Here is a 107,152-nt window from a genome sequence, read left to right as displayed (position 1 = left end):
ACCCTTCATGAAAATATATCATCTCTCCCATAAGACTAAATTCATGGGTCCACACTTGATTATGTGCTAGTGTACTATCCCAGGACTCAACGTGTGAAGTGTGCAGAGGTGCATTACCGTACTTTTTTTTTATTTACAACGGGGAAGGGGAAGGCTGGAACACACGACCCTCTTGCCTATATCCGACTAGCAGCTTCACCTAAACACGGAGTTTACCATGGCAAGATTTATCCTCAGAATTTAGGCCAGATACAGAGATGTGTAGTGAGTGGCAACAGTCGAGGTTGTAAAATATAAACTCGAACAAGGTTATTTCATCTGCAAAGCGGAACTCCTCTTTTTTTTTTCCCTGAAACCAAGTAGCATCTTCTTGATTTGGTTTTGTTTTGGCTTAATGATATCTTGAACTTTAACAACACATAATACTGACATGTTCCATCGTTCTCCACCAATATAAAACTATTCCGTCCACTGGGGAATCCTGTGACCTATGTTCCAACTTCTGCTTTGGTCATAACGAAAAGGAAGATTGAATCAGATGTCATTCTGGGAGATATGGTTTATGTTACAGTTCCATTTTTTGTGCCTCTTCTTATTTGGAAACTTGAATTGACAGGATAATTGTGCTTAAAAATGTATCTTTTTTTTTCAAAAATTATACAGCACATCTTTCACAAAGTTGTGTATGTGACCACTTAATTAGATTGTAGGACTATGGTTTCAATCATATTAAATTTGGAGTGTGAGGAAACTTAATAAAAAAGGACCTATTACTACGCAGATACGAATTACACAGAGATCCCATTTAGATGTTTTATGTGATTTGAATTGATGAATTATCAGCGATATACCGATTGATTTTATTCTCCAAATTAATCGAATTCACAAATTACGCACAAATACTGTATATTAAAGGTTATCCAAAACAAAAACAAACAAACAGCATAAAATATGTATTCATTTCAAATTAACTTTATTCGAAATATTCGATATTTTGGGTTTTAATTTGAAAAAAAAAAACGAAAACCACGATGCATTAATAGATAATTTTAAAAGTTGTATCTAATTTCTAGTTCTCATGATTCAACGCCGCCCCCCCCCCCCCCCAAACGATACGAAAAGGTCGGGCCAACCCGCCTCTTTAAAACCCTTGAAAAACCTCTGTTCGTGGGAGAATCAAAAGAACGAGCAGCCATGAATCATATGAAGAGAACAGTCCGATTCGCTCACTCTCTCTCTTCAATTCAACTATCTAAATCTCAATCAATTCCCAAACTAGTCAACCCCTTTTCTCAATTTACACCTTTTCTTTTCGCAAAGATTCGGTCTTTAGAAAGCAGAACTCATGAGCAAATTCTCTTCTTTTCATCGAGTCCGGAATCAGTTTTATCCCTTTTCTCGTCCGAAGATTGGAGTAAGAATTTAGATAAAGAGATGCAAGATTCAAATTTGGCTCTCACCCATGAAAATGTTGTGTTTATCTTGAAGAAATTAAGCAAAAACCCGGAAAAAGCTTCAAGGTTCTTCAAATATGTTAACGAAGATGGGTTTGAGCCTAGCTCTTCTATTTACAGTTTGATGTTGAGAATATACACAAGAAAGGATTTCTTGAAGGAATTTTGGGTCACGATAAAGGAAATGAAAGAAAAGGGGTATTATCTTGATGAAGAAACGTACAAGACGATTTTTTCAACTTTTCGTGGTTCGAAGATGGAAAACGAGGCCGCAGCATTAAGACATTTTTATCAAAGGTTAATTAGAGAGAACGCCATGGGGGAAGTCGTGAATGAGGTGGTTGAGATCATTAAAAGTTTGGAATGGGACGAACGGGTTGAGAGGAAGTTGGAGGAGATGAAATTTGTGGTTTCGGATAATTTTGTGTTGAGGGTGTTGAAGGAGCTTAGAGGGAAAGGGTATCTCTTGAAAGCTCACAGATTTTTCAAGTGGGTGGAAAAAGGTTTGGGTTTCAAGCACAACAGTGTTACTTACAATGGAACCTTGAGGGTTCTGTGTTGGGTAGAGTCGATCACAGAGTTTTGGAGTGTCATGGAGGAGATGAAAAGTGCTGGTTTTGAGATGGATCTTGACTCGTATATAAAGATTACGAGGCAGCTTCAGAAGAATAAAATGTTGAAGGATGCAGTGAGACTCTACGAGCATATGATGGATAGCCCGTTTCAGCCATCTTGTAAGGAATGCGATATGCTTTTACGAACCATTGCCACACATTCTAGTCCAGATCTTGATTTGGTGTTTAAAGTAGTGAACAAATTCGAGGCAGCTGGATATTTGATGTCTAAGAGTGTTTATGATGGAATTCATAGGTCTCTCACGAGCTTGGGGAAGTTTGATGAAGCGGAAAAAATTGTTCAAACTATGAAGAGCGCTGGTTACGATCCAGATAATATCACATATAGTCAATTGGTCTTTGGACTTTGTAAAGCAAGGAGGTGTGATGAAGCATCTATCGTCCTAACTGAGATGGAAAAACGAGGCTGTAGTCCTGATATCAAGACTTGGACCATATTGATAAAAGGACATTGTGTGGCTAACGAGGTTGATGAGGCAATGCTTTGCTTTGCGAAGATGATGGAGAAGGGATTTGATGCTGATGCTGACCTCGTAGATGTGTTGGTTACTGGGTTCTTGAGTCAGGACAGAGCAATAGGTGCATATACATTGCTACTTGAATTGGTGAAAAAAGCTAGGTCACGGCCTTGGCAAGCTACTTATAAGAACCTGATCCAAAAGCTACTTGGAGGGAGGCAATTCGAGGAGGCTCTTGAGCTTCTACATATGATGAAGAAACAGAAGTACCCGCCTTTTTCCGAACCCTTTGTCAAATATATTTCAAAGTTTGGGTCGGTGGAAGATGCTCACGAATTCTTGAAGACCTTGAGTGTGAAAGAGTATCCATCTGTTTCTGCTTATCAACATGTTTTCAGGTCCTTCTTTGATGAAGACAGACATTCTGAGGCTAAAGATTTGCTATTTAAGTGCCCACATCATATTCGTAAACATCCAGAAGTAAGCAGTCTTTTTGGTTCTGCGACTTAATGTGTAGAAATGCTGGTATTTCTCTGGAAGCGAAATATAAATGGTAAGGTAAAAAAACAGTTAAACCCCAAAATTATTGATAAAACAATTATATTATTGTAGAAACTCCAGCAAATATGACCACGTTCAAGTGTTTCTGCTGAAATTTGGCAATTGAGCTAATTTGTCTGATACAAATAATGGATTAATACTCCATTTCTGTAACCCTTTCCAGGAAATTTATGGGCATATAACTGATGGGTCGAGCGACCCTTAATGGCAGCTTTCTGTGTTCTGTGTAGCTTTCATTTGTTCAGTTTCTGAAACATGGTCCTGACATATTTGAATGAGAACCTTGATGTTGAAAGTGGTGGTGTTGCGAAAATTAATCGTAATTCAGTCAGTCGGGCGTCTCAGAACATTCTCGTTTTGCTGTTTCTATCATCTTCCGCAAGAATTTGTCTGGTCCACAGGTAAAAGGATTTGCAAGGGCCGCGTGTGCCAAAAATGGAAGTTTTCTGAGTGTTCTTCCACTTAAACCCTGCAGATTGAAATATATAACTAGCAAATGTATCCCAAACGGTGGACTTGGGAGGAGCTGAAATCTGAGAAAGATATTTGCTTGAAATTTATTCCACGTATGGGACGCTCTTGCTGTATGGACAGAACTATGATGAAATGTTTGGTTTTCGCTTAAGTTTTGGGTGATTAAATTTTAATGACATTTCAGGGAAAAAAATAACCTTGGGACTTGTAGTTTAGCATTTCTTTTGTTTCCAAGATTGTTCAAAACTATGCTTCAAATCCACGCAGGGAAGATGAAGAAAATGAGAACCTTTTGCTCGAAATCATAAAATTCAAAATTTCCTGCAATTTTAATTTCTAGTCGCAGACAAGATAGAAACACTCCCAAGTTTTAGGTGGAAAATCCTGATACTGAGACTTTGATGGATGTACAAAATAAGTAAATGAAGTTACCTTGCATGCTTCTGCAACTTCAAGCAATTGTTTAGACAAATTTAATGGGGCTGCGGACTCCATTGCTCCCGTTGTCGAATTTAGCTGCTCTTTAAGACTAGTAAAACTGTGAAGAAGGAGATCACCATCCTGCATGAATACCATATCTTACTAAAAGATTTGCAGAACTGCAGTGACCAGTCAGTCTATTCCAACTAATACACCAAGTATCAACATAGTTTAGTCCATTCCAAAGACTTATCCCCAACCCCATAGCGTTGAGTCGAATGGTTTTCTTTCTGCCATCAACTACATCAGATTTCCCTTAAATTGCCGTGGCAAAAATATACATATTCCACATTTCCAAATCATCGAAACAGTAATCCACCCATTGAAGCATGGTAATTTGGCAATTCTGAATGAAAAAATCCCGTGATCGATATTATAGTACAATAAAACACACCTCAGCTGAACAAATTAAGAACACTGAGTACTCAGAAGTCAAAATCAGACATAAAAAAAACTTCAGATCAAGGGTGAATAACCTTTTGTTTTAATATATTCAAATATACTACGAGCTAAAAAAACATTTGTCCAATGTTGTTTCAATATTTTTTCATTGTTCTTCTCCTACGTCAAAGTTGAGAGAGGTGGAAATCAAGCAAAACGAAATGAGCAAAATCATGGGCCGAGCTGGGCTAGTGTCAGTTGAATTTACCGAATTGGGCCGCGCTTCCATACACGTTTAGGTATGTATACCTACAAACATTACAAATCATTTTCGTTGTTTTGTAGTATATGTTACATATAAACGAATCGAAAAATAGCTGGTAAATGATTTTTAAAATATACTATATATAATGGTATTATAAAAATCCCATTTCACCTCATTTTTCAAAAAATAAAAATGTATGTTTGTATGCTGCTAGCTAGGTTACCACAATTATATATATATAAGTTGGTCCATTAAGCACTTGCCGGAAGATAAGTTAGTCCATTAAGGACTTGCCGGAAGATATATGAATCTATTTCAACATTTACAGCAATGTCAATCAATCAAGATTTAAGAAGACTATAACTCATCCTTGAGAATATGTACCTGGACCTGGGAATCTGATAATATTCCAGTCCGCATAAGTTCAAGCAAGCAAGATCTTAAAATTTCAAAGCGTGCTTGGAGAGTTGGAGGTCCCACATATGCCTTTATATCAGCTCGATCCACGAAAGCAATATCTGCATCCACAAAATGATGGAAGTTCAAGCACTTGGCACATGGGTTTTCCGAACTTACATAATGTGTTTCCAGCAAACAAAATAAAGAAATTAACATATTTGCGTATAACTTCAACTTCAGCATTTGTCAGATGTTTAATCAAGAAAAACATAACATTTAAGGATGGTAGAAGCTTGAGTGATGAAGTTGAGTGGGTGCAAAAATTAAGGAAAACCACATGGATGAACTTCAATGTAGAAAATATGAGGAAAAGAAAAGAGAATTTAGCCAACAGTTGCAGCAATCTCAATCCCTTCTTTGAAAACTTAGATTCTCATATAAACGTGCGCCACCGAAAGCTTCAGTTCAGTTGGTCTTATGATGGAGTTTAACTTTTAACTGTTACCGTACTTGCATCAAACTTGGAAAGGCAAAACATAGTTGCATTGCCGTGGTGTCATTTTCTTAACAAAGGGCAGATTTATGATGAATAATTTAATACTTGTCTCATCACCCAAATATGGACCCGTGATTGTCTTCTGTAGGGGGATCTGATTATTCCATCTGTCTCGTAACTATACTAAAGTTTCTTTTATTTTCAATTTTTAATGAACAAACTTTGTCAGTTCCCATGCAAAACAAAGGCCAATAATCAACTCCAGACTTCAAATCCTCCACAACTGAACGAGAATGATGTGAATCAGTTACCGGTTGAAATTCATCAATTCAATGAGGTCGAACTGACATTATGTATGATACTGTGCATTAGAAGAAATTGAATGCATAAAGACTATGACGCTTGGTAAATGAAGCAGGCAATCTGATAATGTGTCATACAAACATCTGATACACACATACACGCAATATAACCTTACCTATAGCAGCAGTTATATTTGAGGTGGTTAGAATTATCACATTGGGTGAGGACTTCAACTTGTCCATCTGGGTCAGGAGAGCGTTGACAACCTGGGAGACAATATTAAGTATTTCAAGGTATAAATGGTTCACATGCACACTTGGTTACTTGAGGATATTCTTATGGCGTGAGAAATGTACCCGGATGGAATCAGAAGGTTCAGATCCAGACAAAGCAGCCTTCCTAGCGGCAGCTAAACTTTCAACTTCATCTAGGTATTTCATTCAAAAAGATTAAGGCACGCTTTAAGGTAATTAGGCCAGGACAATTATTAATATACCATCAAAATTTCTTACCAATCAAGACAAATACGAGATTGTTTTCTTCTTCAACCATTTCTTGAATCTTAGAGAAAAGTTTTGCAACCTGAAATCACAATGATGTAACAACAACAAACAATCAACAGTAAGGATTGGGAAAACTTAAACATGTGGTATCCCCCATCACAGTTGAAGTTGATAAACATGCAACTTCAACACAAATTTAAACATAATATGGTATGCTCTGTTATTGGCCTTAACTGTGTAAAAGAACACTGTACAACTCATCATACTTAAATTTTGATAATTGAAATTCGAAGTATTGAAAGGCACCAATTCAATGATGGCGGCTTATACTTAAGGAAGATTTCTTGCAAGTTGGTTTCATTGAGTAGTAAATAATTTTAAGCTGAAGAACTAGTGCACACGGAATGCTATTTTCTCAAAATTATTGCTATCTGGATCAGGATATTATAATAACATGATCAACATATGAAATTAAAGAAAAATATAGGATGCTTATTATGGTCTGAAGCTGCCCTTGTATCCCTGGAAACAACTCAGACTCATGCTTTTCATTGTCATGAGAAATTGTAGACTTCCATCTATCTTCTAGTTGATGTCCTCTGTTTGAGGTCATTTCTGTCCATATTCAGATCAACAATCTATAATCATGTACATTCAGGCCCTCAGGGACAGGAGTACATTAATTTTCGAATCTACTCTTAGATGGCCATTTTGGAAGCTAAATCCCCGAATTTCTAATTATATCAATTCCAACACAGCTAAAATCTAACCTTGGGTGAGGAAATCTAGTAAGAAAAAAAGTTAAATTGAATGTAAAGGACAGTGGACATACCAGCTTGCCACTTTCAGAAAACCATTTACTGAACAAGGAATGTGCATTAACCTCGATCAACTGACACTGTGGGTATCTAATTTTTAAACAATATCAAATGCTGAACCGAAATGATGAAATGTAACTGAATATGGACTAAATATGAAATGACTGCTAAACATACAAAACAGTTTTTAATCATACCTGGAGCTTAAGCGTATGGAGAGTTTTTGTGCCAATGCTTTACACAGAGATGTTTTCCCCGTACCAGGAGGTCCATGAAGAAGAACAATGCTGCATAACCATTGAAAAAGGATCAGCAATCGTCTGGAATATTCTTATAGAATTCTGTAGAATTTAGTCAGACAAATTTACTCTAACAAACACACCCCTTTTAAGTAAGACATTAAACACCTATTGATGCATAAATCATAATATCTACTTCTGCCATGCATTGAAGCGCTTTCCAACCCATTATAGCAGCAAAGCAACCCACTTTCAACCCATTTCCCATCATAACTCAAGAGAAAGGTGCAATGTCTGATTTCTGAATTACATCTAAAGAATTAAGAAATAATATGCAAGAAACATGGCCATTTTCTGATCCTAAATGATTTGTGTTTTGAACCAAATGCTATACTAAACAAAAGAACAGATTTTTTCGTGTGTATTCTGGACTTTGAACTCTGACCATAAAAATGTAATCTTTATGGTACTATTTCAAACCAGTAGTTAAATATTTCTAAAAACAATGACTCTCACCGGTTCCATGACACAAGAAAAGGATTCACGCCCTTTTCAGTAAAAAGCAATGCACTCGCTGCATATCGTAGTAACCTTTGCTTCAAGCCAGATTCATAAATTAAGCTGCAAAAAGAAAATAATGATAACAATAATAAAAATAATAATAATAAACATGACATCAAGGTTCTACATTTATCAACCTAAAACGGGGTACTCCCCAACAAACCTTTCCCACAGACCATCAAATTCATTTGCTGGAAGAATCCATTCATTAAAACTAGCATGTTGGCCATCATTATTTAATTCCTCGCAAGGCCCTTCCTCACTCAGCTGAAATTGCAAAAATTAGACAACTGCAGAAATAATTGTTGAAAAAAAAGTCGAATTTGACCCGTACCAATGGCAAAAGGTTAAGGTGGTTGAAAATTATTTCTGGAAACAGTCCTTTTTGTCCACGATTCTTGCTTTAAAATGATTTATTTACTCTATATAAGGTGTTTACAGTCCACTTCATGCAATCAAGGTCCGAGATAACTAGTCATCAAACTAACGATGTTCCTACAGATACTTATAAACAATCTAAATCATGCCTAATATAGAAAGGGTCGGTAAATTGTGTTTGCTGTTATAAATGGACTTGGTACCAGGATGAGGATTCATTTTTCAAGGCTTTAATAAAATACATACAATCAAGAGATAAAATCAGCAGTTGTGCTAACGATCAGCTACAATCATAAAACTGACCTGAAAAACATGGATGACCGGTCTGACTTGCCAGAACAGTAGAATATCGTTCTTTTCGACCCACATGTCTATAAACAACAAAACGAGAAAAGGAATCAGAGTTTATAGCTGCATCTTAATTTTCAAGTATTTTAATGCAAATAACCATGAAAGAATGTGGAAATCCTCCTTTCATTTCCAGATCTCTTTCTAAAAAAACCAAATTTGAACCAATAAAAATGATTTAATAAAATAATCCGCTATACCTGAATCACATATACATATCCTTTGAACATTATCTACAAGAAATGAATTATCCACTGGAAGCGGGATTGGACCATCAGCATAGCTCATGCTTCTCTTTTCGAGCATACTACATACAAGAACCCAAGATAAAATATTTTAAAAAAAATTCCAAAAAAATAAGAAAAATAAAGACAGAATGAGGTAAGAAAAGTCTCGACCTACATTATTCACACAGAAAAATTACAAATGTCTAAATGAGAAAGTTAAATACCACCGAAATTTTACCTTTCGACTGTTGACCTAACATCATCAAACCGAGCTGTACTGGAAGGTTTCAATAAAACTTCAACTGTGACAGCAATTCAAAAAATTTAGGTTAATCTGGAAAAATAAATTCCACAGTTGGATTCAATATTGATCAAACTTAGCATATTTTGCAAATTTACGCCGTTTTAGCTTGCACCTGAAACAAGGACTTTATCTTCGTTGAATATCGGCGGATCAGGAGGCCGAGCAGATGATGCAGCTGGTGGCTCAGTAACGGCGGCGTCTTGTTCGAGAACGCCGCATTGGGCGGGGTTCTGCATGGTGATATCCATGGGAACACTCGTTTCAGCTGCTGTCATAGCAAGAAATCAGAGATATTGAAGGTGAAGATCTGATTGCTGAAACACAAATTGATTGTGTGAATTGGGTGTTTAACTTGAAATTGAAACCGAGCGCGGGAGAGATCATTATTTGAGAATGCCTCCCTCATATTTTGTATACATTTTATATTTATATTTTAAAAAAAACTATATTTATATTTATACTTTTTGATACATTTATATTTAACTATAATATTTAAATGAATTAAAACATGGCTAATAACATTTATCAACTGAAATAAACTAAGCCATAAAAAATAAAAAATCATGACCATAGACGGTATATGAATCAAAAAAATTATCTTATTCACTTGACACACTTTCCAATATGCTTCTTGGTTGATTTTGACAACCCAACAACTCTTTGTCGTAGTTTTTTATAACATGCATATAACTATTTTGGTATGCTCAGCAAGTATCCGATCGTCTTTAACATCTATTATTAATTTATGTTATTTACAATCATTATTCGAGATCTGACATGCTCGTAGTTTGCTTCTTTATCACGACATTTTTTCAATTTTCTACATTATTTTTATCTGATAATCTTATTTTTCCGACTATTTTTTTGTTGTTAAATGATTTTTCAACTTTTGACAATCAACTATAACTCCTAAGAAAAAATACTTTTACTCGTGATAAGTTTTCACTTGTGACTAAAAGTATATATAACCATATATATTCTTCAACAACATAACCAATGAATGATGTTGCACCTTCTTCAAATATTGTGATATTTGTGATATCATTTTTATATATTTAGTATCAATATTATCAACATATAGCTATAAGGTTAATAAATTTTTAACAACTATTTCTCAATCAGCATGAGAAAAATACTTGAAATCTCTTCAAATGGCTATATCTTAGAATTGTGTGCTCATTTAATTTGACGCAATTCAAGAAAGTCATATTGATCGTCATTTTTTGGAAGCTTTGAAATAATGATTGTATGCATCATGTCATAAGGATGATATAGTTTCAATCACATTTGTTGCGTTTAGAACATAATATTATATTATTCATTGAAACAAAACAAATTTTCTTTTATCGAGTTTATATTTTGTTTTATAATATTGTATCTCTTGTTGAAAGACATACAAAATTAATTATTGTATTTTAAAATATTGAGAAGAGATACGGATAATATAATTAAGATATGGATATGAGATATCATTCAAATATATGTCAAAGTATTTGTCTTATTCAATAGCTCGTCTAATAATAAAACCATTTATATTTCATGAGCATTTTATGATAGTCAAAATTAATTTGATGAAATATTATAGAACTTTATTTGAATTTTAATATTTGGCTAAGTGAATTTATTAGACGATGAGTTTTCTATGCTACCATCATATATGTTATGAATTAGCTGGTTAGACACTTTGACTAAAAAAAAGAGACAAAAACAACCTCGTAGTCACCTCGAAATATATCGAGATAATATTGGAGAAAATAAAATGAAACTGGCTCAATGTCTCAATAAAATGCACAGAATTGATCTATTACATTGTGTCAATAAAGCTTTAGAATTGTTCTAATACTATTATAAATAGAATGAGAATTATGCACAATTTGTTTTTCATATATTTCTTTTTATGAATGAAGAATTTTTTTTTTTGAAAAACTATTTTATTGAGATATATCGATATTTTATATGACATCCATATGTCGCACAACCATGGAGTAGCAATATAATCATTATATAACATTTAACGTACACATACAATTCTTCAATTTCTTCTTCGTTGAAATTTAAATATGAATCATTCTTGATTTTAACATTTTGCTTTAAATATGATTTAATATATATGTATATGTTTCATGTTAGTTAGTTGGACCTAATTTGAAATATCTATTAAAAAAATGTGCATGAATTATATCATATAGAAATTAGGACATAGTATGTAGGACCGAGCGCTTGCCGCTTTACCAAAAGCTATAGCTAGTAGTAATGTTGCAGCTCAAATCTTTTAAACCGCACAGCAGCTCAAGCACCACGGTTCGGCCGCTCTACCAAGCAGAGACAATTATTGAACCCAACAATCTCCCTCTCAATAATTGCACTCCTTGAAATCAATTGGAATCAAACCCGTGACCTCGGCTCTAATACCAATTGTAGAACTGAGCGCTTGCCACTTTACCAAAAGCTATAGCTAGTAGTAATGGTGCAACTCAAATCTTTTAAACCGCATAGCAGCTCAAGCACCACGGTTCGATCGCTCTACCAGGCAGGGACAATTATTGCACCCAACATAGTAATACACAACATTATTTTTTTTATCTAACATGTCTTTTTTTTTCATCCATTATATTTGTCTTAACTTTTTTGTTCAAAATTTAACGCATTTCGTAGACTATATGTATGAAAAACCAAGAAATTATATAATTCACAGAAACCATTTATTCTCTTCGTAGAACAGAAGACCCAAAATACGTGGCTTTGATTGGTGTACTCTCATACTTATTTTTATATAAACAACAAGACACATCATATAATATCAGAAAAATCAATTACCACCAACAATACTAACCAAAACGAATAAAAAATTCATAACACAAACAACCTCGATAAGAAAAAAATGATAACTCAAAGTTTAAAAATAATTTATTTAGTACAATAACAAAGAAATTGATGTATATACGAGTAATGAAAAGCATAAATCACTTTCAAATTAAATATTAACTCATATTATTCACAATTTGTATAAATTTTCAAATATTTTTTTCAAATAAAGAGAAGACGACTTATTAATGTCATCGTTTTATAGATATTCATTCCACTTCTTTAGAATAATACAAATGAAAAATGGTGTCTTGAAATCATGATAAAACCATTTAGAAAAGCAGCCGTAAAAATATAATACAAAGTCACACAATTTTTCTTAAACCATAGAAAAATATTAGACTATTGACAAAATATATCTAGCAACAACAAAGCATGCGTTAACTTGTGATATAATTAAAATTTAGAATCATGCATAATCATTGAATTAGAACAAAATCGCATGCCAAAAATCTACTGGATATTATATATTTTAATAATTTATTTATATTTTTCGTTCACCATAGGACTCTTAGACCTACCAAATTTTGTAGTTCACCTATTATTTTCATAATAAATAATATTACAAAAATAATATAAGGAAGAACATTAAAATTAAAATGCCTTATATCAATCTAAGTAAAAAAATTGATTAGAGAATATAATACTGTCGTAAAAAATTTAAATATTGATTCATAGACAGAAGTTTGGAAATACATTTGTCCCAATAAATAAAAAATATTATTTCTTGATATTCTGAGACATAAGGTAAAAACGAAGAAATATTTCAATTTTTTTAATATTTTCTAAGTCACAGCAAACAGAAAACATGCATTATGTTTTTAAAAATTAACAAAATATCTCAACAATAAAAAATTGAAAAATAATAACCATCTTTGTTGGATATTTGATTTTGTTTTCTCTTTTCTTTGTGCAAACAAACAAATCACATAAACAATCCAAATACAATTACATGATCAATACAAATGACATATAACAATCAAACATGTTAACGCTAGGGTAAAAAAAACTCCTCTCATTGCAAGAACACAAAATGATCGAATGGAGCATATTATTTAGTAATATTTATTTAGCAGCATTTATAAAAAATGACTAAATAACTTAAAAACAATATTTGAAATAACTTATAGACAAACATTTTTCTCAATCACATATCTCTATTGATACATAAAAAGTCGGGAGAAAGGAATTTTGTATGAAATTAATATTTATTCATAATTTATTTTTATTCAATCCGACTCATCTCCCTTTGTCTTCCTATTATTATTTGATGGCAATGTATAAATCTAAGTAATTAAAATTAAATTAAAAATTAAATTAAAATAATAATCAGTTTGATTGAGTTAAATAAACTATTAATGATCTTATTAAACTAAGATAAAAAATAACTTAAATAACACCATTAATATGACAAATCGTAAAACAAAAAAATAATATAATAATAAACTCATAAATGAAAGTCATATAGATTAATAGATAATATATTATTTAGTAATATGTATTTAGCATCATATATTGAAAATTGATTAAATAACTTAAATATTTGCAATGAAACAACTTACATACAAACATTATCTCTCAATCACGTATTTTTGTTGATACATAAGTAATCTAAATATATCTACATTCTAAATGGGGAAAAATGTTTTATATGACTTTAATATTTATTAATAATTTAATTTTATTCAATCACATTCATCTCTATTCGTCTTCCCTTTATTACCTTAAGGTTCGTAATATTAACAATTTATTTAAATTTATAACATTATGATAATGATTTTCTGTGAATTTGATGTCAGCGTAAATATTAAAGTAAATAATTTTAAATTTAAAAATAAAAATATATTAATGATTATTATTAAATGAATAGATGAAAAACAAACAAAAAATAAACATGTAATTATGATAGTGATTTTCTGTGAATTTGATGTTAATGTAAATATTAAAATAATTAATATAAATTTAAAAATAAAAATGTATTAATGATATTTATTAAAAGAATATATGAAAAAGAAAACATGTATTAATGATTTAAAAATAAAAATGCATTAATGATTTAAATTTAAAAATAAAAATATATTAATGATCATTATTAAAAGATTATATGAAAAAGAAAATATATATTAATGATTATAATTAAATGAAGGTAATGATATTTATGTAAATTCACAATTATTATTAAAAAATATATGAAAAAAAACATGTATTAATGATTATTATTAAATAATAAAAATGTATTAATAATATAAATTTAAAAATAAAAATGTATTAATAATTATTATTAAATGAATATATGAAAAATAAAATATGTATTATGATTTAAAAATAAAAATATATTAATGATTATTATTAAAAAAATATATGAAAAGAAAACATATATTAATGATTTAAAAATAAAATGTATTAATAATTATTATTAAAAGAATGTATGAAAAAAAAACATGTATTATGATTAAAAATAAAAATGTATTAATGATTATTATTTAAAAAATATATGAAAAATAAAATATGTGTTAATGATTATAATTAAATGAAGATAAGGATATTTATGTAAAATCACAATTATTATTAAAAAATATATGGAAAAAAACATGTATTAATTATTATTATTAAATGAAAGTAAGGATATTTATGTAAATTCACAATTCACATTCATATAGATATAGATAAGTTGGAAGAAAATGAAATTTTAAATAAAATTCAATCCATCATTGCCGTATTTATTAAACTTTCGGAATTCGTTTGAAAGTTGGAAAGAGAAAAAAGAAAGAATATATCTGGTGCAACAGTCTCATGTATTTATATTCGTAAGACGTATCGACTCAATCTATACTTATAATAAAAATTAATAACATATAAGAGGATCTTTTAAAAAAAATTGTGAAGAAAGAAATATAAAATATAAGAGAAAATAGGAAAAAAAAAAGATAGAAATTATGCTTTTTTTTTTTTGGGGAGAGTTGAAATAAGATAAAAAAAAAAGGAAAAAAAAAGAGGTTTATTTCCTTTAGGAGTTGGATGTTTTATCCTCCCATTACTTACCACTTCTGGGTGGAATCCTCCGTGCACTTCCTTCCATTACTTTAAAAAACTCCCAAAAATAACTATTTTTTGACTTTTTCCTTCTAAATCTTTTCTCTACATTTTAATTAATGCTCTCAAACAAGTCTTAGCTCAACTAAGATCCAATTAGCGCTTTGTGGCATATTTGGTTGAAATTGCATCTTTTTTATTAAAAAATTATCATTATTGAGATACGGTGAAATAGAATTAGATTTTAGGGTATGTTTCTTTTGAGACGGTCTCACGAATTTTTATCTATGAGACGGATCAACCCTACCGACATTCACAATAAAAAATAATATTTTTAGTATAAAAAGTAATATTTTTTCATTGATTACCCAAATAAGATATTTGTCTCACAAAATATAACTCGTGAGACCGTCTCACACAAGTTTTTGTCTAGATTTTAACCAAATATGAGCAAACAAACAAGAAAATATTACCTTACTTGAATTGAAATGATTTGAAGTCGGATGCATTCCAATTTTAAAAATTATAATAATGGAAGTCCACCTAAAATATATTTATTTCCTAACAAAGTTTTGAACCGATTTATAATTTCATTTGGGCTCTACGTAAGTTCCATTATTAATTCAACTCAAGAAAAAGACAACTTAGACGCCATACATCCCATCTCCCCAAATTTCCTCATCTTTAATGGCAACAAGATAACTGCAGCCAAAAACTCATAAATGAGGCTCAGATTCATCCCAACATATTAGCATGGATCCATAAACATCCCCCTCACAAGATCCAAAAGACCATGAAGAAAAGCAAGATCCATGAACAAGAAAACTACGCCAATATCATCAAGGCCGTGGCACAGGCCTGGCATAGCCACTCCAGCAGCTCCATGATCGAATCCACTTCTGAGTTCGACGCTCACAGGCTGTGCTTCCGGTCGAAACCGACCCGGTTCAAGATCGAGGCGTTGCGGGAACAAGTGGTGGTGCCTGCAGGTGTGAAGAAATGGGATTTCGCTAAGTCGCTATGGGACTCTTATGAGATCGTGAATGTATCCAAGAAGTTGGAGAGATGCTTGTTGAATATGGATGATCCGTTTTCGGAGTCGAACAGGGTGAAGCGGGTTCTGGTCAAGAGGCGGAATGAGAGCAAGAGTAGCCTGAGGAATTTGTTCCAGATATCTTCAAGGAGATTCAATGAAGTTGGTTTTTCGTCAAAAGGGTAGTCTTGTTTTATCCTTGTATTGCCGGTTTCAGAAGCAAATTAAAGGCCCTTTTTTGAGTGATTCTTCTTCTGGTAAAAGTCAAGAAATTTCGTGCTATTGTGTTGGAAAAGAAGGGACTGATCATGTAATCTTCATGGTTCCGAAGTCTGGTTACTCCATGTTTTTCATATCTATCCCATTGTATTAATATGTTATCGCTTTTTTGGTCACCGATTCAAGCTTATGGGTTTGATGGGAGGATACTTCTTCCAGCCAAAATTTGACAAAACTTAAAACCATGCTCGCTGCATTATATGGATATGGAGTTTTAAAAAATAATTAACTGATTTTATTACTCACCTTATCAGTTGAATATATAGTCGAACTTCGGTATCTCGCAGTGTTGGATCGATGTCAATGGCTTGTGATGTAGTTCAAGTTATTCATGTGCATGAATATCAACACATATTTCAACAACCTATATTTATATCATCAATGACTTAAGTAGGCAGGCATGTTATTTATGCGTATGGTTGTAGGACAACGTTAATAAACATTATTTAGGTTACCACACTGCCTGCTTTATATCAATCCATATATAGATTCCAACCTTAATACCTCTTAAATGTTTTCCATTTATCAAAAGTTTGATGCTTCTTCTGAATGAATCCATTGGCCTCGATATCGATGTCGGTCTCCTCATCATGAACTTCATGTTTCCCATTCTTATCAATCTCCTCATGTTCAACAAAATGAAATTTCCTGTATAATTCCGGCACCCCATGATGCCCTTTATTATGATGATGATTCATGACGTGAATATTCTTCTGGTGATGATCCTCATTCTTGTCAGAGCCGTACATGGAGTCGCCCTTGAAGTTGAGACCATGGTAGGCAGCTGGGGCGTTGACGAAGGCATGGGGAACTTGAGAGACGGTGTGCGGCATTAGGAAATATTCATCGTCGGAGATGGAATCATCTTTGGCGTAATATTGAGTATAGACGGTGTAGTAGTCGTGGTGTTTTTGCATTTTCTTGGCTTGTATTAGTAAGTCCTGGTTGCCTGCCCTGGGAGAGTGGTGGAATAGAATTCCAAATTTACAGGTGTCTCATGTCCAAAAGATATTCCATAGTGACTAGCGACAGATCCAATAATTTAGTCGATACATGAAAAACTCGAGGGAGGGGTTGCGGGGAAACGTTATAAATTTATATTGCTTTTAGGTTTACATCTTAAATGATTAGTTAATGTCCATCCATCTCTCCCGGAGTCGAATTTTTCCCTAGGTTGGCATGAATCAGATTCTTGTCTTTCGTCCATTTTCATAATATTTGAATGATGTTTCTAGGGAATCTTAAATCATCATCGGCCGAAATCTTTGTTCGCGGAGAAATCATGGATTGAGTCGTAAATTCAAGACATATTAATTGACTTGGTTTCACAAACCGAGGAAGGATCTCTATATAGACAAAATAGCAGTCTTACTAGCGAAATGGGAGTTTGGGAGAAAAGATTGTTCTTTCCAAGGAATATAAAAAAACTAGTGAGATAATGAGACAACCTCAAAAAAAAAAAGGGAAATTCGCAAAAGTCACCTAAAATTTCAGCATAAGACACAATGACATATATGATCTCTATGCTTTGATTGCTCATTTTAACTGAACACCATAGATCATAAAAACCTGTAGACATTCCAAGACAAAAGATAAAGCTTTAGTCGAACGCATCGTGGCTACGTTCTGACTTGTAAATTTAGATTTGATTTATTTATTTATTTATAATTTGAAATCAATATGTGTTCGAATGGAAGAAAAACCTGTAAAATACAATGCTTCGGAAATATAAAAACATTTGATTTGAGCTATGAATATGAAATCAGCCGGACCTGAGCACAACAGAGTGGGAATAGGATAGTTTGTTCTTCTGTATGCAACATAAATAGGTTTCATTCCAGGAAACAGATAAACAGTTCAAAACCAAACATGAGATATGTTAACAACGGGACAAACAAGTTCAACCAGCACAAATCCAGGATAAACAAGATATATAAGAGATCGAGAACCGGAAACAAGCTCGAACAATTTATTCATGTCGGATGTTCCTAATGTTAAAAGTATGATATATTACTACTTCTTCTCCAGAAATAAAATCCATGGCAAAACGCTTGATGCTTCTATTTTTCTTCATAGGCAGTTTCTTTTTCATTTCTACATCATGAAAAACATGAATCAGCGATCTCTTTAAAAACATAAACAGTAAGAATTCGGACTCCATATTCTTCTGTCAGAGCAATATAAAAATTTGAATGGAACTTACCATTTCCTGGAGCTCCTCATGGAAAGAATTCCACCCAGAAGCTTCACACAGATCTTCGAGTGTTTTTTGCAAATCATACTCATGAAACCTCAAAATCTCCTTATTTAAATCAACCTGCTTGAAGCCCATCTCCTCGAGTTCTCTCAGAAGTTTCTTCTCTAATTCTTCCATACCTCGAAGCTCTTCTGTGTTTTCTCGTGTGTTTCCAGCAGCAGGTGGGGAACAAGAATTGAGCAAGTTTGGTGGTGTTGAAGTATAGAGCAAAGGCGGATGTGGAGGAAAGGTCGCCAGAGGTGGAGGTGGAGGTGGAGGTGGAGGTGGTGGTGGATAGAAAGCGTGTGGTGGTGGAGGATAGAGCAGAGATTGTGGAGGTGGAGGAAGAGGATAGAACGCAGGCGGTGCTGGTAGAGTATAGAGTAATGGTGAAGTTTTAGGGAAGATCACTGGAGGTGGTGGAGGAAGATAGTGCACATATGGTGGAGGGTACACTGGTGTTGCCATATCCAACTGATCAATAACAGGATAAAAAACCGATGATGGGGCAGTTGGGGCAGAGTTTGTTGCACCACTACCTACCATTGAACTGTCAGAGATAGGAAACTTCGTATCATGTTCAATATTTGGCAACGGTGTAATAGGTTCAAATACTTCCACCGGGTGACTATCTTCCACCAGGGGAGCCATAACAGCATTATTGATTTCGGAGCCGGTTAAGACATCGTTTACCAGAGGTAAATTAAGGTTCAAGCCCGGAACACCATGTTGTATCTTTCCAATGGTAGCATGAACCTACGGGTATGCACAAAATATCTGTAGATTTTCCTAGTAGATAAATAACATGAAGAAGAAACACAGAAGAGTACAGGATTTAAGTTGTTAGGCTATAAAAGCCTACATCCACGACAAAATGCCAAAAGGCGCAAACTTTCAAATTCTCTCTTACGTTATAACACTATTATCACCTCTTTATAAATGTCGAAATATCTTAGGGTGAATATTTCTTAACTACGTTACAATAAAATATAAAATATCATAATCTTAAAAAAAATCTGACTCCAAAAAAAAATAGCATCAATGTTTTTATTTTTGGCAGATCAATGTAGGTACTTGACGATGTGCGTGACATAACAACGAGATAAATGATGATGTCACGTAAAAGTGACCAACCTGGATGTGGACCCAAACACGTTGCCCAAACGTTTGCCCGGAGGGTGCAGCCATTCTCCAATAAGAGACATATCGACCCGGAACTTCGGGAGAAATGAAATCAACAGCAACATCAAGCTCCTGGTTGACTGCCAGACCAATTGCAGGGACCTGACATGAAACGAAACTCATTGTGGCAAAGAAAATCTCTTCAATAATTAATGATGAATTCAGTAAACTTTCAAGAACAAAGGCATCGAGAAAACAGTTGCTATAATTCATTTGATGACCCAAAGAAAGTCATGCTTTCACCACTTAAAAGGAAAAAAATAAGGATATGGTACCAGATGAAATAAGAGAGCCCCGAGAAAGTCGGCACAAAATAATGGCATATACAAACCCAAAGAGAGAAGCTTACCTGTATAGATGACAATAGAATTTATATAAAATCACAATGAAGAAAACTCGCCTTTAATTCCACAGAAAATGCGTTGCTCAACTTATCTCCTCCAATCCAAACAAGTTGTGTCTTCTCGGGCCAAACAACTGTACCACTGTTCCTCATACGCCAAATCTTGGTAAATGAAGTTAAAGGTGTTATAAGAGCACCATCAATCATGGTGACATCCACAATGAAGCAGCTATCTAGCTTGGATACACCTGGATTAACTTCCATACCCCTGTGAACCTGTGACTCCAATGAACAGTGCCCCTGGGCATGCTGATTTAGGACAGGAGTATAGGACACAAGGTACATCACAGGCAACACAAATTAGCACAAGAACAGAAGTGCTAAAATAAAGAAAACAAATAAATAAAGGATTGATGAAAAAGCATACAAAATCATGCAACCCCTTAGACGGCCACTGATGTGGATGTATTTCAGGGAGATCAATTATGTTGTAGGCATTATCTTTCCCCATCATTCCATTGACATCATTTTGACTTATGTTCCTCCCGAATGAGACTGCCTGAGAAGCATGTCGTGGTAAAGCAGCTGAGATGTTTTCCACAGGTACTCCAGAAAGCTGACACTCGAAAGCATGAGAAGGACTGAAAAATGAGCCCGGGAGGTTACTAAAACTACCAGGACTAGGAACAATGAGTGAGTGCTGAGAGTTTCCAAAATCACATGGGAATCTATGTTTGGTCCTTCCATCTAAAGGATCACCCTTCACACGATCATGAGCACCAGAAAATGCTGGGTTTGGTCCAAGGTGAGGCCCACTAGCCTTTTTGTCCTTCTCTTCTGTAGAAACATCATTTGCAACAAAAGGAGCATTAAAAGAAGTGCGTGAAGGTTCAACTTTCACCTCATAGCTTTTCATGGTCGAGACAGACTCAAGTCTTGGTGAGTCCTCATTATTCCTGGACAACTGCTTGTCAGATCGTCCTTGCGATTGGGCCTTCGATGGGGTGGGATCAACCTTGGATGAATCAGTCTCTTTGGTCTCTGTCACGGTTGCTTTACTTTCAGAAAAGTCATTTTGTGTGGTAGGGCGCACTCTCGCATGGGGTCCTGAAATACGGGAAAGATAGGACAATCCCACTTCGGAAAAGTATTCAACAACCTCCGCAATACCTGGAGTTATACCAGGAGCAGAAGAAGACAATTTAGACACCAAATCAGTGGAGAGCTTTGCAAGTGTCTCACGTAGAGGATCGGGTATAGTTTTTAGAATTTCAGAAACACCGGAGTTGATGTTTTGAAAGTGTTGTTGCACTTCAGGGGAACTCAAGGGAGTAGAAGATCCAGTTGAACAAATAAATGGAGAGCTGTTCTTTTCTTCATTCATTGTAACCGTAATTCTCAACGGATCCAGGCCCTGTTCCACCGCATCGAGGAGATCATCATCATCAACAAGAGTAACCGTCTCACCATCTTCATCAATGTAAGTAAGTGTGAGCCCAGTATCAGTAGCAAAGTTGAAAAGGATACGAATCTTATCTATCAGTTTGTCCATACTGAGATCCAGTTTATCATCCATAACACTTGCATTAAAACGCCTGAGAAAATCCCCATATTTTACCTGTCAAAATGTTGAGTTTGGTGATCAGGGCAGTGATCGTATAAGGTGAACACAGAGTGGATATATAAAACCAAAAAAGTATATTAAAAGAATATTTATCACAAACTAAAATGCAGACTGACAGCTTCCAATGTGTACACACAAGGGTAACTCAACAAAAAATTAGATAGGACTCAAAACTAGTCAGATCTGCTAGAGGATAAAGGCATTCAAATATCTTATCGTGGATCAATGCTCATACAAAAAGCAGAATTTCACATTATTTTTCAGAGCCACTAAAAACAGAATGAGGAAAAACATTTGCTTTGAATAACTGATTTGTAGTTATTAAGAACAAGAGAGTTTACACATTCAAATGAAATTAATTCCACCATCCTTTCTTGATTGGAGAGGCATGTCACATGTAAATGGAGAAAAAAATCGATAATGTAACATTGAAAAGGGAATTGGATGTTAACATAGTGAAAGTTAACATTTAGGTTGTGATGAATTGCTCAAAAATTAAAATAAATAGTTAATTTCCATAAATTTATAAGAAAAACACATACAAAAGAGAGAATGAAAATATGATTCATTCAATTAATTGTTGCTTTTATATCATTTTAGCGTATATTTTGTTCTTACTTTTTCAAATTTCATTCATATTTTAATTTTCAACCCCATAACTTCTTATTATTTTATTGCAGCTTAAAAAAAACTTGATTTCCTTAACCCGCAGTATTTTTTACATAAGGATATGGATTCTAATAACATCATCGTTAATTAAATTTTTTCATCAAATTCTTGGTCAACATATTTTCAGAAAGTATTCTTCAATCTAATAAAAAGAAACGTATTCAGCCTGAAAATATAATCTTGCGACCTTTCGTTCCAAGCATCGAGAGATAGAGTCAGCAATTAACTTTAGCGAATGATCATGCAACAACAAGTGAAGCGCACGTAAAACCCAAATCATTCACAAGAATGCACAAACACTGAACTCACGAACACAGCCCAGAAAGCCAGTAAATCATTGACAAAAAAGAGAGAGAAAAAAGAAAAAAAAAACCTTGATCACCAGAGTAGAAGCCTCCATATCCATAGCAGGGTAGCCAAACCCAGAATCGCCGCCGCCGAAGAAAGCCCTTCTGCTCCTTTTTCCTGTGTACGTATATCAAATATACATAACAGAATTCAAGTAAGAAGACCCAGTCTTTTCAAATAATTGGAAACCAATCATCAAACACGAAGAAATCAGGAGTTTTGGAATATACATATAATGTTAATAATATATCATTTTTTGTCATACAGACTCTCTTTCCTTGCTTCTAAAGAAAGCGAACGGACGAAGGAAAGGAAGCCCATTAGTCGCCGACCCTTACTTGGTCGTATTTAAAATTATTATTATCAGATAATAATTTTTTTTGCTTGTTTGTTTAATGAAATGTATTTAACAAACCTATATTACTATGTATATTAAAATAAATAAAAAAAAAGTTGTGTGAGACAGTCTCACGAATCATATTTATGATTCAGATATCTTATTTGAGTTATCCAAGAAAAAATATTACCTTTTATGATAAGAGTATTACTTTTTATTGTGAATATCAGTAGGGTTGACTCGTCTCACAGATAAAAATTCGTGAGACCGTCTCACAAGAGACTTGTTCATTAAAATATATTAATTTTTTATCTCTCAATTATATATGAACTTATCGAAGATATTTAATAATTGATAATTTGATAGATACTCGTTAAATTATATATTCAAATCATTTTCGTATTTAATCATTATATAGAGTTGAAACAACATAAATTCACCACTATTATCCAATGCCCGATAATTTTCTACTTGGATTGATTTTATCCAATATCATTTAAATTCAAATGTTTGGATAAAAATTAAAGAAAATATTTTAATAATTTTAAAAATGGGACATAATCATTAAAAAAAAAAACAAATCCATGATATACATTTGGTTCAAAATTAAAATAAATGATTTAAAAACCTTATCTATTTGTATTTTCTAATTTCAATTTCAAATCTACTGCTCAATTTAGTAAATTTCAAATCAAATTAAACACAACTTAATTGAATTCGTTATCACCGCTAATTTAAAATTGAGTAGGTCTTGTGAGACTGTATCACGAATCTTTATAACCATATCGATATTCACAATAAAAATAACTCTTAACAAAAAAAAATTATTTTTCATGGACGACCAAAATAAGAAATCTGTCTCACAAAATATGATCTGTGAGACCGTCTCACACAATTTTTTACCTATAAAATCAACTTATCAACTTCTCCCACTCTATATTATTCTCAACTATTTATTTCTTATCTTCCTCAAATTTTTTTCTCAAATCCTCCAACAATCAAATCCATAATTCTCATTCTTATCAGAACTTCTCCTCAAATCTTGCAACCACCAAATCCATAATTCTCATTCCTATCAAAACTTCTCCATGTAGACCAGCTTGATTCTTGAAACAATTTTTACAACACTGGATTATTTATTCTACGTATACAACAACACGCATTGTGTATACTTCGTATAACATTTCATCGCAAAAGCATCGAACATACAATGAATGCAACAGTATGATGCAAGAATCCAACTTTATGTATCTATTGATTACATTATTGTAAGTATATATGTGTGTGTGTAGTAACTCTTAGGTTATACTAATTTATGTTCAATAATTAATCCCGCTCATTCTTGCAACTTCTTGCATGTCTTCTTCAGAAAGGGCTTCTCGTACCTACTTGTAAGAACTCGCCTTTCGACCTTTGCTGGTCGACTTTAATACAAGAGCTTCAACTCATCAATGTATCTTCTATATGGCTAAAAACCGCGAATGAGAATGCGAAATATATTAACTTTGCCAGAGCTAGCACAAACATCAGCAATATGATAGAAGTTATCCGGAAAGCGCAAACTCGACTGAAGGTGGATGTTAATACCTAAAACCACGGTAGATCAGCTCAGAATACTACAAATTTATTACCTCAGATGCAAGATTTTGTGATTTCAGCTTTCGTCTGAATTTGTCAATCGCATTGTAATGTCATGCAAACTCTTAATTGGCAACTATTGAGTTGCCAATAAAACCTCTCTCTCCATCGTTTGCAATATTTCCTTGAACCTTTGGGTGAACTTCCCGGTAACATTCTTTGTTATTCTCTGCTGAAACTTGGTGCTTTTCAACCACACAACACCGGTATAAATTTCACACTGGCAAGAATTATGCGTGAAAGAAGAGTTCTTGATCTGGTATCTGACATGAACCTGCATGCATGACAGAAAAATTTCACTTATTGAACATCACTATTAGATGATCTATATTCTTTAAAAAAAAACAACAAAATCTGCCAACTCCCGGAAAATTTGATCGTACTCGAAAATGATCACCAAAAGGCACACCACGAAGGGTCATGATCTCGTTCACCGCCCATCCTCCCTCATTTTCAAGGGGCACTTTTTGTTGTGTAGATGCAACGTCCCCTCCAAAGGTTGAGATATGGCGACTGAACTTGTATGAAACCTGTCGTTCTTGAATTTCGGGAGCCACGGGTTCCCATGTTGTTGTCACATAGTTGAGGCAACCGCACTCCGTCATAACTCTATGTTCCAAGTCTCCTCCATCAAACATCATCGCAAGTGATTTGTTCTGCAAAATTAGACAAGCAGAGTTGATCAATATAAATAAAAAAATAAAACCGAAGCCGAAATTTTGACTGATTAATATTTTACATTCATAGGAAGTCCGGCAGAACAAATCAGAGACATCTTCAAATCATCGACGACAAAATATGATTGCTTGTCCTCAAATAAATGCTTTCCATTCTCATCCATCTGTTGTTCCAAAATTTCCTGTTTCTGTTCTCTTTCTGACGTTCTTGTTTTCCACAAAGCCATGATTGTCCTTTTTCATCACGGTTGATGAAACATTAGGTTGCATATACTATTTTAAGTGACAAAATTTAGAAAAATATTTCCTGCAAAATACCTGATCGCTACGTTGAAAGAAACGAAAGAATGGAAGTGGAAAGTCAGCCTTCCTTCCTCATCTAAAATCTTTGCACCGTGTTTTGCATCGAGACCTCGACCCTTGTGTAGAATAATTACAAGAGAGGGGCTTCCAACTGTTGAAAAGGACGGTGAAAGCTCCTGAATATCTTCTATGTCCTCCCAAAGGAAGAAAAATTTAGTTTTGTGACCCAAAAAGTTGGCATAAAACCCAATTATTCGAGCAGAACAAAATAGCCGCCCCTGCAAAAAATTAGCCGCAGCCTCAAACACAAGAATGGAAATTTTTTATTACTGATAATATGGAACCATTATCTATGGAAAAAAAAAAAGAGCATTCCAAAGTTTATCAAGATGAGGGATGTTTCAAAATTTACCACTAATCTATGAGTTCGATTCCTAATTGCAAGAAAATGTGCTACCTGTAATGGAAAATTTCTTTTTAAGGAACACGTGAAATCATTGATAAGAAATTCTTCAGATGGCAATCCAAATAATTTCTGAAAGGTTGAATTCTTGTGTGGCGACCGAAGTTTTAACTGCGACCACAAAATACTTTATACTTTAACATAAAAATCCAATTTCCCATCATGACAATGTAAGAAAGGAACGAGTGTACCTTCTTTCCAACCTCTTTCTCCATTTTTGCTAGATAATCTGCAATCGTTTCGACCCCGTTATTATTGTACAAAAATATTCTCAAGTGTAGCTTGGATTGTGAAGACTGAGCAAGCTTTCCATTTAAAGGAATCCACATGTCTGCCAGTTCAGCAGAAGTGTGTTTCAAAAAATTGATCTCCGCATGCCCAAGAGAAGAATCTTGCTCAAATGGACCATCAAAATCAAAAACTTCCACATGGAGCACGGAAGGTGGATCTTCTACCAGATCGAACTCAAGTATCTCTGTAGAAATACGTACAAATATATAGCAGCAAATAATGATAGCATGGAAAAATAAGACAAGCCGTGTGAAGAGATTTTACCGTTCCATTGAGGACAGAGAGTTTGAAGCTTGACGGAGCTTGTTCTTGTCTTACCATTGCAAGTGAACACGACGTAAGGATCAGATAACTCTGTAGAGTTCAAAGTAGTTAAATTTGCTCCCTCAATCAAAGTGATTGTGAGAATCCATCCATCACCTTGAGCTTTAACTCCAGAATCACTTCCTATGAACAATGTAATATCAGAACATATAGGATGAAAGTTTTTCCTTTATATAAATAAAACAGATATCGTATAACAGGTTACGCAGTCCCCACGTGTGTATATATAGCTGAAACAAAAGTACATGGAAGAAGTTCAAGCTTTATGACTAAGATACAAATCTAATCACAACAATAGAACATTTTATGTGAAAGATACAAGCCAAAAAGAAATGATGAGCCAAGGGGATTAGGGACAAAGATTTCAGAAAAACTGAGAGTAATTCCCTTGATACCAAGCATACACGAGTGACCGAGTCCCAAGATTCACAGGCCTCCATGCATAAATCCAATAATTAATTATTGTTCACTTCTCAACATAAAGAGGCATTCTGAACTAAATAACAGTATTTTTCAAATACAGAGTCCCCAAAAATTTAAAACATGTCTCAACATCTTCACATGCAGCCAAATAGAAAAAGGTTACCTCTTCGTAGTCTAGCATCCACAAAATGTATAATCATGCCATAAACTCTCTCCAATTGAGTAATTAGTATTCCACAGGTGATGATTTCTCCAAAACTATCTGGTAAGTCAAGCCCACCGAATTCTAACCCTCTCAGTTTGTCTGGTTCACAGAGAAGAACATGAATCACGATGTACAAAACAATGAAAAAAGTGGACATAACCGTGAAATTCAAAAAATATTTCACAGTTAACTCCATATTAGACTGAAGCTCTGTCTCTCGAGTTGCCAAAATGTGATCTTCCCTAGAAATATCTGCAGCTCTAACTAATTCAACTTTTCGAGACAGTACGCTTGCAAACTGTTCAAAACTCTCTTTTAATCCTTGCTTCACTCCTCCTTCAATCACGCTTCTCATCATCGTTTTTTGGCTAAAGTTAACAGCCCAAGACACTTCAAGACGGGAAGATTCCTCTCCCAAAGATAGAGATGTGCCAGGCATTATCTTGTAAAGCAATTCAACATTGAAAATGTTTCCATATGGGACATCAGGAGTAACTACATTAACTAAAACTGAGAATTCCCCCCCACCAGCCTTTACATATTTTTGTTGCTCAGATGCTTTCACAGCCTTAACTAATTTTGTTGCAGCTTTTGTGTATGATACAACTCGTGTCAAACAGAAATCATCTTCAGATTTACAGGTCCAAACTCCCTCGTGAATGTCTACTGTACCCTGTAATTCCGACAACTCATTTCGAAAATCAGAATCGGGAGCAAAGAGAATGGTATTAAGATCATCTGCAGATGTCATGTACGTCTGATCTAGAAGAACACCACCATGAAGAGTTTCCGGAATCTCTTGTTTTCCAAGCTTGGATTTCATAAGTTCGACTAATTCATGGAAGCTAGAGCTACAATGAGGTTCCTCCGAACAATCTTCCCCTTCTGATGTGGTGGAAGTTTCAGATGAATTGTCCGTTCTTGATGTTTCCTCTGTCTTTACGAATAATTTGTCCACACGATCAGTAATGGACTTCATCAGCGATTTCCCATCATGGGTCATTTTAGGCCAAAGGGTGGACGGATAAGAAAATCGAGATGAAGCAGATTTGATCTCCGGATCAGAAGAACTACCCTGGTCTCCTCCATGCATGGAAAGCGAGAGAAGAAGTTTACCTAAGTTCGCACAAGAAAAATTGGCTCATATCACCTGTTTACAATAACATCATCTTTACAAAGTTTCGGGTACTATCCAAAGCCAAATATAGACAAAACATTAGCACAGAGAGCTTGCAAATTTTTTTGAACTCTGATGCATCATTTTTTAATATGATTGTGTCGTTAACAAGAATGTAAGAGCATAAATAGCCTAATACAGGGTGCTGAAGCGTAATCCAATGTTTTTTTTCAAAATCTTTTCCAAAACTTTTCAACTAGAAAATAAACCAATGGTTTCTCTTTTCTTTATAATCAACACAACATGGCGAATTTTAAGGTATGCAGTGCACCACTGGAGAATTTTCAGAAGCATTTATAGAGAAAGATCATGGCGAGTTTATTGCAACATGAAATCTCTGTTTAATTCTTCGAACTGAGTCAAAACCAACCTACTCGTAAGTAAGAGCAGGGATACAAATGTAACTACAAGTTAACCAAAATGCAGCTTTTGAAAGTGAGATACTTCAAAATAAAAAAACTCATAGTCTTATATTTGCATCTGCGTGTAAGGAGTACCCAAGCAAGTAAACGTAAACTGTTTAAATGGACGAAATTTTTTTATTTATTGAGAAAAGGACAGCATGGAGACCTCCATGATCTACATGTATTCTAATCAATAATATTATACAACAAAATATTGATCAACTATTCGATAAACCAATATTCAGCACAAAATACCTTCGAATTAGAAATATGCGCAAACGGACCATATCCTAGACAAGCCATGACGCTTAATCCACGTGTTTTGCAGTGATGACAGAATAAATTAATATGACCACTGGTATTGATTAAAGTTAAACATGATCAAAACACATAAAATATCAGCTCCAAAAAATTTATGTACTCAACTCCATCAATCTAAAGTGATCACACCCCTGCATACACTTACACAAGCATATCAACCATAACCAAAAACCGCATGAGAATAACAGATTTACACGATAAATCCTGAAAACATAACTAAAAGATGAATTAGAAAATAATGCCCGAGAAATTTCCAAAAAGAAAATAATGCCACAGGGAGAAGAAATCAACTTTACCACAATCCCTGTCGACTGATTTCACATTCTTGGACCTATGAACTGTAAACCAAGTGGGGGGCAGATGCTGATTCTCTTCTTCTACAACACTCCAAAGAGGAATCTTGACCCGACCCACCAAATTCCCAGCACTGACATTGAAGAATCCTGGTTCATGATCATTATATTTATACACCGAAACAACCAGCTCCTCCTGCAAATCATGCACCCCAAACTTAAACTCCTCATTCCAAACTGGGTTCTTGGTATCCTTCAAAACTCGGGTTTTCGACTTAAATTTTCCTACTTTCAACTCCACGTAAGAGTCCTTCACCGCCCAGTCTCTGCCCTCCAACAAATATGCGTAAAGCTTCATTCTCTCCGCTAGCTGGTCTTGAATTTGCGAACGTCGTTTCTCGAAAAGAAGAAGACGTGAATAAAGTTGGATTTCTTGATGAAACGGCAGTTAAATGGGAAAGTGATAGGGGGCGAGATTTGTGTATGAAGCCATGAAGAAACGTGGTGAATGGTAACGGTGACACGAAGGGACGAAGCAAGAAAATTGCTCTCTCCCTATTAAAGATGTCTTGGTGTGGTTTATTTTAGTGCTTGTAAAAAATGAAAACTTTTTGAAAAGCAAATTGCTATTTTGGATACTTGTTTAAAAAAAAAAAAATTTGGACAACATTTTATGCAATTATATTTTCAATTGTAGTGTTAAAGAATATATGATATGATAATAGCTTGGGTTTTTTTTACAAATTATAATATATTTTATATAACCAATATTGGGCTATTAAACTAGCTATAAATATATTAGATAATATTTAACTTTTTAATGATACATAAACATTATAAAATTTGGAAACCTTAGTTTTAGTTAGAATGTAATAAAAGGGCATAACTGGTGTTTTCTTTTTTGGTTTCGAGAAGACAAGAAAAGTTGTGTCTAAAATAATTATTATATTATATAGATGAGTCTGGAAATATGATATAGATGAGTCTGGAAATATGAATAATATAATAATTATTTTAGACGCAAAATATAACGAAATACCTTTTACTTTCCTGTTTAGGAATTTTTTAGTATCTTTTGGTTGTATCAACTTGACTAGGTAACTTACGGCCAAAGATTCAGAAGAAAAAATGTCATGTCGACTTGACGTTTAAAGTAAACAAATATGTTTTTTAATAATCTAAAAGTACGTCTTTGATTTTTTGTATATCATAATTTATAGGAAATCAAATCTCACAGCTATTTCGATACGATGTTACATATGGATACAATAGTTAATTAATTCATATTTTTCATAATTAATATGTGTAATCGTGTGTGCATGAAGTCGTGTATATGTATATTTTAAATTTTAATTTTAATTCTTTCTTTCTTCTTATTTTAACTATTATTATCAAATTTTCTTATTATATTTATATTTTTATTATATAGAATAATAAATCAACCTCTTAGAATATTAAACTAAATATATTTAATGTAATATACTTAGATGGACTTGCCGCTTGCGTCCGCATATGCATGTATACATATAATTTTTAAAAAAAAATCAATTTATATTTTTTTATTTATTAAATAATGTATATCCGATCATAATATTTTGGAAAATAATTTAATGATTTATTAATTTTTAAATATTTTGTTTGTATGATTAATAAAATTAAAAAATAATTTAATTTTGAACGTGCACAAACTTAATTGGATCCGTCAAATTTCATCTTTGGTGCAAGGCGATTCCAATGAGAATTTGGCCAAACTTGTCTTAGACCTATCCCATTTGAGATATGTTTAAATACGGTTAAGCGGGTATACAAACGAGTGCGAGTCCTGGGATTTAGTAAACATGGCTTGTACCCATCGCAACAACTATATATACTAGTTACTCTGTACACACGTTGCGTGTGTACAATCTTTTTTATCATTATGGATGGACTAAAGTGAAAATTGACAAATTATGGAGGGATTAAATTGATATTTGAATGATTGAAATAAAAAAAAAATAAAAATAAAAGTGTGTGTTGAAATTAAAAAAAAAAACAAAAAACAAAAGTGTAATATTAGTAGCATATAAGGGTAAAACTGGAAAAAAAAGATGGTGTCCTCCTTGGCAGTTTTTATAAGGTGCTCAGCCTTAATATTATTAATAGTATAGAAGTATATATCTATACTATCTATTAAGTGTGAGGCATTGATAGTAACTACCTAGAGAGGACACCAACTTTTCTTCCAATTTTACCCCTTATGTGATATTAATATTACACTTTTGTTTTTTGTTTTTTTTTTTATTTCAACACACACTTTTATTTGTATTTTTTTTATTTCAACAATTCAAATATCAATTTAGTCTCTCCATAATTTGTCAAATTTCACTTTAGTCCATCGATAATGATAAAAAAGATTGTACATACACGCGATACACACGCATCGCGTGTGCCGAGTAACTAGTATATATATATGTGTGTGTGTGTGATTTTTTTATGGGTTGAATATAAATTAATAGATTTTAAATTATTATATCTAAAAAACAAAAATTAGGGATCCATCGAGCTTTGGGACGGGAAAAGTCTAGAAGTGAACGTCTTTTTATTTGTATATCACTCACGTTTTCTTATATTTATATATCACTCACGTTTTCTGATTCTGTATTTTCAACTTTAATTTGTGTGAATGTGCATATTTTGAATATCACTCACGTTTTCTTATAGTATATTAAATTAATTAAAAATTTACGATTTTGCACACAATGGTGTATAAATAACAAAGATTTAAGTATAAATAATAGAGTAGATCTCGGTCTCACGAACTTGTATATCAACTCTACCGATATTCATAATAATAATTAATACTCTTAGCATAAAAAATAATATTTTTTCATGGACGACCCAAATAAGATATTCAACCAACAAAATTGATCTGTAAGACCGTCTCACAAGAGTTTTTGTATAAATAATATTTATCTGGAATTGTAAAAAGTTAAATTCGAGTAATTAACAAAAAATTATATAAAACTTCGGTTGTGATTTTGCCTTCGTTATTTTGACCAATCTCTTTCTAAAAGAAACATCGATATTTTTAATCGACCAAATCACATTGATAAAATTTCAAGTTATGATCTAAATACAATAATCAGTAACAGTTCCATATATTAATAACCTTCTTCATTTTTAGAGAACTATAATAATTGTTAAAAAGCAGAATATAATCCCAAAAGAGAGAGAGAGAGGCTCAAGATGATACGTACATGAGAAGAAATTAGATTATATATATATTTTTTTTATAAATTTAAACCACAAATTAATGACATAAAGGTTACATATACATTCTAAATTTATCGAGTTCTTGTTTTTTTTTTCAAAATAAAAAATACATAAGGAAGAATATATATAAATGATACAATTAATACTAATTTGATATTCGTTTAAAAAAAGGTTTTATGGACACAAACTAGACAGGAAGTTGTTTAAGCAAATATTCAAGCCGACGCGGTTCGAGTGCAGGATGCAGTAGTGCCATGAATGAAATACTCCAAATTATTTCATATTAGTTGCTTGGTTTCTTGACATAGTGAACTGTTTTAAAACTCGAATGCTTATTGTTTGGGCTAAAAATAATTAATCATGAAGCCCACATTAATCACAAGCCCAATTAAATTGTATAGGCCCGTTAAGTGTGACGGATGGATTTAATCGATTCAAAATCTGGTCAAGAGCGCTAAAGGAGAGAAGAACGTGGGAGGTTAAGATCGTGGCGTAGAAAGCGTGAACATGGATCATGGGGGAGTGGAGTGGAACGCACAGCCAGGGGGAGAAAAGAGATCGGCAGAAGAAAGGCTAGACACACACACAACTCTACACAGACAAAAATCTGCAAAAAAGAAGCTCTCTGCTTCAAGCACTTTTTTTTAAGTTTTCTAGCAATTTACGTCTTCTCATTTTAGATTTCAGCAACAAATTATTATATTTTTCATGTCTTTGATGAATTCCTACATTTTTGTAAATGCAAAACATGTCAGGGGTTTATTTCCGTCACTTTCCAATAGTTTTCTTAATTTTGGCATCGCATATGTTTTAGGAGATTAGAACCAACGATCAAATTTAGAATTCACCGTCGTTTGATTTTAGAAGTTAGATTTTTATCGTTTTCACACAAATCGGTGCACTTCGCACCTGGCACGCCCGCAACACCAAATATTGTGCAAACATATTTTTGGCACGCCCAGTGGGACCATCACTATGCCGCCAAGAAGAAAGGAAAACGTGAATCAGGAGGGTGGGGAGTCTCTGGCGAATCAAGAGGGAACTCAAGCGCCTCAGCCAGAACAACACGTTGTTGAACCACAGGTTGAAGAAATGGATCTACAGATTTCTACTACTAATGACCAAGTCTCAAACAGGGTGATTGGAGAACTGACTGATACAAAGATTGAGGAAATCTCACTGGCATTATCTAAGGCGATGGCTGACTGTTTGAAATCCATTTTGTGTAAGCCGAGTAAGTCCCTTCGAGGAGAGCAAAATACTACTGGCAAAGAGGCTGACCAGGGAAGCAACCAAGTTCATGAATCCGATCAGGGAGTTGGAGACTCAAGGGCTGGCGATCCCCGCCGCCCAGAGTGTACTCTCCCAAATCAGCCCGAAAGAAGGTACACACCACCTCACAAGAGAGAAGAAACCTTAGGAGGGAGAGCTCAGCCATATCCACGTACTCATGGAGTGGGGAGCTCGAAGCAACCAGTTGCTCAAGTGTTCAGCGTGACCAATCCTCTGTACCAACCGGGAGCTTATGATGACATATCGCACATGGATTATCCAGGAGGAGATGGAGGCTTCCCAGGGGGTAATTTTGGTTTAAATGCAGGGTTTCAAGCTCGGGGGGCAAATTACCATCACCAACTCCCCGCTCGGAATTTGCACGGGATTGATCCAGAAATGGTGAGAGAAGCTGTTCAAGAGTTATATGGGCCGGCCTTGAAACAGATTGGCCGCCCAGAGTTCCACAAACCATATCCCGACTACATTGACGTGAATAACCCGTACCCAAGGGGTTATAGAGTGCATGAGTTCAGTTTATTCTCCGGGGAGGATGGCCAGTCCAGCATGGAACACATAGCCAGATTCACCATCCAGTGCGGGGAATTAGCCAACTTGGAGAACTTCAACAATCTAAAGTTGCGGCTATTCCCAAATTCCCTCACTGGAACTGCATTCGCTTGGTATGCCTCGCTCCCCAGAAATTCAGTGATGAGTTGGCAAGAAATGGAAAGACAATTTCACATTCAATTCTATAGAACAGAGCCTGAAGTGTGCATTGCCGACTTATCCAGAGTCACTCAAAAGAAAGGAGAGTCTGTGGAATATTTCATAGACAGGTTCAAGAAGATGAAGAATAGGTGCAAGGTGTTCCTACCCGAGACTGAGTTCGTGAAGATGGCACAAAAGGGGCTAGATTTTGAATTAAGGAAGAAATTCCAGGGAATGGAGTTCAGGGATTTCTTTGAGCTAGCCGCCAAAGTGGCTGAATACGAAGAGCTTTTGAGGGAAGAGTCGTACAAGAAGAAAACTGCTATGGGGTCGTATTATCAAGAGGTGGAAGATGTGGCATTGGCGGAGATTCGGTCAGCTGGTTCTTGCACCGTTCCCCTGCTAAAAAAGAAGCCAGCAGAACCTGAAAAGAATAATAGCTCCCAACTCCCCAAAGACATGCACTATACTTTTGACACGTCAAAGACCGAGGAAATCTTCGATTTCTTGGTAAAGGAAAAATTCATCACATTCCCGCCTGATCATAAGATGCCACCTACAGAAGAGCTGAAGGGAAGAGAGTATTGTAAGTACCACAACTCTTACAATCATGCTACGAAGTCTTGTTGGGCGTTCAAGAATATCTTGCAGGACAGAATTAACAAGGGAGTTGTGAAGTTCCCTAACAAACAAGAGTCTATGGCGGTGGATGACGATCCTTTTCCCCCCGTTGCTTTGGTTAATGTGAATATGACAGATTTGAGAGATCTTCTCAATGAGAAGAGAAGGCGATCTTTTGCAGTGAAAGACCGAGTGATCAAGAAATACTGGATTCCAAAGGGTCAATTGTTTGAAGCTCATGGAAAGCACAGTGTCGATGGAATGCCAATAGCCCAGCAGCGTTTCCCTAGAAGTGTTGGTGAATCCGCGGCCTTTAGGCCGAGGGATCAACATTTTCTTGAAAGACCAGTGATGGAGAAGCAATGGTTCAGAGGGGAGTCATCTCACAGTCATCACCAAAGGTATTCAAACAGGAGAAATGCATGTGAATTTGAGTCAAGGAGGGTGGAAACCAGAAAAGTATCAGCTGATCACGGCAGAGAACGGCGTTCATACGAAATCACAAAAGGAAAAATGATTGAGAACAGTGGAGTAAAGCCAAGATACGTTCTTCCAGCCAGAGGGGAGTTCAGTGAGTCTTGGAGAGTGGCCCAACACAAAAAGTTCCCTAGGCCACCGACTAGGACACAAAAGAGACGACTGTTGAGAGAAAGAGCTATTGCAAGAAGAGAGGAGTTCGCTAAGCTGAAGAATGAATCCAAAACTGATGTTCCAGTCTCCAATGAGCCAGTGGGGAGTAAATCTAAGTTTGGAAGATCGGCTACTGAGGACAAGTTTGTTGAAGACGATGATGATTTATTAAGCGAAGAGGATGATCAAGCAAGGAAATCAATTAATTTTCGCGTTGGGGAATTTCACATCACTGTGGATTGTGCCACTGGAGTGGTGATACTACCCGAGATATTTAAAATGGTAGAAGAAGGGAACGGGGAGTTGATACCCCATGAATCGTCGCAAAAAGAAGATCAGGCAATTAAACTCCCCGAAGGGAGTTCAAAAGTGATTATCAAGGAGGATCACCGAAACAAGCCTCAGCAGGTGATACTTGAAAAGCCTACACCGGCCATGACCAAGCACATAAGGCCGTTGTACATCAAAGCCCACTTGAATGGGAAGCCAGTGTCTAGAGTGTTGATTGACAATGGCTCAGCAGTGAACGTTCTCCCAGTAAGAATGTTGAAAAATCTAGGCAAAAATGAAGAAGACTTGATCCCTTCAGAAGTTTCGGTTGCTGCATTTACAGGGGAAACTACCAAGACCATTGGGGTACTCCCCGCCGATGTTACTGTGGGGAGTATGTCATCTTTATGTGCATTCTTCGTGGTAAACTCCTCCGCCAACTTCCAAGCGTTGTTAGGCAGAGATTGGATCCATGCAAACCAGTGCATACCATCCTCAATGCACCAACTGTTGTTATTTTGGAAGGGGGATGACGTGGAGGTCGTAGAAGCGGATGGACAACCGTTCCAAACAAGTGCAAGTGCAGTAGAAGCCAGATATTATAATGGGGATTTTGGGCCCATCAAAATCCGTAGCAATAGCAAGAAAGAAAATCCACTGTACATGCAAACACCAATTCCAAGCTCGGTGTTGGAAAGAATCCTCAAACCTACCGTTATCGTGCCATCGAGGCCGATAATTCAGCCACTGATTGAGGAGATTGATGATTGATTCGAACCAACGAGGAAAGGAGGTAGCTGCAACCTCTATATGGAAGGCACATGTGCAGCAAGTACTGGAAAAACTAAAGGAAGAGGAAGCATGGGACACTTATGGAACTGAAGTGGTCCAAGAAGAAGAATACGAAAATGATGAGCTCCAAGTCGATGAGTTGTTGATGGCGCCATCTCAACTGGAAGATGGCCAACATGAAGTTCAAGACCCATTGGAAGAGATTAACTTGGGGGAGCTTGAGAATCCAAAAGTTGTATATGTGAGTAAGTTACTGGAAGAGCAGTTGAAGCAAGACTTGATCAGCATGTTGAAGGAATACAAAGATTGTTTTGCATGGGGTTATGATGACATGCCAGGGTTGGACCGAAAATTGGTCGAACATCGACTTCCACTCAAAGAAGGTTTCAAACCATTTCAACAGTCATCTCGTCGCATGTCAAAAGAAGTTGAATTGAAAGTGAAAGAGGAAGTTGAGAAATTGTTGAAGGCCAAGTTTATAAAGCCAATCCGATATACCGAGTGGCTTTCAAACATTGTGCCAGTAATGAAGAAGAATGGCAAGGTCAGAATATGCATCGACTTCCGAGACTTGAACTGTGCAACTCCCAAAGATGTATATGTGATGCCGATACCTGATATGTTAATTGATTCAGTGGCTAAACATGAGTTGTTGTCTTTCATGGACGGATTCTCGGGCTACAACCAAATCAAAATAGCCGAGACTGACACTCACAAAACAGCATTCAGATGCCCGGGAGCTGTTGGTACGTTTGAATGGCTTGTTATGCCATTCGGGCTAAAGAACGCGGGAGCCACGTATCAAAGAGCCATGAACTCCATCTTTCATGACATGATAGGACATCATATTGAAGTATATATAGATGATATCGTTGTAAAGTCCAAACAAGCTACTGATCACATTGAGCACTTGAGGAAAAGTTTCCAAAGAATGAGGCAACATGAATTAAAGTTAAATCCATTGAAATGTGCATTTGGCGTGAAGGCAGGAAACTTTCTGGGATTTCTTGTGCACCAGAGGGGAGTTGAAGTGGATAAGAACAAAGCCAAAGCGATTATGGAAGCAAATCCACCTAGGAACAAGAAAGAGTTGCAACGCTTCCTTGGGCAAGTGAATTACTTGAGGCGTTTTATTTCTAACCTTGCAGGGAAGACAAAGGAGTTTTCACAGCTGTTGAAGCTCAAAGACAACGGGGAGTTCAAATGGGAAGAGTCGCATCAGAGGGCTTTTGATGTGATCAAGAGATATTTAGCTAATCCACCTGTGCTTATGCCCCCCAGGTATGGAATGCCCCTTAAATTATACATCTCTGCTGCTCATGAATCAATTGGGTGTCTACTAGTTCAAAATAATCATGAAGGAAATGAACAAGCCATCTATTATTTGAGTAGATTCCTTACTCCAGTAGAGGTAAAATACTCTGTGATTGAAAAGCTATGCTTAACGCTGTATTATGCATGTACTAAGTTAAGACATTATTTGATTCAATCAAGAGTGTTTGTGGTGGCTAAAACCGATTTGATTAAATACATGCTTAATAGACCCATCCTCTCTGGGAGAATTGGCAAATGGTCTTTAGCGTTGGCCGAGTTTACATTGACATATTATCCCCAAAAATCAGTAAAAGGCCAAGCTATCGCCGATTTTTTAGCTGATCACCCTTCACTTGATGAGTTTATTGGAGAACAGGTTGGGTTTCCAGTTTGTGGAGTTGGAGTCCAACCCTGGGAGTTGAAGTTCGATGGATCAAGCACAGAAACAGCAGCTGGAGCTGGTATTGTGATCACCTCCCCAAGAGGTGTGAAAACCGCTCTATCCTTCAATTTGGATTTCCCATGCACCAACAATCAAGCAGAATACGAAGCACTGGTCATTGGATTGGAAATTCTGAAAGATCTAGGGGCAAGAGAATTATTGATATCAGGGGATTCTCAGCTGGTACTCAAACAGCTGTCAGGGGAGTTCAAATGCACAAGTTTGTCCTTGGCACCTTACTATACCGCCGCATCCCAACTTCTAGATGATTTCGAGGAAGTGTCATTAGTCCACGTCCCAAGACAAGAAAATTGGGAGGCAGACGAGTTGGCACAGGTTGCTTCGGGATTGAAGATGTCTCCAGAACTCACTCACAGACTAGTGTTGATTCAGAAGAAAAACCACCCTTCAATTCAGCAAAGAGGGATTCAGGTAGACACGCTCAACTTGGATGTAAATTTAGCTGGGGATTGGAGGGATGACATGAAAATGGTATTAGAATCAACCGGGAAAGATATTCCACATGGTTTAAAGATGAGAGCTCTTAATTACGTTTTAGTGGAGGGTGATTTGTACAGGAAAGGGTTAGATGGTCTGCTTCTCAGATGCATAGGCTTCCCAGAGGCTTTGGAGATCATGAAGCAAGTTCATGAGGGAGTGTGTGGAGCGCATCAATCTGGAATAAAGATGAGATGGTTGATAAGGAGGTATGGCTACTATTGGCCATCCATCCTGAAAGATTGCATCAAGTATGCTAGGGGATGCCAGCCATGTCAGAAACATGGGAACATCCAAAGAATTCCAGCGGATGAACTTCACAGCGTTGTCAAACCATGGCCATTCAAAGGCTGGGCCATGGACTTAATAGGGAAAATCTACCCTTCATCATCTAAAGGCCACTCGTTCATCCTTGTGGCTACAGATTTTTTCACCAAATGGGTAGAAGCAGTGCCCTTGAAGAAAGCGGAGCAAGGGGATGTTATTAACTTTGTGAAAGAGAATATTATTCATAGATTTGGAATTCCAGAGTCATTGACCACAGATCAGGGAACTATGTTCACAGGCTCAGATATGAGGGAGTTTGCAGAAGACTATGGAATTAAATTGATAAACTCATCCCCTCATTACCCACAGTCTAACGGGCAAGCCGAAGCGTCAAATAAAGTGTTGATAAAGATTCTACAAAAGATGATGGAAGAGAATCCTAGGGATTGGCCAAGGCTATTATCAGAAACTTTGTGGGCATACAGGACATCCAAGAGGACTGCCACTGGAGTGAGCCCTTTTTCCCTTACCTTTGGCCATGATGCAGTGCTCCCATTGGAGATTATGGTGCCATCAATGCGAGTGGCAAAGCAAAATGAACTTTCCCTCGAGCATTATAATGAAGCAATGATCATGGAGCTAGAAGAACTAGATGAGTTGAGAATCCAAGCGTACAATGCTTTGCTGTTACAGAAACAGAAAGTGGCAAGAATCTACAACAAAAGAGTTAACAAGAAAAGTTTCCATGAAGGAGAGATAGTGTGGAAGACCATACTACCACTAGGAACAAAGGATAGAGAGCTGGGTAAATGGTCTCCCAACTGGGAGGGACCATTCAAGGTACATAAGGTGTTAGACGGAAATGCATATTGGCTATCAAGCATAGATGGCCATCCACACAAAAGATGCATAAACGGCAAGTATCTCAAGCCGTATTTTCCAAGTATGAGGGAAGAAGTAGAAAAGTGAGCGAATAAAGAAAACTAAAAGACTGATATTCAGTGGGGAGTTGGCCTTCGGGGCCACTTTCGTATATTTTTAGTTTCTTATTTCAGTACGTAATATGACGTAGGCCTTAGGGCCACTGAGGTATCCGTTGTTTATGTTTCAAACAATAAGATTGTTTAGAGAAAATGAGACTTCATTATTTTGGAGGCACTTTGTTTCACTAGGGAGTTGACCTTGCGGCCACTTATTATTCATTCGGCCCATATTTCTAATGTTCCATTCTGTCATTATATAAATCGGTGGCTTGCATGTGCAGTGACAGACCATGAAGTAGGCTTTCAGGCCACTTGGAATATGGCAGGCAAGAAACACACCGAGCGAGGAGTTGAGCTTGCCAAGCGGAATAGCGGGGAGTAAAAGAAGAACAGAAAAGAACAAGGACGCTATGCAAGCCACAAGAGACCCAGAAGTTAATTTTAGTATAGAAATAGGCTACTCAGCCATTTTTATACTGTTTTTAGCTTCATGTTGTAAGAATTTTATTTGAAGTAGGCTGTATGGCCACTGATGTAAATATTTGTTATGATTCAGAAAACGAATGATTAATAAAAGTCGGCCAATAGGCCACTTTCATCATATTGGATTCATTGTGTATGGATAATGGATCAAGGGAGAGAATAATCTTGAGTGGGGAGTTTTAAGTCAACCTATGGTTTTGATTTGAAGCTATTGAAGTGAGTTGTGTTAAGTTGATTAAGAACGAATGTGAACTCCTTCCAATACATAACACCCCGTACAAATCCACCGTCACCAAACCAACAATCAATAGATAAGAAGCGGAGCCACCGCATGCAAGAACAGTAAGTAAACGTGTATGCGGGAAAGGGGTCCAACTGAAGTGCAAATACGTGTATGCGGGAAAGGGGTCCAACTGAAGTGCAAATGCATATACGTGTATGCGGGAAAGGGGTCCGACTGAAGTGCAAATGCATATACGTGTATGCGGGAAAGGGGTCCGACTGAAGTGCAAATGCATATACGTGTATGCGGGAAAGGGATCCGACTGAAGTGCAATGCATAATGTTAGGGGCGAGGGAATCGTCTTGAGTGGATGCAGCACATAGGAGCACATAAGAGCACATAAGAGCACATAAGAGCATGTAAGGGCAAGACTTACCGGTGTTTCAAAGAGCCCCAAACGACACCAAGGTTTAGGTATCGAATACACCAGAAAATTAAGGCCAACCCATGGCCAATCCATGCTACCTGCTGAAAATAAACATGCCAATGTGCACGAAAAGAATGAACCAGCAAAAGAAGAGATATAGGAATATAAAAGCCCAAAAGCAAGAGTGTGTTCGTAAAGTGTCCTCAAAACAAGTTGCCCTGAACACGACAATCGCTCACATTCATTGCATACTAAGAAACTGAACAAATGAGGAGTCATGGAAATAAAGTGCGGAGCTGCTCCCACTTGGCCAGACACTCGGACTGGGTAATCTCGGCCTCGTGAAGTCTACTGGTCCACATGTGATAATCATTCTTGAGGCCGAAAAGTTGATGGCCGATGGTATGCGAGTTTTTCCTTGTTTCTAACAGAGCTGCTTCCAAATTTTCTGCCTCGTCCAACAAAGTGACCATCCTAGCTCTGCGCCTGTGAATCTCCTCTTCCAATCGCTTGACTTCAGCTTCTTCCACATCATAACTAGCTGTCACTGCGGCGATTTGCTCACGGACCACCTTATCATGCTTGTCCAACTCTTCCTTCTTTTCGCGCTTACTCTGGAATGACGTGCGTTGGGATATCATATCCGAACTAGTAGCAAAGGCAGCGTCTGACTTAGAGAATATAGTAGGAAGATCGTCAAGTATACCAAACTCTGAAGTGGCGAATTCCGAGGAAGTCTTGAGAATAGAGACAGATGACAGCATAGCTAGTCGTTGGGACTCCCCAAGTTGATGCAAGCCAAGGCCAAGGAAATTTCGAATGGCCATCTTTGCATGAGCGAGCGCTTCCACAGACGGTGTACACCTTTCAAGATTGGAAGGCATTGATGAGATATCGTCCGAGAAGCTCAAATCAACCTGGATCTCGGGTTCCCCTATAAGCTTGAGTCGAGCCCTCCGAGATGTCAAATCCTGTCAAATAAACAAAGTCAAGGTTGAGCATAGCAAATACACGGAGGTATTCAAAACGAAGAGAAAAGTTGAGAGAAATTACCATAGAAAGGGTGACCGCAACGGGCAATGAATTGGGAGAATTTGGACTGAATCCAGCAGTAGAGGGGAAGTCCCTCAAGATAGAAGGGTTATCAGTGGCTCTTTCCTCAGAAACATCAGGATTGGTATCAAATTTAACACCAGATATTCCAGCTTGAAGGACTCTCTGTTCAGATGTGGCTGGACTGAAGTCAGTGTCAAAAGCTTCATTAATGTCTGAAACCTCGGGGCTAGAATTCTTGGGGCTCGGTCGCTCAGAGACAAGAGGTGGATCATCTTCACCAAGGATGATGGGGTCATCAACGGTGTTGCTAGGGCCAGAAACCAGTTTAGTTGAATGGCGAGTATGATATCGCCGACCCACCGTCTGGAGCCTACGAGTGATATTTCCTGTCGGAGCAGCTTTAGGAGCGGCTTTAGTCTTCAAGGATTGAGATTTCGGAGGCACTGTGACCTGCTCCTGTTTGAGTTTCAAACTCCCTTGAGTATCCATTTTTGGGAGCTTGACAGACACAGGACTGTCTTCACTCGGAGCCACATCTCGCTTGCGAGCATCTACAAGAAATCACAGAAACAATGCTGGAATAACAGATATCGACAACAAAGCGTTATGTAAACATAAAGAAGGATACCAGACCATACCAGGGTGTCGAATTACTGATGGAATGAGGTCTAGATAGCGTGACTTCCACCAAATAGCAAATGACTCGGCCATCTTTCGGTCAAGTGGCACCATCGGGCTGAGAAACCTCCCGGATAAAGTGGATAGGAGCTGTACGGTTGCCTTGGAAAGTCTCCTAGAGGCGATCTCTGAGACAATATGAGTCAAATCCACCGGGAAAGATAGCGAGGTGTGAGGAACTGCCGGTGAGAGCCAGAATTGGTACGCATATAAAGAAGGATTGTAAAATTCGAACGACCAACTCGACTTGTCATTATATGGCGGGCGTGTGGAAGAACAATCAACTACCAATAATCTGGGATGGATATATCGAGTCAAGATTAGAGCAGCAATCTCATCGGGAGAACGACCATTAAAGTCCGGAAAAGCACCAACCCAGAAAGGCCGGGTAAGGCAAGAAACGCTCGGTCGTGCTGGAAGATTGAGTGTATCAAGCTTCAGCCGCTGCAAGTAATCCATCAGATCAGAGGCGGAAAGAGTAAGGTGGCTCCCCATCAGTGAAGTAATGCGCAACATGGTAGGAGGGCCAGCAAGAAAGTCCATCACGCCAGGAAAATAAGAGAAGGCCCATATTTGCAGAAACCATGATACTCCCCCCAGCTTGGAAATAGGATCGTGCCGAACACACTGATTCAAACTGCGGTATACGGACCCTAGAAGCATCACCGCCAAATTATACACTCTACCGGTGCTGAGGGAGCATGCAAGGGGCAGGTATTCGGATGATGGCTTGCCGGACGAAGGGCAGAAAATGTAATGGCAAATCAAGACCCATAGAAACATGACGTGTTCAACCACAGAAGGAACACCTGTATGCGAGGACCATTCCTTGACCACTGCCCGATAGGAGGGATAGCAGTAACGGGTATGAGCTAAAGTCGGGGCAGCGGGATCATCAATGAAATAGGGGGAGTCAGGCCCAACCACAGGCAACCCGAGGAACAAAGAGATGTCATACAAAGTTATAGACATTGGGCCAAAGGGGAAGATGAAAACATTGCTGGAAGGGGACCAAAACCGGAGAAGACAATCAAATAAAACGGATTGCTTGTTTATTTTCATCTTGGAAGTCACAACCAGTGGCCACAAGCCCTGATGGCGCCACTGCTGCCCAAAATGAGGGGTCAAACGATCTATCCACTCAACCCAACCCTCAGGAACCCGTGGCCAAGATTTGAACTGGGAAGGCTCACTGTGGGGCAATAAACGTCTGGAGAGCAACAAATCCCTCGAGTGTAGTGAAGGCAGGGGAAAGAACAACTGATGGACTGATGGAGGGAATTGATTCTCATGATAGGTAGGATGCCGCACAGGGCCAATAGTAGCAAGAGCCAGAGAAGCAAAGGTCGAGCTCCTACAGTGGAACAAGAGATAAGTTAGAAACATTGCAATACACAAAGGAGACAGATAACCATGAAAGATGCAATTCATACCTAGCTTCAACTTCAGATTTGTGTAAAGCTCCTGGCTCGGATGCAAATGGATTAATAGCTGGTGCACCTACAAGAAATGAGTGGATACTTCAAACATCTCTACCAAACAAATAAACCACAACCCAAGGGCATACCAGATGCATTCGAAGAGGGAATCAAGGGAGTGGCCATCACCGAAGTAATAATCGAAGCAGAAATAATAGCAGGGACAGATGGGACAACTTCCATCGAAGATGGGGTCACCATATTGAGAGCAGTCAGAGGTGGGGATGACGTTGCAGCTGGCAACCTGAAAACCAACAAGGGAGTGAGCAAAAGCAAATTCACATTCTATTTAGTAAACAAATACCACACATACCCGGTGTGTGCGGCCTCAATTTGGGTGGCAACAGGGACATAATTAGAGTCAATGGACTGTTTGGGGTCAAAAACCACTGCATAAAGCAAGAAATGTTCAGAAAAATCAATTGTCACTGATGTACAACACAGGGCCAAATAATGGCCGCTTTACCACACATACAAAACAACGGCTAATGAATGGTCTAACAATAATCCATCACTCCCCACAGAAACCTGACGTCCAAAGAGGTAACTCAGTTACACAGATAAACCCAGTGTCCATCATTTGTTTTCTCAGATGCAAAATCAATACAAAACAGTAAAGAGAATTGTAAGTCAATCGCGACGACAAGCAATATTCAAGGAATCAAGAAACGCTGAGTAATGATTCAAGAAAATGAATGAAGAAATACCCATGGCCATCGTTGAGTTCTGACCGGAGCCGAGAGGAACACTCGCTCTTGCGGAAGGAGGCTGGCCGAAACGCGAAGGTACGCCTGTAAATAACCCAGAGACAACGGCGAATGGATTGGGACCAGGATTGGAGCCGGCGAACGCCACGGGCAATGTGGCAGCGGCGGCGTGAACTTGAGACGTTGGAGAATCCACAGTGCCAGAGTCACGGAGAGGCGCTGAAAGGGAACCTAGAACCATTGGGAAGCCCTCAACAATCGCGGCAGAATCAGCAAGCGCAGCGAGCGGGGAGGCCGAGATGTTGGCTGGAGCAGAAAGGGTACCCTTCGCGTTTGGTTCGGAGGAACTCGCCGGAGAGAAATCTTGAACCATGGTTAAACCCTCAAGCAGCAACAGCGACGGCGGAGGAGCGAGCGGGGAGGGCTTCAGAGCGCAAGAACGCGACTGAGAAACGCCGCAGCGGAGCAATCGGACAGAACGCCGGCACAGAAAAATCGAAGTGCTTAAGGGCGGTGATCTCCCGATGGCAGAGGGGAGCGAAGAGCGGGAACGCGTGAAGAGGAAAGAGGGCCGAAAATTTCTGCTTTGGATTTGAATCTGAATTGGATTTGAAGCTGGGAGGGGAAAGTCGATAGTGAGAAGCCTACCAAGAATTGGGCTAGGCCCAAGACACTACAAAATCATTTTAAGAAGTGCTCGCGGGCCGCATAGACAAATTAAACTTGGATCCTTACAAGCATTTTGGCCCACGGGCCAATGCTTGCGGGGGGCAATTGTTTGGGCTAAAAATAATTAATCATGAAGCCCACATTAATCACAAGCCCAATTAAATTGTATAGGCCCGTTAAGTGTGACGGATGGATTTAATCGATTCAAAATCTGGTCAAGAGCGCTAAAGGAGAGAAGAACGTGGGAGGTTAAGATCGTGGCGTAGAAAGCGTGAACATGGATCATGGGGGAGTGGAGTGGAACGCACAGCCAGGGGGAGAAAAGAGATCGGCAGAAGAAAGGCTAGACACACACACAACTCTACACAGACAAAAATCTGCAAAAAAGAAGCTCTCTGCTTCAAGCACTTTTTTTTAAGTTTTCTAGCAATTTACGTCTTCTCATTTTAGATTTCAGCAACAAATTATTATATTTTTCATGTCTTTGATGAATTCCTACATTTTTGTAAATGCAAAACATGTCAGGGGTTTATTTCCGTCACTTTCCAATAGTTTTCTTAATTTTGGCATCGCATATGTTTTAGGAGATTAGAACCAACGATCAAATTTAGAATTCACCGTCGTTTGATTTTAGAAGTTAGATTTTATCGTTTTCACACAAATCGGTGCACTTCGCACCTGGCACGCCCGCAACACCAAATATTGTGCAAACTGAGGTGGGATATATATTTATAAAAACAATGCAAAACAAGAAAGAATAATATTTTGCATTTTTTTAGATCGATCGGTTCAAAAGATAATATTTCAATTTTAATAATAATATTATTATTATCTCTCCTTATTTGGTACGTGCGTCCTTGTCGGATTCCGTACAGAATAAGGTTGAACTCTTCTATAAGTTCAGGGAAAAACAAAAAAGAAATTCAAAACTTAATAAATCAAAGAAAATAGCACTAATCAACGACAACGAGCATATAATATAAATCATAAAACAAAAATCGTATGAGATGATCTTACGGATCATATTTTATGAAACAAATATCTTATTTAAATCATTCATGAAAAAAAAAAAAGATTGAAATATACTCAAATCAAAGTATTGACTAACAATATTCCCTCGGTCCTTGCACCACAAAAACAAAAAATGGGAATATCTTATCTGAAAAAAAAACAAGGGAGATGCGAATATCTGCTCATAAATTTTCAGCTGCGTAAGGCCAAAAAACGCAGCTAACGGTGTCAGTTCCCCCTAACAGGATGCGTTCAGCAGTTGGTGCAATCCATGTTTGAGTAGGAACCCGGAGTTTTGCCGTTCATAACAAAATCAAATTCAACCTCAGAATTCAACGAATAAAATCAATTCCTCAGAGCAATTCGGTATTCACATCACGCGTGTGTTATTTAATCCAAATATTAGCTATGGTATCTTGAAAGTATTTTGTATCTTGTTCTTTTTCTACGACTATCCTTCATAATAGTAATGCGAATGAGGATAATTCCGGTGACGGATATTTTGTACGTTCCTTGGATTCAACCCTTCGTGTCGCCGATGATGCCCGGCGGGAATAGGACATCCAACAGCCGATGATTCCCGGCGGTGGATTGCCTGTGAGCAACACCGGTGAACCGCTACATGCGGTGCTGTATTGCAGTACGTCACGGCGGAGGGGCTTCTCTTTCTACAAGGTTTAGGAGGTGAGGGAAAATCAAAACACGACATAGGTGACGGCGGAGGAGAGACTTTCTTCGCCGTTTTGATCGGGAAAAGCACGGCTCTGATTTTCATCTCCGGCGAAGCTCTATCATACTCCTCGATCACATTCCTCAGATCCTCATTCGATTTGACTGAAATCAGTACGTCCAAATCTTCACTCGGTAACTTACACGTCAAAATCATCGAGGATCCACATGATTCACCAAATTTCACCATCAAATCTGTTCAGGAACAGAGGTCAACAAATAATTTAGTAATCAACATTCTTCTTCCAAAAAAAAAAAAAAACAACGCAAGACGAGGGTAAGAAAAACGACGCAAAGCACAAAATACCTAAAAAAGTAATCGAACGATCAACGGAAAGAACTCTAGTGAAACCGCCGATGTACCGGAGAACGCCGTCGGATGGGCGAGGGACGATTTTGCCGCCGTAACTGTAAAGAAACTTGATTTTCTCCGTACTGTCCGAGCTTGAATTCATAGCTGAAACAATTCAGCGATCAAAGAGAGAGAAAAGTGGAGAGAGAGTAGAGAAGGCGAGGGCAGTAGCGGCAGCTTCAAGAAAGAGAGGGAGAGAATTCATGAGGTATTTATAGTCCCAGGCTGGGAGGAAGTTTCAAAATTATTAAGAATTCAACGCGGAAAAGTAATACTGGTGAAGTTTGGTGACTTAGTAGTCTAATTAAATATTTGAATATTCGGTGTTGGAAGATTGACTTTAGGTGGGACTTTTAGACAAAAATAAGTCAAATATCACTAAAAATAGGGTATTTTATTTTTTAAATTCAGATAATTATTTAATTAGAAAAATAACCTCTTCATATATATTTAAAATACATTTGAGAATATCTTTTTTTAAATAAATATTTGACAGAAGTTATTTTACAAATTTTCTACTAAAAATCCTATCTCAAGAATTAATACAATGTAAAAGATCATTAATGATAGATAGGATGTAAAACGCTATTTTCTCAAAAAAAATATCCACGCGCGAATTTATCTACGAAAGAATGACTAGGACAATATTCCCCTATGTTTCAAATAAAGCCACGAGTTTTTTTGTTTTTGTTTTTTTTTTTTTTTAAATTAGCATAATTCTATCCAATTTCATACACAAAAAGAAAAGAAAAGAAAATTCGATGCACCAATTTATCCACGAAAGAATGACTAGGACAATATTCCCCATTTCCCCTACATCTCAAATAAACCATAAATAAATATGATTATTATTCATTTTTCAGTATTATTATTTATATAAATAACGAAATAAACAATATATATTAAAATATATATAACAAGTTATACCAAATCTAATGGGCTGAGGTTTAGAATAACGGCCCGCTTAGATTTATTTGTTAAATGGGCTGGGTTTGAAACCTCGGCCCCTTTAACAATTAAAAGCAGGGCCGGGGTTTTTTTTTAAAAAAAAATGGGTAAATTTTGATAATTTATTTATTTTTTCTATTATTGAATTAAAAAACCCGTAACATTGCCGCATGAGAGATGGTGACAAATTCCTCCTCTAGGTCGGAACTTGCTTAGCAACTAAAAAACATAAACAGTCCAGAGAGATGGTGAACTCCGGTGGCGGCGGCGCGTCGCTGCCTGCTTCAGGTCCCGACGCCCGGAAGCGGCGAGTGTCGTACTTCTACGAGCCAACAATCGGCGATTACTACTATGGCCAAGGCCACCCCATGAAACCCCATCGCATACGCATGGCCCACAACCTGATCGTCCATTACTCCCTCCACCGACGAATGGAAATCAGCCGCCCATTTCCCGCTGCCGCCGCCGACATTCTACGCTTCCACTCTCCTGATTACGTCGAATTCCTCTCCTCCGTCACCCCTGACACGCTTCTCGATCACACCCACTCCCGTCAGCTCAAGCGTTTTAATGTGGGAGAGGACTGCCCCGTGTTTGACGGGTTATTTAACTTCTGCCAAGCATCAGCCGGCGGTTCTATTGGCGCTGCCGTGAAGCTTAATCGACAGGACGCGGATATTGCTATAAATTGGGCGGGCGGGCTTCACCATGCGAAGAAGAGCGAGGCTTCCGGGTTTTGTTATGTTAATGATATTGTGCTTGGAATTCTTGAGCTACTCAAAGTACACAGGGTAATCATGCACAGATCAATATTCCCTTTTCTATCTTTTACTGGTTGCTTACGCTTTCATCTTAGGCTTGGCGACAATTAGTTTTGGTCGTGCTCTTGGAAGTCATGGAGCTCTTTGAGATACTACTAGGTTTCAAAATTTCTTTAAGCCATTCAAAACGAGGGACATGTAGCTCCAAAATTTCCTACCTCTTGAAATCGAATATGTTGGTTGGGATTTAAATATTTTTCAGCATTTTGAAAGTATTTTTTGTCAAAGATACCTATATTGCTCCTGCGAAGAACTTTTTTAAAGTTTATGGGATGTTCGAAATGTGTTAAATTTAGATTTCTGAAAAATGTGCCTGACTTAGAATTTTGAAGGTGAGTATATTTTAAAATATGTGGGAGTGCTATCTTAATTTTGAGAGAAGGATGAATCTAATGGACTTTTGAATGGATAAACATGAACTCAAGAGCACTACGAAGCACATAGATAGTATCTTTGACATATATGTACTTCACTTATAAATGTATAATAAATTTATTGTTCTGGCGGTCATGAAGACCTTGATTGCTCTCTGGAGATCATGCGGCTGATGTTTGAGATTTTGTCTGATTCATGGGTACAGTGTTGTAGAAGCCTTGAAAACCTAAAACACAATTAAATGTGAATAAATCTTTATTATAATTTTCACGAACATTTGAAAACTCACAGTTGTAGCACGATTACTCTTTGCATATTGTGGTTTTCCCTTTGTATCTTAATTTCTTTATTTGGATTGTTTTACCTTCTTCCCTTCACATTAAAAAGTGAAAAATTGTTGTCTATGTTTTCTCCTTTTGGTTTGTTTCGAAGTTCTCTTTGAAGCATGGTTTTATCAGCGTCACTACTCTTGGATCCATGTGTGGATGCAATTTTTCAAGGTCTTATATTATTATTTTAGACTATCTTCAACAGCACCAGTATTTGGTGTTTTAATTTTTCAAGATTATTATTATTTATAGTGTTCATTAGATGACTCGTACTTAGGTGAGATGATCAGTCTTCGCTCTTATATCTGGTGGGTTTATGTTCTGAATTATGTATTCTCAATGGCAGCGTGTACTATACATTGACATTGACATTCATCACGGAGACGGTGTTGAGGAGGCCTTTTATGTCACTGACAGAGTGATGACTGTGTCATTTCACAAATTCGGTGACTTTTTCCCTGGAACAGGGCACATCAAAGACATTGGGGTGGCTGCTGGGAAGAATTATGCTCTTAATGTTCCATTGAATGATGGATTAAATGATCAAAATTTTCGAAGTTTATTCCGTCCCATCATCCAAAAAGTCATGGAGGTGTACCAGCCAGATGCTGTTGTTCTTCAATGTGGGGCAGATTCGTTGGCTGGAGATCGGTTAGGGTGCTTTAATTTGTCTGTGAAAGGACATGCAGATTGCCTTCGTTTTTTGAGGTCTTTTAATGTTCCTCTCATGGTTTTGGGAGGGGGAGGATATACAATCCGGAACGTTGCTCGTTGCTGGTGCTATGAGGTGTTATTCTCCTTCTCTCTGCTTATGCCTGTGTATTTTATGATTCTCCGAATATGTGCAATTTCTATGTTGATATAGTTTGTCAACTTGGTCGGTCATAATCACATGAAATCACTAATGTTGAAATTTTTACTCTTGGTAGACTGCTGTTGCAGTTGACGTAGAACCGGATAATAAATTACCGTACAACGATTATTATGAGTACTTTGGCCCTGATTATACTCTTCATGTGGAACCAAATCCGGTGGAAAATCTGAATATGGACAGAGATTTGGAGAAAATGAGGTGAATTTTTTGCACCGAGTTCCATTTGAAATTAGAAATATCATTAGTGAAATCGATAAAAATTTGTTTTTCGATATTTGTTTTACTTTTTTGTGTGTTGTCGAAGTGACTTGAGCATTATCTTTACTTGTCTTCCTGAATAATCCTAGTTTAAATTCAGTTTTTTTTTTCTACTGGCAGCTTACATCTAATAATAACTGTTGGCCCTAAAAGCAATGTTGGTTTTGTATATTTCAATGTAATACTTAGAAACCGATTCTTTAACTGCAAGATTTATGGTAATATGTTGTAATATTTTGGGTTTCGTTTGTTCTTCCTTGAGAGTCCTTGTTTATGTCTGCTTCTATTTGTTACTCTTTTATTCAGACGCATCGTATCTAGGTTTTCCATGAATTTTACTCGTCAAGTTATTTCAAGAGTCGTGTTCAGTTATGTAGATTCATTTTGTTTAGTTTAATAGAACTCTTTTAGTTTGCATTTGGATTTCAGAGGGAATTTGAAAGTAGAGTATGAAATGACTCCATATTGAGATAGATTTGAAGTCTGCTACAATAATTCGAAAAATAACTGTTAAGGATTTAAAATCTATTGTAAAATGAATGTGTCTATCGATCTAAATGCACCCTTACTTTCAGATGGTAATCATTTCTTTTCTCTTTTCTCGTTTAGGAGCAGGAAATACGATTTATTACAATATGCACTGGCTTTTAGATTTCAAATTATTTACTTAGTTTTTTGTTGCCATTGCAAGAATCTTTTAAGGTTAGAAGTGTGTATATCTTTTATAGACTGAAATGGAGCAGTGACCTATTAGGGAGTGACTGATATGTTGACTATTTGCAAGTAACCTTTTTAAGCATCACTTGTATTGCTCGTTGGCCCTTTTTGCCATCTCTTTTATGAATTTTTCATGTTTATGTACTGGTCTTATCATTTTTCTTGTTTATGTTAATGTAAAGATATTCTACCTTGTTAACAAATTTCTCTTGTTTCCTTGAATTTGCAGAAATATGCTACTCGATCAACTTTCTAAACTAGAACATGTACCTAGCGTCCCATTTCAAGTAATGCCTCCAACCACTGAAGTTCCAGAAGAGGTAAGTTTGCTGAGTACTCAACACTCTTCAAATTTAATTTACATAATTCCATGCTCTCCATTTTCAGAGAGAAGAAGACATGGATGTAAGGGAAAAACCCCGTATATGGAATGGTGAATTGGATTATGAGTCTGAAGGTGATGAGAATGAGAATTCTCTGTAGGAAATTTGAGTAAACAGTTATATATATGAAGCAAATGATGTATGAGGTATGTTCTGACCTTGTCATTATGGCATTATGCTAGGTCATTTAATGAAAGCAAGAATTTTCATGATAATATCGATTATTTGCAGCAAAAATTGACGCTGTTAACAAAAAGCAGTCATCACATTTTGAATTGTGAGAGTTGATGAGCTAAGACACTGGGCAAACCTACTTTTATTGACATGTGCATTTCAGAAAAGATTTTAGGTTCTATCTCGTCTTGTCAGTCAATCTCTAATGAGTTGATGATCAAACTAAACACTCTGGAAAATGCTCATGAATCAATGGGAAAAAATAAATGTTATGTACTTTTACTCTTGATATACGTGACTTCATGGTTCTTGGTGGTTTAATATAAATAGTCTCTCAATGCTCTCATATTAAGTTTTTGGGATATATGAGAGAATCTATAAAAAAAATTTGATTTTGTGTATGGATAAAACATTTAAAAGGTTCATATGGTGGCTACTAGTTGATGTTTTGTTATAATTATTTAGAAAAATTATTGGTTAAAATTAGTGATTGTGTAATTATTGTGCCGAGTGTTTGAAAGTGATGGTTTGATGTGTGAAATCATGCGTGGTTTGAAGAATTTGGAAAGAAAATTCAAAAGAATGGGAGATTAGGCTTTAAAAAGATAAGTGGAAAGAGATGTTAATCAGACCAAGTGTGTTGGTATTCACAGGGCAATTATCATTCCATTCACATGTTTTGATATCTTTGATTCGATGGTAAAAGTGGTTCAATGAGCTCTGATGTTTTGGTTGCAGCAAATTTGATGTCATATATCCTCAGAATTGCGTGATGGCTGGTGCCCTTCACAATTTGTCATATGGTTCCATTCTGATCTAAATGCGCAGCATTACTATACCATATGTTTTAAACTTGAGAAGATTGTATCGTGCTTTTGTTGTGAAGAAATGCTACTTGAGAAAACTATTACCATATATCTTGCTCGTACTTGCTACAGAAGATATATATACTACTAAATGAGTACTATACATGCTTAAGTTTCTTCTTTGATAGATAATTTAGATGTGCACAATTATTTTGCAGATGCATTTCTGTAACAAGCTTTGAGTTTGCATCTTATTCCATTATTAATAAATTATGTTTCTTATATATAAAAAAAAAGTTTGCATCTTGCTTCATCAGAAAAAAATGTCAATGGTTGTGAACTATTCTGAGATAATTCCGGTTTTAACTGTCATTAATGTTCAGGGGTTGGGTCATTTGATGCTACCAGTAAGGACGATGCAGACAGATGCAAACAAGATTTTTACTTGAAAGATATTGGGTTGTGGATAAAATAATGATGTATTATTAAGGTTCGCCAACTAGCCCATCTCTTTCATTCTTTTCCTTTCCTGGTGTACAGGATCCAGTTAGTAACCTTGGATGTTTTATCACTTTGAAAATGAAAGCATGTGATTTTGTTGATATTTCTTGCCATCTTTTGTGTGTAGTCCTTCTGCGTCTTCTTTTGTTATGGTTTATACTTATCTTTTCTGTTTGCCATTTATGCTTTTTAAATTGCAAGTTTGTGTGAGTAGGCGGGTTTTTTGTCCTGATCAGTTTTTAATGTAAGTTATTATTTATGAATTTGTCAAAAAAGTTCCGACACCAGAAAATTATGCTGCAAGAAAGGTACTTTAAGAAATGGTCATGCAGTATTGAATGCTTTTGAATATATGTGATGGAATTATGAGTTGGATACGTGTTGAATATTTTGGAAGAATATCAAGAAAGATTAGAGCATCAAATCCAACAAATAACATATAAAGGAATATCTTTCTTTTGTTAAAAAATATTTAAATAATGGAGAAAATGTAAATTGTAAAAGATTAATTTGTATATAATATTAAAATTCATGGATGATTTGTTGCTAGAGACATGGCTTAAAACAATTTCAAAGTAAATTTTATTCATTTAAATATCTGTTGGAATAACTTATTGATTATAACGCGAACATAAATTTAGAGAAATGAGCATTTACTTATGGAAATCTATATGTTTTACTTATTGATTCTAGTATGCACCCGTCCAAACAACTTTTACGGTAGATAAGTCTAATGCATGTGAGCATGAAGAAAATGATATGCAGATGATTTTCTTGAAATATTTACTTTCAATGTAAGAGAGACAAAGCAAATATACGAGTACAAGCTTCTACAAACCATGGTTCATTCCTAGTTTCTTACACAAAGAAACCAACAAAAGAAGAAGGTTCATACTATGACGAACTGATACTAGATAATCGTTTGATAAATTGATCAAATATTTTATCGCGTGGTAGAACATTTATTCGAACAAGTTTTTCGTCATCACCAAAATGCTTACCACCTCTAGTTAATATCTTGTGGTGGCGAAGAAAGCTTTCACAGTCATCTATTTCACCTTCACACTTCAACCAAGCGAAGGCTGCAAAAATTGAAAATTCGAGGGGGCGAGGAGTTAATTTGAATTAACATACTGGTAAATACAGAACCATTACTGAAGAAAAACAGCGAATTTTTACCAGGTTGTGATGCAAATGAGCGATTGGTAAAGCTGCAGTGGCCAAGGGGAAATTCGGGTAGAGTAAAGATTTTTCCATTTTTCACTGCGTCTCTGAGCTGTTTCCATCTTCTTGCCATGAGTTTATGGCTGTGTTCGAAGAAGGCTTCACCTTCATTAAAATCGCCTGTATACTTGTGGCTATCAGATACTACTTGTAAAATCTTGGCAGCACGAATCTGTGACTCTTTTGATACGCCTATGCTGCTTAACACGATGAACTCTGTCATTTTCTTAGCTATTTCTTGATCCTTTACGAGAGCCCATCTGCAATTGCATGCCAACAATGTGTCATGAACTGAAAATTCTTGAGTTCCATTTTAGGATTGGGCCTGTTTTTCTTGTGTTGAATTGAGTTGTTGCCACTTCTCGAGCGATAACTGCAATCAGGAAATGTAACTTACCCGAGTCGTGTACCAGCGTGGCCGGTGCTTTTGGAGACCGTAAACAGCATGATGTCGTGATCTGCAGTATAGGAGATCGGAGTATACTGCGGCCAGTAGTATGCTAAGTCATGAATTAGTATCCCTCGATCTTGATTCACGACAGCATTTCTTGAAAATCCATCTGGATTGTTTGGAGATGTCACTAGCTCAATGCAAGGCTTGTCTTTCTTGAATTTGCGAGCATCACCACCCCATTTGTAGAGTCCAGACTTCAAAAAGTCCGTGATCAATGGATATGACTGCAACAGTAGAAGAGCTTGGAACTTCATAAGGTGAAGGTGAAACTAAAAAATTCCAAAAGATGAGGTGCAGAAATCTCATTTTCACTTCGTAGTTGATCTAGGAAACCATGGCTTACAGAGTAGAATGGAGCAGCGGATACTACAGTTATTGGCTCTGTAGCATTTGGCGGAGAAACCGCATACAACACAGCCTGGAGCAGCTGTGTAGAACCTGTTCCGACAACAATATAGCGATTCTCAGTCACAGCATTGCCTACTAACTCGTGCAATCTTATGATAGCATTCGCAAATTCGGGCTCCAGAAACCAGCAAAGATTTTTGACATCAGAAAAATAGCTGATGAATCTCCAACCAGGGATCAGGACCGCAGTTTTGTCCCCCATTTTCTGCCAATATCTCTCATACATTGTTGGATCACCGCTGTCATAGTAATTAAATCACAAGACAGTGCATAAAAGTGAAAAAATTCCGAGATTTGAAGCTAGAATATCCAAATATTTTTGTACAAAGAAACTGTATGTGCACTTTGATCCTTATTAAAAAGGATCAAGCGTGCAATTCGGTTCAAGTCACAATCAATACATCTGTATCAGAAATAACAACTCAGAACAGGGCTTGCGACCGAGCTAGCATAAGTCCTCAGGACAATTACGGGCTTCTAAGTTCCATAAAAGGTTCCCCCCGGAAAGTATCCAATGACAACAACACTTTGGGATGCAAAAGACATGCATCCCAAGTGCTGCAGAACAAATGCCGGCCAAAATCGTCTCAAGTCACTTTTCGCACACCTCCTATAAGGGCTATTCAAGACGTAATCAATCATGAAGCTTATGTTTTCTTAAATATACATGTATCATGCGATAAATTATAAGAATACGCGATCATCAACTGCGCAATAGAAAACCAAACGTTTTTCCAGCCATGGGGATGTAGACGACTTAGCAATCATAGGGAAGGTACCTAATCAAAGACAGTGATCCTCACCACTCATTTAGGTTTGAAGATGGGAGAGCCAAACTTGTTGCCCATGCTCAATGATGTGATCAAATGATTGGATTGGATTACAAGAAAACATCACGAGGTCCACAATTCACTCTTCATATTGATATCGGTTACGTTATACCACCCATAATGGCCCTAAAATCTGAATCAACTATCTTCAACTTCTTCATCTTAGATATATTCAAAAAAAAAAAAGAGTAGAATTACTTCCAATTATGCATCTCATGGAAGAAAGAATGAGAAAATGCTCTACTTAGGACCACCATCTACTGTGCCTTCAACAAAGAGCATAAATTGAAGAAGCTTGTACTCTAGCATGCACCACTGGAATCCTCGAGCCCAGAAGGACTTGTCCCTGTCTCTAAAGTGACATGACATAAACCCCGAAGCGCCATGTCATGGAATATCACCAGTATGACAGTTCATTAATCTACCTATTTACACATATTAAACAATCCCCTCGTTAGAACAATAAAGTCGAACCATCACTACTCTATAGCTACTGCATGGGTGGATGAGTAGCGCAGATCGGCCCTCTCAATCGAATAAAGTTTGAAACTTTGTAACTTTTTAAATCATAAGTTTTGCTAATTCGAAAGCCAGTGTCTCCAGTCAGGACCCAGCTCCTTCATTCACCCCAATTCTTGAGGCCAGTCCGGCTTACACCGTTAGATACTGAAGTTTTTGACAAATTTAACACGTATTCTTAATAACATGAAGAATGAGCTATTTGGGCAGCTTTGTTTCTCAGCTTTAGCACCACTGATGTCGGGAAAAAAAGATATTTATCAGACTTGAAGATTCCAATCAAAGCCAAAAAGAAAAAGAAAAATTAAAAACGGTGGTGCTTTATCCTAATGATTCGACATTTTTGCCACTTTTCCAACACCAGATGAATGGAAACGTTCTGCGTTATTGAAAGAACAACTTGGAGGAAGATCCCAAGTACCAAGTCCAACCGCACATCAAGATTTTCCTTTCAACTTTTTCTTGTCCTGGTAAACTACTACAGAAAAGTGGACAATAAAAGGCCCTGTTTCTCCCACTCATGTCTATACACCAGCATGGGGGCATTCCCTCGAATTTTATGCATGTTTTTTCAAAACAATAGAAATCCCATAATTCAATTATTTTGAGTCGTCTCGTACAAACATGAACTGTTCCTAACGTACTTAGTTTCACCAAGCATAACAAAATAAAACTGTCATTGCAAGAATAAAGAGGAGGGTATTTGTTGATCACTTACTGGTCAAGATCAATGGTTTCATCAACAGCTTTTGAAGAAGATGTCTCTTTAGTTTCAGGAACAGTACTTTCAACAACATAATTAGCATTTGAATTTGTGACCAGAGATGCATTATTGAACTTATTTTCAGAGCTGAAAAACTCTTGAGACTTTTTTTTCCCATTGCAATAGTCTCTGTACAGCAAACCCACATTCAAGGCTAAAGAAATCACCAAGAAATGCCCCAAAATCATTATTTTAAACTCCATACTTGAATTTCAATATCCCTTCTATAAGTGTGCAAAATCCTGATGAAAATAAAAGGGATCTTACGGAACATAAACATAAAGCAAATAAAGTTCAGAACAAGTGAAAAGGAGCCAACGCTGCATGCTCTCCCTGGAGATTGATGCCTATATTTATACAAAGACATGGTTTTCTTTCACCATTAAAGTGATATTGCTTATATTTTCAAAAGGAAATCTTTACAGCTTAAATAGCTGAACAAACCAGCATGAAATGTTAATCTTATGCTAGAAAACAAATTAGACGCCAATATTTAAATATTCATACATCACTCATTTATTTATTCACTTGAACAATTATCTGAAGAATCTGAAAAGAATTCCCACTTCCCAATGTTCTTAAAAAAAGCAATGCTAGAATCTAAATATTTTTTTCCCACATTGCCAAATATTGGGCAAGCTTTTAGAGAGAGCTGGTGAGATACTCAAGTGGGCAAAGATTATACACGCATTTATATTGGTAAGAATAAAACTTTACGTTGAAATCATATTGATTTTTTTATGAAGATGTTTCGGGTAAAATTAGCATAAATCGCAATGGATTATTTTTAGAAAGCACTGCAGCTTCCCGTAACCAAGAGACACTTGGAGGGTTATGGAAATAGATGGAGAAATCCCATTATTTTCTCCGAGAACTTTTCACGTGCTACTTCGATGTGTTTGTGAGTGTGCTTTCCAGGTTATGGGTCGGAAGGCAAAGTTAAAAAGAAAAGCATTGTTGTTCTCTGACTGATTCGCTACTATATATATATATCATAATTTGTGAAAATTAATCTCAATACTATAATCTTTTTGTTGTATTTATTATTTAAACATAAACACTCACATGAGACGGTCTCTGTCGGTAGAAAAATTATTGGTGACAAACAAATAATTAAGTGATAGGCATGCTTTGTCGAAAATTGCAGATGAAAGGAAACTGCCGATACGCGGTTTCACACGAACGAGAAGTTGTATTCTCTTCTTTCAGAAATCATCAATTCATCAAGTTATTTATCCATATTATCGCATTTGAGTGTTTATTTATATAATATTTGTGATGTGTTTGTTCTCCTGTATTAAGAGAATGTGTGTTCTTTTTGAAAACACAGTGAGCGGTTGTATACTATAAAATATTATAGTGGAATTCTTTTCATCTTGTTCGTGATTTTTATTATAATAATTTATATATTTTTCAAGCAAATCTCGGTGTCCATTTTATTCTTTATTTTTATATTTATTATTTCAAGTTGTCGCACATGATACCAACATTCTCATGTATCAATTTTGTGGGACATATTTAGGACTTGAACTATCCGACTCATGCAAGTATCATTTTTGTGTCCAAAGTGTTATTTTTAACTGCAAAAATACCATTTTTCTTAATTATATTTCAAACACAATAAACGGTGTAAAGGGTCTACAAAATCAGACATCCACTGACAACATTGGAAAATTAAGCAGATTCTGGGACCACGTTCACATTGCCGAAGTTAATGGGCTGGATCTTTCTTAGATCTCACAATTAATATTAGTCGCCATCCGTGGGCAGGCCCAAAATGAGAAGTGGTCCATTTTTTGATGAAATGGGCCACAACCCATCAATTTTTGGACCTCAGCCCAGTTGCAACACCTTCACATTCAAGTCGGCTAGTGTCAGTCGCTATGTTTACAAGGTCCCCTACTAGTAGGATTAAAATAGTCATATTGTGAGACGGTCTCACGGGTCATATTTGTGAGACGGATCTCTTATTTGGGTCACCCATGAAAAAGTATTACTTTTTATGCTAAGAGTATTACTTTTTATTGTGAATATGGGTAGGGTTGACCCGTCTCACAGATTATGATCCGTGAGACGGTCTCACATGAGAACCACTCATGAATTAATATCATTGAGAACTAGCGGTACGTGGAATTATATTAAATAATAAATGGGGTAATTAATTTTCTTTGGTTTTTAAAATTCTTAAAATTTTATATTATTTATTTCCATAAAATTCCTAAATTGCAAATTATAAAAACTGATCATATATATAAAGAAAAGACAAAAACTTGTGTGAGACGGTCTCACGAGTCGTATTTTGTGAGACATATCTCTTATTTGGGTCATCCATGAAAAATATTATTTTTTATGCTAAAAGTATTACTTTTTACTGTGAATATCAGTATAGTTGATTTATATCATATATAAAGATTCGTGAGAACCGCGAAATTTTGGATTCGTCTATGAAGCTAATGTACTTAAGATAGAAAGTAAAACGTACTAATTGCATTTTACTTGTTGATCCTTTGAAATGAAAATGAAGTTCGATGTAGAACTTAATTAGACGATTCAAATAAATTTAAATGCGTTGGGTAGAAGGTGGGGAGTTATTTCTTGGAATATATAAGCCACAAATGATGAACCACGCGACTTTTTTTTCTTCTTATTATAAATAACACACACGTTGTACGTCTATAATTTTTTATATTTTTTTAATTTATTTTTTTATTATATGATAGATTGAAATAAATAAATGATATACTATAGGGGATTAAATTTGTAGGAGTTGAGAAGTAAAAAATAACGTTACGATCAAACGTTTATTATTAGATAAAAAACTATAGTTGTTAGCCATGACGTAATTTTATTTCTTTATATTTGTGGCATCGCATGTTGTACTTATTTGGATGCTATTAGGTCGGTTTGTTAGGCTCATGAGTTTGGAGTCGTGTGTATCTATATGCTGGTACTGTCTCATATCCATAGAAATCAGCCTTATCATTTTTCTATTAACGGTCATATCCCCAATAAGACAATATTATCCGTTAAAATCTTACACCACTCTTTAACAACACACTTAGTCAATCAGATCAAGTAACACAACGTCTGCATTTTGACACACGAGAACTTCTCAAAAAGTCATCCATCTCGGTATTACCATAACTCTTGCATGCTTAACACAACATATAATTATATAATTCAGTAATATATTATGTGATTTCTTATGTACAAATTAATAAATGATTTATTTTTTGATTTTTGCCATACTTTTTTCATTAAGGGAGTGAAATGTACTTATCTACGTGCTTAAAAAAACCAGGCTTTATTGGTTTAAGGATTATCTCTATATAGACTTAACAACTCGCACATACGATCATTGACATCGATATATTTTTCAAGTAAACTAACTATGTTTAAAATTTTATTAATTAATGATCATGATTAAATTCAATAATAATTTATAAATATTTTTTGATTTTTAAAATATCGATACAAAGTATAAAATAATTGCATTCGGATACAAATTTACTAAAATAAATTTTCATGATAATTTTATGAAGTGAAAAGATTAATTTTATCTATATACTTCTGGAAATCAAAACCATTAATTTTCATATTAATGCTTATTAATTAATATAATAATATAGATTCATGTATAATGTAATGATAACTATAAATAATTAAGTTCTTAAAACGAAATATAATCATTTTTTAATGAGTAGGACTCTTGTGAGATGGTCTCACGAATTTATTTGTGAAACGGGTCAATCATATCAATATTTACAATAAAAAGTAATACTCTTAGCATAAAAAGTAATATTTTTTCATGGATGACCCAAATAAGAAATTCATCTCACAAAATACGACTTGTGAGACCATCTCACACAAGCTTTATCCTTTTTGAATTGTATAATTTTACTGGGTCCTATAATACAGTACCTAAAAAATCTCTTTTATCATTATAATCGAATAATATGCCTAAATAATTGGAATATGATTCTCCATATAGATTTTTTACTTTTCCGATTTGCAAAGAGTTTTCCATGGGTGAAATAACTCATTCAGATTAATTTTTAAAATTGTTGTTTATAGTAATCATAAAGAAAATTATTCTAATTATATGATGGAATGAAACGAGGAATATATCCCACCCCAAACGATTTTTTTAACGGGAAACAATATGTTTTCTTACGTAATTTATATTTCATATATAATTTAGTCGAACATATAAGACCGGTCGTTTTCCGTTTTACAAAATATTCTAAGACAAAAACTTGTGTGAGACAGTCTCACGGGTAGTATTTTGTGAGACAAATCTTTTATTTGGGTCATTAATGAAAAATTATTACTTTTATGCTAAGAGTATTACTTTTTATTATGAATATCGGTAGGATTGACCTGTCTTACAGATAAAGATTCGTGAGACCGTCTCACAATATATCTACTCATAATATAATGTATGGTAATGATACAACTCCAATATTTAAATGGTACATAATCCAAGTGTCACAGTTCAATCAATTTCCTAGCTAATATGAACATTATTGCATACAATAGAACATATATAACACATTATCTATTTAGGAATATATAGTTGTTTCTTTTTTCATTGCCGAGATAAGAAGTCTTGAATCCATGCTCGAGTATCATCAGTAACGCAGACAGTTACATTATATCTTTGTAGTATAAAATAATATCACCCTTGTACTTTAAAAAAAAAAAAAAATAGTACTTAGTCCCACCATGAATGAATAGATGCAACTTCCACCACACAATGTTGTCATGAACCCACAGCAATTAAAGAGATCGAACACCTTAGCTTTTTCCATCTTTAAATTAAATGAGATAATGATTTAGCCACTTCATATTATGCTGACATGTAATTACAATTCTGACGTGGATCTCGAAAGAAATCATCATTCGAGTTAATTTAATATATTTTAAGTAAAAAAAAAATAGAATTAATACTTTGCAAAAGAAAAAAAAGCACTCGTGCATGCAAATTTAATATAATATTTTTTTTACAAGAAATGAAATTACCACTTGGAAGCATCTTTTGATCGGTTTCGAGTATTGCACAATCTCGTTGTACAAAGGCCACACTCTTTCACGCGAAAACAACATGGAATCCATGTATATCTCCTTTATTGTAGCTTATATAACTAGTCCCTCCATGCCTACATTTCCCATTCAAATCGCCACATTAAGTCAGATTCTTTCAGACAAACCTTTATTTACATTTTCAACTCCAAATCTCGACAATGTCTCACGTCCACAAGACCATTTGGTGCTCATGGCACATGGACCTCCTCATCGATGACTATTCGGCGCCGACTGTCTCTGTGGAAGGCGACGGGGACGATGATGATGGAGATTATGATTACGCTCCTGCTGCGTGATTCGAGGAGACTACGTACAAGAAATATTACTGATCATTAGTACATTATGGTGCAATCTAGCTAGTATGTTAATTTGTACGATGGAATTATTAGCTACTCTTGGTTGAGTTGTACGTGTTAAGTGTTGTACTTTCCTGGAAATAATCACTCTATATTTTTCAGTACTTACATATTTCGGACTAATTTTTTTTTGATATATACAACTGTGGTGGGGGATTCATGCAACAGATGATGTTATATATTGAGCAAAAAAAGTTCTCATGAGACTGTCTTACATGCCAATTTTATCGTGCATTTGAGTGATTCAAATGGACTTGTATAATCATGATCTTTCTATTGACCACTTATACACAAGAAGATCAAATACAGTACGTGCGGAGAAAGAACTTATATAATTCGTGCATTTGAGTAATTCAATATTTTATTTTTATTATGGACATACGCAAATCGCAAATTGCAATTTGTACAAGATCTCTCTATCTGGCTACAAACATTAGTGGATGTGAGAATAGTATTTACGTAACTTGTTGAATCGTTGCGATTACGAGTTCCATGTCTAAACTTTCGGGGTAATAATATATAGTATTTTGTACCTCATGTACTAGTGGCTCGTAACGAGGAAGATGACTGAATCGAACGTGCTAGTGAAAAATTCTACCGAGACAAATTAGATGAAATGTTGCTTAGATCTAGTATGGATCATACATCGATAATATTTGGTGGACTGATCTTAATTATATCGTATTATTTTTTGAGCTTTAATTTGTCACGTGCATGCATCTTGTAAAGGATTATATATCATTATGCATGAGATATATACGTACGTACGTACGTCTTTCATTATATTATTATCCAGACATATAGATGTTACGTACGTACTCGCTTTAACAATTAACATGCATGCATGGGTTTCCTCCCATATTACGTTTGAATGATGAATGACTCCTTCATTGTTATTCGAGTTTTAATTGATTTATTATGTGAAATTTTCTATATATATTCAAAAAAATTGATAAAACAACAACTTAACTTATTTAGAGAAAGAAAAGTTAAGTTGATTTTTAAATATAATTTGGATTAATCAGTATAAATTGATTACCATCTTTAATCTCAAGTCCCAAAGTGTAGCACTTTCGAAGTATGCTCCACTAAATTGAACCAATATTGTAATGGTAAATGTAGAATATTGCACTTGAATTTTAATGTTTAAAATCTCATTTATCACGGTTTCAGTCTTTATTCTATAATTACATTTTGATTTATGAGTACTCTGCAAGTGTAGACTGATTCAGTACCATATCTACATCCAAAGATTTATATTCTCCATATCCTTAGCTCATAAATATGCGCGTGCGCGCGCACACACATCGTGTTTGGTTGGATGAGTTGGTCTCGTGGAGTTCCAAATCAAGAGAATTGAGGGGCATAATTAATCGGCTATTCCACGTTCTTTACACACTCACCACGTGCAAACCCTCGGCCAAGTTATAATGTCTTCCACCACCTCCCTCATAAATACATACATGCTCTATGGGATCGGATCTACTTTATATATGTTATACCAATAAAAAATATTCTTTACATATATAATTTCATCTGTTTCTTTACATATATAACTTCATATATATATATATAGTTTTTATCAAAAATAGTAATTTTCCGTCAAAAATGATATCTATAAAAGGAAACTATTATATATGATTATTATTTTTTATTATAATGCCTTAATTTGAGTTAGAAACGTGGCTACGGTTCATTAAAAACCGTGGCTACATTAAGCCACGGTTTTCAACAACCGTCGCCAAATTAAGCGACGATTTTGCAAAAACTGTCGCTTATTATAGCGACGGTTTTCTTAATGTAGCGACGGTTTGCAATGAACCGTCGCTTAAATCAGCGACGGTCTGAATGATAACTGTCGCTAAATAGCGACGGTGTTTATCAACAAAATCGTCGCTAAATTGTCACGGGTATTGAATAACCGTCGCTTAGGTTAGGCGACGATACATGTGGTTACGGATCACCAAACCGACGCTAGAACCGTCGCTTCAACCTAAGACCGTCACTAGCTTCTTTTTTTTTTGTAGTCGACGATTGAAATTACTAATAAAACCTTGGGAGTGAAGTTAAAGTTCGGGATTTATATATCACCTTAAATATTTGAAAATAAATAGATATTAATGTGTAATTAAATGTGAAGTTTTTAATTTTTTTTAAAAAAAATTCAAATTTGAATGCGTCCCTTGAAAATATAAACTAAATTTAAGTGTCAACATTAGTTATATCATTTAGTTTATTTTGATTAAGATTTTGAGTTTTGTTATTTTTATATATTTAATTCTCTATACTCTTTGTCATATTTAATAAAATCTAATTTATTTATATAATATTAAGTTTTCTAACTTTTTATAATTTTAAAAGAGTGTCTTAGTGAATTTTCAAAATTATGAATCTTTAAAAACTATTTATTTATTGTTTAAAGTTTTGATAGATAAAATAATATATGGTTTTTTAGATATCTTTTTCTATTTTTTAGTAAATATACATAGCTTATTTGAAATAATTCAAATTTAAGAATATACAATTATATGGATTAATATGATATTTGGGAATGATATTAATTTTCAATTTTCCGACATGTATAGAAATGAAGATGAAATCGAATATCCAATGGAAATAAAGATGACTATAATAAATGAAAATGTGGACGAATGTCATGAAATCCTACTAATCCAAGGAATATTGATCTCATCTCAAGATTAAAACAATTATAATATCAGTAATAAACTATAAAGAAATCAATTATTCGCTACACTATTTGTATATAAAAATTGTAGAGATTAATTTAGATTTGCAAATAAGCCAAACGATTCCTATTTATTTATTATATATAAAAAAACAAGATTGATCATAACAAATTTTCAATTTTTACCAAAATCCATATGAATTTCGGAATTCTATATGTATTTATTAGTATTTCTTAGAATCGATTTGTCCGGCTGAAAACTGGGGAAAACAGCAAATAAGGAGAACATCAACACACAATCACTTCAAAATGTACAAAAAAAATCCAGGAATATATATAGTACAAGTTACGAGCTTTGTCAGCAGGAAAAAAAACATACTCGAACATCACCAAGCTCAGTTGTACAAATCCTCGTCATTCCCTGCAGTTGTCGTGGCTGCCGAGAAAGGGTCCAAACCCCCGGCACCACCAGCAGTCTCAGAACGATCTGCGAACCGAAACTCAGACCCTAACCCACGAGACTGCTGCAATGTCTGAGCGAAGAGCTGATACTTTCTGATGTCTGCATCACTCACGCTCCTGCGTGCGTACTTCATTGACTCTTCAAAGTGTGCCGCTCTTATCTCAGAAACAATATCATCTGCGTCATCTTCTTCCATTGCTTCAGGGTTTTCGTGCTTCTTCGTTTCTCTCTCTATATCCTGGATTGGCACATGCATGCGATATATGAGCAACAACAAATATAAGAATACGAACAAAGAGTACACGTATTTCATCAAATATATCAATGGTGCAAGTATTCGAAGATAGCTCTAACAGTTGGCAGGCGATGAGATGCCAAGAAATAATATAGTCTACCTTTTCAATATTTTCTCGAATAGCATACTTGCAAGCACGTTGACATATTTCCGTAATATCTGCACCACTGAACCCGTGTGTGTGTCTCGCAAGAGCTGATAAATCAATGTCCCTGGACACTGGGGACTTCCGCAAGCATGCCTTGAAGATTTGAAGACGAGAATTTTCATCGGGAAGGGGGATATAGATCAACTGGTCCAGGCGTCCGGGCCTGAGCAATGCCGGGTCAATGATATCCGGCCTATTAGTCGCCCCTATGATAAAAACCGTCTTTTTTGCTGTCATTCCATCCATTTCCGTCAGCAGCTGGTTAAGAACTCTATCAGCTGCACCGCCGGCATCTCCAACCGAATTTCCGCGCTGAAGTTTAAGAAGCAGCATGTTAGTTAATAATAAGTTCTATAATCCGATGCATGTAAAGAACAGATCCAGTGGTACCTGCGTAGCAATTGAGTCAAGTTCGTCGAAGAAAAGCACACATGGAGCAGATTGTCTAGACTTGTCAAATATCTCTCGAACATTTGCCTCACTTTCTCCGAACCACATAGTCAGCAACTCGGGTCCTTTTACGCTTATAAAATTGGCCTGGCAGTCGTTAGCAATGGCTTTTGCTAGCAGAGTTTTTCCACATCCGGGAGGTCCGTAGAAGAGAACCCCTTTAGAGGGTGACATGCCAAATTTCTCAAATTTTTCGGGATGTTCCACAGGATACTGGACAGTCTGTTCAAACATAGAGATGATGATTTTTGGGAGCCCAAAATCCACTAACAGATGATGATGGTAGGCAGGAAAGGATGAATCTTAAAGCATACAGCTAGAAACCAACATATTTGGCAATAAAATTAAGCTTAAAGATTGACATGATGATACCTCTTGGAGCTCTCGTTTGACGTTATCCAACCCACCGATATCTTCCCACGATACATTAGGAACCTCAACAACCTGCCAACCAAGAACATTATATTGACTCTCTCAATTTTTAAGTAAAGTACAACGATAGCATTCACAATGATGATAAACTTGCAGATTCGATAGCTAATATTTTAAGGAATTCGCGTACTGTTTCACGCAAAGCTGATGGATTCGAGGCACCCAATGCTGTTATAAAGTGTTCATTGCTCACAGCCATTGAATTCAAAACTTCAGCATCAACTGACTCATCCTCCAAATCAATTATGTCCATTTTCTCTCGGATACACTGAAGAGCAGCTTCGGTGCAAAGGGCAGCAAGATCAGCACCAACATAACCGTGGCTATCTTTCGCCACTCTTTCAAGATCGACCTGTATATTTCAACCAAGTGGACATCAAATCTATATGTATACTCTTTTATTTTAGTTGCAGAAGGGGTTTGTTACAGTTAAGTTATTGGTGGCAGATCTCAAAATGAGTACAAAAGGAATAAAAATAAGTTAATAAGTAAATTAACTCACATCATCAGCAAGCTTCATATTTTTTGTATGAATTCGGAGGACTTCTAACCTCCCAACTTCATCTGGCACACCGATGTCAATTTCCCGATCGAATCTCCCAAATCTCCTTAGAGCAGGATCAATACTATTTTGTCTATTTGTAGCTCCCATGACAATGACATGAGACCGAGTCTTGAGGCCATCCATCAATGTAAGAAGCTGGGATACGATACGCCTTTCTACTTCACCATGTGTTTTCTCTCTCTTTGGAGCAATAGAATCTAGCTCGTCGATAAAGATGATGGAAGGTGCATTCTTCTCCGCTTCCTCAAATGCTTTCCTCAAGTTACTTTCACTTTCTCCGGCCAATTTCGACATTATTTCTGGCCCATTAATTAAGAAGAAAAATGCACCCGTCTCATTCGCTACTGCTCTTGCAATTAAAGTTTTTCCTGATCCAGGAGGTCCATAGAGTAAAATACCTTTAGGTGGCTTCACACCAATCGCCTTGAAGAGCTGTGGATGTCTCAAAGGAAGCTCGACTAGCTCACGGATTTGAGCCATTTGCTTTCTCACACCACCCACATCATCATAACCAACTTCATTCAATCTCTCCTCATCTTCTCGCTTGATCGGTTCACCCTCGCAGAAGATTGCAGTATCAGGCGCAACAACACAGTACTCACCAGGATCTACCTCAACCACCTTGAATTCAACACTTCGCATGCCGCCTCTGACCTGAAAGAGGTCACCTTTCCTCACGGGACGATATGCATCCATGAAGTAGGCTGACCATTTGGGAAGAAAAATTTTCAGTCATATAGCTCAGCTTGTTTGGCATACTCAATTAAAAAAAGTTCTTAATATTTACTTCAAAAACTCTAATAGAACAATCAGCTCACAGTTCAAATTAAGATATAATTATCACATAATTTAGCATTTTCCTCAACACTTATTTAACAATGTATCACTGTATTACTTCTCACATACCTTAATATATATACCCAAACAAACGTTTCAAAAACACTACTAACCTTTTTCCCATTTTGAATTTGTTGGTTTTCGGGGTAGGTTGCGATAGTAAATACTGCAAGATTCAATATGTGAATATTTTCAACAACGAAAGATTTTATATTGATTTTTTTCAAGATGACTGCATTGATAGAAATGAAGGCTCCATGTAGCCATTAAGCAGCCAAATAGTTGACAATTAACAACACTAATTCAAACTCTAATTCTACTAATGCAAGCCTGCTATTCATTTAGCAAAATTTGATCATGACTATTCACTTGTCATCTATTCAACAAATTCAAAACATATTTAGCACCATTTTGCAACAGATTTTTAATTACTTCCACACTATTTATATCAACATTATCATTGACAAATTACAAAATTGAATTAAGTTTGAGTTAAATTCAAGCCCACCCAAATACGACCATAACATCCACACTTCAAGAAGGGATGAGAAGAAGATGATATCCTTACGTTTTAAGTACACATCAAACAAGTTTCCTGTGAGACGACCCTCAACCGAGTCATCCATGGGAAGGATATGAACACGGGTTCCATACTTGACATCTGGACATTGGTGTACGGATACCATATCAGTAAGGCGTACCCTCAAGTTTGCTCGGACGACTTTGTTCATTTGTATTTTTATCTCATCACATTGGTCGTCCGCAAGAACAACGCAAATGGTGTCCTTTCGTTTCTTCCCCTGTACAACACATGCATATTAAAGAAACTCCAGGTAGAAGGAAGGCTTAGCATAAAATGCGAAAAGAAACTACGTTCACCCTTATTAATATAGTGTCTCCTCGAAAGAGTTGAAGCATTTCCATTCTACCCGGATGCATTGAGACCACAGAGTTGTCATCGTTAATGGACTCCTCTACAAGAAGGCGATTAGGAGACTTTTTCCGTTCCAATATTGCAGTAGAATAGTCTTTTTTGTTACTTTTCCTGGATTTTTCAATTCAAAGGTAGCTTTCATTTTAAAGAAAAAACTATACACAAAGAAAACTTTCAGAAGATTGACTGAAAACTTGCACAAGAAACTTATCAAGGAAAGCAAACTTATCTAATCAACAAGTAACCAAATAAATGCCACGAAACTCAACTGAAACAAGACAAATTAATGGACTACTATCATTAAATGGAAAAGTGCTCAACTATTCTGCAAAATGTGGCCCGGAAAATCAGACCTTTTCTTAGAGTTAGTGGAAACCCCACATTTTAGATGAGACGGGTGGGTTGATGTATGCTAGAGGCCACAAAATTTATTTTCAAAAACTTATGAATAGTTGAGCACTTTTCCATGCAAATGGCTCGAGATTTATGTATGCTAGAGATTTGAGTTGGAAAATGGCTCGGAAAATGGATCTGAAATGAAACATCAAGATACAACTAAATCAACAAAGGATGAATGTCCATGCAAATCTATCAAACAATCAAATGTATTTGGTATCATGAAACCTCACTTGAAATGCACTCTCACAAATTTTGGAAAGCGGACTCTTTATTAAATATGTAGATATTCCCAAAACACATTGAGTTAATCCAAAAAGTATGCCCAACTATAATATGGTTTTATTGATGTTATCCATAAGGGTAGTGCCATTTCGACTAAAAACATGACACGTGCATGATTACTCATTCAAACATAATACATGAATATAATGTGATCATGATTTATCACTCAGTCCATGTGTCATGAGTGACCATATGGTATCATCAACCAAGCCCTCTAATATCTCACGAGATATATTATTCATTCATCCAAAAACAATAGTATTTCTTTCCAGTAAAAGCAAAAAGTTAATTTAAATAATAATAATAGTAGAGCCCCTCTTGCTGCTTCCCGAAGAAGAAAAAAAATTACAAATTTCCCGAAGAACATGTGCCGTGGCGAAAATTCAAGTTCCATAATTCAACCTTGACATCCTAAAACATCAACATAAAAGGCAGAGGGGAAAACAAGTAATCCAATATCACCACATCAAACCAGCAGGAAAAATGAAGGAAAAGACTACCTTTGAACGTCCAAAAGGAAATATGAGAGAGCAACTAACAAAAGATCAACATGGGCTTTTGCAAAATGAGGTTAAAGTGAAAAATAAAAACTCACGTGTCGGAGGTTTGAGCAGAAGAACTATGATCAGCCATGTCGCTGAAGATCCAAATATACTGTACGAGGTTTCGATATTCATACAAGAGAACTATAATAAGACTGCGCTACTAATCTCATGTAGCGGTGGAAGGCAATCAGACAAGCAGAGGCGGGGTCGTGAATACGTGGCGAACGAGAGAGAGTCAGGAGAGAGAGATTAAAAAAGGTCCATTTTGACTATTGATAAGATTCGGGTAAAATGGATGAGCAGGGTCGGGTGCTCCACCGGGTCAAATCAAGAATTTATAGTGTTGTTTAGGAAAATGAGCAAGGTAGATGGCTTCGGTCGTGACCTGCAAACAATGAAAGGAACTCGTGAATGGGCGCCGGAAGGGTGTCCGGCGTGACCACTCCGATGCTTAAGTCAGCAGGTTTGTCGAGAGAGGAACTTAAAGCAATATGTATGGATGCTTGAGAGTGAAGAAATTTTCAGACCTGTAAAATGTCAACGATACCTGCTATTTGAAGAGGAGCTAGGGTTACCTTGATGCGCGTGCTCACCTACTACTTGTACCCTCGGACGTTGACGGCCTGTCGGGTCCCTTTCTACCCGATAGCTTCGTGGGTACTCCAAGAATAAGGGACGTTGACTGCATGTCCAGTCCCTTTCTTCTCCATATTTTCGGGGATTCGTTCAGGCGAAAGACGTTGACTTCCCGCCCAGTCGTTTTCTTCCCTACAATCTATAAGATCCTCTAAGTAAGTTACTCGAGTATTGAGCCCTCGGCTTTAGCATGAAAGCCCGGTCCCTTGTTGCCCGGGAGGTAAGTAAATACCCGGACATGCATGAAGCGCCCAGTCGCGTGGGTAACAATCGCCCTCCCGTTTTCTATTTCCATGACCCGAGCCCTTATAGGGGTATCACCACCCATCCCTAAAATAGTCGGGCTAGAGTCTCACTCGCTGTCCCGATTGGTGTGAAATAACTCACGGTGTATAATAGCATCGGGGCCTTTAAACATCCCGTAGAAGAGGTGTCACGCCTGGATGATTTGTCTCCTGGACTCGAATGAATTGTTATCCAACCTCCCTGGATATTGCATTCGTTATAATGAGATGCACCCACAATTAATTCATACTAGGAAACGCTCCACATCTTGAGAGATGGATAAGTCTGACACCTCGACAGATGTGCACGTCTTTTCACCTCCCGGCACAATTTCCAAAACTTATCTCAACCGTTCAGGCATCTTGAAGATCAACGGTCATTATTAATTTGTTCTTATTATAAATAGGGCCTTACCGATCCGCCATCATACCAGCAGAGTGTTGTTAGGAAGATACAATGGCAGGTGCTAGCAATCACAGCGTCCCTGATCTGGCGGAAGAGTTCATGAATGCATCCTCAGAGAGACATAAAACGGAAATAGAGGAGGAGGTCTTTCACAAAATTCTTGCCTTCTGGGAGGCACTGCAGGAGTTACAGCTTCTCTACTACTGCGGTGAGGCTAATACTCCTCGGCTTCTGGCGAAATTGGAGAAGTATCGGGAGTATCTAAATATTTCCGAGTTGGGGGATCCTTTTGAAGAGGACCGCATGCACGAACTGATGCTTCGAAAAGAGAGGAACACTCTCAACGATATCACTGACACCAAGGGCTATGAAGGAAGGGCTACACGAGAAGTGAGACGTTGGATGTTCCTGTGGAAAGCCTTCGTAGAGGAGGCATATTTCGATGTAATTCGAAGTAATTTCGTTAAATAAAATTATTATCCGAGTTTACTGTCTTTTATCATTTTATCTGATGCATATCCCACGGACTGCATAACTCGACTGACAAGATTAACTACTAATAAGTAACGAACGGAGACGTGAGGATTTCGTACTTAAAACAAAAAAGGCGCCCGAGCTCCGCATTTCTCGGGTATTGTCAACATTTCTTCTTCTTCAATAGTTAAAACTGCTCGGGAAACAAATAAAACCTCCCGGGTGCTGTCTTCCGACAAAGAAGCAGCCATTTTTGCTAGGGCATCAGCCTCTCCATTTTCTTCTCGGGGTATCTGTTCGATGCTCCAATCCACAAACACGACTGCCTGGGCTTTGATGAGATGCAAATACTTGAGCATTTTGTCGTCCTTGACCTCATACGCGCCTTTGATCTGCTGAGTAATCAACTGTGAATCGGAATACAATATAATCCTAGCCGCTCCAATTTCTCGGGCAGCCCGGATGCCGGCTAGAACAGCCTCATATTCTGCTTCATTATTTGTTACCCTGGAACCAATTTTGACTGCCAATTTAATCTTCTCTCCCGATGGGGAGATTATCACGACTCCTACCCCACATCCAACCAGGCAAGAAGCCCCATCTACAAACACCCTCCATCTCTCTTCCTCAGCAGGTTGAATCATCTCAGATAGGAAATCGGATAAAGCCTGCGCTTTTATGGCCAACCGGGGCTTATACTCAATATCGTATTCCCCCAATTCCACATTCCATTTGATCATCCGCCCGGATACTTCAGAATGGGTCATAATTCTTCCAAGCGGGCTGTTAGTAAGAACGATAATAGGATGCGATAGAAAATAAGGCCGCAATTTCCGGGCAGTCACAACTAAAGCCAAGGCCATCTTCTCCACTTCACTATACCGCAGCTCGGGACCTCTTAGGGCGTGACTGACATAATAGACAGGCTTTTGATCCGAGCCTTCTTCCTTTATTAGGACAGAGCTGACAGCATATTCAGTAGTGGATAAATAGACAAACAATTTATCCCCGGGCTCAGGCTTTACCAGAACTGGAAGCTCGGCTAGATGCTTTTTAAGATCTTGGAAAGCCTGCTCGCACTTGTCATCCCATCCGAACCTTTGGGCTTTTCTGAGAACCTGAAAGAAAGGATAACTTCTGTGGGCTGACCGAGATATAAACCGAGATAGGGAGGCAATCCTCCCGGTCAGCTTCTGCACTTCTTTGACAGATCGGGGAGAAGGCATACATAAGACGGACTTCACTTTTTCTTGGTTGACCTCGATCCCTCGCTCTGTCACTATAAAGCCCAAGAACTTACCACTCTTGACTCCAAAAATACATTTAGCAGGATTGAGCTTGATTCCATAAGATGTCAGAGTGGTAAAGGTTTCTTCCAAATCAGCAATAAAATCCATCACCTCTTTTGACTTTCCCAGAATATCATCCACATAAACCTCCAGATTCCTTCCCAGCTGCTTCTCAAAGACTTTATCCATTAAACGCTGATATGTGGCCCCTGCATTTTTCAACCCGAAAGGCATCACAACATAACAAAATGTACCTCCCGAAGTGATGAAACTGGCCTTGTCTTGATCATTTTTTGCTAAGGGAATTTGATGATATCCCTGATAGGCGTCCATGAAACTGAGCAGCTCGAAGCCTGAGGTGGAATCCACCAACTGGTCAATCCGGGGCAATGGGTAATGATCCTTGGGACAAGCCTTATTGAGGTCCCGAAAATCAACACACATCCTCCATTTCCCGGCAGCTTTGGGTACCAGCACCACATTCGAGAGCCATGTAGGAAATTGTACCTCCCGGATGTGGCCGGCTTGCAGCAACTCTTTCACCTGTTCATCAATAACTTTGTCTTTCTCGGGACCAAAGTGTCTCTTCTTCTGTTTGATCGGGTGAGCTCCCGGGAGAATGTTTAATTGATGCTCAGATATCAGGGGTGAAATCCCTGTTAGTTCCTGCTGGGACCAGGCAAACACATGAATATTAGTCTTTAAACAGTTAAGTAAACTGACCCGGGTGGATATATCGAGGTCTCGGGCCACCCGGATCTGTCGGCCTGGTCCTATCTCCACAGCTTCCTGCTCTTCCTCTGCCACAAAGTGGACTTCTCCTTTCTCCACTCCACCCTTCCAAACTTCATCCACCCTGGGTTTCTTCCCCTCCTTTTTCGATTTGCCCTGATCTGCCCGGATACCTTCCACATAACATTTTCGGGAAGAGGGTTGATCCCCACGAACTTCTCCCACCTGGCTTCCCACTGGAAATTTGATCTTTTGATGATAAGTAGATGCTACTGCCCTCAACTCATTCATGGCCGGCCTCCTCAGAATGATATTGTAAGATGATGGGGAGTCCACCACTGTGAAGGTGGTCATGACCGTTTTCTTGATGTCCCGGGAGCCTAGAGTGAGTGGCCGAACAATTTCTCCCTCCGGATAGACTGCATGCCCCGCAAAACCAAAAAGGGCAGTCTCCACAGCTTCCAACTTAAACCCTTGCAAATCCATCTGCACTAAGGCATCTTTGAAAATCACATTGACTGAACTGCCGGAAACCACGAAGACTCTCAGAATGTCGTAATTGGCCACCCGGGCTTGGATAACCAAAGCGTCATTGTGGGGCATGTTTATTCCCTTCAGGTCCTCCGGGCCAAAGCTGATCACGGCCTCGTTCCTCCTAGATCCCTCCACCTCCAGACACTCCCGCCTACTTCTTGATTTCCTGGCCCGATTTGAATCTCCATCGGTAGATCCTCCCGATATCATCTTAATCACTCCGGCAACAGGGGACGAAGGGCTCCTCTTCTCAGGTTCCGGCTCCCTCCTCCTACCTATATGGTTTCCCGGGTTGTTTCTTGAGTCTACTCGAGCATGAGATACTGGCGGCCGGGGGGTCCAAAGTGGACCTCTCGACCTTTCGATGTACTGGTCATGCCCCTGATTGGTGAGTGAGACATAACTTCTTTTCAAAGCCTTACAATTCTCGGTGCTATGCTGGCACACACCATGCCTGGTGCAAAATCCACTTTTCCCGGGTTGGGACAGCTGATGACTGGGAACCGGATCCCTACTGCATTCCTGCACTTCTCTTTCACGGATAATTTTCAAAGGCACATGCGGGGAAAAGTGCCCTGGATTACCCCGCCGTGGTCCCCTCTCCTCGGGCTTAGGTGCCCGGTCCCCTCTTTCCTTCCTGATGGCTTCCCTCTTTTGTTTCTGGGCTTCTTCCATATTGATATACTTCTCTGCCCGAGACAGCAAATCCTCAAAATCTTCAGGCACTTTTTTCGTTAATGACTTGAAGAACTCACTCTCTTTTAGGCCTTGAGTGAAGGCAGTAGTTTTTGTCTCTGCAGCACAAGTTGGCACATCCAAGGCCACTTTGTTAAACCTCTTGATATACATCCTCAAACTTTCCTCCGGTCCCTGTCTCACTTCGAACAAACTGAAAGCAGTTTTCTTATACTTCTTACTGCTGCTGAAATGGTGTAAGAAGGCTTTCCGAAAATCCTCAAATGATTTGATACTCAATGGAGCCAATCCATCAAACCATCTCTGAGCTGAGTCCACCAGCGTGGTTAAAAACACTTTACACTTGATCCTATCAGTGTAACAGTGCAGCATAGCCATATTCTCGAACCTGGCCAGGAGTTCTTCCGGGTCCTCGTTTCCATCATACGCCCTTACTTTAGCAGATTTAAAGTTTCCAGGAAGAGGTTCCCGGATGATAGCCTCAGCAAACGGGCGTCCTTTGACAGACGCTCGAGAAGTTCCACGATTCTCCAACTGTCCTTCCAAGACTTTCATTTTCTGTTTTAACTCCAGCATCTCCTCGGCTATCGTTGGTGACTTAAAACCAGCAGAGGATTCCTCCACTTCTCCCCTCTTCTCCTCCTCCCTCAATTCCTGTTGCTGCTCCTGCTCTTTTTCTGGTTCCTTCTCGAGTGGTATATCATGGTGGGAAGCTTCCCGCCTGGCCATAGCTCTTTCTACGGCTTCATTAATGCGTTTATCAAACTCCGCTGGAGTCATAGTGATAAGATCGGGAGGAGCGTCCTCTTGTCTGGAATGATTCGCGTCAACTCCCTGGACCCGGGAAGTGTTCTGGTTAGTTTTCCTCGTGTGAGCCATATCAACGCCTTAGTCTCAAGTTTCCCACAGACGGCGCCAATGATAAGATCCGGGTAAAATGGATGAGCAGGGTCGGGTGCTCCACCGGGTCAAAGCAAGAATTTATAGTGTTGTTTAGGAAAATGAGCAAGGTAGATGGCTTCGGTCGTGACCTGCAAACAATGAAAGGAACTCGTGAATGGGCGCCGGAAGGGTGTCCGGCGTGACCACTCCGATGCTTAAGTCAGCAGGTTTGTCGAGAGAGGAACTTAAAGCAATATGTATGGATGCTTGAGAGTGAAGAAATTTTCAGACCTGTAAAATGTCAACGATACCTGCTATTTGAAGAGGAGCTAGGGTTACCTTGATGCGCGTGCTCACCTACTACTTGTACCCTCGGACGTTGACGGCCTGTCGGGTCCCTTTCTACCCGATAGCTTCGTGGGTACTCCAAGAATAAGGGACGTAGACTGCATGTCCAGTCCCTTTCTTCTCCATATTTTCGGGGATTCGTTCAGGCGAAAGACGTTGACTTCCCGCCCAGTCGTTTTCTTCCCTACAATCTATAAGATCCTCTAAGTAAGTTACTCGAGTATTGAGCCCTCGGCTTTAGCATGAAAGCCCGGTCCCTTGTTGCCCGGGAGGTAAGTAAATACCCGGACATGCATGAAGCGCCCAGTCGCGTGGGTAACAATCGCCCTCCCGTTTTCTATTTCCATGACCCGGGCCCTTATAGGGGTATCACCAACTATCATAAGTTGTCATAAGATATATACAAGTGACAGTTGGCTTAGGCATGTATAATTCTATCTCTGTTCAACTTTTTTCTAACAATTTTTTGGTTATATTACTCTATATTTTAAATTTTATTATTTTACAAATTTAGCACATGAAGACAATTAAGGTTTGTGCCATTTATAAATACACTTGTTCCACTTTTTAAAATATTCTTCATTTAACCTTTTCTCTTAAAAGTGATGATCCACATAATTTTAATTTAAGTATACAAGTTTGTACTTGTATAAAATTGACAAAACAAATACTTGAATTTTTGCAATAGCTAAATTCAATTTTTTTAAAGTTAACATTAGAATTAATTTTTATATTTAATTTTAAAAACTCAAAAAGTGGAGTTAATTGGCCGGATTTTTAACCCCAAAGAGAGATAAAGGATGACATTGAAATAAAGTAAAAGATCAAGAATGAATTTCACGCCAGTTTCAAATCTCGAGGATGAAAGTGAAATTTACCCAAATTTTCCATTTGTTTTCAGGGCAACCACCAAATTTTCATAAAAACGCCGTGCGCGCATACTTCATTTGACCTACACCAAGGTGTTAAAGAGGAAACTTTAGTTTTTAAGGATGACTTATAGACTTCTTTATGAACCAAGAATTTTGGTTTGCATAAGCACGTAGTTTTGGGATCGTGATATTTCTTCGCAAAACCAGAAGGGAAGTTTTTTTTTTTTTGGTGAAATAATCAGGACAAGTGTGACGGGAAAACTTATTTATTTTTATGCTTATTTTGAAAATTGCAGCAGGAGATGATCAAAAAATAATGTAAACAAAATTTACAAAGGTAACACGGAGAGATTGAAAAAAATAGGAAAGAAAAAATGTCTAATAACAAAGTGGTCGATCTATGTTACTCGCGACTATTTCCCCTTATAACCCTGTCCAAAAATTTTGATTCAAGCAGCAGCCGTGCATACTCCCTTTTTGCTTCTTGTATCTCTTCCCTAAGACGTGTTATCTGCATTCGTATCGCGCACACAAAAGATTTTAGTTTTCACCAGTAATGAAATAAACACAATATGAAATAATTATGAAAAAGAAAAATATGGACCAATACATTTTACAAGTTAAGAGCAAAGTCATTAAACAATCATTAGGAGCAGTCATTTTGAATGTTGGAGTCTACGCTACAGATTGGTTTCGCTTTTGCATACACGGCACATTTCGTGTGAATTATGTCATTTCGGACTTCATGCCCCATATCACTACGTTACTTAAACTTCAATATAGGGGGCTCAAGAGCAATTGAAACCCATTGATGGAAAAATCCTCCTGAATATTCTGCTAGATGTGTGCCAATCCCCACAAACAAGAGAGAGAAAAAAAAAAGCGGTTATGTAGGTTAAAACAAAGAACGCACGGTGGTTTGGCTTACCGTGAAATTGAGTTCTTCCTCGGTCTTCTTATATTCTTCACATCTGTTATTTTAAACAAAAGATACAAGAATAAGGACTAAGAGTGTAAATCATAGATCCATGGTCCCCGTAGATTGTGGTTGATTCACTTTGCCTCTTGGTGTTAAGCTTATTTAGGTCATTCCTAAGTATTTCATTAAAGCAATGAAAACAACGTTTATACTTACTGAGCATGGCGCTTTTGATTTTCTTGAATTATGCTTACGGCTTCCTGGGGTTCCAAAATGTTTGCAGGAGCAACAGAACGATACAAAAAAAAAAAGGTCAAAGTCGGCCACAGATTTCCACATGGAAAAATATGAAAAGTAACATATGAATAATGTAAAACAGGCTGAATGATTCAAGCTGTCATTAATCCAAGTATTCAACACACCAGGGCATATCTCATTAAGCTAATATTTTTTCGTTCAAGGAAAAACAGTTAGGAGAGATCAATTTGATGGCATGATGTAAAGACAGATACATAACAACAGAGAAGGTTCAAAGTTGAATAAAAAAAGGGGACTTGGCTTGTGTAAGCGGAGTTTCATTTAAAAAAAAAAAGGATAGAGCACAGTTTCAAAGGGTTGTGATTTTCATTGACTGGATCCAACCCGAAATGGTCTATGGCATAGGTCTCTAAATATACAACCAGATTAGACATTATATTAAAGTATCAATTAAGTAAATAAAGTGACGGCCATTGGTTACAACTGATATATTTTCACATAAAATTTGAAAATTGTCTTCCACCACAATCAGCCTTTCTCCCAAATAACCATCAATTATGAGCCAAGCATGATAGTATACTGCAGTTGTAACACCCTTGTCCCATGTTGATAAAAATGAAAGTTTAAAATATTTTATAAGAGATTAAGGTCTTACAATAGACTCATATGACAACTTGGGTCAACTATTTTCATAAAACGACGACGGATAAGAATTAGTTTCTATTGAAAGAGGTTGAGCTTACACAATTTGAAACATTGAAAGAGGTTGAGCTTGAAGATTCACAAGATGAATTGAGAGAATTGGAGAGTGTTTCAGCCGATTCAGATAGCGTTGGATACATCGGTTCTGAAACTTCTGAGAAGGCTGAAGATGAAGTCATAGCTTTGGATGGTTTGTTCTCGCCAATAATGAATACAAAATCTATAACAAACGCTGAACTTCGAGAAAATTCAAAACCGATTGTGGGACAGGTACTTAACGGATTTCGCTCAACCTTCTTAAATCATTCTTTCTCGTTAAATTTGATTTTACCGTCCTCTTTCAATGTCTTGGGTTTGTCTAGTGGTTCTCTAGGAAAAGGGTTTAGTGTGGTTGATGAAAAGCCTTGTATTGATAGAGACATATCACCAAGAAAGGTGGAGGAGGTCAAGGAAACAATTGTACAGCAAGGGTCAGGGGTGGGCTTAAATGACAGCAATGCAAGTAAGGATAAGGGTATAAACAATCCGTTGAAGAGGGAGTTGTACAGATTACAGTGTGGTATTAGTTATGACAGAGGTTCCAATTCGAGGGGTCCCAATCCGTTTACATGAAGATTTGTGCATGGAATATAAGAGGTGGGGGTGCGGCGAGGAAAAGAGTTTTGGTTCGGTCAATAATCCAAAATGAAAAGCCAGACATTGTGGTCCTCTTGGAAACAAAACGAGAAAAAATAGAGAAAAATTTTGTTGCAAGTGTGTGGAAATCAAGATTTGTTGATTGGGTTTGTTTACCATCGGTTGGTAGGTCAGGGGGAATATTAGTCATGTGGGATCCACGCGTGGTGCAAGTAAACAATAATATGATTGGGGAATTCTCGGTCTCCATCGAGATTAAAGGGAGTGCCAACAATTATTGGTGGTTCTCAGCTATCTACGGGCCTGTGAAACCGAGATTGAGAGAGTTATTCTGGGATGAATTAGCGGGGTTGAAGGTAATCTGTGGGGAGGCTTGGTGTCTTGGGGGTGACTTCAATGTTGTGAGGAATTTGGGTGAGAAACTTAATAGCCATTCCTCAACTATTAGCATGTCCTGTTTTGATACTTTGCTGGATGAATTGGAGCTCTTTGACCCACCACTTCTGAATGCTAAATTCACTTGGTCCAACTTTAGATTGGTGCCTATCTGTAGTCGGTTGGACAGATTCTTGTTTTCTGCGGGATGGAGAAACTTATTCCCATCATTCAGACAAACCGTGCTACCAAGACTGACATCTGACCACTGCCCTGTCTTGCTTGACACATCAAAGTTGAGATGGGGTCCAGCTCCTTTCAGATTTGAAAATGTTTGGTTGACACATCACACATTCAAAGACAGAGTGCGGACATGGTGGAATAAAGGGAGTTTCCAGGGATGGGAAGGGTACAAATTTATGCATAAGTTGAAAATGATCAAAAAAGATGTATCGGATTGGAACAGAGAAGTGTATGGTGATGTCCGTGTAAGACTACACGAGCTGAACAACAAAATTAGGCAGTTGGATGAGATCGAAGCTGCTGGACACTGGTCAGAATCGCTGATTTTAGAGAGAAGGGATGTGAGGTGGGAACTGGAAAAAACAACATTTGCACAATTTCAGATGCAAAGCCAAAAAGCAAAAATAAAATGGTTACAAAAAGGGGATCAAAACACAAAGTTCTTCCACGCTTTGTTGAATAGCAGAAGGAATAAAGCACTGATCGAAAGATTGGAATTGGAAGATGGACGAGTCGTTACTGAGGAAAAAGAAATTGAGCATGAAATTATCAATTTCTACAGAAACTTGTTTACAAAGACAGTGAGAGCGGGGGGGGGGGGGGGGGGGGGGGTTCGGCCGAGTTGGGGAGGGGTTTTAATGGGCTGGATTGGTCACCGATTCAGAGAGTAGAAGCGGAGGATTTGGAAAATATGTTTGAGGAGGAAGAGATTAAAAAGGCCGTGTTTGATTGTGATGGGACTAAAGCGCCGGGGCCGGATGGATTCACTTTGGCATTCTTTCAAAAAAATTGGGATACATTGCGAGGGGATCTCTTAAAGGTATTCTCTGAATTTTATGAGGATGGGATTGTAAATGGAATTACAAATGAAACCTACATCTGCCTCATCCCAAAGAAAAATGATGCACGCAAGATAACCGAATTTCGACCGATTAGTTTGGTGACAAGTTTGTATAAGATTTTGTCGAAGGTGTTGGTCAACAGATTGAAAAAGGCTTTGGTACTGAAATACTGTGCATTTATTAAGGGTAGACAAATACTGGATTGTTGCCTCATTGCGAATGAGATCGTGGAAGAGTATCGCAGCAAGAAAAAAAAAGGATTGGTACTGAAAATTGATTTGGAAAAGGCTTATGATAGGGTGGACTGGCAATTTCTAGATGAGGTGCTGAAAAATAAAGGATTCGGAGAGAGATGGAGGAGGTGGATTAGAGGATGTGTTTCTAACGTGTCTTTCTCAATATTTTTAAATGGAAAAACTTGTGGCAAAATAAGAGGAGAAAGAGGTCTAAGACAAGGCGATCCTTTATCACCATTCCTCTTCAATTTAGTGGTGGATGTGCTGGGGAGAATGGTGGATAAGGCATTGCATGCCGACGAGCTGAGGGGGCTGGATATAGGCAAAGAAAAGTTACAAATCACACACCTACAATTTGCAGATGATGCTCTATTCTTCGTGAAGTCTAAGTTAGATGTGATGAAACTGCTGGACATACTCAAACAGTTTGCCAATCATTCAGGGCTGAAAATCAATATGGGAAAGAGTGTTGTGTTGGGTTCAAACTGTTAAATCTTTTTATAATTCTTTCTTTCCTTCTCCTACTTTTCCTCTTTTCGATTGCTTCCATATAATCTGGAGAGTGCATGTCCCGCAAAAGGTTAAAATTTTCTCGTGGATTGTGGCGTTGGGAACTGCCTACGTGTGATCGAGTGCAAAAAAGGTGGAGGAGCTGCGTCCTAAGGCCTCAGTGGTGTTGTTTGTGCAGACAAGACGAAGAGCATCAGGACCATATCTTACTGCATTGTTCATACTCCAGAAGCATTTGGATTAAAGTGCAAAGAGAAATGGGAGTTCAATGGGCCCTCCCTAACCAGGCTGATGAGTTTTTTAAGTCGGATTTTGAATGCCCGGTCGCACCGAAATATAATCAATTCTGGTACATGATCATCCACGGAGTACTATGGTCCCTATGGTTGGAAAGGAATAGAAGAATCTTTGAAGATGCATAGGAATCAGCTGATCAGATATGGGAGAAGATTAGATTCAGAATTGCGTCTTGGACTACCAGCTTTAAAGATTTTGGGCACTTATCTATTTCGGATTTAACTAGGGACTGGCAATTTTTATTGACGGGATGATAGTTCTTTAAGACAATAGTCCAGCTCTTATGTAATTTCGCGGATTACTTATCCGCTCTCTCATGTAATTTTTACCTATTATAATATAAATTAGTCTTTTATCAAAAAAAAAAGTTTCTATTGAGACCTATTGTGCAGCCGCACCCTGAGGCGTAACATAATGGTACAGAAATGGTCACTAGAAGGAACAACGGGAAATAAGCTGGGTAAAGCGTTACGTGGGTGGAGCCACCTGTTGAACCTGCGAGGCAAAGTGCAGGAGGCGCCTCTTGAACTTGTAGAATCCACCGCTAGATTCTCATCACTAGTGGATCGAGAGACAGACCGCGAAGATGACATTGTGATACCCCTTGTCTCACAATGATAGAAAATGAAAGTTTAAAATATTTTATAAGATTTTACAACAGACTCAAATAGCAACTTGAGTTGAACATCTTCGTAAAGCGAGAACGGATACGAAGCCCCAGGGTATGACAACAATTATGTTTTCTACGGCTTTCAAATTATGTTAAATAAACATAGACTAAGAGAGCCATCAAACCTCATGCAAAGAATTGTGCGATAAACCATACCAAGTTTAATATGTGATTGAAGAGAATGTTGAGTCAAAATCTATACCCAAATTCTTGGCACATTTGTCATAAAATCTCAAAGCAGATACAAGAGTGTGGATCAAATTCATCTTCCCAGTATGAACCAAGAGAATTATGATAAGAAGACTTTCCACATAGTCAACATAAGGTATGCATTTTCAATGCATATTGGTTATGATTTTCAGAGCACGTGTGTGGGAACACGTGTCATGGATGGTGTATGTAGAACCATATTTCAGAATTCTTCTGAAAAGAGTATTTCATTGAATTTCTGAAATTATTAGGAACAGGTTTTTCTGTAGTGCCCATAAATTACTAAAATCATTCAACACACGCGCACCTGTACACCTTGACCATGCACAACAGAAGCTGTTCGGGGCCCTTTCACAGCCATCTTTTTTTCCCTTGCAGATTCAACCACGTGATCATTGTCTTTCCTTTTTAGAGCTACTCCTGTCGATCAAAATGTAAAACATCGTCAAGTTAGGTACAAGAATAACAATCTGCAGAGTATTTCTGCATCTCCCCTCAAGATCAAGCATCAGCATTTATTGAGTTCTAAACTTTTTTTGAGTTTTGATTAAAGATACCACGATTTGGTGCCATTCGATTCAAAGAGGAGGCATTTACTTCACCCGCAGCCACCACGGAATCTTTACCCAACAAAATAGGTTGATATGTGCCACGAACTTGTGCCGAATCAGAAGAAAACTGTGCAATCGCTGGACGGGGTTGTTTCTTAGGTTGGTAACCAACAAGTCCACAATGATAATCCCTGTCAAACTTCAAGAATGTTCATAAGCCCAAATGAATCTCATCTTTCTCCTGTAAGCAACATTAACGACCAAATCTTGAATTCTTCAAGATGATATAACCACTGTAAATCACAAGAAGTACAGATAACAGAGACAAACAGGTGAACACGTTTCTTTTCTTGAAGAATCACGTTATTTGTGAAAAAGTAGCAGATGTTCATATACTTCTCAACTAGTTTTGTTCTTCAGTAATGAAGATAAGTTGAAAGCCAATAATACTCTCTAATAAAACAATTCCTCCTCCAAGTTTTTCTCAAGCAAATCATTTACCAATACTCCTGAGTCATATCTTTCAAGCGGGATTCGAGCTTTTGGAAAACTGGAGTTCGCTCAAATTCTTGTTTATTGTGAGTTGGCTCGATAAAATTCGCTTCCAAAACACCTGCCATACCTTATAGCAAGTCAGGTGACAAGACACCATGCACGATAAGGTCAAATATGGCAAGAAGTAAAATGATACAAAACACTTACCCACAACACCTCTGCCTCTGCTACAAGCATAGCTTACAACATGCCAAAATGGCTGCAAAAGCAAACAATATGCCATGCATAAGAAAGATGCGTGCAGAAGTAAACAACTAAAACAATACCATTATATCTTCATTGTTTTGCACGTGCCTGGTTGATTTTTCTAGCTACATAAATTTTTTCATGTTCAAAAAATATGAACAAAAGCATCAGCATATACACACACACACACACAAAAGTCAAGTATGTTACCTAACATGCATTCATTTCATCAGAAAGAATCATATCTGGAATTTGATATTGCTCTGCGTTCACTATAGCCAACTTACCGGATCTTAGTCTATTACGACAACTAGCGTGCAGAATTATAACACAAAATCTATATATATATAAAAGAAGAGTTTTTGCCAAAAATAGTAATATCCCGCCAAAATATCATTTCTAAAAATGGAAAGATTTATCATCAATATTGACATACGTGCATTGCAATTAATGACCGCTTCAATTATTATCTGCATTGATTATATCAATTCATTTAATTCAATTTTGAATTTAATTAATTCTTATATTAATTCAAATTTAATTTATGTATTATATGTTTTTAATTTTTTTACTCAAATTAAAATTAAACTATATTGAAAAAATAACTATATTAAAAAAATTTGCATTAATTATATCAATCAGTTTAAGTAAAAACTGTATAAATAAATTTAAATATCACTCATGTGATAAATCATCCAAAAATAATTTTTGCTATTTTAAATAATTTACTGCCCAAATTACTTACTAAAAAGAAATACAATATTTAATTAGTTTATTTAAATTTTTCAAAAATAAAATTGATTGATTGTCATATAAAAGTAGAGTTGTTGCTAAATTTAGTAAGTTCCCGCCTAGATGACATTCTAAAAAAAGAAATAAACGAAAATGTGGTAATATATTATAATAAATGTCTAAATATATTTAATTCATTATTAAAACTTTATATTAATGTATGTATGTATAACTGCTTGAAAATTGAATCTCTCTTAGGAATTACAAATCAAATTAAATTACATTTCAAATTTCAAATCCAGAAATAAAATTCCATTCTGGAAATTATAAACCAAATTCAAATTGTTATTCAAAATTTAAATATGAATTCTGAAATTTTGAAACATGTTTCAAAAATTGTGCTCCACTGAAATTATTTTATTAATTTAAAATTAATGACACATATATATAGATGTAAGGTTATTATAATTAAAAAATTTCATCTATATTTTGGATGAACTATTTTTAATTTGGTTTTATTTTTGAGATCTATTATATTTATTTCAATGATAGTATAAAATCATTTTTCTCTTCAATATATTAACTTTAATCTTAGACCAACAATTCTCGAATTATTATAGATGATTAAAAAATAATCGTAAGTCAATTTAATATAAACTATCATTTTTATTATTTTTTTATTCATGCGAAATAATATAAACAAGAAAAAATTGTTAATTAACATATTTAGAATTAAAATATATGTATAGAATTTGACATACTTAACATGCAATTTTTGTTTGTTAAATTATTTCAAAGCCAAAATTGATTATGGAGTTGTTAGTAGGCTATTATTAATAATCCATGTTAAATAAATTTATATTAAATACCAATTACTATTTTTTTATACTTGAATAAATTTATCTTATGAGTTATCATTATAAATGTTTCTTTTAGAATTAGTTCCATTTATTTTAATTATTTTTTTATTGTAAATATTTAAACAGAAAATATGGATTTGAGAGCCAAAGTATCAACAATTTAGTTTCCATGGTTCAGTCAAAATGTTGATTCCAACATCAATATATACGTTAAATGATATTACGAATGGTTCAGATTGATCAATCTCTTAAATTATGCAATGACACTAGATTGATCGTGACAAAGCTCGAAAACCATGTTTGGAAGGAAATATTCTTACTAGAAGTAATGCATGTCATAAAGTGTTTATTCCAAGAATCTCATTGACGTCTTCTTATCTAAGGCTTCCTTTTAAATTTCAACAAAGATAGTTCAGTATTCTTTGATTGTATTATATTCAATGATAATCAACAAAAGTCAATGGCAATCATTGTCTCATATATGACTTTTTTAAATAACCCTGTTTTTAGTCATGATCAGTCGTTATCCAGAGTTATGAATTCTAAGAGTCTAAAAATTTTGATATGTGATAGTGATAGCAACCCCAAAAATTCAACGAAAATGTTATATTTAAGGAAGTTTTTCAAAATTTGTAATTTCTTTTTGTTTTCTAATTGTATGATCTATAATCTATTTAGTTCAATTATATTTTAATTTAGATTATTTATTGAAATTAAAACCACATTAAAAGTTTGTATCATGTTTATCATTTTATTTTGTTACAATTATTGGTTTCTACATGTTACATAAATTTATATGTGAATACAATATAATTGATAAACACATTATGTTATTCATTGTCTAATACAAGCGTGATATTAATTTTCAGCCAAAATACAAAAATGAATCTTTTATTCAGTATTTCATTGTTAAGATTTATATGTAAATGAAAACAATAAACATTTCACTTTGATAAAAAGTGACGTTATAGAGAAAGTAAACAAATTATCATATATATTAATTTTAATAATCAATTAGATAAAATAATTGTCCGTGCATCGCACGGGTGAAAAACTAGTTAATGAGCAAAATAAAAGTGTCATGTGACAAAATATTACCCATCAAGCATTCAATAGTAAAAAAACACAGTTTATTCTCCAAAAAGGTTCTTTTCACAAGGCAGACCAGGAGTCCTCTACACTGTATTATATAACTGGCAAATAACAAAATGTAATTAATGGAAATATATTTACCAGTATCAATCTATTCTTGTGGTAAACATTGAAGCCATGGATATTCACATTCGGAGCTTCTTTCAGAAACCCAACTGTCGTAACAACCTGACCCTGCAGCCAAAAAACGAAGACTTGTTGTCTCATCAAGTTTAATGACATCAAAGTCCAACAGCAACCAGAAAGGTTGTGGGCAGTTGTTTTTCAATGAACTGCACTAATGCATATGGGTACTAACGTAGACATGATAATTTTCAGTCCGCAATATGCTGGTAACATGTCATGCAAATTCATGAGTACAATGAAAGTTTTCCCAACCTCCACATTCTGTGGCTTATACAATATGAACTCAGGAAATTTGAGATCATTAGCAATGCTGTGATAAATAACAACCCGCCGACGCAATAATATGAAGAAGTTCTGTGGAATTCTCAAGTATAAGATTGATAAATATGCCTGTAGGGGTGAGAAAACAAAGAATTAATTAGGTCATGCATGCTATCGACACATTACAAAGATCAAAATACAAAGCATTAATAGGTTATGACATGTTATCAACACGTTACAAAGAGTAAAATATTTCACAATGCCCAAACATACCCGGAGTGAACAGCGAAGACGATTAGCAAGATGCTGTTCACTTAATGCCATCCGAGAATTCACTCTTGTGGTATCGGTTTCCTTCACAGATATGCAAATGTCCTGATAGCATCGAATACAGTAAAGATGAACATTAAACTGACAAAATATGACCACCCATAAAGAGGGAAAAAAAAACCCCAATTGGTTGAAGCACAACATATGATTGTCATTGATTTCAGATTAAACATAAACCTCCGGATCAGACTCAAAATTGAGCTCCATTTTTCCTTGATTGTCACGCCATAGATTGTAGATTATTATCCTGGTGCCATGAGGACCAACATCATCACACTGTTCAACAGAGAAAAAATGAAAGATTCCAAATCATGGTTATGAGAGGATAATATAACTTGAGAGTGACAAAAGGAGACTAGCCCCGTGAAAGCCACGCGTACTTGCTTCAGAAGTTCAGCTTCCGTGGAAAATGGAGACCACTGCAACAAAATGGAAAGATTATTCTCATGACGTTGTTCATTGTGTAATGAATTCCACGTGCGATTTTGGGTGTCAAATTGATAATCAACCTGCACAAATGTAAATGGATGTTGAAACCTTTTAGGCATATCCAGCATGTATTACTATAAGAAAAAAATTAAAAAAAAAAACTTTCCTCAATGGGAACAATAATGTTAATATTGATTACTCAGAAACAAGAAGAATAAAACCACAAGATTCGGCAATAATTCATGAACTTAATATCAAGGATACACCTACTATGACTTCACAGCAAAAAATTGATTTTAGCATCTGAAGAAATTTTAAAAAAAAGCATGAAGCTGTGCTGGCTACTCCGTGTCATAAAGGTACATCACAGTAAAATTTATGTTAAAGAGTTTTAACAGAAGTGTCTCTCAGCAGAACCAAGTGAGAAGGAATCGCTAACTTAGAGGATATAAATCCATTTATGCTTTTCACAATATACAAGTTCACCCATCCCTGTTCTACGAACTTTTGGAATACCAAAGACTCTATTTGGTTATGATCTTGTAACAATTTTTATTTCAGTAGTTATTGTGAAAATCTGTCAGCCTAAACATTTTCTCAAAAACTTTTTCCTCGATTTTCCAGAACACCTTATAACTGCACGGGTCAAAACAATAAATAAACAAATTTCTCATCAATTTTTTTGTCTCCATTTTTCCAACAACTACAGGACAACACATTACACATCATAATCATTACCGGTCATATCAACTTCCAAAGGTACATAATCATTACCGGTCATATCAACTTCCAAAGGTACTACTATCCAAGCACCACGCCAAAGATATGGGAAATAAAACCTCTGCCAAATTTCTCAAGAAGCTAAAATGAAAAAAGAGTAAACGAGGTAAAGGCCTGGACTTTCTTTTTTTCATTATTACAGATTAAAGGACTTGTCCCCTGTCAAACATTTCAACCAACAAACAGGTGGTCATGCACGTGAAATGTTTTCACCAAAATGCAGGTGAAAATTTGCTCAGAAAGGAAAATTCTAAAAATTAAAAACAGATATATAGAGAAAAATATATTCAATTTTCTATTCACCAGTTCAACTGCCGGTTGGGATTAAAAAGAACCGAAACTGTGAACTAGAACAATTTGCCTACAAAATTAGACCAGGACAAAACCTCACCATGGGAACCACTATTCTGTCATGCCGTGTTTGCATTAAAAATGTATATGATAGAAGACCAACACTTTGTGTCGAATTCCTGGTCACAGATAAGGAAGGTTATACATATAAATAAGGTCAAATTAGGATTCATAAAAGAAATATAAATTTCATAAGAAATCGACCGACCTAATTGTTAAAAGTTAACGAATCAAGATTGTAATTCAAAATTTGGAAAACTTGCTAGATCATTTGCACGTTGGAATTGGAAAAAAAGGGGGGGAAGTATTGAAGTACCATAATATAATCTTATTTTGACAGATCGGGGAAATTTTCTCTGTAAGATGTGCAACAAAACACTAGCATTTGTTACAACCCAAATTAGCAACCTAGGAAATATGATTATTGTCAGCAAAATGAGCACATAAATACTTCAACCATGCTGAGAGACAAGATTGTGAATTCAAGTTCTGCAGCAGATATTTACTTATTTACAAAAGTTTTAGGAGATTTTTTTAAAAAAAAAACGAGAGAACCGTTTCTGATTACAGACCACCGTCTTTGAACAATAAGATTTATCACTCCAATATATATAGCAACTACGAGTATTGATAGGCTGCTCCGTGAAGCAAACTCAGTAAGGTAATACATAACATTTTTTTACCAAGTGTAGGATTTAATATTTATTCCTCATTTAATTAATAATTAATAATCTAAACTGACCAAAGACTTTGACAATATATGAAGGGAGAGGTGGAACAAGATATTTATGCACACTGTGGATGTTGAGTGGCCACTTAACATTCACCACGTCAGCATATTAAGTACAGCTTTATAAGCCAGTTTCAGTAATAACTTGAGATCCTGTAACGCGACATAAAACAAACTCATGCTCTACCAAGAGATCAGAAATCATCAAGCATTCTCAAATGCAAAAGTTATATGCTTTATAATCTTGGGAGTACCATGAACCTAATGTCTCCCAGAAGCCAATTTCATCGATAATTTCTTCTTTTTCTTTTCCAGTGTAAAAGCCAAAAAGGGGGTGATATTACTACATTAGCGCCATAATTATTACTTATTAAATTAAAGGCACAAAGTGCACTACGACACATAAGTGAGCTAGAGCATGGATTCAAGGCACAAGTTGAAGCATGAGACTTTTCGAAGCGAACCACTCCAAGAAATAGTATTTTTATATCATGTATTATATAATATGTAACTCACAAGCCACTATACCAATAATAAAATGAATATTCTTAGAAAAGCAAAACTAGATTTAAATTATATCATAGAAGACTTAAAATATATAATCATTTCAGTTAAGACATGCTTAAAATGCACTTTTGGCCTTTAAAGCACACCAAAACATGTACTTCATGCCCATGGCGAGTTGACGAGTTGTCCTCAGTAAGTCTAGACACAAATGCCGATCTTTCTCAGTCTTGAGCCTAGAAGCACACCTTGTGCCTAATAACTACGATCAACCCCTGATTTATTTCTATTTTCAAAAACAGCCCCAATACATCACAGTAAATAACATTTGTCTCACTCCATTCCAATAACCTCCTCACAAAGATCCCCCCAGTTGATGCCTCCAAAAAGGCATTTTCATATTTCTGTGGCTCGTTCAACCGCACAAGCACAATTCATCAGTTTTTCAAAGAATTCATACCCTAAATCTATAGGTACTTAATCCATTATTTTAACATATAACAGAGTAGAGACAATCAGAAGCATTTCAAGCAAATACAAATACCTGAAGTGTGTCTCAATAGAACATCACACAGAATGCAAACTAATTGAGAGCTCACAAATAAATAGATATATATCATAACATCATATATGAATACCTCAAGTACGTCACAGTAGATTATGACACAGAATGCAAACTAATGAGAGCTCACAAATAAATAGATATGTATTATAAATTCCACTAACCAAAAAACCAGAAAAAGAACGAACCTGTCCTTGTGGCGACTGAAGACAACAACATCAGCGCCAAGTCTCATTGAACTGGTCTTAAATCCATTTCCATCTGAAAGGCTAGAAGTCAACTTCTTTTCAGGAGCCAAATAGATAATAAACGATATTTTTCATGCTTACACTGTCCAATAGTGCTTTTTGACTTCTTATCTGAAAAACCGAAACTCATGCAACGGCGTATTGCTTCTGGGCCCATTCCACCACCATCATCTAAAAGAAAAATCATCACGGTTTACAATTATGTGACTTTAATTTATTTGGTTGATTGTTAATTAGAAGCATAACCAATGGACAAAGATTTATATCATATTATTTGATGAAAGGAAAAATAAGTACCTTGAATGAGCAATGCTGGTGTCCCATCCCTTGGGTTTGAAGTTTTATCTATGACGACAAAGGTGGCCCCATTGCATGTCTACCAGTTGATGAGACAAAACATGAATACCAAACCAGCTTTAGCATAACCACTCATACAAACAAGAAGTAGAATTTGCCATAAACTTGCAATCTGCATCCCTCAAAGATATTCTAACCTATCGGGAAATCAAACTCATCCCCGTCAATCTTAAGTACATTTGATTTTTATCACTAAGAGACTAAATACAGGGACAGCAAATGTTAATCATTGTCACCTTCAGATACTTGTCATCCTCACTTCGCTAAATAAAGGGGATTCCACACCAAGGCAATTTTTTGTTCAAATAAAATCCATACGTCTCCATGGCAGGGAAGGAACAATATAACCTCGCCATAACTTAGACAGATTATTGAGATTAAACCATAGTTTCAAATGTCAAAACCTTGAAGCTGATAAGAGTGCAATGAGACAAATATTGACAACATAGCTTCAAGGTTTATCTTTATATCACCCCGAGCTACAAGGAAAAGACATAAAATGAAGAACGATGATAACTGATAAAGGTTTAATGGAATATCACCTCATCAACAGCATTATCGACCAGTTCTGCTATAGCTGTAAAAATTGAAGAAGTAAAAATGGCATAAGAAAATATATACTTGAAGCCATATCCAATATGATATCTTCAAGTCAAACTGGGAAACAGCACAAGTAGCGCATACCACCAAACACCCATTTATGTGAAGTGGCATTTGAGTGAAGAAACTTGGGGTGAATACGAAGATAACCTGTTCCAGCTGATAACCAAAGAGCACAATTTAAGATTACCAAGAGTTGAAAAACAATTAGTGGTGGCAAGGATAAGAAAACTGATTGAACGACGTACAAAATTTAAAAGCTGATACAGCAAAGGTGATGTTTTGTGTATAAATTCAAAATTAGAATGTCAAAGATCATTTATCACAAAAAGGGGAAACATCAGTTTTGTGAGAGCACAACACCTCCACAGGTGGGCTTGGAATTATGCGTCTCGTCATAGTATCCAGCATTCCAAAACTGCCTACTAATGGGTGCTGGAGTTATTGATGATGTGGAGCAAAGCGTCGAATCATCAATTGAAGACTGCCCTTTATCCCAGATATGTGAGCCACCATGTTCAGTATTTAAAGCACCCAACTTACTATCCTCTTGTGATTGCAAATATATTTTGACCAAATTTTGCTCCAACTTCACAGCTTTCTCATCTACCTCTCCAAGACCGTGGATGCTACTTAAATTGACACCGGTAGAGGTCATTTCAGAGACTGGAAAGGAAATGAAACATATGTGAGTTAGTTATCAAACCATGAAAGGATTACAAGTTTACTTTAAAATATAAAAATTGTGAGGGGTCAAACAGTTTTTTCAGTCAGAATAAAAAAAGGCTACATAATAAACGTTGAAAGACTATTGTACAGTAAACTTTGGATAAACTTTGCCAGCGCTAAGAATGCACCGACAACTTTCCTGTCATTCAATTGCTCGGAATGGACCGGTTCCGATACGGTTTATTCATCAACTTACCTCGTGTAATTTAAAAAGATCAGAGGAGAGTATTGAAATTTAAACTTATATCAGAGAATTCGAACTTCAGAAGTAAAACATACTCTTTAATGGAAGCAAAATAGAAAAGTCGTTGGACCGCTCCTACTCATTCTTAGTTCGGTCAACAGTGCGGTCAAATCCGGTGCAACCCTTTAATTTTTTACTCAGTTTTGGATTGGATTAAATACCCAATTCGGTAAATACGGAACCGGTTTAATTAGGGATGTTATCGAATTGGTTTGGTTCCATTACTTAATACTCTGGAACCGCTTAAATCAAGTCCGGTAACATGCGGACGATGACCCACTTCGTGAGATAAAGGATTCTTCTTGTTGTTTTGTAGGCAAAACGTATGGAATTCATTTCCTTCAGCAAATTTAACCAACCAACTTCAATACTCCAACTAGCATGCCCAACTCACCGATTAGAACTGTTCAAACAAGATTCTAACAATGTCTTTTAATACAATCCACTACGTAACACCAATAAAATATGAATATTTATACCCATTACCACGGATGTTTAAAAGGACAAAATTGAATTTAATAAGGTAACTATATAATCCTCTGAGTGTTCATATTATCCACTGAGCTGGCCATGCGAACTCCCAAGACCCTTAGCCTCCTTCCTCTATCTCAGACCACCGGTGACCCTAGCCGGTCGTCGTCGGCAGTTGCCGCCGCCTTCGTTTCCCTTAGTCGTCTAGAAACCCTAGAGAGTGATTTTTTTATAATGCATCTCCTTCTTGTTCCAGACCAAAGCCGCCCAGTCTTCAACTTTCTAAGCCTTCATGTTCTGTCTCCGACCCTCGCCGGTCATCATCGACGGTCACCGCCGTCTTCTTTTTCCCTATTCGTCTTCTGGTTGCTGATGTTTAGTTAGAGGGTGGTCGTTTTCTGTTTCTGCTTAGTTTCTTTTCCCCTTCACGTGGTCCGCCGCTCCTCGCTGGCTGCCGGCAAGTGACTGATCCCTAGTCGTTTCTGGTTTTTAACTTATCCAAGCCTTGTTGTTTCTCGTTGTTTCAATCACTTATCTTCCAGTTTCTGCCAGTATTCTTTTTTCGTTGTTCGTGTTTTCTTTGTTTAAAGGTGTTGGCGTATCTTCATCTTGTCTTGGTTATTTTCTTTTTTTCCTCTCTACTCCTTTGCTTACTCGGGTTCACTTGGCCTAGACTCGGCCCAACCGAAATTGTTTCTAATCAGGCTGGGTAGTGGCGGGACTTCAATTTGTCTTCGATAAAGAACTAGGAATGCAGTTATTTGTTGGAAGCAAATTTCGGTAGTATCCGATGGTTGTGTTCGATGCTTCGGGATTACATCAATAATACTAAATAATTCCCGGTTTTTAACTGATTCAGGGGCATCAACGCAGTAACCGAGGTATCTTTTTGGAAGCGACTAAATATATTCAGTAAGGTAGGGCCGTAGGGTACCATATTGCCAAGTGGTATTGATATGTGGGAGTGGAAGTGTTTGGCTAATCATTTGTCCAAAGCCATGTCTGGGAAGAAAGATGTGTTGGTAAATACGCGAGTACGTCGAGAGCGAGTTTCTCAGCCATACGATAAAGTTGATCGTGCATAGAGTAAGCAAGCATCTACCTTTCTTGAAGATAAGGTCAAATTTTTAAATGGTAAGGATAAGGACTAGACTGAAGCACTTATTATCACTATGTAGGAGGTCGATATCTCTTGGGAATTGATTCGGGTTGTTCTTGGTTAGGCAGTCAAAAGGTGAATGGAAAATTTTCCATTTCAAGCCAATAATGCAGTGTGGTGGCCGAACAATGAGGACTCTGCGTTTTATACGAGGTTGAGGAGATGTTTCTTTGAAAAGATAATTACTTTGTCCTTTGAAAGATGGATTCAGAAGATAAATAGAAAGGTAGTGTATGACTGTTGTGATAGTCGGGTAAGGATTTTCGGAATTCCATGGAACCTGTGATGATAGATTTGTTTAAGATTATCGAAGATTGTTGTGATAGTTGGGTAAGGATTTTCAGAACTCCATTGGCCGGAAACCTGATGAAAATGTCATTCTGGGAACCTGTTTTTTATCAAAGATGTCTAAGAAGCTAGCAAATTGGATTAAAGTGTTGTTGTCTAGGAGGAAGATTAACTTTGATTTTTGCAGTGTTCAATGCGATGTCATTGTACTTCATGTCTCTTTTTAGGGTCCCAAGGTGTATAGCAAAGAATATGGAGAGGACTGTGAGGGATTTTCTATGGGATGGTTGATGGAGATTCACACTGTCATATGGTTGTGTCGGAACAAATCTGTAAACCGAAAGAAAGAAAAGGTTTGGATATTGGTAACATTTGTCTGCGGAATAGGGCCCTTCTAGGGGAAATGGTTGTGGAGGTGTAATATCGAGGAGGAACAGTTATGGAAGGTCATTGTGAGTAAATACGGGTTATATGATAATGGTTGAGAGATGATTTAGTAAACAATGGTACTATTAGAAGTCCTTGGAAGTTTATTTCGAGAAATTATCTGGATTGTCACCATTTAATGAGGGCAGTGTCGAGAGAGGGCAATAAGATCAGGCTTTGGGAAGATAGGTGATGGGGGATACTTCTTTTGAGGACCTTTATCCCATTTTATTTCAGCTATCGTGAGTTCATCGTAAGTCCATTTCTCATTTTATACTCTTAGTCTCCATTATCTTGGGTTTAACATTTTCGGAAGGATAGGATGAAGAAGTGGTTGAGCTCAGTTCGTTGTTAGGGTCTTTAAAAAAGGTCAAATTGGTTGAGGAGCTGATGATGGTCTGGGGCGGGGATCCTTCATGCTTATTTTCAGTCAAATCTTTCTATGAGTCTTTCTTTCCGGTCATTGGTGTGTCTTGGGTTCAGAGCTTTGGAAGGTATGGGTTTTGTTTGGGTAGTTCCAACTTCCAAGATCTACACACAAACTATTTGTTGTAGATCTTGGACTATTTGTTGTAGAACTTGGACGTGACCTTGTCAGGAAGGGTAGAATTTTTTGGACAGTGATAGTTCATTGCATTTGTTGGTCAGCGTGGGTGGAGCGGAATAGACATATTTTCGATAATTTAGAAGAGTCGATTGAAGAGTGATGGCTCAAGATTAAGATTCAGACATCTAACTGAATTGGGAAGCACCTTTTAATCACCAAAATTAAATGGGTTTGTATCAGTTCTGATTCTGAATTGGCTAACTTACTAATTACAAATTAGTTCTGCACCAAGGGTGGTGGGTTCGAATGGAGTCCAGTCAGGACATAAAGGGAATCTTGTGGTTTGGTTCCAATTCGATAGATCTCGTTAGACATCCCTTGTAAAGAACGCCAAATATAATATCATTTCTTTTAAACCTAAAAAAATCTTCAAACAAATTCTAATAAAAATTGAAAAGTGATTTTAATTCAAAATGTCAAAGAGGTGTGAAAAGAAAGACAGTTATACCTGAGCATTAAGCTTCAAATGCAAACAGGTGAATGTGTTTGCCAATTAGAAATTAAATTGATGTTTTCATATAGAAATGATAAATAAATAACTCAAGGAAACAAGGACTATATATAAGCTTAGAAAACTAATTTTACAAGGAAACAAATCAAATATAGGGAATAAAATCAATTGAAATTATTATGAAAATCTCAACAAAATCTTACCGAATATAGAATATACTTACCAAGAACAATGGTGGAAGTTTTTCAATTTCAATAAAATAATTGAGAGTCTATCTATATATGGTGGTATTTAAAAAGTTTGAAATGATGGTGAATCGTGGTGGTTAGAGTCCTATAGGTATAAGATTCTTATCGAGTCATGATCTAAATCCAAAACAGACAGATATCTCCAGAACAATAAAATATTAATTATCAGCAAACCAACTCGATATTCGAAAAAATGGGTCACAGGGTTTATATGGGTTTTCTTTAAAGAAAACAGATAAGGGATAAACCACAAATCATGCGAAATTCGAACTTCATCAAGCGCTCAAGGTTAAACAAGGAGACTGTACAATTTACTGATTCAACGTTAAGCCATTGTCAACTAGAAAGAGAGAAACTATCCATTATGCTTTTATTCGTATCGAAAAAGAGAGAGAGAGAAAGATCGGACACTGCACTCCGTACTCGGCACACAAACTTTAGGGCTCAAAAGTAAAAATACCTCCCCGGAAGTAAATGCTCCGCTGAATAGGATTACTCGCGACAATGACTCCGATTTCGAATCATTTACCGGTTAAACCCTCGATAATCTCGCGCGCGTATATCCGATGAGTAACGGTTAGCGGAGGGACGGAAACCCTTGGCAGAAAATAGAAAGAAAGGGAAATAAATAAATTTACAGATGAAGCTAATAAAGAGGGAAATCGCTCAAATTTCGTCGCTTCCCTTTTTTGTAACCATTTTATTTATTAGTTATCTGAATTTAAACATTTGAGAGCAGTATTAGTCTATTAGATTGTGAAGTTTTAAATCAATAGAATTCAATTTTTATTAAATTCAGTTTTATTTTATATTTTCTAAATAAAACTTAAAATTTTAATAAACTTTCTGACAACTCGATTATTTGGAGAAAAAACTGAAATATTTAATTCCATTTAGTTGAATTGGTTTTTTTGGGTGTTTTTTTTATTTATTTAAAAAAATCACAAGAATTGATCAATTTTATCAAAACCAATCCAAACATACAGAATTAAAAATTTCAGTTAGTATCTAAATTGTCATAAAAAATTTCTAAAAACTAGAAGTTTTATTAAGAAAATCTGACACAGAATACACAAAAACTCCTTTGACCATTCTCTCTTCTATGAATATCTATACGTACGACCCTCCAAAGGATCCATCAAGCAAGTAATATTTTTCTCCTGTTCCATTTACATTTATTCAAAGTTGCCGAATGCAGTCAAGTTAAACTGACTATGTAAAATCTAGTGCCGTAAAACAAGGAACAAGAAAAAAGATTATTTTCAAACATAAAAAATATAGATATAAACAGTAGCATGTGCACGTTATCGATACTAATAATAATAATGCAGTATAGGGTGCTGTTTTTACAAGTTTAACTACCTACTGATGTAATTTTTTATATAAATAAAGTAAAATATTATCTTCATTTATAATACAGTTTCAAAAAACTCGATTTCTTGAAACTTATCTCTCAGATGGGATATTACCCGACTTTTCTGTAGGAAATGCTCTTACAAACTAGCTATTGTTGAAAACTGACTTCAACATTCCAGGTTTCCAACGGTAGAAAAAATTGCAGCATAAGTTGCGCTTGTCGATTTTCTTATTTCTCTTTGTTTGCCTTGTGTCCCGGGGATTTGTGTTTCCCTGAAGGACCTTTACCTTGAGACAACAAAGGCAGTTGCAGTTGTTTCGACTTCAGTTTGAGCGAATTAACCAATGAATATAACTCGTGCTTCCCTTTTCCTCGAGGCAATCCACCAGTTTTTTCATGTGCATGTTCTTGTTCGGGCACTTCTGAGACTTGACCAAGAACTTCTGAGTGAACCATTGGGCCATTTTCTTGATTGCTAATCTCCCGTTTTTGGGCAATCTGCCTAGAATAAGTCGCACTCCTGTAGCGCCAAAACCATAATTCATTTGCACGTAGGACATTGAATGTCTTGAAATTTGATATAAAAAAAATAGACAGATCGAATAAAATATTATCAGTATCACAACGTAGGCTGTAGTGTGGTAATGCATTATACGACAACAGGATATATACCTTTTGAACTGAGGATCTGTTGGATCCAAAGCAAAGAGCGGTGAGGTGAATAAAGATGAAAAACGTGGATCATCAACGTCTACCATTGGAATTTTTCCCTCGTCTAGAATTTCCGTTCCTTTTTTCCCCTTCTTTTTCTTGGGTTTCAAATTGTAGCCCTTTATATTTGTGTCTCCTCCATTGTCATCAGCAAGTAACATTTCAAGCTCTGCTATGCTTGCTTCAGCTTCTTGGACAGTTTCTTGAATGTGATTTCCCGTCTTAGTGCTTCGGACTTGATTCCTTTTACTGTCTGCGGCTGAAGGCTCATCAATGAAAAAGTCATCCTGATATTCTGAAATTTTCTGATCAGTATTACCGCCTTCGTCATCTGATGAATAATTGAAACTGTTTTTATTTGCCTTCTTTTTCTCTCTCCTCTTTCTGAGAATCTCATCCCAAACAGTTTCTGATCTCTTGTCTTTCTTTTCTAGTATGCGTTTGCTAATATCTTCTAAGCTGTAATTAAAAGTGACCTCCATGACCTGATCATCTTCCTCTTCATCATTATCATCCGAACCATCCCCAGACTGGATCAACTCCCGGTACATCTTGTTTTTTGCGTTTTTTCATCAATCTGTCTTCTGTGTCATCAGCACTATCATAATTAGTTCCGCTCTCATCAGATGCCAAAAACTCTTTCAACTCCAGCTCCACAAGCTGAAAACAAAATAAAACTCATAGCAACCAAGTAATTTTGTTTTTGGGGAATACATGTCGGGCAAGAGACCAAAATCCCATTTTCACCTCCTTAATAAAAAGACTTTGCAAACCCAAATACTGAGCCAACCGATACCCGACAATTACCTCATAAATCAATTCAACCATCTTCGAAGGGCATGGAAATTAATATCAAGCAAAAGATTAAAAAAGACCCCAATTGTTTAGTCCGAGCTATTTCTTATGATTCACTTGGTTTGATCTCTACATGCTAGCAATTTTAGTTAAATAACAATAATAATATGGCAGAATATATCCATGCTCTTACAAACTTCCACAAATAAAGAATTTCTAAATGTGAGGTAATTACATATTAGATCATTTAATTACAATAGTGATTCCCATACCAAAGTAAGATGACTTGTGGTTTAAACATTTTATAATATATATATATATATATATATATATATATATATATATATAGTTTGACATGCTTCTCACCAAGGTACTCAGCATTGAGGTGACACTTACCTATACGATGTAAAATTTTGATATGTAATCGCATCCAATAAGTGAATGACACATCAACGGTGTAGGTGGACAGCATATTAAAACTGTGTGTGTGTGTATATATATATATAAAAGATCCAGGGCCCATGCAAAATTGCTAATCATGCATGATAGTGTGTAAGCAAAAGGCAACCCACCCACAAACATGAATTAATATGAACCTGATCAGTATTTAGTTTTCTTTTCAAGGTCTTCACGCGTTGTGGTTCATCTTCGTCGCATGTAAGATGAACATTGCTCTGTTGCAATGCTCTAGTTTGAAAATCAAGACCTTCATAGTCAGCTGGTGCCTAACAGAGGACAGAATCAGAATTCAGAACAGTTGATCAAGATTAAATTAGCAACAGAACTCAGATATTTGCAAGTTTTCCTTCACAACCACAAGTTAAAATAGGTGTCGCCTGGAACTAACCTAAAATAAGAATCTGACAAAAGAAACTCTACCAGTATCAAATGCTCACAAAAGAATATAAATGGAGAGAGATATCAAGTTATTCTCTTTTTACAAAATGAGCTTGATTAGCTTCTTAAAATTAATATTTAAACTTTGGAACCCTGCAAATCCAGTTTATTCCCAGATCTTTCAAACTCTACCCCATCACAGGCTTTGTAAAGGTAATCTGCTGTAGCACTTGAATCAAATTTCACATTCGCAAAATAGTAGCTAATGCAAGAAGGTAACTATCTCATACTTTAGAACTGGAAAATCATTGCTAACAAGTGGGTAAACATTTGTGTCACTTCGAGCAAGTTAAACAGTGGATCTGATTTCACCATATTTTCATTTATGTGAGACCAATCTTCAATTGATTTGCAATCAATACAGTTGAGCATAAAGATGATAAAAAAAGAGTAAGGCCAACCAATTCAGACCAAAACCCAAAAGATGAATAGCTATTATTTTACGTTCATAGAAAAGAGTAGAACCTACATATTCTCAAAGATCAAACATCACCAGTTTGTTACTCCACAGCAGCCAACTGAACAACAATTAAACAAAACTTATTGTCTAAACCCGAGCATTGGGTATACATCGGATAAACAAGCGATCAACAAAAAGTAAAATAAGTATATTAAAACACTCGAATTCAGCAATAGATGTCACCTTAGCCTACTTAATTCATAAGCACGTAGCTTCCTTTTATCAATGCCAGCATCCTCAATTCATTATCATGTTCCTCGTCCTCGTCGTCATCAAACAATCCAACAGGACCACGTGCACCTTCCTCTTCCATGCGTTTGAGTCCAAACTCAGATGGATAAAAGTTACAGATAAAATCTGACCCCCGTTAGGAAGAAATGATGTGAGCAAGACATACAAGTCAACTGCCTACATTATTGGAGATTAACTTAGTGAGAAACTAAAAGCACTGACATGGTACCATGAATATTGAGAGATGTATAAGTCAACTGCCAGCTAAATAATTCAACAACACTTAGTAAATAGTGGATATTCTATGATAACAGTAAATAAGTTTCCACATCGAGGCAACATTTAAATTTAATTAATGGAAAAGATGGCAGCATGTTTAGAACAGCACTTCAGATGGAGTTAGTATGACCCACAGATTGCAACAACTGCATAAAATTTTGAACAAGACCATGCAAAAGTGGGAAAAACACAATTTTCATCACCTTACAGACTGTCATTTTGGAAATACAAATGCATCTTGTAAGCCCAAGAACAAGGTAACTCATAAAAATTGGACTGAAGGTTCAAATACGGAGAGCACATGTTAGAAAGTAAAGTTCATGATACCGGGCAGTCAACAGCATGTACAAAAATCATGGACAGAATCCGAAAGCACAGATTTGTTACAACGTACCCTCACTTGACTCCAGTCGAGATTAACAATGGCTAGCCTGTGTGTTTCTTTTTCGATTTCTGGCACAGTTTCTTCCAGTTGCACCACAAAGATGAAAAAGCAATTTAGAGAGTTGGCAAAGAATTACAGATCCGTCCAAAGTCCATCTCCGCGGAATAAATCAATTAAAACAAAATATAAATCAAAATGGTTCGAACCTGTCCCATAAAAGTATCCTCCTCTTCGTCATCCATGGAGTCATCATCTGAATATGTCGAACTAGTGGATGATGACTCATCAAAACTCATCTCCTCGTTGTCATCAAATTTTTCACTATCACTTTCACTCTCAGAATGACTAACAATGCAGCCATTATCAACGCGGTCACCTTCATCTTCTCCTCCTCCTCGAATCGCAAACTTCTCATTCTCCTCTTCTTCTTGAAGAAGACGGTAGTAGTGTTTTAGAGAGGATGAGTTTTTATTTTTGCCAGGTTTACCTCGCTTATCAACGGGGGGCGCTGGAGGAGGTAAAGCTTCTATCAGTGAAGACACGTTGGAAACGAGAGTCGATGGCCACTTTCGCCCTCCTCCTTGGAGCCTCCATAAAGCGAGGGTCTGTCTGTGCTGATACGAATCGATCATCCAGTATAACTTTAGCTTCTCCGTCGTCCTTTCCCTTCCCAGAACTCTTCTTGTTGCTGCTTTTCTTCTTCTGCTTCTTTTTATCCTCGGAGCCCATGGATCAAGCCGATTTTCTTGAGAAAAGAGAAGGCTCTCTTTTTGAGTTAGCTGAGAATGACGCAATGTGAGACAAACGTGACAAAACACCCATAATTTGCTACGATCAACATATAAAAAGCAATAAAGACAGTGAAATCCAAATCATGTTATAAGATAATTCAAATAACCCGAATGCCAAAGCTCTAATTTGTTACATTGTAAAACTTAACAGTCAATTTAGCGTCGGAGCTCCGGTAGGAGGTCCTCGGCATGAGGCCCCAGTTAGGTTCAAAAATATGACAAACGCCGTCGTATGAGCGGAGGAGAGCACGGAGACTAGTGCGGAAGGACGACGTCGGTGGCTATAGCCTATTGGTTGAAGGCATAAGGTTCTGTCCAAATTAGGGTTTAAATTTGGCTAATTTTCGGATTGATTCGGGTCAAATCCGAATCGTAAAAATTAGCTCGAGATTATATCTAAACAATGATTATAAATATGTGTTGAGGAGTTTGGTTGGCTTCGAGTCGAAATTTTGAGGTCCAAGTATAAAATAGTCAATTAGGATTTCTAGGGGTAAAATCATCATTTTGCACTCGGGCAGGGCCGTGCCTATTAAGAGGCAAATGAGTCCAATGACTCATGCTCATCTTTTTTTTGGGGCCTAAAAATTTTTAAAAAATTTTTTTATATATAATATTAGTTATTAGATAGTCCAAAACCAAGTATTTATTAAATGAAACTTGCTTAGTATGTCATCGATTTATTCATCAATCTTCCCCAATATTCATCTATAGACAAGCCTTAATCGATTCCAGTCATTGCGTCGTCTCTAGGTTTGATTGGAAGACCCGTGAGGAGCTGTAAGTCTATTTTCTTGTATTTGCTTTGTTGGGGCTTCTAATTTTTTATTGTAGTTTTTTTACTTTCTTCGGAGCTTTATGTGGTATCTATAATCTACGTTTTTTGACTGAAATTTTGGTGGATGTAATGTTTATCCGGCTTTCAAATGCTCTATTGCTTATAAAATCTTGTTGACTGGTCACAGTAGCATGTGTAAAGCGAAGTTTCTCAAAGATAAAGCTCATCAAAACTTTTCTCCGATCAACCATGTCACGAGAAAGATGGAATGGATTGGCTATGTTATCGATTGAGAAAGAAATTACTGAACAATTGGATTATACAGACTTGATAAGTATTTTTAGCTCTAAAACTGTTAGGCGAGTTGTTTTTTAGTGATCATTTTGGACATGTTTGATATTTTTATTCCTTTAGTTTTTTATATTGTCTTTGACGTATTGATTTAATTTGAAAAATTGTTATGGAACGAAAAAAAATATGAACACACATTATGATTCGAAAGCCTCTTTTTAAAAGTTAGACTCAGGGCCAAATATTGTTAGGATCGGCCCTGCACTCGGGTCGAGTTAGCAGTCATGACAGCGCTGTGATCACATATTGACATATTTCAAATATATATATTTATCACGAACATGACTTTTTATGGAAATACGAAAAATGTGTTGCTTGATTTTAAGGAAATTTACGTATATGCATTATTTTCATAAGTGGTGAATACTATCACATGTTTTTTAAGGAAGGGAGTTGGTTGTGACTAAATAACACGAACATATAAGGTCAAAGCTCAATGGATGAGTAATATTGTCGATGATGTCCCCGTCGCTGGGTACCGCAGTTATACGTAGATGGATCAATCGATTATAACTGATACGAAAGTACAACTAATGAGCGGAATTCAAATAAAGAATATTGAACACGTATATGTTGATATGATGCGATATGGACATGTTTATGCTTTCGTTTTTGATATCATGAAATGTATTTTAATTACAGTATTTTCAC

At 36.7% G+C, this 107,152-nt stretch overlaps 12 protein-coding genes and 1 pseudogene across 26 annotated transcripts; 3 read left to right on the top strand and 10 right to left on the bottom strand.

Moving 5' to 3' along the window:
• The first annotated feature begins 1,109 nt into the window (after window positions 1–1,109).
• Window positions 1,110–3,797, top strand: LOC140829367 (pentatricopeptide repeat-containing protein At3g48250, chloroplastic). The gene has a single exon (XM_073192547.1). It carries the CDS (start codon window positions 1,195–1,197, stop codon window positions 3,055–3,057), a length of 1,863 nt encoding a protein of 620 aa, XP_073048648.1. The 5' UTR covers window positions 1,110–1,194; the 3' UTR covers window positions 3,058–3,797.
• Window positions 3,173–9,670, bottom strand: LOC140829368 (pachytene checkpoint protein 2 homolog). The gene is made up of 14 exons (XM_073192548.1): window positions 9,397–9,670; window positions 9,219–9,282; window positions 8,954–9,060; window positions 8,709–8,776; window positions 8,191–8,294; window positions 7,983–8,087; window positions 7,425–7,514; window positions 7,242–7,317; window positions 6,419–6,488; window positions 6,263–6,333; window positions 6,082–6,172; window positions 5,093–5,226; window positions 4,015–4,143; window positions 3,173–3,577 (listed from the first exon to the last, which is right to left on the bottom strand). The coding sequence occupies exons 1-14, from the start codon at window positions 9,557–9,559 to the stop codon at window positions 3,437–3,439; spliced, it is 1,413 nt and encodes a 470-aa protein (XP_073048649.1). The 5' UTR covers window positions 9,560–9,670; the 3' UTR covers window positions 3,173–3,436.
• A 6,305-nt stretch (window positions 9,671–15,975) lies between these two features.
• Window positions 15,976–16,401, top strand: LOC140830338 (uncharacterized). The gene has a single exon (XM_073193611.1). The coding sequence runs from the start codon at window positions 15,976–15,978 to the stop codon at window positions 16,399–16,401; it is 426 nt and encodes a 141-aa protein (XP_073049712.1).
• A 1,866-nt stretch (window positions 16,402–18,267) lies between these two features.
• Window positions 18,268–23,242, bottom strand: LOC140829366 (protein JOKA2-like). 3 transcript variants are annotated; one of them, XM_073192544.1, is made up of 7 exons: window positions 23,166–23,242; window positions 22,922–23,013; window positions 20,683–21,873; window positions 20,313–20,564; window positions 19,865–20,014; window positions 18,698–19,486; window positions 18,268–18,588 (listed from the first exon to the last, which is right to left on the bottom strand). In XM_073192544.1, the coding sequence occupies exons 1-7, from the start codon at window positions 23,215–23,217 to the stop codon at window positions 18,583–18,585; spliced, it is 2,532 nt and encodes an 843-aa protein (XP_073048645.1). In that variant the 5' UTR covers window positions 23,218–23,242; the 3' UTR covers window positions 18,268–18,582. The 3 variants fall into 3 exon arrangements, with proteins under 3 accessions (XP_073048645.1, XP_073048646.1, XP_073048647.1); XM_073192545.1 differs by having other exon boundaries at window positions 23,162–23,219; XM_073192546.1 differs by lacking the exon at window positions 23,166–23,242 and adding an exon at window positions 23,127–23,145.
• Window positions 23,243–24,385: 1,143 nt separating this feature from the next.
• LOC140829365 (C2 and GRAM domain-containing protein At5g50170) lies at window positions 24,386–30,365 on the bottom strand. 6 transcript variants are annotated; one of them, XR_012117449.1, is made up of 10 exons: window positions 29,756–30,365; window positions 27,516–28,673; window positions 26,870–27,052; window positions 26,506–26,789; window positions 26,309–26,425; window positions 25,867–26,129; window positions 25,611–25,782; window positions 25,255–25,527; window positions 24,865–25,145; window positions 24,386–24,701 (listed from the first exon to the last, which is right to left on the bottom strand). XR_012117449.1 is itself a non-coding variant. In XM_073192539.1 (9 exons), exons 1-9 carry the CDS (start codon window positions 30,108–30,110, stop codon window positions 24,948–24,950), a joined length of 3,003 nt encoding a protein of 1,000 aa, XP_073048640.1. In that variant the 5' UTR covers window positions 30,111–30,365; the 3' UTR covers window positions 24,386–24,947. The 6 variants fall into 6 exon arrangements, 4 of the variants coding, with proteins under 4 accessions (XP_073048640.1, XP_073048642.1, XP_073048644.1 ...); XR_012117450.1 differs by having other exon boundaries at window positions 24,386–24,693; XM_073192539.1 differs by having other exon boundaries at window positions 24,386–25,145.
• Window positions 30,366–41,912: 11,547 nt separating this feature from the next.
• LOC140829364 (uncharacterized) lies at window positions 41,913–45,815 on the bottom strand. 3 transcript variants are annotated; one of them, XM_073192537.1, is made up of 6 exons: window positions 45,239–45,815; window positions 45,105–45,171; window positions 43,632–45,025; window positions 42,991–43,544; window positions 42,190–42,908; window positions 41,913–42,035 (listed from the first exon to the last, which is right to left on the bottom strand). In XM_073192537.1, exons 1-5 carry the CDS (start codon window positions 45,348–45,350, stop codon window positions 42,213–42,215), a joined length of 2,823 nt encoding a protein of 940 aa, XP_073048638.1. In that variant the 5' UTR covers window positions 45,351–45,815; the 3' UTR covers window positions 41,913–42,035; window positions 42,190–42,212. The 3 variants fall into 3 exon arrangements, with proteins under 3 accessions (XP_073048638.1, XP_073048639.1, XP_073048637.1); XM_073192538.1 differs by lacking the exon at window positions 41,913–42,035 and having other exon boundaries at window positions 42,095–42,908; window positions 45,239–45,393; window positions 45,463–45,815; XM_073192536.1 differs by lacking the exon at window positions 41,913–42,035 and having other exon boundaries at window positions 42,095–42,908.
• A 1,800-nt stretch (window positions 45,816–47,615) lies between these two features.
• On the bottom strand, window positions 47,616–48,809 carry LOC140829976 (uncharacterized). The gene is made up of 2 exons (XM_073193258.1): window positions 48,573–48,809; window positions 47,616–48,460 (listed from the first exon to the last, which is right to left on the bottom strand). Exons 1-2 carry the CDS (start codon window positions 48,718–48,720, stop codon window positions 47,988–47,990), a joined length of 621 nt encoding a protein of 206 aa, XP_073049359.1. The 5' UTR covers window positions 48,721–48,809; the 3' UTR covers window positions 47,616–47,987.
• Window positions 48,810–49,722: 913 nt separating this feature from the next.
• Window positions 49,723–54,906, top strand: LOC140829362 (histone deacetylase 6). Of its 2 annotated transcripts, XR_012117448.1 has the most exons (7): window positions 49,723–50,356; window positions 51,437–51,877; window positions 52,020–52,162; window positions 53,169–53,259; window positions 53,327–53,468; window positions 54,521–54,555; window positions 54,610–54,906. XR_012117448.1 is itself a non-coding variant. In XM_073192534.1 (6 exons), exons 1-5 carry the CDS (start codon window positions 49,811–49,813, stop codon window positions 53,420–53,422), a joined length of 1,317 nt encoding a protein of 438 aa, XP_073048635.1. In that variant the 5' UTR covers window positions 49,723–49,810; the 3' UTR covers window positions 53,423–53,468; window positions 54,686–54,906. The 2 variants fall into 2 exon arrangements, 1 of the variants encoding a protein (XP_073048635.1); XM_073192534.1 differs by lacking the exon at window positions 54,521–54,555 and having other exon boundaries at window positions 54,686–54,906.
• A 673-nt stretch (window positions 54,907–55,579) lies between these two features.
• LOC140829363 (tryptophan aminotransferase-related protein 2-like) lies at window positions 55,580–59,213 on the bottom strand. The gene is made up of 5 exons (XM_073192535.1): window positions 58,957–59,213; window positions 56,825–57,128; window positions 56,425–56,705; window positions 55,983–56,287; window positions 55,580–55,885 (listed from the first exon to the last, which is right to left on the bottom strand). Exons 1-5 carry the CDS (start codon window positions 59,202–59,204, stop codon window positions 55,698–55,700), a joined length of 1,326 nt encoding a protein of 441 aa, XP_073048636.1. The 5' UTR covers window positions 59,205–59,213; the 3' UTR covers window positions 55,580–55,697.
• An 8,144-nt stretch (window positions 59,214–67,357) lies between these two features.
• On the bottom strand, window positions 67,358–72,727 carry LOC140829361 (cell division cycle protein 48 homolog). 2 transcript variants are annotated; one of them, XM_073192531.1, is made up of 9 exons: window positions 72,529–72,727; window positions 71,198–71,363; window positions 70,887–71,118; window positions 69,419–70,185; window positions 69,047–69,268; window positions 68,857–68,928; window positions 68,425–68,706; window positions 67,987–68,346; window positions 67,358–67,829 (listed from the first exon to the last, which is right to left on the bottom strand). In XM_073192531.1, the coding sequence occupies exons 1-9, from the start codon at window positions 72,564–72,566 to the stop codon at window positions 67,524–67,526; spliced, it is 2,445 nt and encodes an 814-aa protein (XP_073048632.1). In that variant the 5' UTR covers window positions 72,567–72,727; the 3' UTR covers window positions 67,358–67,523. The 2 variants fall into 2 exon arrangements, with proteins under 2 accessions (XP_073048632.1, XP_073048633.1); XM_073192532.1 differs by lacking the exon at window positions 72,529–72,727 and adding an exon at window positions 71,533–71,631 and having other exon boundaries at window positions 71,198–71,387.
• A 1,670-nt stretch (window positions 72,728–74,397) lies between these two features.
• Window positions 74,398–78,408, bottom strand: LOC140830337 (uncharacterized). The gene has a single exon (XM_073193610.1). It carries the CDS (start codon window positions 78,406–78,408, stop codon window positions 74,398–74,400), a length of 4,011 nt encoding a protein of 1,336 aa, XP_073049711.1.
• Window positions 78,409–79,881: 1,473 nt separating this feature from the next.
• On the bottom strand, window positions 79,882–100,139 carry LOC140829360 (protein MICRORCHIDIA 6-like). 4 transcript variants are annotated; one of them, XM_073192528.1, is made up of 20 exons: window positions 99,927–100,137; window positions 95,207–95,509; window positions 94,928–95,002; window positions 94,786–94,820; window positions 94,184–94,262; window positions 93,968–94,057; window positions 93,827–93,899; window positions 91,883–91,961; window positions 90,663–90,791; window positions 90,460–90,558; window positions 90,226–90,327; window positions 89,944–90,081; window positions 89,647–89,739; window positions 86,783–86,834; window positions 86,582–86,693; window positions 86,087–86,271; window positions 85,837–85,949; window positions 80,767–80,810; window positions 80,560–80,602; window positions 79,882–80,142 (listed from the first exon to the last, which is right to left on the bottom strand). In XM_073192528.1, the coding sequence occupies exons 2-20, from the start codon at window positions 95,499–95,501 to the stop codon at window positions 80,035–80,037; spliced, it is 1,944 nt and encodes a 647-aa protein (XP_073048629.1). In that variant the 5' UTR covers window positions 95,502–95,509; window positions 99,927–100,137; the 3' UTR covers window positions 79,882–80,034. The 4 variants fall into 4 exon arrangements, 3 of the variants coding, with proteins under 3 accessions (XP_073048629.1, XP_073048630.1, XP_073048631.1); XM_073192529.1 differs by lacking the exon at window positions 99,927–100,137 and adding an exon at window positions 95,852–95,862; XM_073192530.1 differs by lacking the exon at window positions 89,944–90,081 and having other exon boundaries at window positions 99,927–100,138.
• Window positions 100,140–100,767: 628 nt separating this feature from the next.
• Window positions 100,768–105,698, bottom strand: LOC140830336 (pre-rRNA-processing protein esf1-like; annotated as a pseudogene).
• Window positions 105,699–107,152: the final 1,454 nt, after the last annotated feature.

Source organism: Primulina eburnea, chromosome 4 (genome assembly GCF_022965805.1).
Source record: "Primulina eburnea isolate SZY01 chromosome 4, ASM2296580v1, whole genome shotgun sequence".
Classification (NCBI taxonomy): Eukaryota; Viridiplantae; Streptophyta; class Magnoliopsida; order Lamiales; family Gesneriaceae; genus Primulina; species Primulina eburnea.
The sequence above is the reverse complement of the archived record's forward strand: the minus strand, read 5'-3'. Positions and strand labels throughout refer to the sequence as shown.

What these genes read in the sequence shown, in the direction of transcription:
- LOC140829367 (XM_073192547.1), top strand. Translation starts at nt 1,195, where the DNA reads ATGAATCATATGAAGAGAACAGTCCGATTCGCTCACTCTCTCTCTTCA.
- LOC140829368 (XM_073192548.1), bottom strand. Translation starts at nt 9,559, where the DNA reads ATGACAGCAGCTGAAACGAGTGTTCCCATGGATATCACCATGCAGAAC. An exon ending in AGATAAAGTCCTTGTTTCAG is followed by an intron (nt 9,283 to 9,396) that starts GTGCAAGCTAAA and finishes TTGCTGTCACAG; the next exon opens with TTGAAGTTTTATTGAAACCT. An exon ending in TCTCGTATTTGTCTTGATTG is followed by an intron (nt 6,334 to 6,418) that starts GTAAGAAATTTT and finishes TGAAATACCTAG; the next exon opens with ATGAAGTTGAAAGTTTAGCT.
- LOC140830338 (XM_073193611.1), top strand. Translation starts at nt 15,976, where the DNA reads ATGAAGAAAAGCAAGATCCATGAACAAGAAAACTACGCCAATATCATC.
- LOC140829366 (XM_073192544.1), bottom strand. Translation starts at nt 23,217, where the DNA reads ATGGGCTTCCTTTCCTTCGTCCGTTCGCTTTCTTTAGAAGCAAGGAAA. An exon ending in TTTAGAAGCAAGGAAAGAGA is followed by an intron (nt 23,014 to 23,165) that starts GTCTGTATGACA and finishes ATACGTACACAG; the next exon opens with GAAAAAGGAGCAGAAGGGCT. An exon ending in CTAAGGGGTTGCATGATTTT is followed by an intron (nt 20,565 to 20,682) that starts GTATGCTTTTTC and finishes GTCCTAAATCAG; the next exon opens with CATGCCCAGGGGCACTGTTC.
- LOC140829365 (XM_073192539.1), bottom strand. Translation starts at nt 30,110, where the DNA reads ATGAAGCTTTACGCATATTTGTTGGAGGGCAGAGACTGGGCGGTGAAG. An exon ending in ATCAGTCGACAGGGATTGTG is followed by an intron (nt 28,674 to 29,755) that starts GTAAAGTTGATT and finishes GTGCGAACTTAG; the next exon opens with GTAAACTTCTTCTCTCGCTT. An exon ending in GGATGCTAGACTACGAAGAG is followed by an intron (nt 27,053 to 27,515) that starts GTAACCTTTTTC and finishes CATTGTTCATAG; the next exon opens with GAAGTGATTCTGGAGTTAAA.
- LOC140829364 (XM_073192537.1), bottom strand. Translation starts at nt 45,350, where the DNA reads ATGGTGACCCCATCTTCGATGGAAGTTGTCCCATCTGTCCCTGCTATT. An exon ending in ATCAGTAATTCGACACCCTG is followed by an intron (nt 43,545 to 43,631) that starts GTATGGTCTGGT and finishes GATTTCTTGTAG; the next exon opens with ATGCTCGCAAGCGAGATGTG. An exon ending in TTGCGGTCACCCTTTCTATG is followed by an intron (nt 42,909 to 42,990) that starts GTAATTTCTCTC and finishes TTTATTTGACAG; the next exon opens with GATTTGACATCTCGGAGGGC.
- LOC140829976 (XM_073193258.1), bottom strand. Translation starts at nt 48,720, where the DNA reads ATGAATTCAAGCTCGGACAGTACGGAGAAAATCAAGTTTCTTTACAGT. An exon ending in TCGTTCGATTACTTTTTTAG is followed by an intron (nt 48,461 to 48,572) that starts GTATTTTGTGCT and finishes GTTCCTGAACAG; the next exon opens with ATTTGATGGTGAAATTTGGT.
- LOC140829362 (XM_073192534.1), top strand. Translation starts at nt 49,811, where the DNA reads ATGGTGAACTCCGGTGGCGGCGGCGCGTCGCTGCCTGCTTCAGGTCCC. An exon ending in CTCGTTGCTGGTGCTATGAG is followed by an intron (nt 51,878 to 52,019) that starts GTGTTATTCTCC and finishes TACTCTTGGTAG; the next exon opens with ACTGCTGTTGCAGTTGACGT. An exon ending in CCACTGAAGTTCCAGAAGAG is followed by an intron (nt 53,260 to 53,326) that starts GTAAGTTTGCTG and finishes CTCCATTTTCAG; the next exon opens with AGAGAAGAAGACATGGATGT.
- LOC140829363 (XM_073192535.1), bottom strand. Translation starts at nt 59,204, where the DNA reads ATGGAGTTTAAAATAATGATTTTGGGGCATTTCTTGGTGATTTCTTTA. An exon ending in CACGCTGGTACACGACTCGG is followed by an intron (nt 56,288 to 56,424) that starts GTAAGTTACATT and finishes ATGCAATTGCAG; the next exon opens with ATGGGCTCTCGTAAAGGATC. An exon ending in CTCATTTGCATCACAACCTG is followed by an intron (nt 55,886 to 55,982) that starts GTAAAAATTCGC and finishes CAATTTTTGCAG; the next exon opens with CCTTCGCTTGGTTGAAGTGT.
- LOC140829361 (XM_073192531.1), bottom strand. Translation starts at nt 72,566, where the DNA reads ATGGCTGATCATAGTTCTTCTGCTCAAACCTCCGACAC. An exon ending in TCTGCTCAAACCTCCGACAC is followed by an intron (nt 71,364 to 72,528) that starts GTGAGTTTTTAT and finishes TGAAAAATCCAG; the next exon opens with GAAAAGTAACAAAAAAGACT. An exon ending in CATCAGCTTTGCGTGAAACA is followed by an intron (nt 68,929 to 69,046) that starts GTACGCGAATTC and finishes CTTGGTTGGCAG; the next exon opens with GTTGTTGAGGTTCCTAATGT.
- LOC140830337 (XM_073193610.1), bottom strand. Translation starts at nt 78,408, where the DNA reads ATGGCTCACACGAGGAAAACTAACCAGAACACTTCCCGGGTCCAGGGA.
- LOC140829360 (XM_073192528.1), bottom strand. Translation starts at nt 95,501, where the DNA reads ATGACCTCTACCGGTGTCAATTTAAGTAGCATCCACGGTCTTGGAGAG. An exon ending in TCGATAATGCTGTTGATGAG is followed by an intron (nt 94,263 to 94,785) that starts GTGATATTCCAT and finishes ATCAACTGGTAG; the next exon opens with ACATGCAATGGGGCCACCTT. An exon ending in AAAAAGCACTATTGGACAGT is followed by an intron (nt 93,900 to 93,967) that starts GTAAGCATGAAA and finishes CTAGCCTTTCAG; the next exon opens with ATGGAAATGGATTTAAGACC.